The 123,530-nt window shown below is 49.2% G+C and overlaps 13 protein-coding genes across 22 annotated transcripts; 6 read left to right on the top strand and 7 right to left on the bottom strand.

The window, feature by feature from the left end:
• Positions 1-2,297: 2,297 nt before the first annotated feature.
• LOC101783036 (uncharacterized protein At1g65710-like) lies at positions 2,298-5,342 on the bottom strand. The gene is made up of 2 exons (XM_004976253.3): positions 3,476-5,342; positions 2,298-3,383 (listed from the first exon to the last, which is right to left on the bottom strand). Exons 1-2 carry the CDS (start codon positions 4,532-4,534, stop codon positions 2,487-2,489), a joined length of 1,956 nt encoding a protein of 651 aa, XP_004976310.1. The 5' UTR covers positions 4,535-5,342; the 3' UTR covers positions 2,298-2,486.
• A 10,834-nt stretch (positions 5,343-16,176) lies between these two features.
• On the bottom strand, positions 16,177-17,068 carry LOC101783436 (ferredoxin-thioredoxin reductase, variable chain). The gene has a single exon (XM_004976254.4). The coding sequence runs from the start codon at positions 16,962-16,964 to the stop codon at positions 16,440-16,442; it is 525 nt and encodes a 174-aa protein (XP_004976311.1). The 5' UTR covers positions 16,965-17,068; the 3' UTR covers positions 16,177-16,439.
• Positions 17,069-19,671: 2,603 nt separating this feature from the next.
• LOC101783842 (ethylene-responsive transcription factor ERF054) lies at positions 19,672-21,716 on the bottom strand. Its single transcript, XM_012847625.2, has one exon. It carries the CDS (start codon positions 21,647-21,649, stop codon positions 20,288-20,290), a length of 1,362 nt encoding a protein of 453 aa, XP_012703079.1. The 5' UTR covers positions 21,650-21,716; the 3' UTR covers positions 19,672-20,287.
• A 31,778-nt stretch (positions 21,717-53,494) lies between these two features.
• Positions 53,495-58,915, top strand: LOC101784254 (WD repeat-containing protein 44). Of its 2 annotated transcripts, XM_004976257.3 has the most exons (7): positions 53,498-55,240; positions 56,313-56,403; positions 56,499-56,656; positions 56,735-56,786; positions 56,876-56,958; positions 57,054-57,147; positions 57,766-58,915. In XM_004976257.3, the coding sequence occupies exons 1-7, from the start codon at positions 53,921-53,923 to the stop codon at positions 58,317-58,319; spliced, it is 2,352 nt and encodes a 783-aa protein (XP_004976314.1). In that variant the 5' UTR covers positions 53,498-53,920; the 3' UTR covers positions 58,320-58,915. The 2 variants fall into 2 exon arrangements, with proteins under 2 accessions (XP_004976313.1, XP_004976314.1); XM_004976256.3 differs by having other exon boundaries at positions 53,495-55,240; positions 56,499-56,786.
• Positions 58,916-61,178: 2,263 nt separating this feature from the next.
• On the top strand, positions 61,179-70,412 carry LOC101785183 (RNA polymerase II C-terminal domain phosphatase-like 1). Of its 3 annotated transcripts, XM_022828380.1 has the most exons (18): positions 61,796-61,925; positions 62,300-62,549; positions 62,985-63,464; positions 64,139-64,349; positions 64,477-64,634; positions 64,719-64,789; positions 64,963-65,068; positions 65,152-65,238; positions 65,876-66,448; positions 66,544-66,610; positions 67,102-67,232; positions 67,314-67,367; positions 67,770-67,866; positions 68,344-68,549; positions 68,627-68,707; positions 68,947-69,012; positions 69,412-69,485; positions 69,664-70,412. In XM_022828380.1, the coding sequence occupies exons 2-18, from the start codon at positions 62,532-62,534 to the stop codon at positions 69,767-69,769; spliced, it is 2,586 nt and encodes an 861-aa protein (XP_022684115.1). In that variant the 5' UTR covers positions 61,796-61,925; positions 62,300-62,531; the 3' UTR covers positions 69,770-70,412. The 3 variants fall into 3 exon arrangements, 2 of the variants coding, with proteins under 2 accessions (XP_004976316.1, XP_022684115.1); XR_002678588.1 differs by lacking the exon at positions 62,300-62,549 and having other exon boundaries at positions 61,179-61,925; positions 68,627-68,687; positions 69,664-69,732; XM_004976259.3 differs by lacking the exon at positions 62,300-62,549 and having other exon boundaries at positions 61,181-61,925.
• Positions 70,413-74,295: 3,883 nt separating this feature from the next.
• LOC101786409 (uncharacterized protein At4g19900) lies at positions 74,296-75,940 on the top strand. The gene has a single exon (XM_012847472.3). It carries the CDS (start codon positions 74,297-74,299, stop codon positions 75,752-75,754), a length of 1,458 nt encoding a protein of 485 aa, XP_012702926.2. The 5' UTR covers position 74,296; the 3' UTR covers positions 75,755-75,940.
• A 105-nt stretch (positions 75,941-76,045) lies between these two features.
• LOC101785590 (probable polyol transporter 4) lies at positions 76,046-80,792 on the bottom strand. Of its 2 annotated transcripts, none has more exons than XM_004976262.4 (3): positions 78,867-79,002; positions 78,431-78,796; positions 76,046-77,987 (listed from the first exon to the last, which is right to left on the bottom strand). In XM_004976262.4, exons 2-3 carry the CDS (start codon positions 78,621-78,623, stop codon positions 76,585-76,587), a joined length of 1,596 nt encoding a protein of 531 aa, XP_004976319.1. In that variant the 5' UTR covers positions 78,624-78,796; positions 78,867-79,002; the 3' UTR covers positions 76,046-76,584. The 2 variants fall into 2 exon arrangements, with proteins under 2 accessions (XP_004976319.1, XP_022684336.1); XM_022828601.1 differs by lacking the exons at positions 78,431-78,796; positions 78,867-79,002 and adding exons at positions 80,127-80,344; positions 80,457-80,792 and having other exon boundaries at positions 76,060-77,987.
• A 136-nt stretch (positions 80,793-80,928) lies between these two features.
• Positions 80,929-86,777, bottom strand: LOC101786523 (general transcription factor 3C polypeptide 6). Of its 6 annotated transcripts, none has more exons than XM_012847697.3 (6): positions 86,436-86,776; positions 82,978-83,129; positions 82,464-82,634; positions 82,255-82,305; positions 81,635-81,686; positions 80,929-81,286 (listed from the first exon to the last, which is right to left on the bottom strand). In XM_012847697.3, exons 3-6 carry the CDS (start codon positions 82,593-82,595, stop codon positions 81,114-81,116), a joined length of 408 nt encoding a protein of 135 aa, XP_012703151.1. In that variant the 5' UTR covers positions 82,596-82,634; positions 82,978-83,129; positions 86,436-86,776; the 3' UTR covers positions 80,929-81,113. The 6 variants fall into 6 exon arrangements, with proteins under 6 accessions (XP_012703151.1, XP_012703150.1, XP_012703153.1 ...); XM_012847696.2 differs by lacking the exon at positions 86,436-86,776 and adding an exon at positions 84,758-85,685; XM_012847699.2 differs by lacking the exon at positions 82,978-83,129 and having other exon boundaries at positions 86,436-86,777.
• A 4,959-nt stretch (positions 86,778-91,736) lies between these two features.
• LOC101786915 (expansin-B17) lies at positions 91,737-96,917 on the top strand. Its single transcript, XM_004976263.3, has 4 exons — positions 91,737-92,304; positions 93,569-93,875; positions 94,581-94,710; positions 96,179-96,917. Exons 1-4 carry the CDS (start codon positions 92,115-92,117, stop codon positions 96,380-96,382), a joined length of 831 nt encoding a protein of 276 aa, XP_004976320.1. The 5' UTR covers positions 91,737-92,114; the 3' UTR covers positions 96,383-96,917.
• Positions 96,918-103,573: 6,656 nt separating this feature from the next.
• LOC101752771 (sphingolipid delta(4)-desaturase DES1-like) lies at positions 103,574-106,637 on the top strand. The gene is made up of 2 exons (XM_004976264.2): positions 103,574-103,981; positions 105,642-106,637. Exons 1-2 carry the CDS (start codon positions 103,826-103,828, stop codon positions 106,461-106,463), a joined length of 978 nt encoding a protein of 325 aa, XP_004976321.1. The 5' UTR covers positions 103,574-103,825; the 3' UTR covers positions 106,464-106,637.
• Positions 106,638-108,913: 2,276 nt separating this feature from the next.
• LOC101754009 (vicilin-like seed storage protein At2g18540) lies at positions 108,914-112,283 on the bottom strand. Its single transcript, XM_022828801.1, is given in 9 exon segments — positions 108,914-109,181; positions 109,268-109,339; positions 110,077-110,155; positions 110,378-110,488; positions 110,580-110,621; positions 110,741-110,790; positions 110,917-110,962; positions 111,552-111,982; positions 111,984-112,283. Coding segments are annotated over 9 exon segments (1,044 nt in total). The 5' UTR covers positions 112,146-112,283; the 3' UTR covers positions 108,914-109,130.
• A 124-nt stretch (positions 112,284-112,407) lies between these two features.
• LOC101753588 (syntaxin-81) lies at positions 112,408-115,610 on the top strand. The gene is made up of 7 exons (XM_004976266.4): positions 112,408-112,704; positions 112,803-112,886; positions 112,976-113,080; positions 113,611-113,760; positions 114,391-114,648; positions 114,738-114,869; positions 115,295-115,610. Exons 1-7 carry the CDS (start codon positions 112,627-112,629, stop codon positions 115,439-115,441), a joined length of 954 nt encoding a protein of 317 aa, XP_004976323.1. The 5' UTR covers positions 112,408-112,626; the 3' UTR covers positions 115,442-115,610.
• Positions 115,611-116,067: 457 nt separating this feature from the next.
• On the bottom strand, positions 116,068-119,728 carry LOC101754403 (E3 ubiquitin-protein ligase RMA1H1). The gene is made up of 2 exons (XM_004976267.4): positions 119,324-119,728; positions 116,068-117,258 (listed from the first exon to the last, which is right to left on the bottom strand). Exons 1-2 carry the CDS (start codon positions 119,706-119,708, stop codon positions 116,426-116,428), a joined length of 1,218 nt encoding a protein of 405 aa, XP_004976324.1. The 5' UTR covers positions 119,709-119,728; the 3' UTR covers positions 116,068-116,425.
• Positions 119,729-123,530: the final 3,802 nt, after the last annotated feature.

Here is a 123,530-nt window from a genome sequence, read left to right on the forward strand (position 1 = left end):
GGCAGGACCTTTTAAAATCTTTTTTATTCTTTCGAATGTTTTTCTTTCATTTAAAGTGTAGTTGTATTGTCCGCATAAAGACCTGGCCACAGAATTCGTGCAATTGGTCGGGAAACAATTAGATAGAGTGCCCCCACAGAACCAAATTCATTTGACGAGATGGGAACTTTTTTATTTTTAAATTTTTTAAAGTTCTTAATTTTATTTGTAGGCCAAGATCCTTTTGCCGGGCCCGGGCCCCAGGGCGCGGTAGTCAATTTTTCCCGCCCCAGCCCGGCGCTGATGGGGGGGGGTTGTCGCCCCAAACCATGGGGGCGCGCAACCCCCCGGGCCGGCAGGGGGTTTAATTTCTTGGGGGGGTGGGTTTTTCTTTTTCCCCCCAAAAACCCCCTCCCCCCTTCCCCCCCCCCCCCCCCCCGGGAAAGTGGGGGGCATCGACCCCGCGTTGTTTGGAAGGTATCCCTACTTTTTTCCGTCTTTTACCGTTCCATTTAGTAGATCGGAGGGTGTTTAGGTGAAATAGGTTTAGGATTTCATTTTAAAATTTTCATGATTTGCAAGTTTGTTATGTAGTAATGAATGCTTAGTTTATACGCAGTCGACTCTCTGCCCACGAGTTTAACATGTAGAAGTAGTTGCATGCATCGATTTATATAGTTGTTGATGTATTTGCGTAGTGTGCACGGTATGTGTAGGTTTATTTGTCTAATATGTTGAAAATTAATGTAGTTTATTATTGTTGTTTGTAGTAAATGAGCTATATTTGGTATGTTAGAGTCTTTGTATTTTTAGATGGATCGTTTAGTTCGTATGTTTCATGGTGGGATTGTAAAAGAAAATAGGGAGTTTGAGAATACGATTGAGGTGGTAGAATTGTTCGATGCTCGTCCAAGTTTTAAAGATTTAGTTGACCGTGCAATGACAAAATATGGATGTGGAGTGGATGAGATGACATTAAGATGCCATTTTGATTGTGGGAAAGCTAGACTTTATTATATTCTCATGAATTTGGCATCCGAGTCTAATTGGAAGCGGAGGTAGTTGAGCATGCAACTGTTGTATATTTGGAGGTGCTAGTTGATATTTGTCGTAGGCCTAGCGCAAAAGTTGCAAGTCCGGTTAGTGGTTGAGAATGGTACCCAAGAGTCAACAATCTTACAGCATGGTTCAGGTGAAACCCAATCTGATTTTGGTTTGGCCATTGCAAATGATGGTTTTCCTAATGATACTTTTGAGCGGGAAGAAGCAAACATAGATGATGTTGACATATATCTCTAGGTTCGGAACTTTGAGGAGGAGCATGGGGTAGAAGATGTTCAGGCCAACGCACATGAAGATGTACTAGTCGGAGATGGACCCGAATGTGAGGAGGAGTCACAATCTGAGAAGGAAGGGCCTGAATCTGAGGAGGATGGGCCGCAGGTCAACTCTACAAATGTACATGATGTAGAGGACATTGATCTTGTGAACGAATGTTATTTTTACACTCCTAATGAGTTGCAGTTGTTGAAGGAATGTCACGTTGAACTCCCAACCGTTTCCAATACTAAGGACATAAGCATGGTGTTGCCAATGAATAGATCTAACCACAATAACAACAACTCTTTGATTCATCTATATTATTTATCTACATTGCATGCCTCCAACTAAATCATTATCAAGATCTCAAATCAAGCATATGTTACATTTTTTAAACGTCAAATCCAGAGGCAGAACGATACCTACAAGTGTACCGCGAGTCTGATCTATCAACACGAACTTGCATTAATTCAACATCTTACCCTAACCCTAGCCTAACCTAGTTGTTCAAATATCTACTAAATGCAATGGTAAAATAAGGAAAAAAGTGGGCAAGAACGCGGGATCGATTCCCCACTTTTCCCACCCCAAAACGTAGGATTCGGGGGGAATCAGGGGGTGTGGCGGTCGGCGGTGAGGAGAAGGAGCGGCTCGGGCAGGGACAGCAGCCGAAAGAAAGGAGGGAGAGGAAAGGAGAAGGGCACGTGCTGGCCTGGATGTAGGCGCTGTCGTGCCAATTCATGTGACGCGGTAACGCCTCACCCCGTCAGCGCCGCGCTGTCCCACCACTGCATGTGGCACGGCAGCGGCTAACTACTGCGCCATGGAGCAGGCGCAACCAAAAGGATCAAGCGTGCAAATAAAGTTGGGGAGGAGTTATTTTTAAAAATATCTTTAAAAAGAGTTAAAAAAAATATTCAAGAAATTGACGCCCCACAATAATGCGGCCAAATACTGGAGCGGCTTGCTTCCAATCAATAGTCGAACAATAAGCAACGAGTGAAAGAAAGAGATATACATTGCCAATGTCACCGCCTGATTACATCTGAACAATGTATCACCAAACTAGCAAAGAATCCAAAACGCTGGAAGACTACTCTGAAACAGCAACCTATCTTGCCAGAACTTCAAACCAGAAACTACCATTAACACCTAGAGCATTACTCCTAAACTGCCCAGTAGCATCGTTAAACAACCGAAGAGCTCGCCGAAACACCGCGACCATCGGACCGGCCACTGACGGCACTGCCACGCACGCGTTGAACGTGAACATTGCTAGTTGAACCACGGCGGCTGGGCTCCTGCGACGCCGCCGCCTTCTGCTTGCTCTGCCATGACTGCTCCGTGACCTGCTCCACCTCGTCACCATTGTACTGCCATGACTGCGAGGCCGTCCTGGTCCGGTCCGTGGAGTCGACGGAATTGGGCTCCCAGGAGCACGTCCAGGCGTTGCCGGCGAAGCTGTTGCTCCCCGCGGACTCCTGCGGCTCGGTCTCCCCGACCCCGCGGATGTCACGCACCGAGACGTATTTGTGCATGCTCGGCTCCATGAGGTCGTCCTTCACGCCGACCTCCGACTCGACCACGAGGCTGGGGCCTGGACCCTTGCCACCGTACCTCCCGTTGACCGACTCCTTGTCGTTGACCGACCTCTCCAGCTCGAAGCTCTTGTTCTCGGACGAAGAGGAGTTGAGGTCAGCGACGGCTTCAAGGATCGAGCAGGCCTTCGACACGCACGCCGGGAGAGCGAAGGTCGGCGCGGCAGTGGCAGTGGCGGCGCTGGTGCTCTGCTGGTGGTAGTTTTGGATGTCCTCGAGGAGCAGGGACGCGTACGAGTTGCCATTGTGGTCGAAGTCGCGCGAGGACCGCCTCGACGACCGGCTCCCCGGCTTCAGATTGGTGACGTTCTCGGCCACGATGCTCACCGAGTGGGTCGCGTTCATCCTTGCAGACGAAGCCTTTGTGTCCGACGCCACGGCCTCGTCCACAATCTCCTTCTCCTTCACAGCTCGGCTGCTGGGGATCTGATCCTTTGCCCGCTCCACTGTCTTCTGCGGCAATGCGACGGCAGCATCGGCGGATTTCTGCAAATCATATCGAGAATTTAGCCATTTATTAGGTGGGGAACACTGACGGCTAAAATGAAGAAAAGTTTGAAGCATTCGTTCATCCGTACCTTTTGGAGCTTGCCGTTGTTGCCATTGTTGTGGTGGTGGTTGTTGTCGAGAGCGTTCTCGTCGAGCTCCGCCATGGGGTTGCGCCGGAAGGGCGACTGCTCGGCCTTCCTCGAGGAGCTCCGGCTCAGGGACGGCCCGTGCGTCGGCTGCACCAGGGCGTTCTCATTCCCTGCGGCGGCCGCCCTCGCAGGCGAGTTCGACCTCAGCGTCGGCGATGGGTACCTCTTCCCAGACGACGCAGCCTTCACCGGCGACGGCGCGCGCCCCTTGTCCCTAGCCGGGACCGACACCATCTTCCCCGGCTGCTGCCGCGCGCCCCGCTCGCCGGTCCCCGAGCTCCCCGCGGCGGGGGCGACGTCCGCGCGCCGCCCCGGCGACCGGCTCACCCTCCCGCTCCGGCTCCCGCTCCCGCCGCCAGTGCGGCCGTCGTGGCTCGCGGACCGCTTCCGGTCCGGCGTCCGGCGGCGCGGGGAGGGCCTGGACACCGCGGCCCCCTCCCTGCCCCAATCGCACTCGTCGGCGCCGCCCCCGCCCCTCCTCTCGTGGTCGAAGTCGTAGCTCCGCTTGGATCCGGCGTACCTCCGGTGCCCGCCGCCGTGCTCCCCCGACGGCGCCTTCCCGGACGCCGACGAGCTCCGGCTGAGGCGGCCGCACTGGATCAGGATCGCGTCCACCTCCTCCTTGGTGCAGCTCGACGTGCGCACCGGCGCCCGCACCACCGCGACGGGCCTCGGCTCCTCCTCCTCCGGCGCCGCCCGCTTCACCTCCGCCGCCTCCCCGGACCCGGCCTTCGCGGCTGCAGCGACCTCCGCGGCCGCCGCCGCCGCGGCTGCCTTGACGACGAACACCGTCCTCTTGTCGGCTGCCGGCTCCTCCGGCCTTGCTACGGCCTTCTTGGCCGTCGCCGAAGCCGGCGCCTTTGACTGGGGCGCTTTCTTGGCACCGACGACCGGTGCGGCGTCCCTGCCGGATTTCCGGCTGCCGCTCTTCTTGGCGTCGTTGCACGGCTGCCCGTCTCGCCGCTTCGCGTGCTGCTTCTTGCTGAAACAGAGCCCCATGGGATTCAGACGGGGGGGAATGGACGGAGTCGGGAGCTAGGTAGGGAGGGAGGTGGGTGAGGACTGACGGTGAGCCGATGCGGTGGTGGTGTTTGGGAGGGGCAGACGGCAGAGCCTTGGGAGGCGTGGATTGGAGTCTTGCGTTTTTGTGGTGTGCGCGGAGCAGTGGAGAACAGTTTCAACAGAGACAGGAGAGGGGCGGCGGCGAGGGGGAGCGAGAGGGATTTCAAATTTCCTGCTGTTTCATCGGGGTCTGCGCCCACAGCGGCCGCCGCACGACGCGCACACAGGATAAAGCCGTTGAGCTCTGCGCACGGGAGAGTGAGCACTGAGCACAGTGAAGACGTGTGCCGTACCACACTTGCCACGCTTCTCAGCTTCTGCCTGATGTAAAATCTCAACTCTTTTTTGTAAGAAAAAAAGGTAAAATATCTGTTATTGCGTTGTTAATCAGAAATGTACACATTCAAAATCCTTTTTAGAAGGTTTCACTACTTTCCTGTCACCACTGTCTAGTGTCTACTATCACTTGTAGATTCAGCTCGACATCCGCTGCAATCACTGGCTGACATGACCCCAGGCACGTGTTCGCGTAACGCACTCTGGGTTGGGAGAGACGGTAGACGGAGACGGAGACGGACGGACTAATAGCTAGATTCAAATTGGAGGAGCAGTGCAGGTGCAGGAGAGCTGGAGAGGGACTGTTGAGCTTTTCGCATTGTTTATATTTTTTTAACCCAAAAGAACCGACCGTTGCAGGGGTCAGCAGAGCTGAGCGTAGGATTGGCATCTGTCTACACCTCGCATCACATCATCCTATTGCATTGGCTCGAGGCCGGATCATGTTTTGAGGTTAATTAGAAAGATTAAATAATAAAAATAATTACATAAATGAGGGTTAATTCGTGAGATGAATTTATTAAGCCTAATTAGGGTCTGTTTGGATACACTGCGTTAAAATTTAACAAGTGTTAAAGTTTTAACACTCTCAAATAGAGTGCTAAAGTTTAACACATTGGGGTGTTTGGATGATATGTTAAACTTTAACATCTTTGGTGGAAAATGACTCCATTGCCCCCTCATTTATGGCCGGCGGAGAGAGAGGGAGGAGAGAGAAGGGGTAATCTGGGAAAAAGTGGAGAGGGGACCACTTTTAACACCTTTAGCAAGTTTTAACACCTCCTTGATGTGTTTATGAAAAATGGGGTGTTAAACTTTAACACCCCACTTTTAACACAAATGTTTGGATAGGAAAGTGTTAAAAAGTGTTAAAAGTAGGGTGTTAAACTTTAACACCTCCTTCCCAAATAGGGCCTTAATTCATGATTAGCACATATTTATTGTAGCATCACATGTTTACTCCGCATGAAGAGCATCCAGTATCCAATTTCTTTTTTGACGAATTCACGTGATAGCAGATAAGATTTGTTCAAGCCTTGCAGAGGTGACACCCTTGATTCTTTGACGCAACACTTTCTTTGTCAACGTAGGAGGGAAGGGAAGCTTGGACCACATCCAATGATGATGGTATTGATGTCATGGTGATCCTATCTTGGACCTTGCATAGTACAGATGAGAGTCACTCTTTGCGTATTGAGATTGTGGAGTAGTATTTCATTAGTCATTAGAGATTTTAAGGGCCAGTTTGGTAGGGCTCACTCCGGCTCCAGCCGTGACTTCTGCTAGAGCCCTCCCAAAGGGCAGCGCACGAAATGGCTCCACGAGCGAAGCACCCAGAGTCGGGGCCCTTTTTGTACCGGCGGGGAGGAGCCAAAAATAGTGGCTCCTCCTGTCTCCCAAGTACTAAAGGCCGATGGTACCCTCGGCGTGGAGTGGCGGGGAGCAAGGTAGAGGGCAGGTTGGCACGAACAACTAATGAGATGCGGTGGTGCAAAAGAGAAGGGGAACGACGAAGCTAATGGCGAAGAAAGGGTGATATGGGGCCTACCAGTAGGGAACACCTGTGGCGGGGTGGAGAAATAGTGACATGGAGCCGCTGCAGCCATGGAACTGTCGTCTCCCACCAATTTGCCGTCCATAAGGTCGCCTGCCATGCCACCAATGCCATGGGGCCACGAGCCTACGGAGGAGAGGAGGATGGGCGGGAGGAAGAGGAAGGAGAGGTGGAGGACTAGCAATTGCATCTTTGGCATGCCGTGGCTGCATCCATGATGCAGGAAGAAGGGAATCTGTGAGGACGGAATTGAGCGACGTGGCGGCATGCGGAGAAGGCAGCGTTGCGACCTCACTCATGGAGAAGATAAGGAAGTAGGAACAGATAAGGTGGAGAAAAGAAAGGAGAGAAAAAAGAGAGAGAAAAGGAGAGAAAAAAGAAGGGTCACCCGTGTGTCTTTTGGGCCTAAAGCTCATAATTACCGTGTAAAGCCTGTTAAACAATTATTTGTTAATCTAGAATTTATATTCAATGCTTTTTTAATTTATATGAAATTGCATTATAAAATGAGGGCTACTATTTGTACAACCAAGTCAAGTATGCAAGGTACATTCGACATTTCATCTCTTCATCTACTCATGAAAACATAGGTCAAATGTTTTTCAAAATGACTTCAGCTCCACTAGAGAAGTCGCTCCACCAAAGAAGCCAGAACCGGAGCTGTTTTTGGAAAAGCCGAAGCCTTGCCAAACAGGCTCTAATAGTTGAAATCACCTAGATCTTTTCAAAAAAAAAATCACCTACATCTAAAGCTCATAAGACCCTGTTTGGATAGGGGTGTTAAAATTGAACACCCTACTTTTAACACATTTTTATCATATTATCTCCCAAACACATGTGTTAAAAGGGATGTGTTAAAGTTTAACACCCCCAATTTCATAAACACCTCAAGGGGGTGTTAAAAGTTGTTAAACTTGTTAAAAGTGGTCCCCGTCTCCACTTTTCCCATTGCCCCCTTCTCTATCCTCCCTCTCTCTTCGTCGGCCATAAATGAGGGAGCAATGGAGTCATTTCTCACTGAAGGTGTTAAAGTTTAACACACCATCCAAACACCCCAATATGTTAAACTTTAGCACTCCATTTGAGCATGGGGTATCCAAACAAGCCCTAAATACGCCATATGGCTTAAGAAAGAGCAGATGCTCATAAATACAAAACGGTTGTATGTGAATCATTTCTCATTTCTTAAGGCGGAAGAGGTATTTCCACGCTCAAACTTCCCCAAGGCTCAATTTCAATCATTAACTATCACATTTTTTTAAAGATGTGCATAGCATGTTTTTCATTAAGAAAGAGAGAAGTACAACGACGCAACTTCAGGAGAAACCCCAAATGCAGAGTTACAAGAGACACCACCGGCGACAAACAATACAAACACGACAACAGAAAAGAAAAAACACCTCACCACCACGACACTGAACACGACCAAGACGACTGAAGCCAACAGGAGAGATGGACACGCACATCACCGATTACCTAACAACTCGGAGCTAGCGGAGGTCGAGTGAGGAGGTCATGGAAGATGATGCCTCCAAGAAGGGAGCGACGCCAACGCCGCCATCGTCCGTCTGTCCACAGAGGAGTAGACCAAGTTTTCACCTGACAATTCCACACAGCATACAGCCAAGGTCTGGATGAGAGCCAATGCGATGGTATGGCAGCGAGTAATCCATGGCGACGACGATGAGGATCATCCGCAGGCACAGCCAAAGATGACCAAGGAGCGACCATGCGGCGACCCAAAGACGACCAGTAGGCGATGGGCGGCGCTAGCAAGAAAAGGCGACCTAGATTCGTGGCAGACGACCACAAGCAGAAGAACAGAGAACCCCACTCACCCCACAACAACATCCCTAACTAATGGGGCGGCCAAAACAACTGAAAATTACGACCCAAACAACTGACAACCTGTAAGATTACAAAGAAACATTGCCTACAGAACTGCCAAACCAAGGTCACCCGAAGTAGTTTAGAGGAGGGATATGCAAGACCACGCCTCCAGGGAGGGAACGGTGTCAAAGATGTAACCATCGTCCGTCCATTCAAGAAAAAATGGACCAAGCTTTCACTTGGTGTAACCAAAGTGTTGTGGATGACCTCGACAGTGCCCCCAACAGAGTGAGCTACACCCACGGATGTAGCCACTGCCGGCACCGGATAACACCGAGCAGAGCTTTCGCTCGCGACATCCACAGCCAAGCACCGAAAACACATCTTCGGAGACCTAAGGTTCGGGAAGAGGGCAGCCTGACAAAGGTGGCAGACCAACGCGAAGCCGTTAATAGAAGAGCACATGCAGGCGTAGATGAAGCCCTCCCCCACCCAGCAACACTCGATGACAACGATCGGGGATGACCCGTAGCGGGACGGCCGCCATGGGAGGCGGCGGCACCCTGAAGGAACATGGGGAGGACAAAGATGCATTCTCCCAACCCTACCAACGAAGAAGACGGCTAGCAGAGGCATGGCCCCACGAGCGACCACCATCGGCAACTAAGAGTGGGCGACGGATTCGGACGGCGACCTTGGGGATTGGGTACGGTGGGGTGAGGGAGGAGGAGGGAAGGGAAGGGAAGAAGAGAGAGGAGCGCGTGCGGCCTGCTGGCCAGAGGCAGGTGGCAGTGGCAACAACAGGAGGCAACGAAGGTGAGGGTAAGGCCACCCGAAGTGGACACTGCCGCCACCATAGGCCGCCTTGCTCGGGAAGTAGCAATGCGGAGGTGACATCGTTGACAAGGAGCGACCATCGGAGAAAGGAGCGACCTTTGCGACCTGGGCCAACCTTTGCGACCTGGGCCGACTGGGGGCAGTAGACTGGCGTCAGCTTGGCGTAGTCATTCCCGGCTGCGGCGTCTTCGGCGTGTCGTCATTGTAGCTACGCCGGCACGGTGTCCTCGTCCTCACGGCCGTTGTTGTCGTTGGCAGCGCCCCGGCGTGCGGCCGCCGCAGACCACGTTGCCGCCGCCACAGACCACGCTGCCGCCGCTGTATGCCGCTGCCCACTGCGGACGCTGACGGCCGTGTGATTACACCACCGCAATCGCCCAGGCCCGGTACCCCGCCGCCGAGGCCCCAAGACCCCGTACCCGCAGGGGCGCCGCAGCTGGGCGCGCGGGCCGTCGGACACCGCCCAACGCTGCCGCCCGTCGCGCTCGCCACCGACGACGCCGGTGCCGGCAACCTCCAAACACGGCACCGGGAGACCGCGCCACCGGGCAGGAGCCAGTAGATGCTCAGCACAGCGAGCCTGTCGGTGAGGGTGGCGGCCAGCGCCAGCGGCCGCCGCAGCCGCTGCTCCATGCGCCAGATCCAGAAATTTGGGGCTTGATTTCGTTCCTCATAGTCATACCCAGTGTCACATTGTCGCGCGCTGTGTGTGGGAACTGGGAACCCTGCTCGAGATACATAGCTGCAAATAGTATTTCCTGAGGATTGAAAAGACTGAGAAAGGAATCATAGGTATCTTTCAATCTTTGCGTTCTAATGGAATCCCTGGTTCTCAAAAGCATCAGCAGAATGCTGCTGAGTAAAACTGAGGAAAACGAAGGAGGGGTTACACAAAAAAATGGACTGCTTTTTCTCATCAAAGAAACAAAGCAAAAGCTGATTGCATAACTCCTCACGGTTCTGCTGGGGTGGCCTCGCCGTGGCTAGTTCTTTTTCGAGAGTGAATTCCCTCGGTGCCATAAAAATTAACATCAATCCCTTCAGTGTCATAGATTTTTACGAATTTTCTTCGGTGCCATCGAAATTTTGATTTATGCACTCAGTATCATTCCGTCTATCTTCCCATCCATATGCTGCTAAGTGTGATTGGAAAAGATGATCTTACCCCTCCTAAGTGAGGCCCCACCTGTCGGTGCTCCTCTCAATATCCTGTCTTTCTTCTCTTTCTCTTCTGCCCGGTGCTCCTCCACGCCGCTCCATCCTCCGGCCTGCCATGGAGCTCCTCACCACCGGCACCTCCGTCCCGCCCCTGAGGTCGCGCCACCTCGAAGCTACTCCGCCCGGCCCGCAGCCGCCTCCCCGCTACGCCGGCCGCTGCATCCACACCGCTCCTGCACGGGCATATTCGCTCGCGCCACGCCAGCCAGCCGCCCCCATGCCGCGCACTGCAAGCCGCCATCGTCCGCCCCTGGCTCGGCTCGGCTTGGCTGGCGGGAAGGCGGGGCGCAATACGGCGCTCAGGCCGGGATGGCTCGGGCGGCCGGGGACAGGTCGGCGCCATGGGCGCCATGGCCGGCACTCGGGCAGGTGGAGGGCGGGGCTGTGGCGTGGGGAAAGGGCGCAGGTGGTGGGGGAGAGCTGCTGCGCGCGTTCGGAGTGCGGCTCAGGGGAGGGGCCGGGGAGAGGATGGGGGGCGGCCGCAGGTCGAGCAGCTCCAGGGGCCGGTTGCCATGGCCAGAATGGCCGGGATTCGATGTGGGGCGCGTGGGTGCTGGCCGGCGGCCAAGGTAGGCGGCTGGGGGAGGAAGGCAGGGGCTCGCACAGCTGCGGGAAAGGGGGAAAGGGTGGTCGCCGGGGTTGGGCTGGGCAGATAGGCGGCGGTAGCGTTTAGGCCGATCGGCCATGGCCGCGAGGAGGAGGCCGGGCGGCGCGTCGCTGCAGCGCGCGAGGCGCACGAGGCAGGGCCGGGGACGGGCAGGGGCGCACGGGGAGCCGAGAGTGGGGTGCGCTCAAACGCGAGGAAGGGGGAGGGGATGGCGCAGATGGCTCACCATGGCTGGATGGGGAAGAAAGATGGGGGATACATCAAAATTTCAATGGCGCTGAGGGAAGTTCGCAGAAATCTGTGGCACTGAGAGGATTGACGTTAATTTTTTAACACGGAGGGAATTCACTCTTCTTTTTCTCATCAAAGAAACGCAAAGTTGATATGAGACCCTCACCATGTCACTAATATGGAAGGATGGCAATGGGGTAGGTTCGGATTGGGTGGAGTGTCTGGGCACCCAAAACCGAAACCTGAATCCGCCCCAAACACCGATTCGGGTGAAAATCCATCCCGAAACCGAAACCCGCGGATCCCCGAAACCTGCGAACTGGAGGCGCCGGGTGAAGTGGCGGAGGAGCCGGCGGGCAGCGGGTGGCGGAGGAGCGGGTGGTGGGGCGGAGCGAGCGGCGGAGGAGCGGGCGGTGGGGCGGAGCGAGCGGCGGAGGAGTGGGCTACGGGGCGGAGGAGCAGGAGGCGGGCGCGGCTGGTCGCGGGAGGGCGGGGTGCCTAGGTGCGGGACGACACGACGGAGTGAAGGATTTCAGGCTTATATACCTAGGATAACCCTAGGTGGACTTCTAGTGGGCTGAATGTTTCGGGGTCCGATGGAGCTTCACGGGAGAGTTTAAGAATCACCCCAAACCCATAGTATTTGTATCCGAATCCGCAAATCCGTGGACGAAAACTAGAAACAAAAACCGAACCCGCGGACCTGAAACCCGCATCCTTACTAATCTGTTCGCACTCCCACCACTGGATGGTTCATGACTCCACCATGTCAACAACATTAAATGGTATTGTACAGACACTTGCAGTAAGCTGAGTATAGTAAAAAACCCATGTTTGGATCAGATTCTTTGGAAGGTCTTGACACAATTCCATGATTTAGACAAATGAGCAGGTTCCATGCCAAGTAATGGACAAGTTGGACTGGTTAACTAAATTCATCCGAGAAGAAGAATGTGGTAATTCTCACAGGAACCAAATAGAATTTTAGAAAGAAATAATTCCCTAGTCCTCCATTTGTCGCATTGTCTGTCACAATCAGTCATTCATGTGAAGTTGCCTATACAGAATAGCAGAAAAGCACCCAAAATAAAAAAAAAATATCGATGGCACAAACACAACCTTACAACTATAGGAGTATTCACCAGTCTATATAAGCGAACATTCCAAAGGGAATCCAGTATACGATACAGAATGAATCTGATAGTTATGCTAAGGTTCAAAAATCAAAATCACATGGTAACAAGAAGTTCCTAAATATTTTGAAATGACTGAAACATGTGAATTTCAACATTTTCAACACACGCAGAAATTTCCTTTACCAAAGCTGAAGGGTTCTGAAAAGAATTCATTTCCATGATCTATCAACCAAAGCATATATGGATTCTGGACAAGCAGAATTGTTTACTGAAATTTCCTTTACCAAAGCTGAAGGGTTCTGAAAAGAATTCATTTCCATGATCTATCAACCAAAGCATATATGGATTCTGGACAAGCAGAATTGTTTACTGGCAGTTTTCCGGAGCAATATAAGGCCTTGTTTAGTTGGGGAATTTGGGAGGTGCCAAATTACTGTTACAGCACTGTAGCACACTGTAGCGTTTCGTTTGTATTTGTGAATTATTGTCCAAATATTGACTAATTAGGCTCAAAAGATTCGTCTCGCAAAATACAACAAAACTGTGCAATTAGTTTTTAATTTCATCTACATTTAGTACTCCATGCATGTACCGCAAGTTTGATGTGATGGGGAATCTTCTTTTTGCATAGTGTCAAAGTTGGGAGTTGGGAGTAACTAAACATGGCCTAAACCTAAATTTATAAATCAGGGATCCTCTGACCAATAAAACAGATAGAAAATACTAAAGGAATTCAATGGTAATTATCAAGTACATAGGAATTTATAGATAATTCCAAAAAAAATAACCTACATGAGCAGATTTTAGTATTCAGATTGAAACATACTCGAATAAGACTTATAGACACTATGTAATGTAATATTCATTAGTGATTGGATCCTAAATCTAGAAAAATTCTTGCCTCGCATGACAATGGCGCAATATCTACAAGAAGAAATTGTTATAGCTCTTAAACATGTAATATCAAGCATAGCAACTGTGCCAACTGGAACACCCTCTCCATCAAGCTAATGTGCCTAGCACACTCATGCTCAGTATAGCATGAGCAAGGATCAAGAAGCAAAAGCAAATCCAAGAGGAACTACCAACATCTATAGAAAAAAGAGTTGATCGATTCGTCAGTTCATTAGGAGTTCCAGAGCACTAAACTAAAATCAGTTTGATATACAGCAAAGACAAAGGTAAAATCATAAAAGCATTATATGCCACTTACCACAGTATAGCACCCTCCTGCTAGTATTAACATTTTCTCTTAACAATCAATATAACAAAAATGCTGAACACAGTCAGTAATAGATTTGTCAGTTCAATTACTTTGGATCATAGAGTACCAACATTCAATTAATTCGTCACATCTAAAAAAGGACTGCTTTTCTCATCAAAGAAACAAAGCAAAAGCTGGCCGCATGACTCATACTTCATGGTTCTGCCACAGCAGAGCCTCACCGTGGCTTGGTACTTCTCCCATCAAAGAAACAAAGCAAAGCTGATTTGAGACCCTCATCACCATGTCACCAATCTGTTCTCACTCCCAGCACTGGATGGTTCATGACTCCACCACCATGTCAATGACATTAAGAATTTACCCCCAGAAATATCTGTGGCAAATGATTGAAAGCTTTCAGGTTTTTTCTAAAACCTGTGTAAGTTTGTCTTGGGTTCTATACCTTTTTCCTTCTTAATATATTGATACGCAGCTCTCCTGCATGTTAGAATTTTTTTTTTTTTACCTTGCCCCCCAGCCCACACCCACCCACCCACAAAAAGCAAAAGCGTGACATATTATATGAATGGTTCTTATAAAGTAGAATGGGCAAAACAAATGTTGCCATATAGATGCTTGCAGCACGCTGTAAAATTAGAGTAGAAAACTAGGTTTGGGTCAGATATTCTGAAATGAATTTGACAAATGACCAGGCTCCATGTCAATAGGCTAGTAATGTGCAAGTTGGACTGATTAACTTAACTCATCCGAAAATAAATATGGTAATCATGTCAGCATGCACTTCGAATAGAGTGAAACACCATGTTAAGTTCACATATCCATGGACAAGTCTTAAGCTGCTGACAGACACAGTTGAAGGACTGAAAACGATTAGACACCTGAGTTAGTTCTCATAGGAACCAAATAGAATTTTTAGAAAGAGATAATTCCTTGTTCTCTATTTGTCTCATTGTCTGTCATACTCACAATCATCCATGTTAAGTTGCCTATACAGAATAACAGAAGAGCACCCGAAATTAAAAGTATAGATGGCACCAACACAGCCTTACAACTAGAGTGTTAAGCAGTTACATAAGCAGAGACCGATAAACCTATGAAATTGATATGGAATCCATCATACAATACAGAACAAATCTGATCGCCATGCTAAGGTTCAAAAACCACAACCACATGGTACCAAAAAGTTCCTAAATATATTTTAGAATAATTGAAACAAGTGAATTTTGTCATTTTTACACAAGCAGGAATTCCCTTTTGCAAAGCCAAAGGGTTCAGAAATGAATTCATTTCCGACCTATCAACCAAAGCATATCTGGGCAAGTACTATGCATCACAGAATTGATTGCTGGCAGCTTCCAGTGCAATATAAACCTAAATAAATAGATACCAGATAAAAAAAAACTCGACCTGCGGGGGGTAAGATAGCCCCCGGGTTTTTTGCTAAGAAGGCCTTCTCAGGCAGGCCGAGAAAACCCCCGAACCTCTGCCCCACCCTTACACAAGGGCCCGTAACCCTTGTGAGACTACCACTGGGCTGGCGATTACTGCAACTACCCCAGGTAGGAGGGCCCAAACCAACCACAGCTACGACCTGGGCCGGGCCTTAATTCAGCTAGAGACCCTTTCACATAGATACCAGATATTCAATGACCAATAGAACACAACATCATAGAAGAGAGCAATAAGCTAACTCAGAGCTAGAAAATGATAAGGGAATTAGCTGGTAATTATCAAGTACATAGGAACTTTCAGATGATTCCAAGAATGGCCTACAGGAGCAGATTTTGAGACACGACATAATGTAATATTCATTTGCGTCAGATAAGAAATCAAGAAAAACCTTGCCTTCCATGATAAAGTTGCAATCTAGAACAGAATATTGTTATAGGTCCAAGATATTTAATATCAAAAATAGTAACTGTGCCAACTTCACCAATCTAATGTGCCTAGTACACCCATGCTCGTATAGGCTGACCAAGGATCAAGAAGCACATGCAAATAAATCCAAGAGGAATTGCCAACGTCTATAATAAGTGTTGATGTATCCACCAGTTCATTAGAAGCTCCATAGCACAGAACTATAATCAGTTTGGCATATAGCAAACACAGAGGTAAAATCATAAAGACATGATATGTCAACTTTGCTCTGCGCTGAGTAAATGATTTTAGAAGACAATTACATAAATGGCCCCTATCCAATTAACAGAAACCAGCATGCCAATAACAGTTACATAAAAAATATGCAGAGTTTTCTTATTTACTGACTTGCCTTCTGTTGTTGTATATCTTGAAAGAATACCCACCACCAATGTCGTAGCAGCAATGAAGGAAATCAAGAAACACCTGAAGAGTAGACTTACAAGTAGATGCAGCTAAATTTCAGAACAGAGCTGTTATGCTGATAACTTTCGACCATCCTTATTCAATTTGCATAACTATCAGCAGACATGTTGGCTTCTTACTTTACTTTGAAAAAGTAGGCCCCTCTGAGCCATGATCAAGCTTATTCGATCATCAAACAGATTTAACTACTTTCCATCATATACCACAGTACCACACTCCTAGCAGTAACATTTTGTCTTAAAAGTCATCAATAGAACAAAATTCTGAACACAATCAGTAACAGATATGTCATTTTAATCACTTTGGATCACAAAGTACAACATTCAAACAATTCGTCACATCTGAAAAAAAAATCGATGCTGTAGAGGAGAGGGGAGAAGCACACCGCATACAAGTAAACAAAGAGCAACTTACTTGTAAAGTTGCAATCTCTTACACCCTCGACGGCCTCCTCTCTCAAAGACTAGATAGTATACAGATGCCTCAGTCGCCGCTGGGAGCGCGTTATTCTGTAACCAAGAGCTCTACTCGTCTCCGACGATCTCGAACTCTCGCTCGCGGAGGTGGGCGATGAACCGTACGGGCTTGTCCTGGCCGTCCAGATTGAGCTCGAACTCCACCTTGAAGGGGAGATTAGCCGTGACCCGCTTGCCCTTCCACACGCCGACGTACTGCTTGACTACGCCCTCCATGCCGCGCAGGTCCAGTCCCGGCGCCTTGGCAACGTGGTGGACGCGGACAGGCGCCGTGACGCGCACGCGCTTCCCGACCTTGGGCGCGGCCGCGGCCTGCTCGGCGGCCACGTCAGGCGACGAGAACACGTCGCTGCCGACGGCCACCCGGGGCGCGATGTGGAGGCGCGCGCGCCACCGCGGCGGCGTGGGGACGAGGCGGCAGCGGGCGGGCGTGGAGGCCGGAGGGAGGAAGCGGCGGCGGGGGAGGAGGGTAGCTGACGATGTGGAGGTGGAGGGGGATGCCACGGCGCTGGCGGTGGCCGCCGTGGTTGGCATCGGGGACGGGGAGGTTGGTAGGCGAGTGGGGAATTTCATCGATCAGGCGGTGTGCACGTGATGGAAGCAGAGATGCGGGGGAGGAAAGCGAATGGCGTGAAATCCCAGCGAAATGGCTTTTGTTTCCTCCCGGAAAGAAGGGCTGCCGACCCACGGGCATCCCAAGGGCCGAGACCAGCCAACTTTGGCACTTGGGATCTGTCTGCGTATATTTTCCCTTCAATGCACAATCACGTACTTCCTCTTTCTTAAAATACATGACATGTTGACTTTTTCTTTTGAAATTTTGATTAATAATATTTATTTAATTAATTAGTTAAATAACTTAAAATGAGTACCATCTATATCATCAAAAGTGCTTTAATTTTAATTTGTAGATCCATTTATTTGCATAATCATCTGTAAAAAAAGATGAAAATCCAAATGAACTAAAAAAAGCCAATAGTATCATATATTTAAAAGCGGAGATAGTACATTGAAAACTGAAACACATGTTTTGTGGCAACAACTTTTAATAGCTAAATTTAACTTGATGGACCATAAAATTTTCTTCGAGCATTTCAGCTTCTTTGTTGTTTCAGTAAACAAAATGACTGAATGAGAATTTTAGTAGAACACAAGTACCTGATTTTTTTCATTGTTTTATTATCATTTCTTGAAGTAAGAGCAATTTCATTCTTCTCTTTGACCGGCTGTTCTATCTCCAAATGGGTGCCATATAAATCTGAGAAACGTTTAGTTCGAATATAGTTGGCTTAAGGCTATTAGGGATAGACTAAACCCCCAAGACAAACCATCACAGTCTTTCTCTTAAACTTGGTTGGATCTACCGTTTTATCACTACCAGGATTCGCTAAACACGTTTTAGACCCTAACAACTAAATCCTTGTTTGTCTACGACAGGATAAAGCCAGCATAACAAGAAAATAGTTTTGCTAATAGCAACATTCACCTAAACACTAAACGGTAATCATTCGGTCACCCTTTGAGTAGGGCGTTGTGTACACAGGCTACACGTCTTCTAAGATTGCAATAAAATTCATACTTATCCAAATAAAAATTAGAAATTTTGATATTTCATCATCCAAATATAAAAAATTACTAAGCTTAAAAGTCAAATTGACTAAAGATCTAATCATATGTTGGTGTTACTAATTGACAGTTCTAAAATCAAACAACAAATGCCATATTGATATACAATTAGTTGTAGTTCATACTTTTCTATTGCCTAGACGTTGTTTAAAATGGTCTACTCGCCGTGTAAAATTGTGTAATCACCGTTTCGTGTACGTGTATGACATTTTTTTACCATGTAAACGGTTGAACTGTGTAATCACCGATTAAGTCCTAAACTGCACTGTTGGCTATCGAGTAACGTTTACACGGCGTGCAAACAGCACCACGATCGTGTAGGCGAACACCGGCTAATAGTCAAAATACGAGTATTATGAAAAACTGCTCCTACTCGACTTTTGACAAAATCAGTTTTCCGTGGGGCTTCTTCTTAGCAAACTATACAAGCCGGATGCCAACGTTACAACGTTGTATGTTGGCTCAACCAAACATTGGATAAGCTGAATGTTGTTTTTGCTTAGCGCAAGCCAAACATGATGGACTACTAAAAAAACCTACTTTTTGAAAATGAATTCCTAATCCAAACAAGGCCTGTGGAGCAGATATTTGTTTGGGCCTGAATCTATTGACAGCCCAGTCCTTCCCATCTTAAACTTGTTTGGGTACAGCCCATGATTCACTCGGCAAACTCGCCAGCGGCCACACACAGCCGGGCGGGCAGGGAGATGCAAGAACTCCAGTCTCCAGTCAAGCCTACACCCAGTTTAAATTCGTAATGGGCCGCCTAGCCTACAAACAACATCGACTGAGGTCTCTCTCTCTCTCTCTCTCTCTCTCTCTCTCTCTCTCTCTCTCTCTCTCTCTCTCTCTCTCCCTCCCTCCCTCCCTCCCTCTCTCCCTCTCCCTCTCTCTCTCTCTCACAAAATCTGAGATTCTGATGTCCCTTTTTGACTCTCCAGAATATGCAGGAGGTTTGCTGATGCTGAGCACTGAGCTTAAATTCGTTTCCACTATTAGATCTTGTAATACGGTTGCACATGTTTGTTCGAAGCCAAAATATGTGGTAGATTGAAAAGGGCCAAGTGGATGCCTTTTGGCCTAGATATCCATTGTTTGAAGATGCTTGATCTAAAGAAAAGCTTCTTTTGGATGTTAAAACGGCAAGGGCTGCCAAATGCCTTGCCTTGTATGTTATGCATGCGCTAAAATTATATTCATGCTCGTCTAGCTTATCAAGAGTTATCATCAAACCACACCTCACCACCGAAAGTCGATCCAGTGCCACGAGCTTCAGTATTTATCTGTTACACAATGGTGAACCCTAAACCAAAATCTTGCGCACATCGGACCTTCCGCCAAGGATTTCGTCAGGGTTGGAGAAGAAGAGCCAAGCATGAATCAACAAAGAATGAGTGTGGTAAAATATTCTGACACTGAAGGGGAGATAAAAATGCCGGTCAAGACTTAGCTTTTCCCCTAGTTTTTGCTTCGCGGCTATGATGTCTCATGGAGTTCTGTGGAGGCCGAAGAAAGGTCAAACAGGCGTCCATGCTCATGCTGGAACGAACTGCTCGATCATATAAAAGGGTAATTTGACGTTTACATTGCCTTAATAAAAATTTTACAATCATAATTCGCGTCTTTATGGGACAAGAGCATTGAGATAATTAAGTTCAAGAAGGCCGGAATATCCCCTCTACATGTAAGAAGGTTAAGAACTATGAACATCGTTACAGCAATCACAAAACGTGCATGCACGCACACACTTGATGCCTGACATTTCCAAAGCAATGCATGGTCAAGGTACATGAAAATAAATCAGAGCACAACATACACACACATATTAAGCTGCTAAACCCATTTTTACTAACACTAAGAATCCGCAGCTGATGAATCAGTGACCGAACCCATCTCGCATGAAACAGTAACATAATGTTGCAAACAAACTGAAGAACACTTCCAAGAGTCTAAGAAATATCTAAAACACATGAGTCATCTGTAGAGGATGCATGCTGTTGCACATCATGGGAGAGAGAAATTGACAGGTAGCCCTAGCAGCTGACCTAAAAATTGCAGCCTAGAGCAGGGTTTCCTGGTGGGTTTCAGAAGAAGTGTTTGAGGAAGAAAAGGCATGGGTGAATGGTTCATGAATGCTGCTGTGAAATGAATCTGTGTGATGCCGCAAGTTGTCTTTAAAACCTGAACCTGCGTGCATCTCTATCCTAGCTAGTGTTATTACTGCCGTGCAGATGAAACAATGGGATCAGCAAGATATCAGGGTGTGCTGTTTAGTCCATGAAGGAAGGAGAATGGGGAGACTGCGAGTGAAGTGGGGAAGAAGAAGAAGCAGGTGTTACCGGGACGTGATCGCATGACATGTCCGTCCCGGCTGCCGCTGCCGCTGTGGTTTCTTGTGCGGTGGAGTGCTCCATGGTGGCCTCATCGCCGGCGAAGCGACCATGGAGAAAGAGGCCTGGGTTGCTGTCCATGTCGTAGTCCCAGAAGGAACTTCCTGGCCCCCACGCGTTGAACCAAGCCTCGTCGGCCGGACCCCACTCGCTGCCATGAGCCACCGGCGCGTGAATCATTTCACCCGAGACTGGCATGGTTTTAGAGCTGACATCTTGCTGCCACGATGTCGCCACCGGAGGCTGTGGCTGCTTGTCCAACGATCCTTCTGCGTGCGGCGGTGGCGTTTGTTGTGTGCTTGCCTCGTCCGGAGTCTGTGGAGGCGACGAGGAGGAGGAGGAGCCAGACCCCGCGGCAGTGGTCGGGGCGGCTGCGGAGGTGGCGCTGGTGCGGCCGCTGCCCCCGGCGTGGCCCTTGCCGAAGAACCGGTCCGGGAAGTTGAGCCGCGCGTTCTCGCCGCGGAGCTTGAAGGCCTCGCGGTCGTACGCCATGGCGGCGTCCTCGGCGGAGTCGAACGTGCCGAGCCAGAGCCGCGTGCGGTTCCGCGGCAGCCGGATCTCGGCCACCCACTTCCCCCAGTGCCGCTGCCGCACGCCGCGGTACAGCTTCTGCGGCGGCGGCGGGGCCCGCACCAGGTGCTGGTACAGCGACGGCAGCACGGCCGCGGCCTGGCCGCCGCGCGGGCTCAGGTTCAGCGCCTCGCTCCAGTACCGCAGCAGATGCTGCTGCTGGTGCTGCGGCGAGCCATCCGGCAAAAAGAACTGCGCCTGGAACTGCGGCGGCGCGCCGAACGATATCATCTGCTGACGCTGCAACGGCGCCTGCTGCGGCGACGCCGGTTGCGACGCGCTGGAGTGCTGCCACGGCGGGAGCTGCAGCCGCGGGGCCCCGCCCACCGGCGGCGCCGAGGGCTCGTACGCGAACGGGAAGATGCGCCGTGCGGAGGGCGGCGACGACTCCGCCGGCGTCGGCGAGGCGGCGCTGGCGCGAGGGGAAGGCGGGGCCGACGACGAAGCCGTCGTCGAGAGCGACGACGCGGACCGCTGGAAGCGGTCCGGCGCCCGCCCGATCTTCTTGTGCGGGCGCAGCGACGCCGCCGACGCGTCCTCCATGACCGGCGCCAGCTGCCGCCGCGGCTGTATGGGCGTGACGCCGCCTTTGCCCTTCCACCTCCTGCCCCCACGACCGCCCCCCGCGCCACCGCCGCCGCCGCTCTCGCCGCTAGCGCTCGACGCATCCATGCCGAGGGACCTCGATGAAGCAGGTAGCTAGCGCGCCGATGCGAAGACGTGCGCGCGCGACCGAACGAAAGCCCCAGCAAGTGCAGCGCGCCCCGGCGGCGCTACAGCGATATATAGACGACAAGAACCTCGTAAACAAACTGATCCTGAGACCAACTTGCGGCCCAGACGGACCAACGAACTCCCGGTGAAATGATCACTTCGCGGGGTGGCGCGACCGACCGGTGCGGGCTGGCGAGCTGGCGTGCGCGGTGGCGTTTGGTTCCGGAGGTTCCAGACGAGTGGTGACCAACCGGAAAAGTGAGCATTAGTCCCAGTTGGAGAGACACATATGTCTTGAAAATTCAACCGGAACTGATCTTTCAAGACTAAAGACCCTCCTCTTTAGTCCGGGTATTTTACCCAGACTAAAGACCTACTTTACCGGGACTAAAAAGGTTCCAAAAAATAATTAAAAAAATAGGCCACCCATGCCGTCTTGCCTACTCCCGCCGCTACCCCTTGCAGCTCCATCTCGACCACCGTCTCCTCGTGCCGGCTCGCCCGCCGGAGGCCGGCCCGCGCCGCTCGTGCCCCCCGCCGCTCCGCCTGGAAGAAAGGGAGAGGAGGAGAAGAGAAGATAAGAAAGAAGAGAAAGAGCGCTACCTGCACGAGACAAGGGAAAAAGGGAGAGGAAAGAAAATAAGGTGGAGAGAGAGGGAGGGCCATGTGAAAAAAGAGTGGATATAGTACCGATTGTTGGTTTCAACCAGGACTAAATCTTTAGTCCCGGTTGGAAACACCAATTGAGACTAAATGAATGGTTTGTTACTAACCGGGACTAAATGCCCCACCAAATTTCCTTGTTGTTCCCAACCATTACAATCGGGATTAAAGGGAGCTCTTTAGTCTTTAGTCTCGTTAGTCTTCAGTCCCGGTTGATATTACCGACCGAAATTAGAAGTCCCAGCCGTCAGAGCTGGTTTTTAAACTTAGGACTAAAGCTTCTTTAATCTTGGGTTAAAAATATCCAGAGTAAAAACACGGTGCGAGACGTTTGGCTTAGTCGAGGGGATTCATCCCTCACCTCGGCCAGAACCGACTTTGCCGCGAGCCAGGAAGGAAAATGATCTCAAGGTCGGTGGTCGGGCTCCACCTCGCATTGACTTGTCGCGGACCCTCCGATGCCGACACGTCACGGCCGCACGGATCTTGACGCGACGGTCGGGATCGCGACATGGTGTTTTCTGTTGCTGTCACCGCGGCGTGGACGGCACTGATCGTGTGCTAGATTGACCCCCCTCGGTTGCTTTCCTTGTACTCAAATCTTCCCCAGCCACTTTGGTGCTTATATTCCCCGGAAAGGTAGTAGCGTGACTCGATTATAAATTTGAGTTTCGGCAGTTTCAAACCAATCCCATCACGCCCGCAATAATTGCCATGATGCTTCCAAGTTCCAGTAGACCGTTTGGCAAAGTTGTTAGGGCCAGTTTGGTAGGGCTCCGGCTCCTCTGAAAGTGGCTCCGGCTCTGACGCCTCTAGTGGAGTGGCTTCTCCGGCTCTGGCTCCTCCTTTTGAAAAAACGTTTAGCAAAACGGCTCTTCCTGTGGGCCCTCCACAAGGAAGAGAAGGAGGAGCCGGAGGAGCCACTATTTTTAGTTCCTCCTCGGCAGTACAAAAAGGGCTCCGGCTCCGTGGGTGCTCCACTCGCGGAGCCGTTTGTGATGCTGCCCTTTGGTAGGGCTCCAGCAGAAGCCGCGATTGGAGCCGGAGCTGGAGCCCCACCAAACGAGCCCTCAGTATTACCATTCAGAGTAGGTACGATGGCATACTGAAATACTCCTAACAATAAGATGTAATGATGTATGATTAGGTGCCTCTAACGATATACAATCACTCCATCAATTCAAGGTGTCAGTGCATTGGAGGTGTCAGTGCATTGGCTGAAACTTATAACTTCTTCATCGAAAGATCAATCCAAGGAGTGTTTTATTAGAGAAAGTATTCAAAAGTACTCCCTCCATTTCAAATTATAAGTCATTCCAACTTTTTTGGAAAGTCAAAGCATCTCAAGTTTCACCAAATTTATACAATAAAGTGCTAACATTCATGATATCAAATAGGTACCATTAATTTCTTCGTTAAATATATTTTCATAGTATATCTATTCGGTGCCATAAACTTTTGTGATTTTCTCTATAATTTTGGTCAAACATAAAATAATTATTTGACTCTCCAAGAAAGTTGGAATGACTTATAATTTGAAACGGAGGGAGTTGATTTTAGCCTTAATTTATTTTGCAGTATATGTTGTCAGTTGCTATCAATTAATATCATCCTAAAATTTCTTTAGATAGTGTAATTAAAATCAGCGTGATTATGAAATTTCGCAAAACTTGTAATGTTTTTCAGCATTTCTTAAATCAAAATGCACGTCAGTAGTGAACTGTCCACTGAAAATATTGTCCGTTATCTATAGGTACAACAATAGATAACAACTAAAAAAATTTTAAGGACTAGCTATAGCACACTCCAATTTAATATATCCGCGTTAATAGGGTATTAAATCTACATAAACCTTGAAGTATGTTATTGACTACTTAGTTAGCGGCTAGCAATCTTCTCTTTTTTTTAACAGAAAAAAAAGGCTAACTAGTAGTCAATCAATAATGTAGGTATATGCAGTCTTCTATTTGCTAGTTTTTTCTCATCAGTGGGACAAATTAATGCTGACATGGATCATCATATATAGCTAGCCGATCGTACCTTACTAACGTCCGCCCTAATGCATTAGGTAAGAGAGCCTACAGAAGCAATTAGTTTTCTTAATTGCTATAGAGAAAAGATTAGTTTTCTTAATCGCACGCCAGACGGCTCCAATCGGATTTCGTCCCTGCGTGCTTCCCCCCTTGGCAAGTTCGTACGAACTGCCAGAAGGAGAATGAATTAACTAGATCATCTTCCTTGTTAAAAACTGTATTATAGCTTATCCCCCCGAATTGGTTAGGCTAGTGGTAGGCTTTGCCGAATAAACTAGCGTGCTAACCTAAAGCCCTGCTTTGCTGTTAGGGCAGTTTAGGGCCCCCTCCCCACGTGATTTGTCCTGGGGATCGCCACGAATTGCTCGAGGTGGCATGCCGCACGCTGCTCGGTTTTGCCGTTTCCTTTTCGGAACTAACCGTGAGGTGTGAGCATGCCCGTTGCCTTGTCGTGATCATCCCCTTGTTATTTACATGTGCTTCGGTTGGTCACACAGGCTGCTGGTTCAGTTGTTATACATGTGGATGTAAGCATATTAGAGCAACTTCAAGAGTACCTCTATCTCACCCCTAATACCTTCTTTAGGGGAAAATTGAAAAAAAAAGTACTCCAACAGTCCTCCCAAACCTTCCCTAATTTTTTAGCGACGCGAAAAAATACCCCGTCATCCCGCAAATATTCGCGACGCATAGCCTCCCCAATCCGCCCGCCCGACCTCATCCCGTGGCTGCTCGTTATTTTTTCCCGTCGGGCCACCTCCGTTCGCCGCCGGCGCGTCCCCAGCCCGGCTGCTCCTCCACGTCAGGCGCGCACAGGGTTGTTTGCTCCGGCGCCAAGGTGTAGCGGCCCAACCGCGAAGCCCGGGAGTGAGAGCTCGCACCGGATCTTGATGAGCTCCGGCGCTCGATCCCCTTGAACATGTTGACGACAACGCCGGACGTCAAGGAACGGATGGCGCCAGCGACGCAGGCAATGAAGCCGCATAGCGCATCGGCGTTGCTGCCATCGACGCGGATCAGGTCCCGCATGCGGAGCGGCTCAAGATCCAGCACCAGCTCATCGAGCATCTCCTCTGCAGGATCATTAGCTACGAGCTAATCAGCGACATGTGCATTCCAAGAGCAAGATCTAGAGCGAGCTCAATGGCCTTGGCTATGATGGGAACGTAGCCGGCGTCGCGCAGCCGCGGGAACGCGAGCATGGTGCGGAACGTGGCGGCACTGTCGGTCCGGAGCACGAGGTGGGATAGGGACTTGTGCTCTCCAAGTAACCAATCCATCCATCCAGCGCATCTGCCCGTTCGGAAATCGATCCCAACTCGCCGCCGGCTTGATCCCTGCTCCCACGTCGCCTTTCGCCTGGTGGGCGCTGCCGTGCCCAGCGACCTGGGCGGCCGGCCGGTCCTGGCGAAGCCGCCGTGCCCCGTGGCCTACGCGCGCGGCCTGTGCTGAGGCGGGCGCTACCAAGCCCCGCGACCGCGGGAGGGAGGGGGGCTGTGGCCCCACTAAAGGCCATCGGCTGCAGGATGGGTTGCGGCGTGGGAGCTGTGGGCGAGCGGCAGGCCGGTTGGTCGAAGAGATGCGGTGGTGAGCTGTGTCTCTGGGAAGAAGATAAGGTCGAAAAGAGAAGGAATGTATATTGGATGACACGTGAGCCCAATTATGATGACGTGGCTTATTTTGAATTATTGGGGTAGTTTTTAGCGTCCTGCTGTGGGTTGATATATTTTTGGAGGAAATTTTTTTAGCATAGCCCCCAATACATTATTTTAGGGGAGAATTTTTTAGGAGTTGCTCTTAACGATGGCTAACATTAATTCTGCACATTTCGGTGAGGATGCACGTCGCCAGAGGCAGGCATCCTATCTCTTCTCTGAGGAAGCGAGTTGTAGGTTAGTGGCAGAACACGAATATGCTCAGTCTGATTGCATGCTTGATCATGTCCTAGTCAGGGCAACAACTCAGCCGTACTGTACCACACCACACTACCACCAGCATCGATCGGTGGACACCGATGGATCTGCAGGAGCCTTGGACCTTGGCAGTTGGCAGTGATGGCCCGTGGCCAATAATCGTGCTTCTCGGCACCAGATTCTTCCGGAAAATATGACAAAAAGGAAGAGATGGATCGAAGCGGCGGAGGCAGCCATTGGACCTCTCTTTTTGGGCGCATTAGGCTCCGGGGGCACGCGTGCTCGAGGACGTACCTCCCGGCTCCCCCGGCCGCGCGCGTACCTAACTCGCGTGGCATCGCTTTCGGCACCAACGGGCACAGGCGACCCAACAAAAAGAACCCTCACTTCTCTCCTCGCTTCCCGCGGGGAAAAGCCCACGGCTCCACTCCACCAAGTCACGAACGCGTCCTCCTGCAAAAATCCGGCCGCTGCTGGGCGGGGGCCCCGCCATCGAGCGCCGGCCGGCGGCTCGCGGCCACCACGGTCGTACGTGACGGTGGCTCGCCGCCGCCCACCCACTCCGGGTTTGCATGCATATGCGCCCGTGTTTGTGTGGTCGAAGCCGCCGCGACGGCAGCCTTCCAGCGGCCGGGGCCGTTGCGTGTCGCGAGGAAGTGGGGCCCCGGCCGTCAGCGGCGGCCCGGTGGCTTTGGAGCCTTTGACCCGAGCGAGACACGGTTTCGTTCGTGCGTGCCGCGGCGGCACCCAGTTGGCTGGCGGCGGCCGGCCCTGGCCAGGGCGCTGACCTTTGTTGCTACCGGCCTGTGTGCGAGCAAATCGGGCGAGGAGACTTTTGCTTTGGCCGACGCACCGCACGTACGTCAAGCAAGCTGCACGACGCTGCCGCAAAGGCGGTGTCGATCGGGTGGCGGCAGCCCGAGTGCGCATCGAAACGTGGCGCCACTTGCGCCGGAGGATCTATCTATAGCCACTGTCCTACCCGGCGTGTGTTAGCATAAGTTGATGATTACCCAGCCCGGCCGACAAAGAGGTCGTCTTTGACTTAGCTTCTGTTTTGATTTAGCTGATGGACGGCTGGCTGCTGACTATTACTCCCTTCGCCTCAAATTGTATATCGTTTTCTTCTACTGTGTATCTAGATATAATGTATATCTAGATGTATGGTAAAAACTATAAATATAAAAATATCAAAACGACCTACAATTTGGGACGGGGAATATTAGCACTGAGGTTGGATAATTATTTGTTTAAATTCACCTACTATTTTTTACATGAATCCACCAATTATTATCATCTATTAGCAGTCCCCAATCAAGTAATAGACTGCCCTGTTTGGATACCCATGAATTAGCCCGATGTTATATAACTAATTTTTAGTCCGGGGATCGTCAGACTAATTGATAGTAGGGTAGAGAAGTAATAGTTAGTGGATTTATTTGGATCCATTATGCTAATTTTAGTTGCTAACTAGACTATTAGCACTAATGTATCAAACATGATCTTTCTAGTGCTTAGAACCAGATATTAGTTTAAGGAGTAGCAGGTCTGTTTACAGTTTAGTACAGCCACTTACAAAACCGTGGATCAGATCGCACTGTCGTGCGGAATATTTTCACTTACAATACAAGGTACGAAAGCATGAGCAGTGGCTTGTGGTTATTATACAAGATACGGAAGCATGAGCAGTAGCTTGTGGTTATTGTGTTGTATCTGTCGAAATCTAGCTGCGTATGATGACAAAAGAACTGTCCAGATAGACATGCATGCATATATGGCTCTCGTAAGATTTGTGAGGAGGTACGGCACGTCACCAACCGCAGGTTACAATCTACGAATAGTCGAATATCTGTATTTCTTCAGTTTTGCACTTGTCGTACACAGTTGACGCATTCAAAAGTTTTTTTTTCATGAATACGGATTAAGAAGATCATCGAAATCGAGAAAATTTGTTATATCGCGGCGCATGGAGTTTATGCCAAGGCATTAGGCACAATTGTGCACTAAGATTACAACCGACTACTACTAGTACCTACTACTCTCCTCTCAGTTCTTCCAACCTTTTAGCCCCCGCCGCAATCCATTGTGATGCTTCCTGGCGAATGCTCACCAAGAGCTCATGCACCGTTGCGGATCGGCCGTCGAATAAACGCGCATTGCGTTCCTTCCAAAATGCTCCATAAGATGAGCATGATAGCGTGTTGATGCCCCGTCTCTTGGGCTGCGGCTGCAGTCGCCTGACGTGCGTCCACCATTCTTGGATGGACCGGCCATTTCGGAAGGTGCAGCACATCCCAGCCAAGTCAGAGCGCCCCACCAGATTTGCTTCGTGTAAGAACAGCTCACGACGACATGGTCTCCAGTTTCAGGCTCTTGATCACAGAGGAAGCAGGTGTCATGGGCGTCCATGTTATGACGACACCGTCTGTCCGCTGTCCACAACCTACCTTTGCTTGCCAGTCATGTGAAGAACTTCACCTTCGGCGGAGCCCAGCTCTTCCAAATGCGTCCGGCGCCTTGCAGTTTGGTGCCTCCTTCGTGCATTATCCGGTATGCTGCGCCGCCGTGTACTTGCCGTCGGCAGTCCATCTCCACCAGAAAATGTCCTCCTGGTCATCCAGCAAGTGTACGTCTGAGAGCCGGTGCCAAAATTCGATGTATTCAACGATGGCCTGCACTGACAACCCGCCGCGAATGTCCTGTATCCATCGTCGGTCGATTATCCCTTGCTGCATTATTCTAGTTTTCCTTGTCCTCTTTGATATAGCTTGGAACAGGTTTGGTGCAAGTCTGTCCACAGAGGTGCCGTCAATCCAACAGTCAAGCCAGAACAGGGCCTTGCATCCATTGCCAAGTCGAACAATTACCGACGCATTGAAGAGGGCTTGCACCTCAGGCTCAATGTTGATATGCAGTGCTGACCAGGCTCGCTCGCTGTCTGTCCTCTGCAACCACAGCCACCGCATACGCAGAGCATAGCCGGACAGTTTCAAATCAATGACACCGAGGCCTCCCCAATTTGTCGGACGGCAAATAGTAGGCCAGGCAACAGCGCTTTTTCCATATGTGGTAGTGTCCTTGCCGGTCCAAAGGAAGTTCCACCTGATGCTGTCCAGTTCTTTGATCACTCATGGCGGTAGTTTGTCAGACATCATTATGTATATCGGCATAGCAGAGAGAGCTGATTTAACCTGTGTCAACCTTCCGCTCTTCTTCAATAGCGCACCTTGCCAAGTAGGCAACTTTGCCGCTGTCTTCTCAATCAGAGGTCTGAACTGCGACTTTGGCAATGCTTTGGTGGATAGCGGTGCGCCCAAGTACTAGATTTGAAACTGATGAACTGGGCATGCCAGTACAGACAGGAATTCCTGCAAGACCTCATCCTCGCCGAAGATGGGTGCCACCGAGCAATTATCCAGATTGATAGGTAGGCCTGAAGAATCTCCGAAGAGCTGCAAAATTCCTTGGATTGTCCGATGTTGTGGATAGATCCCCAATACCCGCATGGAAGGAAGAATGCGGACTCCTACTAGAATTCTCCTATAATCTTACTAGTACTCATACCATGTAATCCTACTGGTACTCATACCTTGTAACCGACTAGTAATCCCGCCCCCTGAAGTATATAAAGGAGCGCAGGGGTACCTAGATCGGCAGACCAATAGAGGCGAAGACCTCATAGAACCACAACAGAGGATCAAATCCTCAACACCAAACAACATCCAAGCGCGGTGTGCAATATACAACACCCCAAATAGGACGTAGGGTATTACGCTACTCTGACGGCCCGAACCTATATAAATCCGTATCCTGTATCCTCGCTTTTACCTTCAAGTTCCACGTCCGGCGATCCCCGACCAACTAATCTACTACCTCAGGATACCCCTCGGTAGGTTGCCGGCTATAAAACACCGACATCTGGCACGCAGTAATGCTTCACTGCCAGTAGGCCCATAAGCTGCAGCACTGCATCCTCACTTGCTTTACGGAACAACCGATTCATAATTCATAACGTCCATGACGATGATGAACAACATTGGCGAGAGCAGATCTCCCTGTCGTAGGCCTTGATGGTGCTCAATTGGTTCTCCATGTTGGCCGTTGATGAGGACCCTTGTTGTTGCCGTGGATAGCAAGAGGGAAATCCAGTCGTGCCATCTATCCCCAAATCCCCAGGCTTGCAGTACTTCAAGGAGGAATTGCCAGGAAACAGTGTCAAAGACCTTTGAGGTATAAGGGTATCGACGGATCCCCACCGATCAGGATACTGGTCGTCCCTGACAGGTGGGCTCGCCCGACCACACCATACGGACCAAGGCATGAAGATACGTGGAGCACAAGTCCGAAGACCAGGCGAATGGATTCTGCCTGGATATCACGGGATACTTGTTGTAGACCGACTCAGATTGCTTTCCATGTAACAACCGACTAGGATTAGATCCTATCTGATTGTAACCCTAGGTCGTCAACCTATATAGGGCGGTTAGGGGCGCCCCTCGAGGGCGACAAAACTCATCCCACCTCACGTTAACTCTTCGCACCTACAATCAGCAATAAAATCCACTAGAATACAGGACATAGGGTATTACTCTCCGGAGACCCGAACCTGTCTAAACCTTGCGTCCCTATGTTATCATTTAAGTTCTTGGTCTTGCGATCTCCCCCGCCTACAAACCTACCACCTGGGCAACCCCCTAGTAGACTGTCGGTCACTAAATCCAAGAGCCTTGGATATGTCGAGCTTGAGCAGTAGCTTAGGCACCTTGCATTTCTGAAGTAGCACTGCGGATCGCTGCACATTTTTGAAGTTGTCGAGGATAGATCTACCCTTGATGAATGCACTCTGATTGCATAGCTCAAGATCACTGATGGACTTGCTCAACCGGTTGGCAAGTAGCTTGGACAGTAGCTTAGGAAAGCTATGTATTAGGCTGATGGACCTGTAATCTTTCGGTTGGTGTGCATCCATTTTCTTAGGAATGAGGGTGAGGAGGGCTCCATTAACACAAGAAAACCTCGCCTGTCAATTGCGGAGAAGGTGTTGATCGCCCGGATCACATCTTGCTTGATCACCGACCAAGCAGCTTGGTAGAACGCCGCAGTCATGTTGTCGGGCCTCAGAGACTTATCAGGCAACAGGTCCTTGATCACCATCCAGATCTCTTCCTGAGAGAATGGCGTCTCTAGAGCCAAGAAATCTTGAGGCCTGATTCCCAGGCACTCTAGATCCAGTGCACAGTGTCTGGTCCATTCAGTTCCAAGCACCTCATCGAAGTAGTCAAAGAACACCTGCGCCATCTCATCTGCCGTATAGACCATCCCATCCCCAGCGTTGATGCTTGTTATGTGATTTTTTCATCGGCGCTCATTAGCATGTAGGTGGAAGAAGCGCGTGTTCACATCGCCATCACTAAGATATAGTATTCTTGAATGTTGCCTCGTGATGGTGCGTTCCAATGATGCAAGGCCAAGTGAGAGACGCTTGAGTTGCTTTCGTAGGTCACTCTCTCTGGTCGATAGAGTTCTTGTCTCCTAGGCACGATCCAACTTTAGCACCACCTCCTTGGCCACCAATAGCTAGAGTTTTACAGAGCCAATCTTCTTAGTAGCCCAGCTCTATAACTCTCTGGACACCTTACGGATGAGACAGTCAAGATGACTATATGCGTTAGTTACCTCATCCGGGCAATGCCATCCCCTTGTTACTGCCTCAAGGAAGTCGTCAAACTTTGGCCAATAAATTTCAAAGTGTTTCGGTTTGGTTCTGATCGACGCATTAGTTTGGAGCATCAAGGGGCAATGATCAGAATCCTTTGAAGACAGCGCTCGGAGAAAGAAGCGGGGGTAAATCTCCTCCTAATCTACCAATGCAAGCACACGATCGAGCTTGACTAAGGTAGGGTTTAGCCTTTCATTGCTCCACGTGTAGGTGCACCCGTGTAAGTGTATGTCCCGCAGCTGTAACGACCGACCCCTAAACCTTCCCAGTTAGTCTTGATCAGAGCCCTTGATCCTAGTCTTCTACCTTGCTTTTTCCCGCACCGTGTGCTCAGCTATCCGCCCGGTCCCGACCCCTGAGATCCGACCCCTCCCCGATTCGTTTCTCTCCCGACCCCGGCAAGCTCAGCCCACCGTCGGATCCTGATAATCTTCCTCAACCACCGTTCTCTCCACCAGTGGACCCGCAAGATCTTTTTCCCAGATCCTCCGCGACAGCCGCACTCGAGTTGCATGGCCGCCTCAGAGCCTTCCTGCCGCGTGGCTCGTCTTCTCCGACGCCCGCCGCTCAGTTTTGTCTCTGGCAAGCGACCGAGTGGGTTCTCGCGCCCCCTTCCCCAATGGCAGCGGAAGCCCTCTGCGCCCCTTTCTGCAGAGCCTCGCCTCCCACGCCCATCATCACGCCGCCAGATCCCGGCCCCAGAGCCCGATGTCGCCCGTCTTTTCCGTCCCTTCAGCCACAGTCGCGCCGCCCGGTCGTCGCTACACGACGATTCCTCCACCGCCAACCCCGACCGCGGCCGCGACAGCTCCTTCCCCCCCCCCCCCGCTCTGTCAGAAACCGCCCGACAATCTGTTGTTCCGCGCTCTCGCCCGCGCCCGCGTCCGCCTGTCTTCTCACCTGTGCGCCCTCGATTCTAGCGCCGTTAAACCGGTCGCTTCTATCAAATCTCCCGCACGGCGACGCACGCTTTCCGCCAAATCTCAACCACCAGTCTACCCGCTCCTACGCCGCCCTGACGGCAGAACGCAATGATCGCTGGCGTCACCCCCGGAGTTCTGCACCACCGCCCTCTTCGCTCAATCGCCGCCACGGCAGAGCACTCCATTGCCTCTCCCCGGCCTTCGCGCCGCTCCCCTTCTCTCTCTCCCGCGCCGCTTCCTTTCCTCTGCTCCAGCAGCTATAAAAGGAATGCCCCCGTCGCCGGAGTTCCTTCCGCCATTGTTGCCTTCAGCCTTCTCTCGCTCTCTGCTCAAGCTCATAGCGCCACCCACCAAGTTTTTGAGGAGGTCTCCTCTCAGCTTTCTCCCTTAGTTTTCCCCAAAGCTTGCTCCTCCGTGCTGCGTAAAACCTCTCTTGTGATCCGCAAGAAGCAGCGCCGCCGCCGGAGCATCGCCGGTCTTAGCTTCTGTTCAAACCTTAGTCCCTCCGCCCAAGTCTGTCTCTTCCCGACCCCAAGCTTTCCTTTCAGGAAGGAGGTGAGTTGCCGACCCTAGTCCGCCTCGCCCGACCCCTCCTATCCGCCCGACCCCGGTTCCATCTCACCCGACCCTATCTGTTCCGCCGACCCTTATCCGCCTCGCCCGAGGGTTCGGCTGTGGTCTTTTTCTTCAACTCGAGGGTGTATGTGTAAAACTTGGGAACCCTTCAGCGCTTGCGTCTAAGGACCCCCAGTTTATCACATCCTCTAGTTCAAGAATCAGATCATAAGTTCCTTTCCTACCCTTACCTCTTGATCATCATCAGCTCTCTTGAACCACCGTAACCTCCTGCTCTCTGTCGAAAGTTTCTGGGCTCAGGCGAGCCAGTGTTGCTGTTGATTAGCTACCTATGCTAACCCTTGCATTGCATTCGTGTAGAGCTGCACCTCGCCGACGGCTTCTACGAGCTTCACCCGGCGCCAGAAGAAGAAGCTGTAGCCGAGCTCCTGTTCTCCGAAGCCGAAGTCGCCCCCGAAGTCGAGCAGTTCTCGTCCTCCTTGCTTGAAGGCAAGCCCCGGTTGCATGAACATCCTACGTGTTTTGCCAGACTTGCGCATGCCTTCTGTAACATGCTTGTGCATTTACGTATAGGAGTTGTGTGAAACCCTAGATGCATGACTTAGTTGTCCCAATGATCTGAGCACTAGCTGTTGGACCGAGTAGCTGCATTGCTTAACTAGGAGACGGTAAAAGTCGAGTGATTTCCTGTCACTCGCGAGTTGTAAGAGTTGCATGTTTACTCTCCTGTTATAACTATAAGGACGATGGACGGGGCAGGGTTTTGGTAACTCTTTGGTGGTTGGATGGTCGCCCCGTCTGTCTATGAAAACTTGCTAAGGCCCGACATAGGTGGTGTTCGTGATCAAATGTTTGAAAGTACTAGCCTCATACTTAGTATGGGATGAGGAAGCCTAGTACCGGATTGAACCTAGACGTGAGCGGTCGCCCCATTGTTCTTGGAACGGAGTTTCCTCTGCTGGTTGTCGCACGTGGTGGCAAGCGTGGTCACAGAACGGCAGAGGCCGGGTTTGTGGAACCTTGCACCAAAGGAAATGGGCCCGACACGGGTTAGGAGATTGATGGGGAAGGCCGACACAGGAAGCGACCTCCGGGTGCGCGGATGTCGTGAGGCTAGGTTCACCATGCATGGTTAAAGAACTCGAATCGGTTCGTCTGCCTCTCACAGTTTGAGATTGCTTGATCGCTATGTCACCCTGAGTAAATGAGGAATCTGATGATGGCAATGTTTGGTTGACATATCTACACATCTTGTTTGGCTCTATGATTGCTTAGATTAGGTTGCAAAACCTAGACCGGCTAACGAACTTAGAACCGGAGCTAAAACTTGGAAAATAGGGTTGTCACTTAGTGCTTTTGGCAAATAAAACCCCCCAGCCATAAAGCTTTGCATGTCTAGAGGTGTGGAGTAGTTTTACTCCGATCGGTTAAGTCTTGTTGAGCTTAGTAGCTCAGCCTTGTTGTGGCTCCTGTTTTTCAGGTGAAGTTGCTGCTCCCGACCCCTCTCTGGTTGGTGCTTGGCCGCCCCAGCTCCCGCCAGGCTGGACGGTCGAGTGGGATCCTTCCTCGGACGGCGAGGAGAGGAACCAGTGATATCCCGGTTGGCCTCACCAGGGATGTCCGACCCCGACGAAGTCTTCCGCTAGTGTTTTCTCTGTTGTTCTTTTGAATCTTGTAAAACTCTGATGTTGAATTTTACGATCGAACTAAATGGGTAAATTTGTCTAACTCAGTGGACTCATTGTATTCTCTGGAACCACTCACCTTCGCGTGAGTTGCTAAACTCGATCCTGTTCAAAGTGGTTAAATCGGATGAAATCCGACGGCACTTCGTGTTAACTTGGTTTAGGCATGGGTGTCGTATGTTAGGCGACTTGACCCGGTCTAATCAAGCTAATCCGAGGTGGATCCACCACAGCAGCTCCACGGAGTCAACAACATGAGGGAACCGAGTCATGTTCCTACAGTTGATCTAGGTGTTGTTCTTGTCAGTAGGGTCAAGGATCAGGTTAAAATCACCTGCAATCACCGATGGTCCTGCACAGATGTCCCTAATCGCCTCTAGTTCCTCCAGAAAGTGGAGCTCATCACCCTGTGGCCCATACACCGTTGTGAGCCACCATGGTGGCTCACCGGAATTGGTTGTCACACGTACAGTGACAGAGAAGACGCTGACATGAGGATCCGAGAGGGCGGCTACGTCACGGCGGCAAGCAATTAAAGCGCCTCCACAAGTGTTCACCGCCAATAAGTACTCAAAGTCACTAAATTGCTAGCCAAACATAGAGAGGATCACAAACCAGCTAACCAAATTCAGCTTTGTCTCCTGCAGACAAACGATAGAGGCTCTAGTGTCATCAACTAATACTCTAACAACATCACGCCGCGCTCCTGTATTAAGCACACGGACATTCCATGAGATCAATGTGATCTGATCCATTTGTTGGTACAACCAGTTAAACGGATAGTTCGCTTAAGCCTGCATCCCTAGGATAGGGGAGGCATTCTGCAGTGCAGTAGATCCCTCACTGCTTCAAAATGCTTGTTGCCCATTCCAGCTGAGTAGAGCTTGTCATAAGCCCTCTGACCCTCGGACGTGATGGTAACTGTCTCGGGAACAACTGCAAAATGGCGCATGAGAACCACCTCCGCCCGCTTGGATGATGCAATGTTTTCCATGGGGTGATTCCCCAGGCGCTCGCGTCGCTTTGGTAGCTCCCGCTTCTCGCCAGCTGACGCGGGTTGGGCCACCTGCTTGGTCTTTGCTCGCCGCGGCACCAATGGTGATTTGATTTTGCGCTAGAGCTCCTTGGTGAAATGCTTTAGCCTTTTAGCTTCCTCGGATGCCACAGTTTGTGAGAAGCCTGGTGGGGAGTCAAGCTCGAGAGGCCCATCGTCTTAATGGTTTGTGTCCATCGAATTAGTTGGCCGCTGGTCATGTTCTTCTTGCGTCCCATCAGGTTGCAACCCCGTACCGAGGGCCCATGCAACCGGGTCAATTGGCGAGGCAGAGCGGTCAATCGTTGCAGAGACCGCTAGGACCGCATGCACCGTCTGTGTCACCACATCAGCAGTGGCGTCCACTAGCGCCTTCGTGGGGGCAGCCGGCAAGCTGGCGCGTAGCCGCATCAGATCCGGCTCCATGCTGGTCCCCCCAGGCCAGCGTTGATCTGCACGACAAGCCTTCCACAACAATGTTGGCCTCGGCATCCCCCCAAGCTGAGAAGACTCAATCAGCACCAGTCAGACACTGGTGTTGTCCAGATCAGCATGTAGTCAGGCACTGGTGTTGTCTAGCTATCCCTGTGCAGCAACAGCTCGAAAGCAACTACCTACTACAGAGCCAAGGTTGCCCGCACTGGCAACTCGACTGCTATCTCAGCTTGGTCAAATGAGCCGGGGACCTCCACTAGGCTTCTTGTGAGCTTTGCCTGGGCCAACACATCACAGGCCGTTGTCGTGGCCTTCCTATTTGAATCCGCTTTTCGAAAGTGCTTTTGCAGCACCTCCCCAATAGGCTTCTTTTGCAAAGCTTCTTTTGTCATTGTCAGGGCCGCAGCATTGCTGGTTCCCACACTCATCGGTGTTGCGCACGTGACTCCACTGCCACCACCACTGCCACTGCTGCCGCTATTTCAATCCCTCCTGCCACCACGCTTGCGGTGGGGGAAGCAGAGAGACGCGACCCTGTTCCTTGCCGGAACCCGTAGGAGTGATCCGGGTTGCCGTCCAGGCCACTATCACCATCGTCGGAAGGGGAGGAGGCGGAGGTTGAAGGCGTTCTTGGCCGGAAGTCTGCAATGCTGCAGAGGTGAATGTCGATGGGGTACTCCAACATGCGCTTCTCACTGAGGTAGGGCTCCAAGCTACCAAAGATCATCTGCATCTCATCATCGGAGTAGATGACTAGCATAAGCGGCTTCGTGATGAGTTTCTCGGATGTAGGGATGGAGTGGGGGTCCTTGGTCCAGGCCGTGAGCTTGAATGTGGACATGTCCACCTTGCTCGCCGTCGCCTGATCCAGGTGCTCAACCCAGGCATGCTTGGCAAGCAACTTGCTCGCCGTGTCAAGGTCCCAGGCGTGCTCCAGTATGCCGTCGAGCTCGATTGTGACCTTCTGGAGGAGCACCACCGAGCTTGCTCGGGCTAGCAGCGTCCACGGATGAAGGGAGAGGCTTTTGGCTGCCACAAGGATCGGGCTGACTACCAGTACATGGTCCCGCACCTCCTGGGAGTAGCAGATCACTAGGAAGCTCTCCAAGAAGGATAGCATGATGGAGAATGAGGCTGCTTCTAGCCCAGTGGCTCCCGCAATTCCCTATAGCACGTCGTCGGTGTTGAGGTTTCTGGAGGCGTTGCCCACCTGGGCGATCAACGCCCAGTTGAGCCTATCCTCCTCCTCAGCCATGGCGTCACTACGCTCCACATAACAGCACTTCGACTTCGGCACCACAGGGTGGGTTGGATCCGTTGAGGCATCCGTGGAGCAATCCATCAGTGAAGGTGGCGGGGATGGGGTGCGGCTAGGTGCTTGGGAGGCCGTGGGCGTCGGAGGGCTATCCGTCGTGGTGCGGATGAAGCGTTGCGGCACCACCTGTCGTCGGAAACCACGCTCCTCAGCACCCCGCGAATCGCACTCCTGTCCTCCATGTGCCGCCACCTAACTGGAGCGGGGGAAGCGCAGCTGCCAGCAGACACGAGCGGTGGCTAGCTCCTCACGTCGAAGACAACGCCGCATGGTGCACGACATGGCCTCCTGGAAACCCTCCACATCCACCCGGGGTCGGTGGCGTGAAGGGTCGCCTCCCACGTCGAGGTGGTCTGGCGGCTGTCCTGTCGGGGATCTCCGAGCGTGCGGCGTAGGCTGTCGCGGTGAAGGAGGATGACGCTTCTGAGCATGCCGGGATGGACGACGTCGTGGTCGCCGCCCGGCCTGGGGAACCTCCTCCACCACAGCCACCGGTGTCGCAACGGCATTCATGCCAGGCGACCCCATCGCAGCCGTGGTGGCGATGGGGGTTGGGGGTGGTGGGCCGCCTTCGAGTAGGTGGACGGCCGTGGAGACGATGAAAGCAAGGGTGAGAAGCCGTAGTTCACGCACTCGAGCTCGTCGTCGCTTCTGTCCAACCACCGCATCTCCTTGGGCCGACCAGTAGACACCTAGGTAGAAAGGGCCGCGCTGTCGGGGAGAACGGCAGGGTGTGGCGAGACGTTGCATAAGGGAGCGGTGAGGTGGTGGTTGTCTAGGGAGGAGTGCCCATCAGCACGGCCTGGATCTTTGGTGAGGTGGGCACAGGGGCAGAGTGCCCGACGGCGCATCTGAGGGCTTGGAGGAGATGGGCGCCGGAGATGGAGCGTCACCCCATGAGGAGGTGGAAGCCGCCAGTGTCTGGGTGAGCGCCGGCGGCGGGAGGGCAGGCTCCCCGGCCGCAAAGGCGGTGGCAGCGGGGGAGGAAGAGGGGGCGGGGGAACTCATCCCGGACCGACCCCGAACAATTCTGATGTCCGGTACCACAAGTAGTTCACTGGAAGTACCACGGAGGAACAATGCATTCAAGAGTCTAGTAGCTTACTGGTTTTCCCCATCCTTTGAAACACAGTGATTCTCACATTCACTTCCTAATTTCCTATACATACAAGTACCTATCATATTCGAATAAAGACTTTTGAGAAACTAGGTTAAGAGATCTTGAGATCGATTAAAATCACCATGAATATCTCTCTCTCTCTCTCGACGGACATATCACCTACTGGTGAAAGCTAATAAGACCTTCAAGTAAAATCTTTCACTAAAACTAAAGCAACATAGAGCATCATGCACGGTACTTGGGTAGGTCTTCCTGATGATTACTTCATAATAACTGCATCGTATGTGTACGTACCAGCTAACCAAAGCATATAACTAAGTTATCAGAACAAATGGTCCATGGTCTAGGCATCGTATATATATGCACACAACTGACAAGATCAGCTGGAGCTGGTAGAATCTAGCTAGGGTTCTAGACCTCTATATACTATTTGTATTTGGAATTGAATCATCAAGAAACCATATATATACACTCACAATTTGAATAGTCGCACTCAATGGATTAGCATGGTAAATTTGAAATTCTACGTCTTTGTCAAAGTAAGCTTTCATTAGCCTCATTGCGCGTCTTCTTATCCGAGTCGTCATCGCTAATGCTTGCCATGGGGTGGCGAGATGATGTAACGCAGCAAAGCTTCAAGTAGAACTAGTCCCAGCAGACAGTAAAGCGACAATCTCGATAAAAACAAGATTTTTAATCGAAGGTCGACTGGTTGCGTAACGAATTGGTCCTTGTTGCATGTCTTTTGTGTTGGTTTTTTTTATACGTAGCTATCAACATTTATTTCATATCATATTGTTGACGTCAGATTTCGTCATCAGTAGAATCGGCGTCAAAGAGGGAAGAAATCGAAAGAATACAGTTGGGAATCGGTCAAAAGGTGCTACAGTGTGGAATCGGTCAAGTGGCTTTTGCTTCGCTTCAGGTTCCCAATCGGCAGCCCTTTGCTGATAAGAAATCGCCCGACCAGGAAGGAGGACTAAAGTAGGCCTGTATGGGCCTGGTTAGGTGGAAAGATAAGGTGGAGTTCAGCCCACGAAGCGTGGGGTAGTTAGTTTAACACGGATTGTGCTTGTAGATATTTGTTTTCTGTTTGAATTAGAGATAGAGTCCTACTCGGTTAAGAAAGATTATTTGTACGGGGCTATAAATAGCTACCTTTGTAAATCTGTAAGACATCAATCAATCAATACAACAAGTTACTTTATTCTTCATACTACTTTCAAGCAGGCGACTTCGCCATCGTTTTTTCTTCTCACGAGTTCGTGCGGGTTGGCAGGGCTGCATCATCTTGATCTCCGGCCGATTCTGTAAGTTCCGCTTATCGAGTAACGTCTAGGCTTTAACTTCCGGCGTATCGCTGTCGTTTCGTTTAGATTTATTCACCAGTTATCGATATCAACTAGATTCATAGGTTTTTTACCTGTTTTTCTAGCTTTTATCACCAGTTATCCCGCTAGGAATCGGTAGTATCGGCTTTTATTACCTTCTGTTGTTAGATCCGTTCGTTGCCGATTAGATCTTTTCCTAGTGTTATTTTCATAAGCTTTGTACCGATTGTTTTAGTAGTTTTCTGTCTACAAGGCTATAAGGATCGCGCTCTCTCGTAGCCGGTTACTTTACTACAGTAAATCGGCCGATCTGCCGATTTGTCCTCTCGATCGGAAACTTAGCCGATCGCAGTTACCGAATTTGACACGTGTTCTTCCTTGCCAATCAACAGGTCAGATTGGCTGGCACGCCGCGCGAACCGCACCAGGGCATTCACCCGAACAGGAGCTAAGCAGATTCTCCCGGGTCGTGTGTCGGCCGCTGGACCGATTTCTAGCGCCAACACATATATTATAGTCATTATATATATTCACCTGTGGAATTATTTATTGATGCGAGTGAACAGGAAATTATTGTTGCGGAATCTAACTCGAGAAATTTGTACTCGAAGTGTCGAGGACGTTTGTGCTGGAATACAATAGAGGAACAAGTTGAGATCGACTCTACTGAAATGTTTATTATGTACGTACATGTTTGACCCGGGTATAGCATGACGAAAGAGCTGTGTTTGTTTTGCAGGATCGGCTCTGCAAGCTGTTAACCCACATGATCAAATTGGAATTGATCTCATATATATAGAACTGATCATGGCACATGACTCACACATATGTGCTAGGGACTAATATATTTTAGACTCATTAAATTGACATGTATGATCGTGGTTGGTGACATGGTTCAGGAGTCACACGGATTTCTCCGGAACACAGATGGAATACTTATTACATCTGAAAGTGGAGTCTATTGTCCCTACCCTCTAACCTCATGATGCATTGTGAGCGGCAACACAAATAAGGCAAAGGAATAGAAGGTAGACCGCATAGCCCACAATTTCCTACATTTTGTTGTTCTTCATTGACAACGACTTTGACGTATATATAGTTATTGAAGGATCGAGGGCTGCTTATTCGAATGGAGCTCTTTTAAAGTACACAATATTAGACTATACTACTATTCGAAAAGGATTAGTATAAAAACATCCGACAGTTAAGATTAATTGTATACTACTGAAATCTTTACATGTGATATGGGTAGTATACACGAGTAGTATAGGTAGTATAAGGATATCATGGTAAAAGAACACAAATGACATCACTATAATTTTATTTTTGATACTAACATAAAGTTTAAAAGACTATTTCATTCGAAATATCACCTTTTACAATGTAATAATTACTAAATTATTCATAATAATAACTAGTTAGATTTTACATAAATAATGTACCACTAGGTATTATTGTGTACTGTAAAAGAGCTCTTTGAATGATAGACCTGTTGAAGGCTCTACCAAATCGCTGAGCAATTTTTGGTGCATAAAAGAAGCATAGAGTAGAGAATTCAGTGAAGTGAGGAAAAGCACAGACACATGCCGTTGTGGTTTCTCTGAATCTGTCCTCTCTGTCCTTCGAATTTTGCTGCAAAATGGTTCGTTCGTTCACCACCTGAACTTGCACAGGCGATGCGTTCAGGTTCAGGAGGCAGAGCTCCCGGGTTACCGCTTACAAAGCCGATTCATTTTCTTCGCCAATCGATGTTCAAGAATCAAGACCAATCCGAGAGGGCATAGAAAACTAACATCATATCATCGGATAAACGGAGGTGAAGTGATTAGAATTGGCGTCACCTGTGTGACTTTGGTTGTACGCCAAGCAAGCAAAGTGCGCCATATATATACTTGATTGAAGACACTGGTCACTGAGGATAATTACTCGCCACGGAGAAATGGAGGCGTCTCTGCAGGTCCGAATTGGCTCTAGCTAGCAGAAAATATCTCATGCAGCACTGTCCAAAACAGCCGTCACGCGCTACAAATTTCTAAGACTCGAGGTCTCGAACGCGCCGTCATACCTAACCACACGCACTAGCAAAACGGAGGCAGGAAGAGACTGATTAGCCACTTGATAGCTAGTAGAGTGATATTTTAAAGTTTTTTAGAGTAAAAGTGATACTTTAATTTGCAAGCAAACCTTTTGGTTCTCATCTCTTACAGAACACTAGGGAAATATCTTCTGCTAGCTAGCTCCAGGTCAAAGAAATGGAAACATGCTGCGAGGTCCGGCCGCCGCTGGTCGTCGTCACTACCTGCAGAAAACTCGGCAGCTAATCAGCAGATCCGATGAAAGTTCAGGCAGATGAAACAAGAACCGGTGGGTCTTATATATTTGTCTTGGGCTTTCCCGCTGATGATTGAGAGTAGATGATCTATGCTAGATATGTACCAGCTCGATCGATCCTTCCGTCCTCCGGAAGCAGAAGATATGATCGGCATCATCATATCGCATGGACCGTAAACAATGACTTGGCTTGAACGGCACACGTACGATTGCTGAATACTAATTGCGCAATCACGCAAAATGATAAGGAAATGCGACATCTCATCATGATTTCCCTTTACCTGCAGGGATATCCGCTGAGAGAAGGATCCTGATACCCTCAGTCCCTCAGTTCTCGGAGGCTCGGCTGAAATTCTGTCTGACAAATATGCTTGAACGCATGTTCAAGTACTCTAATTTTTTGTAGACATACAGGTAAATAAATCACCAAAATAAAAGAATGTTTCCTTCATCCCGGCAGCTTGCGGGCCTTGAGATCCGTTGGCTCTAAACAAAAATATGGGCCAGGTTGTGGCGTTTCTCATGGAGCGGGCCTATATATCAAGTCCGTCGAATTGAGCCCGCTACACGAAAGCCACGTCTCCTCCATTACACAGGGTCCAGGAAAGGGCCCGTGTTCCTTATTACTAAAGGCCCATGGAGAAGTATTTCGGGGAAACGGTTTGTCTAGTCTTCTTCTTCCTCCAGGATGTACTAATATGCACATAAAAGGACTTCTTTTGAGCAAGCAACCCACATAAAATACTCCTTCCGGTCATGTAAACTGTAAAGCTAGTAGGAATCCTAAATTATGTTAAAATTTATTTCACGAGAACATATTTCTAGACAAATATAATTCGCGTTTATGAGTTGGAGTATTTTGACATGTGCAAGCAACAGCCCGTCTGCAGAGTGAGTACCCGCAATTTTCTTGTCTACCTAGTATATCTTCTGTTAAATGCACGTGAAGCTTGAGTGTCGAGGAGTCGATAGGTTGCGGCCTTCACGACCATGCAAATCTCCCAAACAAACCGACAGGAAGTATGCCAAACAACGGGCGCCACAGTAGCATGCCATTCATTCCAGTTCCGGTTGTAAATGAACCATACTCCTTGTGTTTCAAATTATAAATCATTCCAACTTTCTTAAAAAGTCAAAACATATCAAGTTTAATCAAATCTATATAAAATACTACTATTTATGATATCATTAGTTTGTTCATTAAATATATTTTCATAGTATATCTATTCGGTGTCATGAATTTTTATAATATTTCATATAATTTTAATTAAATATAAAATAGTTTAATTTTAGAAAATAGAATGAGCTGTAGTTTGGAACGGCTCTGCTCCTCCGCGTCCGCGCGGTGGTGTCACCTCACTCTGGCGGCTGGGGTCGGGTCCAAGTCCAAGCACCACGCGCCGAGCGGCGCTGCCCCTCACCAACCTGCCAATACCCGCGAATCACGACCGGAACCTGTGAACTTTGGACGACATCCCTCCCTGATCTCGCTGCGTCGACGACCTCTGTGGCTCTGCGACCTGAGCCACCCAACCTTAAAAAGGCTAAGCCTACAGCTAACCGACGAACGCGCCTATAGGCTAGCCTAGGATCCTGCCGCTGGGCGCCCTATGAGATCACTGTCCCCTCCCGCAGTTATCTTCGTTTGTCGCCGCCCGTCTGCGAGGAGGAGCAGTCAAGAACAAAGCACGCACAATCATTGAGCTAGCAAACGCAACTGCTCAATCATCTCAACTATGGAGTCACATCCGAGTAACACGGTCCGCACTGCACGATTGACGATTCAATGCACGCATGCGTGGTAGATACGGCTCACTCGGCATGTTTCGCGTCGCCGAAACGCCCGAGGCTCCAGTGCCTACAGTACTCCGTGGTGATCAGAGATGAGCAGGGATACTCTCTGCTTCAATTCCCCTGGCGCAGATGTATCTACACGGCAAGAAATTGCCTGGAACTGATACAAGGGCTCCACGCACGCCTCCACCCTCTTTAGAAATCGACAAACTAGTACTAGTCCAGTAATGATAAATCAAGTCGTATTCCCGGGGCATGCTACTCGGCATGTTTTCACAGTGGCAACCACCATCGGCGCAGCCGGCAAGCCCCGCTCTCTGATTGGGATCAGAACCCTCGCCGGAGCTAGGAGCCTAAGCCTACCCACGTCACGCATCACAAGTCTTGTCTCGCAGCCAGAACAGCCTCGGGCAAACCGAAAAACAGGGTTTTCCAACATACGAGACGCCGTGCATCCGGTGAATAGGGGGGTCGAGTCCCTAGCGAGCACAGCACGGCGCACCAGAAACCTGATTGTCGTTGCGTCCCTACGGACCATCCTAACAAACAGTTAGCAGCGTAGTACTACTCTCAAACAGTTTGGTTTGCAAGCGCGCAATAGTACGACGCAATTGATGCCAGGACAATCTTTCACTTTCAGACTGGCACGGTAGTAGTGTTCCGGAGTCCGTCCGATTTGGTGCGCGTCACTTTCAGGTATCTTTTCTTCATACGCACCTAAAGCTGCACCATCAAAGTATCTGCTTTGTAAGAACCTCGTATACTATACGAGAAGGTTCCTTAAAAAAGCATGCACAGAAAAGAACCGGCCGCGACAGGCAACAGGAGGAGGCCAAATCTGAGTGTACCTAGGATTGCCAACAGTAACATCATGAATTCATGATGCTCGAAACGCTAACACAAGTGGCCGCCAGCCCGCCACAGCGCGCGACGTCGGCAACCGCCAACCGGACATGGGCAACCTGCCCGCCCGCCCGCGGGCGACGCCCACGCCGCCACTGTCGATTCCCCCCATCCGGGTTTGTGCCCATCTCCGCCCCACGCGCCGCTATCACTCGCGATAGTGCAGGAGCGTAGCGGCCGGCAGCGGCGGTTGTGGAGTGGCTTTCGGGGCCCTAAACGCACTGACATGGACGGGCACAGGACAGAACGGTTGGGGATGGGGGAAGATCCCCGGCACGATGCCTCGGCGTCTCTCGAGCGCGCATCGGTCGACACATGATGCCCGAGCGTCGAGCTCGATCGAGGAGTGGGAATGGCGGTGCTCCGTGCTCGTGAGCTCGCTGAACATTATTGCGTGCTTCTCTGTGTTGTTTCTGCTCCACTGTTTGCCCTTTCTGAATTTATGGACGTATTAAGGAGCTGTTGGTCCATGTCCATACATGCCACATGCGCGCCATCATGCGTGTGCGCTTTCGGAACAGGTTGCCTGTTCTAGAATGGACGCAGATGGCCGGACCCCGCGAGTAGTAGCTGGTTGGTTCCGTGGCACGAACAGGTCGAAGAACGCATGCATGAGGCATCCGTCGCTGATCCCAATTATTCGCACGCCGCTTATCAACAGAGGCCTATCGAATGTGGCAAAGCCCTTTTTAAAAGGAGTTTGTTTACGAAACCTTTGTTTCTTTAAAAAAAGGGCTAATCAAACGAGGAAAACATGCACCAATTCGTTTAGTCGCGTAGTAGTAGTTGGCACCAACCATCCAAAACTTGTTCACCAAGTGCCTGTTTGGTTGGACTAAAGTTTAGATCCTATCTTGAATCTAGAGACTAAAGGCTAATAAAGCAAATAAACAAAGATCAAAATATCCCTAATGAATGCATAAAATTCAAGGAATAAGGCAATAATGAAGGGGTGGGGGTGTCCTCCTATATCTTTAACTTTTAGTCATTCCCAAGGAAGTAGTTCTTCATTTAGTCCTTCATTTTGGGAGGTTAGGGATTAAAAGAGATCAGGAATAAACTTTAGTTGCTCGATTTTTCTCGAAGACCATCCATGCAGTGGACCGTACACATATGCGCTACTGTGCTCATGCACCGTTCCTTTTTTTTTTCCTGACACAAATAGGTGGGCTAAAGGCTAAAGCTGGTACATACTAGTACCACGTAGCCCATGGACCGGAACCTACATAAGCTTAAAGACCTGCCAAAAAAATTGGGGTCCGATCTCGTGTATAGAGTCTACTACGTCTAGCGGTCTAGGACCCCAGTTAAAGGCCCTGTTGAGTGCCGCCGCTGGACTCCATCAACCGGACCGGTCCTTGGCGCTAGCTGCTAGGAGTAGTACTGGTCGGATCGGTAGCTGCTCGTGGCTAGCTGATCGACCACTTCTGACCGAGCGCGCGCGTTAATGCGATCGATGCGCACAGCTGCCCGCCGGCGTCGTGGGCGCACCACCTACGCCTATGCCCGGTCCACCGGGAACGGACGGCCTCGCTACAGCAGCGCTCCCATTATTCTCCTCGATGGCTTTTACTCGCGCGCACGCGTGCTCTGGATCGATCCACGGATCTGGCTGGCCTCCCTGCCGTGCCACGCCGCAGAGCCGCAGAGGCCCCATCGCCGCGCGCGGCAGGCAGGGGCCGTGCACGCCCTTGATCGATGCCGTGCGAGTGCGGGCTGAGGAGCCCGCGCCATGCCGCGGAGGCGCGGGCGCGCGACTGTTGGGGGCGCGGCAGTGCCGACTCCGTACCGCTGCTGGGGCGGGCGCTGGCCGATCGATGGGGGCGCGTACGGCGCCCCCGCCCATGCCGTGCCGGATGATCTGATCGCGCAGCGGCGTGGGAGGGGTTTTCGGGATCGGGCGCATGCATGCGCGTGGATCAGGCGAATTATTGGCAGAGTGGTGGCCGGCGGCCGGCCGATGGATGCGTCGTCCGTCCGTCCGTTGTTTCCTGGCCACCCTTTATGAGCGCGGTACGTGATCCTTCGACCGTACAATAATGCGGAGGCGCTCCGTCCGGCCGGCCGGCCCCGGCCCGGGCTAGCCTCTGCGTCCCATGAATCCATGATGTGCCGTGGCGTTGCTCCTTCCTCGAGGATGTACCCGGTTCTGCTCTGACACCGATGTGTAATAGGGCGGCATCACGGAGGAGCGGAGTACCAGTGCTAGTCACCGGTCAGAGGGGATCGATCGACCAGATAGCCGCGGAAAGGTCAGACCCGGCGGTCGTTATGGCCAGAACGAGCATCGGCTGCAAAGAGACAGATCTTCGGTGCGGAAGTCAGAGCCTTTTGAGTTTTGAGCTCCACTGTGGTAAGCACAGTACCGCCGGCCGGCGCGGCAGCGCCTAGCTAGCTGCCGGAGTAAAGTTTCGACGTCCTCCGATCCCACTGCACGTAATGGTGATTCTCACAAAAGCTTGCTTTTAGTGTATGCCAATAGCGAGCCAACTACTCCGACCCTGAGACCCTGAGTACGTAAACACCTGATTGCAAAAAAGCCACCTGTGGCACCTGCCAAGTTTCTGGCAGCTAGCTACAATCGCCCCAACGTGACCAGTTTCTGAAACCACCGCAAACCAGAGTCCAACCACGCCAGGAGAAGTATACGGCGTGCGCGAGCGACGGTCATGTACCTAGTGCCGTGCGTGTCATGCCATGATTCGCGACCCATGATAATGACGTATATCCTCTCCGGCGATTTCGTGTGGTAGCTAGTCGGTCAGCTAACCGCCCGGCAGCAGGTAATAATAATCTACGAAGGATATAAGCGCGCGGTTCAATTTCATCGAGCTGTAAGCGGTCGCTGCCCATAAATATTCCGTTCGTACGCACGCACGGCATCCATCAATAATAGAAGAGCACAATTAAGCCAAGGATCGAGCGAGGCATCGATCGAGCTAGCTCCATCACGCCACCAACCGAGCGCGTCATGCTCTTCCCAGATCCCTTTCGTACGTGCCGTCCTTCCTGCCTCACGGTCCAGCTAATCCCTAGCACACACAAACGCGTGTCCTAGTGTCCCTGTCTCATATCTAAACCCTTCTAGCTCTAGACCTTTTGGCTTTGCACGCCCTCTATAGCTAAAACCCGGACCGCTGATCTTTCCTTTTTGTTTACACACACATGCACGGTTGGTGAAACCGGCAGGCAGGCAGGCAGCTGGCGCGCCGGTGGCCTAGCTAGCAACCGAGCGGCAGGACGTACGGCTGGTGATTGGTAAAGCGCGGTGGTACGAGCGCGTTCATGGCCCGCGACGTCGCCCTCCCGGGGGCTCCCTCCGCGCGCGTCTCCGATCCCTGGCGTGGGCGCGCGCGTGGCCCGGCCGGCTCGAGAGGGCGCGACGAGATCGACCGACGGCGGCCTGTTCCCAGCCGGCCGCGCATGCACACCAGCACATGAGCTAGCACCCTGTCGATCGAGCGACCGCGCCGCCCGCGCGCAAGCGCACGGACCGGCATGCGGCAAGCGGGATGTCCATGGTTCCTGTCGACAAGCCAACACGTCGCGGGGGCGGCTAACCAACGTTCTGCTGGGGGCGGAGGCGAGGCCCATGATTCGGTCGGGCAAACGACGACGAGGGCATCGATTACCAAAGTGACCGGCCGCTTTATCCCTACAGTGATGGAGGCAGGGTGCCTGTTCCGCATGGTGCAATATGCTCGCCCACAGTGGAGCATGGTGTGCATGGTCCCGAGATTCATATCGTTCTTACGTACTCTTGTCTCGCGTAAAATATTGGCGATGCATTGTCCATGCGTAGGTCATCACACGAGATTTTGCTGTGGCGACTGGCGATAGCTCATATAGCTGTTGCCTAAGATGGAGGCTTCACGCTCTACCGCTAGGATACCTCTGCGTCTTAAAGCTTAGGATACCTCTGTTTCTTTTGGTTTTTTCTGTTCTTGTTTACTTATAAACTAATTATTCGCTCGCTTTCTTTCCACACAAAGTGCTGGTAAGCGCACAGCAGAAGGATTACGCGCAGACTGACACTTACAGGCCACGCCAGAAGGATCGCCATCGACAGCAGCGAGCCGGAGCGCCGCCAGCAAGCTTTTCTGTATCCATTGCACCTGGTGATCGAGCGAACGCGCCACGAGCTGGTACAGCGCGCGCACTGACTTGCAATAGCAGGATCGATGCCCCTGCCCGCTCGCGACCGGAGCGTTGGCGGCGACGATGCCTCCCAGCCCCGGGACAATCGAATCGCCGCGGTTCTTCGGCAGGCAGGCACGCCCTGTGCCCGGATCGCCACGTACCCACGTTTCTCTCTGACACTAATGCCTGCTTAGCTCGAAAAATGATTGTCGGACGAATAGCCTTTTCAGACAATGCACTCTCGAAGAGCGCCACTCTGTGGGCGTGCATCGTCGCTGGACACAGTGCTGCCCGCGCACTGTGGCCGTTCTGTTTAGGCTTTGCACTTTCGGAGTTTCTGTCGTCCGCGTTCGGCCGTCGGTGCGCCAGAGGCATTGCTGAGGGATCTGTCGGCTAACCGGATCGGCCCGGTGAACAGCGCCGTACCCTGTGAAAAACGCAGCTTGGACTTTTTTGGCGTTAAAGCACGGGGCGGGCCGCGGGCGGCCCGGTACGGGCGGCTCGCCCAGCAGTCTCAGGAGGGTTTCTCTCTCTCTCACTCACTCACTGAGGTTCATGTGGCGTCTGGGCCAGAAGACTTTTAAACCGCAACCGCCGGGCAGCGGCGCTCGGAGTCCGCAGGGACGACGACGACGGCGACGCGGGGCCACTGTTTGGGGATGGCAACAGGTCACGCGGCAGCCACCTTGGCATGACATGCTTTGCGCGGGTGCGTGCTTCTGTTCCATATGCGCGCGCGTGGCGTGGCGCGGCGCGGCCGGGCCGTGGACCGCGGTAAATCCAGCCATCGGCAGCGTCTGCAGTGATGGGGACACATGTTTTCAGTGGGGCTTTTTTCAGGCTTTTCCAGCCGGTACCACCCTCCGCCTACGCGGGGCTACGGCACTAGGCTTTCCCCAGCCTGCCCCCCTAGCAGGGCTACTACTCCAGTACAAGCCTCTATCTACTTTTGTCAACACGCAAAAGCTGTTAGCAGGAGCAGCAACAGAGTTAGCTGTAAGCTTGTTTCAGTTAAGCACGGCCCTAGCGTTAATGCTGCTTGGACGTAAGCACCCATCTTATCCACTAGCGGCCTTCCCTTGCAATCCTGGGCAAAACTCTTGTTCACGGGTCACCGGGCCAGTGGGATTGGACTGGATTAGATTAATTAGATCTAGTGCGCGCTAAGAATTACGGTCATGTCATCGTCCACCACCTTTAGTTAGTCAAAACCCCCGTGCTCTTAATTTATAGTACGAGATCCCAGGCTAAGAGCTAAAGAGGACTATATTTGTATAGCTAGCACGTTGGAGGGTTGCTTTGCGAGTAATGTATTCTCCAGCATCGTCTTTGTCATCGTCTTTGGCTTTGCTAGTGCTGACTTTGTCGATGAGCACAACTCAGCAAGTATTTTCGTCTGGATGTTGGGAGATCATCAACTTCAGGGATTTGCTTTTTTAAAAAAACATTCAAAAAAAAATTCAGGGATTTGCTTAGAGCAGCAGATTCTGGAGAGAATGCATAATTCAAGGAAAGGAATATAGGGGACAAGGGGTTTTCAATATTCTGGAATGTAGGGGACAAGGGGTTTTCAATATTCTCAGCAGTCTTAACTTGCAGGGAGCTAGCTGTTTATTTGCTAACACGATCTTTGACGTTGAATTCTGTATACAACTACATTTCCCTAATTCGCTAAAATCCTCATGCTCGTTTTTTTTTAACAAGAAAAAAAAAACACACTCGCATTGCAATACTCTGTACCCTGTTTGCTGCTCGGTCCTTTTCTGGACCTGTACAGAAAGGGAGCCGTATCGAGGAAGAGAACATACGAGACAGTATGGGCTGGCTTTGTTGCGCCGCAATAATTCAGCTTTCTACATCTATCGTGCTCGCACCAAACCCATGGACGGTGGATGTGGATTCACCGGAAGGAGACCGCCCCGGTCGGCCATTCCGTGAACAGGAGGCCATACATAGGTGGGCAAAACCGCCACGAACACCGCCATTTGCGTTCACTAACCCTGTTTTCACTTTCACCACGTCGTTTTCCGCCGAGCTGGCTGGACAGACGCTGCGCGCCACGAGTCCACGAGAAGCTAGCTGCTTAATTAGCTCGGGGGCCCTTAACCTGTCAACCAAATCATGTTGGCCATGCTGCCCATGCACGATGAGCAGTAACCAGCGCGTTGGAGACATGGACACGCGCTGTTGTTTTTTCTTTGGCTGGGCGCCGGGGCGTTCCGGGGATCGCCTGTAGAAGAGAGAGGCGTGTCGACCAGACGGCCTCTCTGTACGTACGCCAGTAGTACGGTGCATGTGTATGCATATGGTCCGGAACAGTAATCCTGGGGGATAAACGAGCATCTTTAGCTAGAGCTAGACGGGCTGCAGCAGCTAGAAGCATGGACATCCAGCTGCCCCTAGCTGCTCCGACAGCGCGGGTAATTGCCGCGGGGACCCGGCGCGCGGGGGCGGTGGTCCGCTCGCCTGGCCGCCCGCTGCGGTTCGTCGCCATCTTTTGGGCGCGCAGGCAGGCAGCCGGGCGGTGGTCTTGCGCTTGCGCCCTCGCCCTGCTCTGCTCAATTTGTCGCGCGCGCGCGGCTTGCGCAGTGTGCACCCCCGGCGGCCTGCTGCGCCCGCGCGCCGATCCACCACCCGTCGATCGCGACCCGCGATCGGGAGCGCCAGGGACCGAAGGGACACCAGATGCGTGCGTGCCGCCGCGACCCTGCTGCCCCCGGGACCGCGCGGCGGCAGCTGTACGCTTGCGGGTGCGCGGCACGCGCTTGGGGGTTGGATTGGGGGTGTTCGCTGTTCGGGGTTCGGAGTCAATCGTCGCGTCGTGCCGCGCGGAGCGGGACGGGGACGGGGACGGGGAGGGAGCTGCGGAGCTGGGCGTGTCGCCGCCTGGCGACTTTGGGGTTTTCGCTGGCGAGGGGCTTGAGAGGGACGGGAGGGTAGAGCGGAGGCGCGCGGCGTGCTGGTGCTGCTAGCATCGGATGCCTGCCGGCAGCCCGGCCGCCGCGGGGAGACTTTGGTGGATCTCTTGATGAACTGTTTTGCGCGATGGTCCTGACTCCTGACACGCACACGCCGCATGTGGTGCCAATCTGCTAGCCGTGGCACATGGTGCGGTGCCTGTACATGTGTGTTCTTTAATCTTTACGTGCTTGGGCTCACCGTCTTCTTCTTCTTCTTTTTGGAAAGATTTGGGCTCACCATCTTCATTTTTACGAGTGCGATTGTGCGAACAACCCTTGCACAGAAGAGGCTTCGTTGAAAATCTTCACTCGGATGCTGTCTGACTACGCGGTGTCGCTGTCGTTGTTTCAACTCGCGAAAAATAAAAGAGAAGTCTTTTCCACCTTGCGGAAAATAACAAAGACGACAAATCAAAGCCCGTGGGTGGACAAAAGTACCCGGGTACGAATGACGTCGCCAAACGTCCGATGGCACGAGACCTTCACCAGAGAAGCAGAGACCAGAGAGATGCGATGCGATAGGCATCTTTTTATTCCTTGCAACCGAAAAGTAAAAAGAACCAGGCGCACGGCAGCCAGACGCCTCCTCATCGCCCTCCTTTCGCCTCCCGTACTCACCCCGCTGCGCCGACGCCTGGTGTACACGCCACCTCACCTTAAAAATCCCAAAACACGCCCCCAAATTGATGGCCTTTCCTTTTCTCCCTCCCTCCCTCTCTCTCTAAGAAAAAAAGAAGAAGAAAAAATCGATGGCCTTCCCGGCATGCCCCTGGCACTAATCCACTTCCCCGAAACGGCAGGAGCGGTTACACTTTCCCACTTGTCGCGTCCGAGCACTCCGGCTGATGGCTGGGCCCCGCGGCCGCCGGGATTTTAACTTCCCTTCCCTCCCCTCCCCCACCCCCTTCCCGGCCGAGGACGATTTGTACCGCCTGCCTACCCGACAGTAAACAGTAGCCGCTGGTAAACACCGCCACCACCAACGACGCACGCAGAGGGGGGCAAGGCGCAGCGGGGAGGGGGATGGCATCACCACCGCAATAACAACGACGACGGCACCAGCGCCAACCACCACTTTACGAGGGCAGGCACAGCACAGGCGGGGAGAGGCAGGCGCGCGGCACGGGGCAGGAACCCGTCGCGATTGGCCCGTCCGACGACGAACCGGTCGCGGGCCTCGTGCTCCTGGTGGATCTGACGCCACCCGCCCGCGGGCGCGGTCGCTTTGCTTCCCCCTCAGTCCTCGTCGTCGACGCGTCGTCGACGCGTGCCGCCGGCCGGGCAATTCCCCGCGAGGGGGCGCCGTGCCCATTCGATCTGCTGCCCCGGGCTCGGCTGTCAATGCGGGCGCGGAGATGAGCGCCGGCGGCGGGGAGGAGGAAGAGGAGGAGGAGGAGGTGTTCTACGAGTCGCGGGAACGCGTGCTCTCCTCCTCCGGCTCCTCCACCTCCGCCTCGGACGACGACGACCACGGCCTCCCGCGACGGCGCCGGGACGGGACCGCCTCCGCTGCCGCGGCGGCCGCAGCCGCTCTCGACGTGTGGATGTCCGAACCGGCGCCCGTGCAGGAGCGCCGCCGGAGGCTGCTCCAGATGATGGGGCTCGCCGGGGACCCCGCCCTCGCGCGCCTGGAGATGGGCCGATCGGCCTCCTACGACGGGCCCGTACGACCGGCGGCGGTCTCGCCCATCTCCCGATCCAGATCAGACGGCGCCGCGCCGGTCAAGCCCCCGCTGGGGGGGCGGTCGCGGCAGGCGTCGTCGGGCTCCTCCGAGGCCACGCCCGAGGGGGAGGAGGCCGACCCGAGGTGCCTAATCCGGAACCTCGACGACGGCAGTGAGTTCGTGGTCAAGGAGGAGTTCGAGCTCCGCGAGGTCGGCACGGGCCGGCAGCTCACCATGGAGGAGTTTGTTGACCTCTGCGTCGGCCGCTCGCCCATCGTCCAGGAGCTCATGCGACGCGAGAATGTTGCCAACGCTGGCTCGAACAACGACTCGTCCACCCCCATCCAGAGGTCCAACTCCGACTCCAGCAACGGAGCAACGCGACACCGGCGGCGTAGCAGCTGGCTTCGGAGCATCCGGAACATCGCTGGCTCCATGGTGGTCACCTCCCGCGACCGCCGCAGCAGCGACGAGAAGGACACGTGCTCGGAGAAAGGCGGGCGCCGGTCCAGCTCAGCCACAGATGACAGCCAGGACAGTGCCAGAGCCGTGCACCATGGCCCGGTGCGCGTTAAGGTGCGGCAGTATGGAAAGTCGTACAAGGAGCTCAGTGGTCTGTTCATGAACCAGGAGATACAGGCTCACAATGGGTCCATCTGGAGCATCAGGTTTAGTCCAGATGGCCGGTACCTCGCGAGTGCTGGGGAGGACTGCGTGATCCATGTCTGGGAAGTGTCTGAGTTTGAGAGGAAACGCGAGGAAAATGGGGTGTGCAATCCTTTTGTTGCAATGGTGTGCAACGGTTCGCCAGAGCCAACATTAGCGCTGGCCAGTCTGGATGGGAGCAATTCTGAGAAGAAGCGTCGGGCAAGGTTCTTGGAGAGTCGGAGGTCAGTGAGTTCAGACCAGCTCATGGTGCCAGAACATGTGTTTGCATTGTCAGAAAAGCCGATCCGAACCTTCGTGGGGCATTCAGAAGATGTGCTTGATCTCTGTTGGTCCAAATCTCAGGTAATTCTAGCGTACCCATTTGCTCTGAAGTTGTGTTGGTACTTGATGAGTAACGATGAATGCTGAAATTTAGAAGCATGCCACAAATAGTATAAAGATTATAGACAGTGGTTGCTGAGTCCTTATTGTTTACTCTGGAAGTGTTAATGAAAAAATTGTATGAAGCTTATTATTTCAGCAATCCATCCTTGTGGTAATTGACACCAACCATGTTAGGGCAGAATTATACCTTTGCTCCAAGAACTAACATAGTTTAATGCATTTCCGGTGTAGTGAGCTGCAAAGGCTGAATTAATAACTTGTAATGCATAAATGCAAGTGTGTCTGCTACCTAACTTTAGAGTTCTTCCTCCAAAGTTAATTCTTCCTTGTGTTATGACAGTAATATAGTTTAGGCATTAATGTATGTATTATGTGTTTCACAATACATTATGGACTAGGTTTGTGAACTTCTAGAAATTAGAGATACCTTGCCTCATCATGTGATTTCATCTATCATCTTTGTTCAGTGCTCACAACTTTAGTAACAACATGAAACAGCCAAACAGGCCATATAAACAAGGCACTAATCAGGTTGCATCAAGTGGAGTCTCAATTTATGGTCTCTTAGGGCACACGTTTATCCTTCTTAGTCAGAGTTCAAACAGCTTGTCACTAAGTCACATTGCATCAAGCCATAAGTAGAATACTACTATTTATCAGGTTTTGCAAAATGCAGTTACCCCTCACTGGTCACACTTATTTATGAAGGGGATTACAATTACCGACCGACCAACCAGTTGCCTACAAGAGCACAAATGCATGATTGGGCTTAAGTTAGCAGTTCGAGACATCTATTCCTAGATTTACATTGGCACTCTATGGGCTATACTCCATACCTCTCTACACTGGCTACATATCAGAACTTGTGCTCACCAATAGTGCGTTCATAAATTCATTGCGAACTATGGTTGCTAAAGTTCTGTCAGCTCCTTACAAAACAAATTTGATTGCTATGCTTATCCAGTAGTCCTATGATTCTGCTGTCATTACAAAAATTTCCCAAGTAACACCTTTTTCAAATGCTTTGCAGTACTTACTTTCATCTTCAATGGATAAAACAGTGAAGTTGTGGCATATCTCAAGCACTTCATGTCTGAAAACATTCTCACATAGTGACTACGGTAAGAGTTACCCACCCCTTGCACTATGTAATGTTTCTCAGTTCTCACTCAGCCATCAATATCCTAAATTTTCCTTTGTTGAACTTGTATCCCAGTGACGTGCATCCAGTTCAACCCTGTTGATGATAGATACTTCATTAGTGGTTCACTGGATGAAAAAGTCCGCATATGGAGCACTCAAAACCGTGAGATTGTTGATTGGCGTGATTTGCATGAAATGGTCACTGCTGCTTGCTATACCCCAGATGGGCAGGTTTTAATCATCTATACTTCATTCCTTGATCTAAATATCTTCGTGTTAAGGTCTAACATGTTTCCTTCTTACCTGAAGAGTGCATTAATTGGTTCCCATAAAGGCAGTTGCCATATTTATGATACATCTGGTACCTCTCTCCACCTGTCTCATGATCATCATGTGTCCATGTTTTTTCTTTGGCTTTGATCTTACCTTTTCATTTACTTTTCTGACCAGATAATAGGCTTCTTCAGAAGAAACAAATTGATCTGCAGAATAAGAAAAAGAAGTCCAGTCAGAAGAAAATCACTGGGTTTCAGGTGCTTAGTAGAAACAAATTTGTGTATGCTTTACTAGCACACTAAATTTTTTGTCGTTAGCTCCCTGTCTTACTGAGTAATAGTTTCTTGAATAGTTTCTCCCAGGAAATACTTCAAGGGTCCTTATTACATCTGCAGATTCAAGAATCAGGGTTGCTGATGGCCTAAATCTAGTTCACAAGTACAAAGGTATCAAAATTGAGTCTCGGAACTTTTCTAAGATTAGTAAGCTTATCATATTATAGACCTTTTTTTAAGTCATAGTTTTGTACTGCTACAGTGTTTTCTCTGCTTCTAAGTAGTGATTTATGAGATGAAATTCAAGTTGTACTAATAAGTACCCAGTTATCTGGTTCTTTGCATGTCAACAACCTAATTTCTGGTTGCTCCTCTTAACCTTTTTCTCGAATAGTGCAGGGGAGCTATGTGTCATTTTATTAAGAAGATTTTTGAGCTTTATTAGAATCCCGGTGTCTGTAGTTTGATATGCTTCCTATAGATCCACAGCAATCAAATCATGTAGCGGTCATCTGTTTATCAATAACATATTTCCCTGTTCCGTTGATTGAATCATGTAGCGTTTTCGCATTTCTCCTGTCATCTGCTCGCAACAAAGTGACAAAACTTGTCAGTCTCCACTTTGTTGAGGTGATAGGTCCTCGTGTTCACTTAACATGATAACACAGTTGTATCTGCTCATTGATGGGGGTCCAATATGCATATATTTTTTCCCTGAAGCAATGATGCTTAATTTTCTAGTAGTTTCCAGTACAATGTCTCTTGACTCTTTGTTCTGTTCTCTTTCAGGTTTTCGAAATACTAGCAGCCAAATCGCAGCCTGTTTAGCTGCTAATGGGAGGTATGTGATCTCTGCAAGTGAGGATTCCCATGTGTACATATGGAGAAATGACGATAACCTTGAACAAGGCAGAAGTAAGGGGAATGTTACTGTCACCAATTCCTACGAATATTTCCACTGCCAGGATGTGACAGCCGCTGTTGCTTTGCCATCTGCTGGCTCGGCAATGGTATCCAGAACAAACTCCAGGAAACATGATGAACAGGACTGTGTATCTGAGCATCCTCTGTTGCATGCTGTCCCTGAATTGCAAGATTCCTGTGATTTCCAAGGCCAAAGTGGCAATATCCTAAGCACCAGTTCAAACCACAGTGGTGATAGAGCAACTTGGCCTGAAGAGCTCATGACGGCAACAAAGCAGAGCCCTCGGTCCAGTGCCAGTCTTCCCAGTGGTGCTGGTCAAGCTCCGAGTCGGTCTGCCTGGGGAATGGTAATTGTCACAGCAGGCCGTGGAGGTCAGATCAGAACATTTCAGAATTTTGGGTTTCCTGCTCGAGTATAGTAGCTATGAGGCTGCTGCCTGGACTTGACATCTGCTCTGCAGCAAGCCGGGTGATTTTTGTGTATAGATAGGTGAAAAATTGGGTGATTTGCACAGCAGTCTGGGATTGTATTTTGTTGCTCCTAGGTGCAGCTGCTTGTGGACTTCGACTAACATACGACCTGGCACTCGAGGCACGGCGAATTCGTTTGCCCGGAATTGTACATGAGAATGGGCCCGGGAAGGACGACGGGCGTCAGCCAGTTGGAGCGAGATCTTTGGGATCTTTTGCCACCATCTTTTCATCTGTTTTCTCCATTGAGTCCAGTTTAGCTTTTCTCTTGATGTTTACCCCTTTATTATATATTCTTGTAAGAAGAAATCTCAGTTCTACAGAAATAGAAAAGCAAAAAAGAGTTGCATAGAGTGATGAAATTCGTTGTACTGGTATAGCAGGCTATGTTAATGGTACATGAATATAGGAGTAATAGAGGTTCTAGGAAGAGATGCAAAATTTTTGAGTTCTGAAGCTTTTGGACCTTGCTTCTGGACATGGTTGGCCCGGTGCATTTCTGGTGGGAGTATATCTGGTGTCCAACTGTCGGTTATCCAACAAATTTGTTATCCCCTTTCTGCTTTCGATCATTGCTACATGCTCTTCTCCCGTTGTATCGTGTGGTGTCTGTGCGTTGTATGGAGTCCATTCTTCTTGTGGTTGCTGGGGAAAACTACCCCATTTCTTTGGACTCGAGCTGTTCAAATGTTTCGGCGGCGAGCTCCGATCTTTCTCGCGGTGGAGGCGCGGCCACAGCGGCAAAAGCAATCTCCAGATGAGTTGAAATCCGGCCTCCCACGACTCCGGTCTGCCAGATATTTGGGGATCTGATCGAGATGCCTATCGAAGCTGACGCGAAGACTCATGGTCGTCTCGTAGCAGCATCAGGAACAGCGTTTCGGTGATTCGCTAGATCGTTTGATGTGATGTCAAACAAACAGGCAAAATCAACTGGAATTGGCTAGACGAAGGTAATCAGTGTGATTTCGTTCATGCTTTGCTTTTAGTTGGAAGGTTGCGCGAGGCATATGTATCGTGCAACTTCTTTAAAGAAAAGATAGAAAAAAGGAGGACCGTGCCATTCAGTGCCGATGCTGACGCCTCTGAACTGTATCTTTAGGACCACACAAATAAATTTGTCGGCCTCATCACCGATCCAACCATCCAAGGGTCCACGAGTGCGAACATTTGGTGAGGTGGGCTCTTCTCTTTCGGTAAGGTCAGACGGTTTGGTCAAACACCTTATAAGAAAAAAGAATATATGAAGGGGGAAAAGAGAGAAAGAGTACATCAAAAGAAATCACCATTAGAAGTATAACTAGACATTGAAAGGGTTCTAGTGTGCAAGTACAGCCACTATTTTTGTATAATATCAATAAATCTATAATATCGCTAATTATGAAAAATGTTTTCATGACATATAAGATAATATGTTTTAAAAGAAATGATCAAAACTAGAAATTTTAACTCATATTTTTTAGGACGTCATAAATTTGGGAACAAACTAAAGAATTGCTCCCCGGAAGGCACTTCATAAAATGAAAGGTATGCTAAGTCCGCTTCAATCACCAAAGAATCTAATTTAGCATAGAAAATCACGCATAAAACTTTTTGAGCAACACTAAACATCACTGAATTGGAGCATAATTGGCAAAAGGAGTGTATGATCCTCTTGAGAAACATAAATGCCAATTACATAAGCTTGAGTATACGGTTTTGCAACTTTACCTTGCCTTTTTCCCCATGCATCAATCCTACCGCGACCTTTGGCTTCATCCTACACCGCGTAGGCACGTGCACTATAGTTAAGGTTGCCCCTTTTTTTATTCTACCACCATTCCGCCTCATAGTTACAAGAATATGACACTTCATTCATAATTTTGACTATTATCGTTTTGTCCATTACAGGCAACACTGTCTTAGGGGTTTTCAAAGGAAAACAAGAGAGACCCATGTTGTGCCAACTGCATCTTATTCATTGGGTTATACCATTATTTATACTTAGCTTGATGAAGAACGTTTGCTACCAAAGCTTAATACTCTTTCCGTCCCAAATTACTATTTGTTTTATTTTTTCTAGATACATAGTTTTTCCATGCACATAGATATATGCTATGTCTATGTACCAATGAAACCAAAACGAATATTAATTTAGGATGGCTGGAATACTTATTTTTATTCTCATATAACTAATCACCCTTCTAGAAACAAAAAAACTATTGATGGTAGCAATGATCTTGCTCGTCACCAATGGGCTATCTTACGAGTTGAGTCGTTTCACGAGTTTTCTTAGCCAAAAGTTCGAGCTAGGTGACAATAGTAGTCCTTTTTTTTTTGAGACCCAGGTGACAATAATAGTTGGTATACTGATAATGGAGTTGGGCCTAAACTCAAGCAATGGTTGAAAAGGCCTTTGCCACTCGTTAGCACAGTATGAGTTTTACCATCACTTGACTTTGCTAATATGAATTAAATGGCATTTTATGATTGGAAACATGATTATTAATGGTTAATTGGAGACAACAATTCTTCTGTTAAATGCACAAATAGTGTTTAAGTTGTGAATGCCAATTTTTTTTTTTATCAACAGCTCCATCTACAAAATCGATTTGTAGTAGCTGGAGGCGGCGCCTAATTGCCTACTGGAGTATAAACCAAGTTTCCTCAAGAGCTAGAAAGAAGGGTGTATCGGTAAGCAACGTTCCAATTTGGAAACGTACTGGGCCTACTGGCGTCGGTTATCCAAAAATAACGGGCAAAAGGAGTCCACGAATTATACTCGTCATCGCCTCCTCCCCACCTCCCTGTAAATAAAGCGTCAGGTCTCCCTCCTAACCTCGCACCAGGCCACCACCAGTGAATCAGTGGTGCTCTGATCAGACGCCGCCTAGGGTTTCTCCGAGCCGCCACCCCGTGCCCCCGCCCCCTTCCCTTCTCCTCCCCGAGCGTGCCCGCCGTCGCCATTGCCGCGGCTTCGCACGAGCTGCGCGAAACCCATCCTCAACCCACCCCGTGGCACCAAATCCGTCCGTAATCTGCGAAGAACTCGAATGCGATCCGAGGAAGCGCCATAAACGCAGCACCACGCACGCATCTATCCATCGCTGAATTCCTCCTGCTGGTTCTGGAGACTTGATAAGAACAGATCCGCCGGCGCGCGGATCCGTCAACCTGTTCGCGGCTGCGGACAGTGCGCGTGCGGTGCGTGGACGTGCGCAACAGACTCTGTTGAACCGAGGATTTGGATCTCTGGAACCACTCCGATTTGGTTTTGGCCAGTGCGATCTGATTCCGGTGCGTTGAACATGATCAAGTCCGTGGTTTATTACGGGAACATCCCCGTTGGGGAGGCGGAGCTGTGGCCCAAGGGCGAGACGGACCTGGCGTGGGCGCGGGAGATCCGGGTGGACCGCCTGTCGCCGCCCAGCGAGCGGTGCCCGCCGCTCGCCGTGCTGCACGCCGTCGCGGCCGGCGCCCGTTGCCTCGTGATGGAGTCCAGGCCCACATCCACGGCTGACGAGCCCCCACCGCCGCTCGTCGCCATGCACACCGCTTGCCTCAGCGGCAACAAGGTATACATGTGAATCATTCTGACACCGAAACAAGGAAACAGCAAAGAGAAATGAACAAATTGTACCTTTACGTGGACAACCTTAGCCACACAATAAGTCTTAAATAGCGGTAGAGAAACTAGTGAATACAGTATTCCTGGAATATTTACTGCATTAATGATTATTGTAATTTAGCATGAACAATGTACTGTGGACTGGTATTTTTTGACAAAGACGTGAATTAATTAACAATACTAACGGTATCTTATATGAGAATTCACTTTCTTATATAATGTTTTGTGGACCATGGCCTTGGTTTTTAACTTGACCTCAAGTAATAGAACCAATGCAAGTATAGAACCTGGCCTGACTTTGCTCAATGAATGAGGTTTCAGGAACAGAGTTCCATATTCAGAAATGGAGCAAATATCAAAGTATATCTTGAGATCTTGAATGCGACATATTGGTCATTTGGTTGCTGAGACATGCTGGAGGTTATGAAGAATTTGCTGTTATTCAGCAATTCTCGGCTTTGTAAACATTACTCGCTATCAGAAGTTCACTGAAGCAGTTGGCTGTTGGTTCTGATATCTGAAGTCCACGTATGCTCACAGAGCTATTTGAGGAATGAGCGATTATCTGCTGGCAAGTTTGTTGCTGGATTTCACCGGACCCAAATTCATTAAAGAGGACATGCGTATTAAGAAATATTATTTTGGTCCCTGTGATTCCTCTAAATAGTCAAATTTATTAGTATTGACACCATTGTGAAATTTCTGTTCTTTTTTAACATTTTTAATGTAGATGGTGTTCCGCTAATCCAAACTACAAAAAATTAGGACAAAATATACTCTTTGCATTTTCTTTCTACCTATTGTTTTTTCTGTACTAGGTTTACTATGCACATGTTACTTTGATATGCATTGCTCCTTTATGGAAACTTTATATATGCTATAAGTGCGTTGTGAATTTCCATGCTTTCGCTGTGTGCATAGTATTCTGTTTGCTTACATTATTCCCTAAGCGGAAAATATTTATTCTGTGTCTGATCTTGTTCCTTTTAATGCATATTGTTTGCAGACAGCGGTTTTTCCACTTGGAGCGGAAGAGATACACTTAGTGGCGATGACTTCTAAGAGAAACTTGCCAAATCACGCGTGTTTTTGGGGCTATAAAGTACCATTGGGCTTATACAATTCTTGCTTGACCATGTTGAATCTTCGATGCCTTGGCATTGTGTTTGACCTTGATGAAACATTAGTTGTTGCCAATACCTCTCGGTCTTTTGAAGACAAGATAGATGCAGTTCAGAGAAAATTGAGTAATGAGACTGATCCTCAGCGCATTAGCGGTATGTTGGCAGAGATCAAGAGGTACCAAGATGACAAGTCTATACTAAAACAGTATATAGAAAGTGATCAGGTTATTGATGGTGGCGAAGTGTATAAAGCACAATCTGAGGTCATCCCACCCTTAGCTGACAATCATCAACAACCTATGACACGCCCGATTATAAGGTTACAAGAGAAACACATTATCTTGACACGTATAAATCCATCGGTACGTGACTCACATCAACTTTCTTCTAAAACTGATAAAAAAACTTCGTTCTAAACGTGATGTTCAGATGCTTCCACTTTTTTGTTATTATTAATCACCATTCTTTTGGTAAGCGTGGAAATGTACTGCTTTATTGACTTTATTTTGCACAATTTTCTAAACTGAATTGTACCATGATATTTTAATTTACTATATTTTAAGACATCTCATCACCTGATTTTACTTGGCATAATTCTTTTCACGGAGAAAAAAAATACAGACCTACTCCCTCCGTTCCAAAATGTAGGTCATTTTGGCTTTTCCACATACATAGATTTTGCTATGCACCTACATATAGGGTTATGTCTAGATACATAGTAAAATCTATGTATCTAGAAAAACCAAAACAACCTACATTTTGAAACGGAGGGAGTATTTACTTGTCCATTAGACAGTTGCTTTATGTTCTTGAATGCTTTATCAGCATAATATGAGGCTTTACCATACTGTTAGGGCCAAGTTACATGGGCTAGGGGTTGCAGCCAACCAAAAAGTTCAACCTTTCTTTCTTTTTTCTTGCTGAGCTGAGCTTTATTTTGATAGTAGGAACACCTGTGCCTATCAGGCTTTGATTCAATCACATTTGCATGCCAGTAGGCTGCCTGGTTTATTTTTCCTTCCCTTCTGTTTTCTAGATAAGAGATACTAGTGTTCTGGTACGGTTAAGACCAGCATGGGACGATCTTCGGAACTACTTAATTGCAAGAGGTCGCAAACGTTTTGAGGTGTATGTGTGCACAATGGCTGAGAGGGACTATGCTTTGGAAATGTGGAGGTTGCTTGATCCAGATTCAAAATTGATAAACTCTGTTCAACTTCTTGACAGACTTGTCTGTGTGAAATCTGGTATGTTTAATTTCTTCTGAAAACACAAGTATCAGGAGCATAATGTCACTGCTAAAATCTAAGTTAGTCGATAGTATCTCTTGTGATCTTTCCAGCCTTTTGATGTATGCTACATTTACTCATCTAGGATCAAGAAAATCATTGTTAAATGTATTCCATGATGGATCTTGTCACCCTCGAATGGCCCTTGTTATTGATGACCGTTTAAAAGTTTGGAATGAGAAGGATCAGCATAGAGTTCATGTTGTTCCTGCATTTGCTCCATATTACGCTCCCCAGGCAGAGGTAATGGTCAATTCTTAGCAACCGACATAAGACTATCTTATTTTATGGTTACTGATGGTTCCTTGTCACCTCTTCAATTTTCAGGCAAACTTCCCTATTCCAGTTCTTTGCGTTGCCCGAAATGTTGCTTGCAATGTTAGGGGTGGTTTCTTCAAGTAAGGACATCTTTGTCTATATGATATTCTTTGTAATTAGTTGTCATGACATTGTCCTAGCTAAATTGAATACACTCTGCGGCCATTCATACTTGTTTTCCTGTTACTTGCACCAATTAACAAGCTTGAATCACTTGCCGAAGCATAAGTTTTGTGATTTATTGTATTGACAGAGAGTTTGACGAGGGCATCCTACCCCAGATTAGTGAGGTTCGTTATGAGGATGAAATGGATGGCATTCCCTCTGCTCCCGATGTTAGCAATTACTTAATTTCAGAGGTAAACTTCATAAAGGAAAATGCTTCAGATTGACTACCTAGTACCTATTTTCTACCAAAAAACATTAATTTTCTCTTTGCTAGGACGAGAATTCTGCAATTATAAATATAAACAAAGATCCACATGCCATTGATGGTATGGCAGATGCAGAGGTTGAGAAAAGGATGAAGGTTTGCACTTTTACTGCCTTGTTCTGGATGCTTGGCTATAATGCATAAATTTTGAAGTTAATGGAGATGCAGGAAGTATGGTGCTATTATGTGAAATTAAATTGAATACAGTACGAGATGAAGTATGGTGCAGAATATGTTGTGGAGTATGCTTAGTGTTCATTTTAGACATTTGTTCATAGAGTTGAATCATCCATTTTCAAATATCAAAGATGTAACTGTTTAATACTTATGTGCATTTTCTTCTTCATTTATATTATGTGGTGCCTGAAAAGTGGATTGCAAATACAAACTTCTAATCCATTCAAAGACACAGTTTTTACGAGGGTAAAATGCATTATTTGAAACTCAACAGTGGTACATTTCTTTAGCAAGATACATTGAAAAGTCTACTATAAAATTTTGAGAGATGCAATTGCAGCAGATTTTTTTTGGGAAGTTTAATCTATAGTATCCAACCAATTTCTCAAAAATAAAAACCCATTCTGTATGGTATTATTCTATTTGTATCAGCTTAATCCACCTAACAATCAACTGGTAATGCTAAATAACTTCATACAGTATTTCTTAGCAACTGCTACTGGTTTTAGCATTTTTAGATCACATCTCACCTTGTTTGTATCTAAAAATTTTTCAGGAAGCCTCTTCCTGCTTTCAAGCTACGAATCCAATAACAACTGACATCGATGTGATGTCAGTAGCTGCTAAACAGCACTTTGTTACACCTACATCCTCATCTACCCCAATAGCAGCACCACCGGGCATTATTATGCCTTTGAATAATGAACACCTTCCTCAGCCTCCTTCATTCAGCTGGCCAGTTACTCTATCTGGTCTTGTGGATCCTTCGCAAGGTTCTCCAGCTAGAGAAGAGGGTGAGGTTCCTGAGTCTGAGTTGGATCCTGACACTCGGAGAAGGCTTCTCATATTACAACATGGTCAAGACACAAGAGAAGCTGCACAGCCGTTTCCTGACAGACCTCCTGCACAAGTCTCAGTTCCGCCAGTGCAATCTCATGGAAATTGGCTTTCCTTAGAGGATGAGATGAACCCAAGGAACCTGAACAAGGCTTCAACAGAATTTCATTTAGAATCTGACTCTGTAAATTATGATAATAAGCAACCACAGCATCCATCATACTTCCCTGACGGGGACAATCCTATATCTGCAGATAGACATAGCTATAAGAACCAGAGATATCCTCCTCGGGTTAGTGAACATTTGTTTTTTATCAGAATTTTTAAATGATCTTTGTTAATGAGGTGTCTGCGGGTGATATGGTGACGCGTGCTTTATTTACGCAGCCACTTCACAATGAAGATCATCGAATGCTTCATAACCATGCACCTGCAACCTATAGATCCTTTTCTGGTATGTTTTTCTCTACCCTTGATGGTTCTGATGTGTTGAGCATATTGTACTGTGCATGACCTCCTTTTGTGCTTGCTTATCATATCTTAAGATCTATAGGGTATGCTAACCGACTCGGCTCTCATCTCATACTGTCACTTTAGAGTTATCTATGTTTCCACTTTTCTCAATGTAAGCTTTGTACTTGTATTTTCTATTCACCGTTATGTAAGCAGCATGCAATTTGTTAGTTCGCTCACATTTTTTGTTTTATTTTCTAAACAAGATGAAAAGAGATTATGTCTTTTTACTGGAACTTTAAGGTTGACCTCTTTTGAATTAGTTTAGCTGCTGCTTATATTTGCTTATCCTATTGTGAGCGTGGTCTACTTATCAATCATGGTTTCACTGGAATCCCTATTGTAGCTAGCTAAGTTATGTAACTCCTTTCTTGGAATGTTGTGGGTGCGTGCTTAGTTTAGAGTATTCTGAACTTGATTTGCAATGTGAAGGGGAGGACATAGCGACTCGGCATGCTCCTTCAAGACAAAGAAGTAGACAAATGGAATCAGGAAGATACTTCATACAACATGGAGGAATATTGGGTGTGTTAGAGGAGATCGCAGTGAAATGTGGATTTAAGGTATTGTTAATGATGAAAATCATATAGCTATTTTGTTCTTAATCTGATAGCTTAACATGCCTTGTATATTTATTCACCTAGGTGGAGTACCGATCAACTTTATGTGATACAACAGATTTGCAATTCTCCATTGAGGTATACAAGTTATGCTAATTTTACTTTAGATCCCAATATTACTTATAATTTATGGAATCATATGTACTGGGGATGTTAAAATATTGGGAGTTATGAAACTTGATATGGGCTTCAGGAAGTAATCTTGGAAGCGGACGGTGCCTTGTGCATGATCCTTGCTGATCTATAGCTCAAAGCATGCATCACTTTTTCTTTATCAATTATTTATTGAGGCTGATTGGAACAGTGTTTCAAAGGTGTGGCCTAGGCATCCGGGCGGATCCAGCTCGCCTTGCCGCCTAGGCTATAAGGCGTACACAGCTTGCCTTAGGTTGCCTTGTCAACTTTAAAACACTGGATTGGAAATCACTCTATTATGCTTGTCTCGTATTTTCTATTCTTACCTTCGATTATACCTTTCAGGTTTGGATTTTTGGAGAAAAAATAGGTGAAGGATTTGGAAAAACAAGGAAGGAAGCACAGTGTCAAGCTGCTGATACCTCCTTAAGAAATCTGGCAGGTGAGTAGACAGACTACCTATTTTGTTTATTCCCATTTGAAGTTGCTAGTGTGCAACAAAACTATAGGGGTTTGATTATGGATAGTAACATTTAATTTGGGGTATATTTGATTTGTTGTGGGCAGTTATATTTTCGGTGGTTGACTTCTGAGGTCTGATCAAAGTGTCAAAATTGTGGAATAGTTTATTATTCTGGTTTTTGAATCATGTTTAACTAAATGTTGCTGAAATATTTATCTTTGGATTTTTCTGTCGACAATTTTCCTATTTGCAATATTTTTGATGGCATGATCTTAGTATGCGGAAATCCTTCTTTTTTTCTTCTTAAATTATGTACGGAATGCCTCCAAGAAAGGGTGGAAAACACAGAATCCAACAATCTTCTCATAAAGCATTACATAAGAATCCAACAATCTTCTCATTATCTCTTCCTTTTGTGTAAAACATGCATATATTTGACCTCAACTTCATTTGCAGACAAATTTTTATCATGGGACCCAGATAAGATGACTGTTGCGAAGGAGAATGGTTTTAATAGCAATCCAAACTCACACAGATATCCAGGAAGTAATAGAGACGATATGTTACCAGCTGCAAGCACTTCAGACGAGTCTAGATATACGAATGACAGAATCGATAACTTAAGAAAACCTGGTGGTTCTGTTGCTGCTCTCAAGGAGCTTGTAAGTTGCTTCCTTAATTACCAGCTTTTGGACAATTATTATGCTCTTTTGACTAAAGTATGTTTTGGTACATTCAGTGTAAGGTTGAAGGGTATAATTTAGCATTCCAAGATCAGCCATCTATAGATGGTTCAGCAGGTAAAGAAGTTTGTGCTCAGGTCAGTACTTCATCTGGATGAATGTTCATGTAACATGCCTGGTACACCGTATGATCTTGATACTGTAAGATCAGTTAAAGCAAGTAAACTTGCTTCTGTTACCCTTGTATACAGTACATGATTTGTTGTATGTTGTCATTGGTCAAGAGTTTTTCTTCCTTTAGATTCAATTTGCTCCGATGGCTTTCGTGCTCGTAGCTCATTCTTCTTATATTCTGAAATAATGCTTGGCTTTTCAGGTAGAAATAGGTGGGCAAATCCTAGGGAAAGGAGTTGGAGTAACATGGGAGGAAGCTAAGCTGCAGGTTGTAAGCAGATGGATGAACAGTTCAATCTTTTCCTTCTTTCTTCTTGGGATATTGAAATGAAAAAATAAGCCCGAGTCTTACACTTGTATTCAACGAAGGAGGGTTTTTCTGTCTATTAGGCAACTAATTTTCTTGTTTCAGCCAAAAGTTTATTTGCACACTAAACAACCTTTGCTACTAGTCTGTTTGGAATCAAAGAAACCACTGAAATATTGCTTTCTACTAGACATTAAAGGAGAAACTAAAAGTACTGTCCTATATTTTGTAATGTGATAAACGACAGAAATTGCATAAGCATTTTTTCTTGTACAAAAGGAAGCCTTTTAGAAAAAAAAAATTGTGCAGTTCATTTACACCCTTCATTGCCGAACTGTTCATTGACATCTCTTTTTATAGGCTGCTGATGAGGCTTACGGAACATTGAAATCCATGCTCGGTCAACTTGCTCAACGACAGTCTGCATCTCCAAGGTAATGGTTTGGTTTCTGTATGAATATTTTCCATGTTTTTCGTGGTTGTTGAAGTCCGCGGACGTTTAGCTTTCTAGCAAAGACCAATTTCTTGGCAGTCATTAGGGTGGAAATTGGTTCTCGTACAAATGTCCCAAGTCTTAGAAAGCTTGCTCTATAATATTCTCTCTTTGGACAGGTCATTGGTGCCCAATTTTAATAAGCGCTTCAAGCCAGATTTCTCGCAGAGGATACAAAGGATTCCTTCAGGCAGATATTCTAGAGACGACAGTCGCTTTCCTTGACAGTAGTCTGAAGTATGCACTTAATCTCCTGGGAAGAATCAGGAAATCATGCCAGCACGTTTCCCCTCAAGCATTCCGTAATTGCAAGTGCAAGCTAGATGGTTACGAGGGCAAGAGTTTATTGTACGCGATGACGCCTAGGCATCGCATTTTCAGTTTCGTGTACAGGTTTCTTCTCACCATCATCTTCAAGCTGCCATTATCCGCGATTGCAACTGTTGTTGTAACCTGATCTGAAGTGAGCTCTTGGAGATGTGTTCTGACCTGTATCAAATTCCCATTTCCTTATGCCGGAACTGAGAGTGGATCTCAGAGTGTACATTCCTGATGCTGTAGCCGTAGATTATCATTTGTGCACACCTAGATCAGATTAGGCTCCAGTGGTTATTGATGCTCGCTGCTCGGTAGTTGAGCTCATCCGAGTTGGCTGCCAATTTTCTTCTGGCGGCGGCAGCTTTTGTGTTCATAAGTCTTGCGCCATGTATTTTTAGAATCATGGCGCGAGATTTATGAACACAGAATTCGTGGCACCATGTTAACCTCATTCTTTTATTTTTGTAAAAAACATTTCAGAATTCGTGATGTAATCTGATTTAACAATTTTGAAGTGTGTTTGATCGAGTTTTGTACAACTCGTTTCCCAGTCTGCCTCTCGACAGTTACTTGCAAATTGCAATTGAGATGCCTTTTCTTCTAATTCTTCTGCATTTACACAGTTGTAGTACTCCACATGCTAATAATACGGTTCGTTTCTGGATGTGCCTGACGGTAGTATTTGTATACATGCTAAAGGCTAAAGCGAGGCCTCTTGCCATCTAATAAAATTGCCCCTACGCGAAATTTCAAATTTCAGAACCCACGGATATTCTGGGCCCACGTAGCAGTGTCGAATTTCAGGACCCACAGATATTCTGGGGCCACGTGGCAGTGAGGGGTCGGCTGCCCACGTGGCTCCAGGGAGCGAGATTGTAGACGAGCGCCGCCAGCTCAGACGATATCAGATGATCTGCAGAGCTTGGGCTCTGCTCTGCTTCGGTGTTTCATGGTGGTGGCCGTCGCGGAGGACATCGGTGGAGTGGGAGGCGAGCAACCCCAGGACGCGGCCGTGCTCCGGCGAGCCAAGAAGCAAGCGCCGGGGAGCACGCCAGCCAGGCGGTGCGTGCAGCGCGTCGACGCCCGACGGCGGGTGCGAAACAGCCGCATGGGCTCTGTGGCTTGCGGCGGCAAGGAGTTCGCGCCGCGCAGGCGCGTCGTCGAAGCTGGCGACCGCGTCCTGGCGGGCCCGGAGGCTCTCGTCGCCGTGCCCACCTGTCGCGGCGGAGCGGGACAGCAAGTCGCCCATCGATGCACGCCAGCCCGCGGGCGCGTCTCTCCCTGCGCTCGAAGACAACTTCGCCGCCGCGGCCGTGCTTGGTGCTCGATCGGCGTGGCGACTCAGCGCCGCTGCTGAACGCCGGCCTTGCAGGCAAAGCGGCGAACACCTAGCGCGCGGCCTCCGGCGAGACGCCTGACGAGGCAGCAAACGAGCGGAGCGGAGACGATGGTGGCGTTGTAGGTGAGACGTGCGTACTTCGCAAGAACGATGAGCGGCGCGGGGTTGCGAGCGGCGGAGCCGGCCGTGCGCCGTGCGGTGGTCCAAACGCGGCGGGCGGTCGCTGTGGAAAACGAGAACAGAGAACGGCCCGCCGCGGGAGCATCTCCAGATGAACGAACTAGTGCCCAGGGCCGCGAGCGTGATCCTGACGGAGGCAACCGCCGAGCGCCGGAGGAGCGGAGGCCGGTGGGCGCGCGTGACATCGCTGCCGGCCGGCCGGGAATATTTGCAGAACGCCCCCGGTTCGGATCGATCGCGATCAATAATCGCATCCCAAATACCCCTAATTTGGATTGCGATGAATAGTTGCGATCCGAATATTTACATATTACCCCCTAAATTTACAAATAACCCCCTAAATTGGATTGCGATCAATAGTCGCGATCCAATCATTTTCATTTAGACCCCTAAGTATTTTCAGATAACCCCCTGGTCGTGCTCCGCCCGTCCGCCGCCGCCCTCGACGCCGTAATCGCGAACCCCCAGCTCGGCCACTAGTCCCCGGCTCAAGCCCTAGCACCATCCCCCACCAATCTCTCCACCTGAAGAAAGAATGGAGGGCGGCGCGCGGCCCGACGCCGCACCCGGGCCGCGCGTTGCGAGCCGCCGGGCGGGCATCGGGGCATGGCGGCAACACCGGAGCGGCGGGGGACCCGGTCTTCACGCTCTACACCGGGGCGCTCGGCACCGCGCTCCTGCTCTTCAGGGCCTACTTGATTGGTCACCGGAGACCGCGCCGACCTCGCCACCTCGCCGAGATCGTGGCCGCTTGCGACGCGGCGTCTGCACCTGCGGGCGAGGAGAGTGAGTCAGTGGCCGTGTGCTCGGTTGTTCACCGCCGCTTCATCTGGTTGATTTGATTGGAGTTGATTAGGGTCTCCTGCAGGTTCGTGACGTTCATATGCGGGCGGCGGGCTGGGGTCTGCGCGCTCGGTGCGGCGGTGGCGAAGCACGCCGGAGACGAGGTCATCGTCGCGCGCTACCTGAGCTCGTTTAAGAAGGTAACTGGATGACGTTGCCTGTCAGGCAGCTGCTGTGAGTTGCGATAATGGATTTTCTAGATCAATTGCCGTTAGCTAGCTGTTCCTCTTGTTCGATCTTAGCGAACTTGCTCGTTTTGACTCTGAGGAAGCTACAGTTGTAGGTTAACCTCTGATGAAAATTGGTACGGCATAATGAACGTTAGTGATTTATTGTGTAGTTAAACCGTGTTGAACTGTAGATTGTGATCTCATTTGATGTGCCAGATTTTCCTTGCTATCCTTTGCCCTTCGAAACTGTGACTTATTCATATAGAACAATGACCCACCTTCAATTTTCTAGTTTTTATGTATGAGATCATAATTGTCCTTCACTCACTTGAAATACCTATAGAAACACTGCTACAGTGCTTCTTAGTTTTGGCCCTGTGTATATGCTGAAAGTGTCAAAGATTTACTGTAGGACAGGTATTTTATTGCCACAAAAAGGCAGCATTTCCTACTTCTGTACGTTTTCTCTAAACCCATGGTCTCATCATGCCAATTCTTTGTTCTAATTTCTAACTACTTCACTGCACCCCAGTTTGGTCCACTTGACCGCTGACATATTATGTTGCCAATTTATCCAATTTTCTTCCATGGTTGCTACTCTGAAGAAAAAGCAGAGATCTGGTATTATGAAAGAGATATCAATGATAACATCTAGTCCCTCCGTTCCAAATTGTAGGTCGTTTTGATGTTTCTAAATTTATAGATATTATTATACAGCTAGAGTCGTCATTTTGACTTTTCTAGATTCACAGATATTATTAATTATACACAGCTAGACATATCTAGATTCGTAGATATTATTATAAAAACCTATAATTTGGAACGGAGGGACTAGCTAAAATACAATTCTATACAATTCGATGCGCTGTTTTCCGAAAGTATTTGAGATGGAGCCATCCCGGCCAATTGCCGCATTTTCTTTCCCCGTCTTTACACTGTCGGACCACTGCCTTGTTTGCTGTGTATTTAACATTTTATCTGTGACGTGTTTTACACTTTTTACTGCACGGAAAATATCATCCATTTATAACATATCCCCGGACCACATGGAACTCGAGCATACCGGAATCGAGGCACAGGAGACATCTCTTCGTGCACCCTGGGATGCCATGGCTACCACCTGCATATGGCGTAGGTGTCGCTCAAATCGATCAGCTATGCTGTTCTCGTCCTGCTGCGTAACAGCGTAAGCTGACCGTAATACCGGATGCCAAGGATCATGAATCGCGCGCCATCGCCCATTGCTGCCCATTGCTCTCGTCTCCTAATTGTTTATTACTACGCCAAGAAATGGTCGCGGTTCACGAGATCCAAATCCAAGTTGTGGTCTTGAACATGTGCACACGTTAGCGGACGTAGCCTTACGCTTTGAACGTGCATGGTACTCAAAAATAAGCTTTTAAGGTCCATTAAACTATACTAACGAGGTAACTGATATTCCCACCGTTTTAAATTATAAGTTATTTTGGTAAAGTAGACATGATGCATAACCTAGAAAAATTAAAATGATTTACAATTTGGAACGGAGGAAGTATATTATACGATCTTCGCCTTCCATCCTCATTAATGGAGGATTTAATGATAATGTATGATATATTTCGAAGTGATGCACAGCTGGAGCAATCCTTTCTTTTACATGGAAAGGAAGGATATAGGCACACTGCACATATATACTAACATATTGATAAGTAAACGCTCTATCCTAATGCCATCAGTGGCTCTAAACAAACTCTAAGACTAGCAAGTTGCGAGTCTGCAAGGTGCACTTAATTTTAACCTGCCAGCAGGAGCAGGAGTTCATGCGAATGGCGCCGCTTGCCTTCCCCTGCTACAATGCGGAGACCAGATCGAGATAGCTCCTCACGTAGACAAAGCCAAGGTCACGTACGTGCTAACGTGCACATGGCTGTAGCGGCGCAGGTGCAGCAAGCCAAGAGCTCCATGGCCACTCCTCCCGCGTCTCCGACGACGACGATGCCGGCGGCGCGGAAGCCGCTGCACCTGCTCCTCCTCTCCCTCTCGCTCCCCGTCCTCCTCCTCCTGCTCTCCCTCGTCTTCCTCCTCTCGCACACCACCTTTAGCCTCCTCATCTGCCCTCTCCTGCCGCAGCCGCCTTCACGGCGCAATGCGACGAGCACCAGTAGTAGTAGTAGTGGTGACAGCCTCGGTGTCTCCATGTACAAGACCTTGCAAGCGTTCCATGACTCGACGCCCCCGTCAAGGAGCAATGTGACGACCACCAGTAGTAGTAGCGCCAGCCTTGGTCTCTCCATGGACAAGACCGTGCAAGCCTTCCACCATGACTTGGGGGCGGCGCCACCGCCACCGCCGCCGTTGCCGGCTGCTCCTGCTTCTGCTGTTAAGACCACCAGCAGCAGCAAGAAGGCGTCCGCGAAGAGGAACAAGAGCCTCCTCAAACTCCTGCTCAGGAGCACGCCGCAGACGCGGCGGTTCGCGGCGCGCGCGGGCGAGCTCTTCGCGTCCCCTTGCACGGACCGCTTCTTCATGACGTGGCTCTCCCCGCTGGTGCAGTTCGGCCGCCGCGAGCTCCTCGTCCTCGAGAGCCTCTTCCGCTGGCACCGCGGCGCCTGCCTCCTGGTCGCCTCCGACACCATGGACTCCGCGGGCGGCAGGGACAGGCTGAGGCCGTTCCTCGAGCGCGGCCTCCGCGTCGCCGCCGCCTCGCCGGACTTCGCCTACCTCCTGCGCGGCACCCCCGCCGAGGCGTGGCTCGCCGCGGTGCAGCGCGGCGGCGTCAGCCCCGGGAGCGTCCCGCTCGGGCAGAACCTCTCCAACCTCCTCCGCCTCGCGCTGCTCTACCGGTACGGCGGCACCTACCTCGACGCCGACGTCGTCGTCCTCAGGCACTTCTCCGGCCTCCGCAACGCCATCGGAGCGCAGGCCGTCGACGAGGCCACGGGCGGCTGGAGGCGACTGAACAACGCCGTGATGGTGTTCGACAGGGCGCACCCACTGCTGCACGAGTTCATCGCCGAGTTCGCCGCCGCGTTCGACGGGAGCAAGTGGGGGCACAACGGGCCATACCTGGTGTCCCGGGTGGCGGCGAGGCTGCGCCACCGGAGCCCCGGGCTCAACCTGACGGTGCTGCCGCCGCGGGCATTCTACCCCGTGCACTGGAGCAAGATCGGCGGTCTGTTCGTTGCGCCCAAGGATAGGAGAGGCGAGAGGTGGGTGAAGGCCAAGGTGGAGAACATCAAAGGCGAGAGCTTCGGCATCCACCTATGGAACAGGGAGAGCAGGGGGCTCGAAGTGGAAGAGGGGAGTGTCATTGGCAGGTTGATTTCAGACAGCTGCCTGTTCTGCAATTCTTCCATGCTTGTAAAGCAAGAATGGCAATAGCTGCGGGAGATCCTGCACATTTTCAGCTGCATGCAGATAGATGAGTTGAGAGGTTGGTATTTTGTGAGATGATGTACATCTTACTTGCAGACAGTGAATACTATATAGTACAGAGGTTTTGAACTTGTAAGTATGAGGAAACTATCCTAATTGACAAGAAGTTTCAGAGAAATGCCGTCTAGTTTAATTGTAGGTGTTCTGATTGAACTATCCCAAGGGGGACAGTGGAAATTTTGGATCATCAAGTAGCTACTTTGACAGGGAAAGCAGAATTGTCAGGAAATGGTACGGTAAACCTGAAGATCTGACAAGAGTACAAGTACATTTATCCAATATTGATGTTTTTTTTCAAAAAATAAAATAAAACCCCGGAACCACACCGATGTTTACTCGTACACTCACTCTGAAGATGTATAGTACATGTCATGGTTTTGAATGGGTTGGAGTATCGAATACAACGCATACACTTCTGACTTCTGCAAATATCAACTCACACTCTATTGTAGTGTTAAAAGAATGGGATCTGTAGAAAGATTTTTTAGCAAGTATATTTTTTTGTTGAAGATACACCAGTTGTAACTTATAAACATCATACATGTCGATCATCTCCCATTTAGGACATAAAAATATGATGGAACTTTCAGACTAACAGCATAATCAATCTACTGCCACCTTTGCCTATTAAAGTACCAATGCCCTTCTGTATCCTCAAAATCGGTTGTAGTCCACTGCAGCCTGATCATTTTTTAAACTGATAGTCGAATCCAGCAGAGCCGGATCAGGTTGGCTTGTCATTGAGACATGAAGCTTCAGACTTGCTAATAAGGATATCAACCAAGAGGTACAGACTTCTTATCACTCGGTATTAAATGCTGTGTATCCTCAAGCTCAATTTCACCTCCTCTCCATTCGTCCCCACTTTCAAACATCATTTCAATCTGCTCCAGTGTTTTCCCTTTTGTCTCTGGCACACAAAAGTACACAAACAGTACAGAGATACTTGATATTGCAGCGAAGACGAAGAACATTCCTGCCACAGATATAGCACGGGCCATAGAAAGGAATGACATGGAAACCAAACCACTGCTCACTCTACCGCCTACTTGACCAAGTGCTGATCCTTGAGCTCGTAATCTTAAAGGAAATACCTCTGATGACAAGACCCAACATATTGGTCCCATGCCAATTGAAAAGAATGCAACATTCCCACAAACTGCAAAAATTGCTAGATCGATCCCAACACGTGGAGACATAAGCCCCATGGCATGCTTTTGCAATGTAAGTGCCACCCCCAAGAGAAACAAGCATGCAGTCATGCCAATGGTGCTGACATAAAGAAGTGGCTTCCTTCCAACTTTATCAATGAGGAAAATTGCAACCAAGATGAACACTGTCTTGGTGAAACCCACAGCAACAGTCGCAGCAAGAAGCTCCTGATCAGACTTGATCCCAGCATCCTTGAAAATTGTTGGGCTGTAATAGACAGTAGCATCAATCCCAGTAATTTGTTGGAACAATTGAATACCACAGCCAGCATACAGCATCCGACGAACGGCGGGAGAAGGGTTCAGAAGCTCTCTCCACACTTCCTTCTCCTCAGATTTCATCGATTTCATAAGACCTGCAGCTTCCTCGATCTCAGACAGCCGTTCTTCAACTTCAGCTTCAGACTCACTTATCTGTAGCAGCACTGCTCTTGCTTCTGAAACTCTCTTCTCCATCATCAACCACCTAGGGGACTCTGGGATCACGAAAAGTGCAAAACCAATGAAGACAGATGGAAGGATACCGACGCCGAGCATAACCCTCCAATTGATGTGCTCAGAAAGGCCTGAAAAGGCATAATTGGAAACATAGCCTAGGAGGATCCCAAAGTTGATGCATATCTCAGGAAGGGATGTGAGAGTCCCACGGGCACCAGCTGGGGAGATTTCGGCAATGTACACTCCAGATACCATGGCACCAAAGCCAATGCCCACTCCAGCTAGTAGCCTCCCAATCATAAGCACAGTGAATGATGGAGCAAATGTCATGATGACTGCGCCTATCTGGAACACAATTGCACCAAGGCCCATTGTCCATTTCCTGCCAATTGCATCAGATGTTCGTCCACCTGATAGGCTTCCCAAGAGTGAGACCACGCTCAGACAGCCTACTAGGATTTCTTGCTGAAACTCGGTTATGTGGAGATCTTTCTGTATGTAGATGATGCAGCCACTCATGACACCAACATCTGCAGATAAAACAGGAAACTTGGATTACAAAAATGTTACTTGTTCCTGCGGCCAATTTTACAGGAAGAAGAATACATTTCTGAATTCTGAGAAGGCCAGTAGCCATGATAGGCCTCTGTTCCAACCGCTGATTTGCATAATCAGCACAGGGAGGCACCAAAATCCTACTTGTAGAACATAGAGGAAAAGATAAACTGAAGGACCTCAACTCAGGTCATGTGAAAGTTGCCAAAAATCTCCAAAAGTTAGCTTACACGAATGTAATCAGGATATTCTCGTGGAAGGCATGAAAAGCGTTTCCATTAGGACAAATAACCAACTGCTATCCCTGTCGGAATCATGCTACCTTTCTATTAACGGGAGGCGGGATTTTGTTTGCAAATGGAAAAAGTGCAACATTTTTGTCCCTAAGATCAGATCCCTAGAGCACGGCGTCACTCACCGTAGCCGAGGAGGATGGCGTTGAGCGAGGCGAAGACCGCGCAGGTGTACACGAACCGCTCCCTTCTCCTCCTCTCGCTCTCGGGCACCGGCGGCCTCCTCCGGACGTCCAGCTCCCGCTCCTGCTCCTCGCTCCGATCAAGAACCGCGTACTTGTTCCTGCCGCCATTCGCCGCCGCGCTGGCATCCGCCATCGCCTCCCTCCGTGGCCACGGTTACCCGGTGGAGGGTCCTCGCCGCGGATTGGTGCTCGATTCGGAGATCATCAGCAGCCGGCGCCCCGAGCCCCCAAATCCAATGGAGCCCGAGGAAGGTGGGAGATGTCGATGCGGTGGTGTTCTTGCTCCGTTTCTCTACCCCGTTTTACCTGTTTGTTTAGTAGGTGACGATGGTTTCCATTTCTTATCGAAGAAATCCTCAAGACTACAAATACTTACCCAAAAATCCTTTCCTGTAAAATGTCCAACACTAGCAGGGCTCAAACTACAATTTCGAGGTGTTCTGAGGTTATCCTTGGCATTTCGGTGATTTTGTGCGGGTCAAGTACTCGTTTTTTACATGGAAAAATGTCGGAAGCAGGACTTGGACGAGACGCCGTGTTCTGAATTCTGACTTTCTCCCTCCTTTCCCGGCAGGGGTGAGACTATTCCATTACGACTAGGTTACAAGTCAGGTTAGCTTCATGGTGGTGGAAAATGAGATGGTTTAACGGCCTAAAATCTGCCGGGTATGGCATGGCAAGAATGCAAGATTGCCAGGTGAAAAGCTGGTGTGACACACCGAATAAAGATTGTATAGTGCTAGCTTAGTGTTTGTGTATTTTGTCCTCGATAGAAGTTGCAGAACGTAATCACTTTGGCTGGCTTGTTCTGAGGGTGTCGCTTTCATGCGAGTTTAAGCAAAGCCATGGTGGTTTGGATTAATCAATCCTCGAGTGCGACCGGAAAATATCAGAAAGTTCCCCGGTCCACATCATGATGGTAGATGTCCCCATTCCATTGCCTTCAGAATTCTCGTCAGAAACTTCGCCTCGCCTGAATTTGCCTAACACTGACGGCACCACAGTTTGTTGACGAATAGTTGTTGTTAGCATAGCAAAAGGTTAGCAGCTGGAGGTTAAGACAGGAGAGTAGTGGCAAACTAGCGACGCTCTTGGCGTGGAACAAGTCAAACAACCAGCCATCTGTCCGGAGTTTATCGTTAATGCGCGCCTAGTATGCTTGAACTCCTGCGACCAGACGGCAGGATGCCAAAGTTGTCATCTGTCAGTTGTCACCAAGTCACCAAATTGGACCCTCATTTTGGCCAACTTTAGGTATCAAAATAAACTAAGGCCAAATTTTGTCAACAAACTAAAATGGTGGCAAAAATGTTCTAACGTGCCAAATTTTAGTTTGGCTACTACCTTGGGCACATTTAGGCACAAATCAAACAGTACTTACAGGCTTGATGAATTCACGGATTACCGCTACAGACTAACAGACCACACCAACCGGACGGCATCTTCTCAACGGATGATTTGCAGGTTGCAGCAAGTGTGCTATGCACATAAGGATCCACAAAAAACTACATGCCGTCCCTCCCATTAGTCCCAGAAGAGGGAAAAGGAAACAAACGCTTGCTACTCGTAGCCCATGCAAACTGCAAAGAGGAGGGAAAGCACGAAGAGGAAGTTGGACGACGAGGCATGGACTGACCGTAGCCGAGGAGGATGCCGTTGAGCGACGCGAAGAGCGCGCAGCTGAAGGCGTACCGCTGGCCCCGGCGGCGGCGCTGGCTCTGCGCCTCGGCACGGTGCAGCCACTCCGCCTCGTCCAGTTCCTCCCCCTCTTCCCCGCCGACGAGCTCCATCCTCCGGTACTCCTGCTTCGTCGCCGCCGTCGCCGGCCTCATCTTCACTGACTCCATTCGCCGGCTGCGTGCGAGAGACACACAGAGAGGCAGAGGAGTCAAGAAGCTGCCGCCTGCAACTACTGTGTTCGTGAGACCTGCATGTGTGTGATCTCCCTCTTCCTCAGATCTGATACCAGGGCTCCAAATGCACGCCTGGCTCTAGCGTTTGCTTGCCCCGCTTCATCGCGAAAAAAGAATGGTTACTCAAGGACCTCTTGAGCTTATTTTAGAGTCGCCTCCACGTTCATGGCAGGCCTTCGTCTTTTCCTTATTCTATGCTGCAAGTGGCACGGGTACAGCTTAGACTTTGCCAACAGATGTGCCGGTCTCAAGGTTGTTTTGGACTAGAGAAATTCAGCCTGTTTCATTCAGCTTGTCTAGGACAGTTTAGATTAATTGCTAGTGGCACAAAAGTATCGGAGACGGCCATGACCTTCAACAAAAGTACAGGATGGCATTCTAGAGTTTACAAGCTCCGAGAGACCCAGTGCCTTAAACCTCAATTGTTTCAGCAGCCTTGGATGAATCTCGAGACCTAGAGATTTGTTTGCCATAATGCATGTATGATATGATATGATATGGGAGTGCTTAGAGAGAAACAATAGGGACCAACAAACCGATATGACAGCGCAAATATATTGATCAAGTGGTTGCTATCCACTAGATGAATTCAGCAAGTGTACAATCCAGTTCGGGGGGTCAATGATCACCTTACTGTACACTGAAGGCATTGAAGAAGAAAATGGCAGCTACAAGTTTTTTTGGTTTCAGATTTCCTTGTCCTTGTGCTGCTATGCTCTGTGCTGAGGATGCTCTGCATTGATTGGCCGAAATTTGAGGATCTTTTGAGTGCTGGCAAGATGATTTACTTCCTTCAACGAACCTTCCTTGCTGCTGCTAGCTGGTTTGTCCATGTTTTCTTCGGAAGGTGTGGTCTCATCACTCGGAGGTTTTGGTTCAGCTTCTGACAATAGAAGAGGAAAAACAGTGAATGGATCTACTGAAGAACTGCATTAGGTCAAACAGTGGAGTTTCTCAGACTCTGTGGAAATGAGGTTCCCAAAGAACTGCATGAGTTGACATTATTTACTGCATGACCGACAAAGTCAGTACATACACGTGAAAAGTATATTCACTTGTTTGATGATACCCACACGAGGGGGTGTATTAAGTGCAAACCATGACATAAAATATCTGAAATCTTCATGAAACAACAGCAGCCTACCCACATGGTATCAGATTCTTTCTGCAAAATTTAACAACCCGCGACGAAATATTTGCCAAACACTAGAGGAGTTTCAATGTAACTTACCACTTTCAGAGAATAGATAACATGTGCCAACAGTTTCTTCATATTCTCCAATCTGTAAAACAATGCATTGGCATTAGCACTAGAACACGCAATAGGCAGATTAGACATTGAAAGTCAATGGTACAAGTTGGGGATTTTCAAGTTTTTTTTTTGTAAAGAAGAAAACCATTAGCACACAGAAAGGGACACCAATGCAGCCTAACGAAGTAAGTTGCCATCACCAGCGACAAAATCAGCTAATCAGTACAAGATGCATTTGGTACTAAAGGAACTATAACTAAATTATGGGTGTCAAATACATTTTGCTTCCATCTTGTCCTGCTAAAGCTTTCAATGGCATAAGGTACAGCTACGAGATTATTCTTGACAACAATTGAACAAGTAATTGATTTTGATCTGTAAGAGTGGCAAAGAAAAAACAAACAAACTGGAGGTATGCAACGACTTGATCTAAAGTTCAAAACTTAATAAATTAGATTTTATGTTTATGAACATGCAAAAATACTGACAATCACCCTATGCAGCTAGTGCACAATGGATCTACAGCACCTGCTACGTCCACAACCCAAAGGCGTGATACGGGCTACATAGTACAGAAAACAAAATCAGAACAGACTTACCATCTTCAGATCATCACCTACTACTAAGGTAGGCGTCATCGTATCCAAACCCTGAAAATCATGATTCCCACAACTTAGTAATCTAACGTAAAGGAAACAACTAGAAACTCAAGAGGTAGTTATGAGCCAAGATATCGAAAAAGTGGAAGAACATGGTACAGAACAAGTTAATTGGGCAGAGTTGTAGATCCAGAGAAGGAGCAACTTACAGAGAGTACAAATGGAGCATCTGGTGATATGTCTGAATAAAGACAATCGCCCAACTCTAGCAATACATACTCCACTTCCTCCTCCTCCTCCTCTTCCCCAATTTTCTTATCTTTGTCAAGTTCTTCTGACATCTCCAAGTGGACTTGGACGACCAATAAGACTCTTCAGTCCTATTCAGAATGCAGGACTAATATCAGTACCAGCAAGCATTGTAGCCAGTCTATCGTTCTAATATCAGTATCAGCAGCCCAGTATTAATCTTCAATATTCTCATATCATATGCAATTTTCCGAAATATCATTTGTGTTCCAATGCCAGTTCCTGAAATAGAGCGTACTTATGTCCTAATTTATGACAAATCAAAACTATGGCTAATTTGCAATGAAACAATTCCTAGACTGCAATCAAGCAATGAACTCGGCAGACAGCAGCGCACCAGATCATAGAAGCTTCACAATCTTGAGCATCACATAATTTTGAATTTAAGAAAAAACCGAAGCAAATCAAATATACCTAGCAAGGGCCTCAGAAGATGGCAGCACACTGGTGTCACGATTGGCGTATGGCGAGCAGCAGCACAACAAGGTGAAGACCTGCTGTAGACCGACAGGAAGGATGATGATCGTCCGTGGCCGGTGGGCCTTCCTCGTAGCGCCGGAGGCGACCTGCGGGAGGGAGCAGCCGACAGTGGACTGTGATCGGCGGTCGGCAGCGGGGAGCAGGGATCGAGGATGCCTCTAGCTTTCAGAAATAGAGGAGAGAACTGCCGTTGGCCCGTTGCAGCTGTGCTTGTGTGGGCTTCGGCCGGCAGCCGCTATGCGCGCGTGCACCAGCGAAGGCGGTGTAGCTAGGGGCCCGAGGCCGCGTGCGGCCACCAGGAGGTTGCGACTAGCGAGGGCGGCGCAGCGGCTGCTGCCTGCTGGCTTGTCGAGCGCCGCCGCACACTGGGACTGCTGGCCTGTGGGGACCGCGGCTTGGGAAGGTGGGCTGCGGGTTGGGCCGTTTCTTTGACTAGGCCGCTGAGCTACCTGGGTGGGCTGCGAGATGGACCTGTATGCATGCTCCACAATACTCATCATATAGCCCTGCTAACTGGGCTGGCATCCAAACCAAAACCACACCTATCTATTCTAGCATGCAAAGAAAATGCAACCCACCCCACTCCAGTCTTCCACCCGCAGAAATCAAACCCCACCAATCCAATCATCCTCCCACAGCAAATAATATAACAAACCACTGTCCAAACTGCAGCTACAACCCATTAAGAACCCATTAAGAAATCGTTTCCACCACAGCTTCATCCAAGATTGCACAGGCAGCCAGGCGAACAGGAGCACACAACTGCCACAAAATATGATGTTCTGGCCAAGGAACTGAAACAATGCTAGAATTAGAAGTACAGAATTGTTTCAGACTCCTGTTTCAGACAGAGATTCCTCTAAGAAGATTAAAATCCAACAATGCTAGAATTAGAAGTACAGAACTGTCACAAAATATGATGTTCTGGCCAAGGAACTGAAACGATGAAATATAGATGGCTCCTGTCAAAATTTATCAACAACGACTCCTGTTTCAGACCAAATCAAAGACAGAGGAGACCAAATCCGTCAGGCAGAAGGAACTCTGCTCACAATAATTGGTCCATCAAGATTCCTCTAAGAAGATTAAAATCTATGCAGCACGGATACGGATACGCGTATCGGTATCGGAAGGATACGGATACGCGGATACGGCAATTTCTTAAACAACCTGATACGCGGATACATTTTAACTATTTTTTTAATAAATAAATAACAATGCATATTAAATTGCAAAATAGATGTTCAAATTCAACATAGAGACATTTAAGGTCTATTGCACTGAGAATAACATGATAGCAGGTTCTAATTTAGGAGAGGATGGGAGCCTGGGACTGCAATCAATCAATATAAACTCATATCCAGATTCTGGAGATTGGCCAATTATCATCACGTTACCTCCTACTTGCAATCTATATGCTACTATTCTCCAAGCAATTGTATTTGAACCAGTTAAGTATTGAAAAGAAAGGATAATCAACAACTGTGCAATAGCCAACATTATAAAGATCACACTGCCCCTGAACTTAATCCACCATCCATGCTTGCATGGGCCCTTATTCTGTAGACTATGGATTATACTTCCAAATTGCCTGGATACACTACACAGAAAATGTAAATCTCTATGCACTTTACGGATGCTATGCTACCATTACTGGGAGGAACTCACGGTTCACGGGAGGCCTGCACTACCACTATCAGAGGAAGTCACGCACCTGAACAGGGGCTGGGGCTCCTTACGCCGGAGGCCGACGGGAGTAATCACGGGCGGACGGAGGCCGACGGGAGGCAGCCTGCGGCCGGCGGGAGGCGGACGGAGGCTGGCAGGAGGCGGCCTCACGGACGGCGGCCAGCGGACGGCGGCCGACGAGAGGCGGAGGCGCTGCGTCAGCCGTCAGGTCGAGCGGGAGGATGCGGCGATGCGCTGCGTGGGGCGGCTGCGCGTGGGAGAGCCGACGCCCGACGGGTCACGGGAGTAGGGCAGGAGGTGGGATGTGCTGTGATGTTGGGCCGGCTGGGCCGAATCCAGGCGCGGAAACGTTTCCGATCCGAAGTTTTCGGCCCATTTAATCGGGGATACGTGGATACGCCACGTCCGGGTGGAGTATCCGTGTTTCGTAGATTAAAATCCTCTAAGACTGCTGTTTCAGACAGAGATTCCTCTAAAAAGATTAAAATCCAACAATGCTAGAAAACTGTCCATATTCTACGAGGATCCTATGGAAAGAAATAAGGAAACAAGATATTCAGTTATAACAATGCATACTAGGATGAGATACTCTAGCAAACCACAATAGAATAAATTCTGCAGCTATTTCCAGGTAGTTGGGTTAGTTCTGACTACACTGATTAAAGAAAGTTCAAGGAAAACATACAGTAAGATCTTCTGCTTAATACCAATTAGTAGGAAATATGGCAATAAAGCATATCCCTGGAGAAGTTTTGGCATTCATCAAACCTAAGTCCCAGATAGCAGTCAGTAGCTGTTCTTTTAAGGTTCCAGGGTAGAAGGATGTTCACAATGACACTCAAACGTTTGGTTCCAATGGCTAAACTTTAGCCCCGTCACATCGAATGTTTAAATACTAATTAGGAGTATTAAACATAGACTATTTACAAAACCCATTGCACGGATGGAGGCTAAACGGCGAGACGAATCTATTAAGCCTAATTAATCCATCAGGCTTAATAGATTTAGCCTCCACATGTGCAATTAGTTTTATAATTAACTCATATTTAGTCCTCCTAATTAGTCTCCGAATATTGGATGTGACACAGCCTAAACTTTAGCTCGAGGAACCAAACGCCCCCGTAGTTCACTCAGACTGAAAATAAACCAGTAGCATTGTACGGTATATCAAGCTTCCCACCAACTTTTCAAGCATGTGTTTTCATCAAAGTAGTTCACAATCAACCATGATCTAGGACAAAAATATTGTCATAAGCTGATCAATTAACCTAAAATCAGCAATAGTTTGCTTGTGGAGAGGCATGTTATGAATCTCACCCTAAAGTCAAGAAACCTGCAATTTTAATCCAATCACATTACAAGAAATAAGCAGGTTATTGACGGCTTGAAAGTACAGATAGAGAAGGAAACCACTGAGAGCACGAATTCTGCAAAAGGTTATACTGATATGGGGAAGGTACATCCACTTCCTGCTATCGAACAAAAATCCATGAGACATACTGAGCCACCAATCCAGAGCACAAAATAAGCAAGTTATCCAGCAAGCTTAATAAAATAAACAGTGAACCGATTTGCAAAAAATCGAACCATTAATGCCACAAGAAATTGAGCAAGCAGGATATAACCAAGAAACACTTTTCATGATCTCTTGTCAACCACGAAACCATTGCCACAAGAAATAGGGAAGCGGGTGGGGGATTTACCTTGGAGCCACGGATCCCGACCGGCCGTCTAGTGGTGGTGGTCGCTGGAGGAACGATGGACGCGGTTGTAGGCGGCCTCGCCTATGAGGTAGATCCCGAAGGCCGGATTCTTGAACATCTCGGCCGCCGCTTCATGGAGAGCTCGTCCCTCCGCCGGCCATGGAGGAGTCTGGATCGGGAGGGAGGCCAGGTGTGGTGGCGTTGGCTGCAGCCTGCGGGTGAGATGGTGGTGTTGCGGCGGTGCAGGCGAGGCGGAGGTGGGTCGGGCGCGTGGCGGTGGGGGCAGGGAAAGGGAGGCGAGGTGAGAGGATGCGATGGGAGGTGGGTCGGGCGCGTGGTGACTCAGGTGACTGCTCGGTGCTCGCTAGCTACTCGCAGACTCGCTACCGGCCTGTGTGACGACCACGACGCACGGTCCATCCATGGGTACAACCCATTAAAACTCTAAGGGGTGTTTGGATACGAGGTGTTAAACTTTAACAGTGTTACATCGGATGCTCGGTGCTAATTAGGAGAACTAAACATGAGCTAATTATAAAACTAATTGCAGAACCATGTGCTAATTCGCGAGATGAATCTATTAAACCTAATTAATCCATCATAGCAAATGGTTACTGTAGCACCACATTGTCAAATCATGGACTAATTAGGCTTAATAGATTCATCTCGCGAATTAGACTCCATCTGTGCAATTAGTTTTATAATTAGTCTATGTTTAATACTCCTAATTAGCATCCAAACATTCGATGTGACGGGTGTTAAACTTTAACACCTTGTTGCCAAACAAACTCTAACTATCCCTCACCACACCACATCAAACTGCCAGGGAGGTGAAGTCCAAACTTAGTGAATTTGTTAGTAGCGTTAGCCCATTAGCACCTAGGCTAAGTAAGCCCAAAGTAAAATCCAAACTGTTAAAGTTATTTTAGGCTAAGTAAGTCCAAAGTAAAATCCAAACTGTTAAAGTTATTTTAGCCCAAACTAGTTATTTCAGCCCAAACTATTTGCAGGGCTATCATCGTACCGATACTCAATACATGCGTGTATAGAATTAAGATTCTAGTGGGGAAAAAGGAGCAGGGTACTGGCCTACTGGGTGCGCCTTGAATTCTGTGTGAACCTTAGGTAAACTGTCCTGTAAAAGAAATTCGTGACGAGTCAAAACGCCCTGAGTCCTCACTTTTCTGTCTCCGGATAGAAATGCTGAGGCTTTTGAGTGTTCCTAAATAAGAGTTAGGGCTCGTTCGGTTACTCTGGAATGAGTTCCCGAAACGATTCCTGATTGAAATGATTTACTAATTTGTATAATCTTTATAGATATTTCTAAGTCCAATCCTAACTGACCGAACGAACCCTTAGGGGTAGAAAAAACAAGAGCAGTGGCCTTGCAGTTTTCACCATATATATGCACGAAAACCTAATTTACCTTGGTCCTTGCTATTGACCACCAAGAAACAGCTCGATTGCCGGATATCGTTGCTAGGGGGATGTGGAGCCAGCTCGGCTCGCTAAATTAATGAGCTGGCTCGGCTCGTTAGCAAAACGAGCAGAAATACCAGCTCGGCTCGGCTCGCTATGTGCTCGAGCCAGCTCGTTTGAGCTCGCGAGATGACAGTCAAATTCAGGAAACAAATAACTCCGTTCACACAAGTTCGGACTTCAAGTATGTGGGTGTAACTCAGGCAACCGAAGTTCGAGAATTTAAGGATTATGTAGAATAAATAGGAAGAAATTATATTTCCACAAGTTAAGACCTCGCAACCAAATTTGAGGTAGATGGAGGATTGAAGCAAACTAGCAATGACCCGTCAAATTCACAGAGATGTTAAGAACTCACAAAACACAACCACACAACTGAACGAACCGAGCAAGCAATTGGGAAGAAATATATAAAAAAACAAAGCATACATATGGGATTCATATCCAAAATCCAGCGCCTAGCAATTTCTTACACAAATATGACAGCGATGGCCTCTTTGCCTCGCGAATCCACCGAAGGAGAGGCCCCTGGAGAAGCCGTAGCCGTGGAGGGCGGAAGTGGCCAGGTGGAGCCGCCGACGAACGGAGGGAGTGGAGCGGCGCGGGTGTGGCGGCGGTGCGGAGAGACCGAGACGGCGAGACAGGGGAGGGGAGTCAAGTGAACTGGCGATGGGGATGGAGACGGCAGCCTTACGGTTGGTTTATTGGGCCATTGGGCTGCCGTGCGTAGCTTACTCCGCGCTGATAATTTTTTGGCTCGTTTAGCTCGTGAGCGGCTCATGAGTCAGCTGGAACTCACTCGTTATACTAATAACGAGCTAAATTGTCAGCTCAGCTTGGTAGGAAAATATAGAGCCAATTTGCCCAGCCAAGTAGGGTAAGCCCATTAATTTTGGCACTTATTTGGTTGGCACGCAATGAAGTGATATCCTAAAGATTCTGCTCAGGTTTTGGCAAAAAAAGAATTTTATCGTACTCACGTTTTGGCGTGCCCTAGATTTGGCATGGCAAATTTTCAAACTAGACCAATCAAGCTCATAATGAGCTGAGCTGGTGCCGAGCCGAGCGAGCTAACGAGTCGCGAGGTTTTTGTCTAGCCCTAATCGTTGCTGTCTCTCGAGGCAAGAGGAAAAAACGAACGCCCATATGTCCCCGAGAGAAGTCAAGGTGCTCCGGTGCTCCCACAAAAAAAAAATACCAAAATAGTACGTAAAAAAATAACAAAAAAAATATGTATGCATAGATGATGCAAGGATCCATGTGCATGTAATTTGTTGTTGAACAAATTTTTGTGCAATTAGAAAAAAAAAAAGAGAGAGACAGCCTATGAATAGTGCGGGTTGTACTGTTTCTTTGTTACCCGCAACCCGTTATTGTTTCGAAGCTGATTTCATTTTTGTTCTCCTCGCACAAGCATCATTGTAACTTAATTTCTGTATGATGATAGATGCGTGCTTGTTCCTTCCATTCATATTTAGTACGTGAATTCGTGGGAGTATAGGAAGTGTTCTCGTATGTCCCAAGCATCACCGGAAAGCGCATGAAGAAGCTCCTCCACTCCCGTCTATTTGTCCCGGCCGCGCTGTGCTTTTTCTTTGGTACGGTCTCCAACTACGCTTTGACCATCGACCGCCGTGCGGCCATGATCGCCGCTGGCATGCCGCTTGCCGCCGCGCCCCCGGCACTCCGGCGTCCGGCCATTTCTCGAGATGCGCCAGATCCTTATGTTTTGTTTACGCGATGCCCGAGATGAAACGAGGAAACGCTGCAACAGCAACAGGGGGCACAGGATCAGAGTTCAGGTCTCTCTAGGATCGCAGCCTCGCCCCTGTAGCTGTAGCTGGAACCCGGAAGGCGGAAGCCTAGAAAAAGCACTCATGACTCATCGTTTACTGCCACTTTCCACAATCCAGGGTCAGAAACTCAGAACACACGGTGCGCACAGGTACCACGGACGACGGGTGGTACACCGTATAGACGTAGACGTGCCTGTGACAGGCCGCCGCGATGCAGGAAGGCTTTCCACGTGGAGGTTCATCTTGAGCTGGACGAGGAAAACACAGAATCTGTTGGGGGGCATGCCTGTACCCTTTGGCTCCGCAAAGTCGCTTCGATCCTAAGGGCAGTCCCAATGGAAGAAATCAACCTAGTTTTCATAATCTAGGATATTGTATCAAGAAATCATCCTTCACAATGCAACTTTTTATCTAGAGTCTAAATAAAAATCCAACCAATCATTCTCCCTTCTAGTACCAGATCCTCTGTGCATCATATAAAGGAGCTCGAGTGATGGGTAGCAGCGGTGCAAGCGCAAAGGATCCTGCAGTAATTAAGAAGAAACTACTTGGGTCTCCCCAATGCAGAATCGCTGGTTTCTTGGCTCATTGGTGCGCGTGAGGACTTGGTTTCCTCTCTAAGAAATGGTTTCTCTCTCTCCATAATAAATCTACTGCCACATCAGCAAATTGCTTAGTTGGCATGACAATTAAGAGGGATAGAAACTATCATCAATGTTCCATTGGGACTGCCCTAAGGGCCCGTTTGTAGCGTGGCAGATTGTCTGAATGTAGAATTTGGAGTGGCTGATTCTATGAAGTCCAGAATCTGCTAAAGGTTTGATTCCACCAACTTCTACACATGGAAATTACTATTTCACCGCTCGTCTGATATTGAGCAACATGTTAGCTATGAAATGGTGGCAAGACCAAAAAAGTCATGTATGCAAGAAAAGTCATAAAATCAAATTCTGGAATCTACGGATCCAAACAACTCCATCCAGATTTTGAAAATCCATCCAAAATTCAGATGTTTAGAATTCATAATCGGATCCAAACGGTGCTTAACAAAGCTACAGCTCGTATATTGACAGCACAAGATTACTCTAAAAAAATTGTTGGCAGCACCAGTGATTGAGTGCTCTGCTGCTATAACAACAGGCGAGCGAGTGTGCAATCGAACGATACTACTGCCTTGTGCCTTGTGAGAACACGCAATAATGATGCATTGCACTTGCGCCCACGGCGTGGTTAACACCGACGAGTGATTTCTTCGCCGGCGTTGGCGTTCAGAATTCAGATTCCAGACAGATGGCTCGGGAGTTCCATCGAGTTCATGACTCGATCCCCTCGCTCCAGGCTCTCCGGAACAGTGGGACTCGAAACAACAGCAAAGGCTGCCAAACCTAACGACCAGCCCACACCGAGCCACCGGGATCCCACTCCCGGGTCGCCACTCGCCAGTCGCCACCACGTGACCGGGCATCTGGGACTGGGCGCAGTCTTTCCGTTGGAGCTGGTAGGTGCGCATTGCCTCCGGTGCCCGTGGGCTTCCTAGAGCTTTTGTCCCTGTGCAACGGCAACGGTCAAGCGAGCCGGGGCGGGGGGTGGGCGCAAACGTCAACGGTCTTCCCAGGCCCGAGGCCCGCCCCGCCGCGGCCGCACATGGGGGATGGGGCGAGAGGGCCAGGCGCGCGGCAGAAGTGGGAGAGAGGAGGAACGCCATTTGGCCATGCTTGCAAATTGCAGCTTAGTTTAACTGCTTTACCATGCACAAAAAGAAAACTAAACCAACATCCTCCTACCTGCACAATCTAGTCGCGGTCCTAAATCGTCCTGCTGCGATAACACAAGTGTTCGTTCCCTTTTGCTTCAACAGTTAACCACCTCGCTGTTACGGCCAACAGTCAGGGACTGAGGGACAGAGCAGCAAGAAGGGCTCCACTTCCACTACCCAGCAACATTCAACACACTGCACAATGCTTGTTACTGATTTCTTTCACCTACGTGCTACAGCTTCTCCCTTATAAATCAGACACCATTCACCATTCCGGTCTTGCTGTCCGGTACACTACACCACTCCTGCACTCCTCAATCCTCAATTCCTCATTGCCCTGCCGCCCATGCCCGTGTTGCCATTTGTACAGACTACAGAGCAGATAGCTTATCTCTAGCGAGGCCAGCCCTGCCCAGCCAGCCGAGCACCTCTGGGGTCTGAGCTCTGACTGAGCATTGGGGCTGGGGATTTCTCGAAGCCATAAAAGAGCGAGCCCCCAGAAAAGAAGCCTACCAAGTACCTCCAGCCCTCCGAGGCTCCGAGCAGCCGCAGTACCACTACCACTACTCCACCAGTCCAGCAAGCAAGGGAAGGGCGCAGCCGCGCAGGTGGGAAGAAGGGGGGCGAGGAACCAATCCGACCCCCTCCATGGCTCCCTCGCGCTCCCTCGCCCTCTTCCTGCTCTGCATTCTGGCGCCGGCGCCTCCCGTCTCCGCCGCATTGCTGTTCGGCGGCGGGAAGTCGTCGGCCGCGGCGGGGAAGGCGGCGGACCTGGACATGGAGTGGCGGCCGGCCACCGCGACGTGGTACGGCGACGCCGAGGGCGACGGCAGCGACGGTAAGCGCTCTCTTCTCGGCTCCACACCAGCACATTGCACCGGTCTTCCCTAGCCATTTATTACTGGGAGCACACAGACACACAGTGGTAGCATACCATTACCAATTTACCATACGAGCAAAATACTCAGAACCTGTGCTTCGGAGAGTGCTACCAGTATACAGCAACACCGCTTGTCTTTCTTACTGCCCCGTTTGGATACCCGGCTAAAGTTCAGCACCTGTCACGTCGGATGTTTGATGCTAATTAGAAGTATTAAACATAAGTTAATTATAAAACTAATTGCACAGATGGAGTCTAATTTGCGAGACGATTCTATTAAACCTAATTAGTCCATGATTTGATAATGCGGTGCTACAGTAACCATTTGCTAATGATGAATTAATTAGGTTTAATAGATTCATCTTGCGAATTAGTATAGGGATTTGCAATTAATTTTATAATTTGCTTATATTTAGTCCTCCTAATTATCATCCGATGTGGCACTGCTAAAGTTTAGCACATGGTATCCAAACATTCGTTCGCCGAGTAGATTGTTCAGCACTGGCCGTCAGGTTAGCATCAGCCGGCAGAATTTTCTTTACCGCAGGTAGAAGAAAAATGTTTTCCTTTGGGGTAGTAAAAGAAGACGAACAATTCCTCCTGTTGCCACTTTTTTTTTTGGCGGGGGACCTCTGCGGATCCCATGAATCCCGGAGCGAAATTCGGTGGGCCCCGTCCGGGTCCCGGCACACTTGTCAAGCGGCCAGGCGCTCCGTCGCTTTACGATTCGCGCCAGCATCCGGCGACCTTGCAGCAGGTCCATTCCATGCCGTTACCGGTGCCGTTGCTGAAATCCTTGCGACATGAACACTCCCTGCCACGGTCAGTCTCCACCGACACTGCTGGTAACCTTTGATTCTACCATAAGTAGAAGTTAATCCGGCAACAGTTAATACCCTGAGCTCGCTGTTACTGCTAGCATTTACACCGTCCTGGGCAGTGGGCACTGTACTGGCGGTACGTGGTTCACGGTAGATGACCTTCAGTTTTGTCGTCCTGTATGTTGACCCGTCTCGCAACGGAACAGTTGGCACACCCGTGAGCCGCGACTTGTCCATCACAGGGCTCTGTTCACGGGAACTTGCAGTCTTACACCCCGATGCTCTGCCCCCCGGCTGTTCCCTCCGTAACACGGAGTATTTTTCTGCCACTGACATCGTGATTAGCTTAACAAACAATTGCCAGTAGTGGCTTTAACGGCATCCGTTTGGTTTCCTTCCAGGCGGCGCGTGCGGGTACGGGACGCTGGTGGACGTGGTGCCGATGAAGGCGCGGGTGGGGTCGGTGAGCCCCGTGCTGTTCAAGGACGGCGAGGGCTGCGGCGCCTGCTACAAGGTCAAGTGCCTGGACCGGGGCATCTGCTCGCGCCGGGCGGTGACGGTGATCGTCACCGACGAGTGCCCCGGCGGGCTCTGCGCCTTCGGCCACACGCACTTCGACCTCAGCGGCGCCGCCTTCAGCAGGATGGCCGTCGCCGGCGCCGGCGGCCGCCTTCGCGACCGGGGCCAGCTGAACGTCGTCTACAGGAGGTGAGCAATCCGTCCCCGGCCCTGTTGTTACAGCAGTCTGCTCCCTGAATACTGGTGTCAGTTCAGAATCAACTGCTCTGCATTGCATAGCACTGATAGCAGCGGACAGGTAGAAACACAACTTGTCTCGTAAACCGTGATGCCATCCTGAAAAATGGTTGCTTGGCGTCTGAAAGCATCGCTGGACTGGACGCTGGCGCTGTGAATTTCCTCTGTAGGAGTAGTACCATGAGCCCGATGAGGCGCAGTGAGTTTAATTGTCCAGGGTTAAAATGGGAGGGAATGCAGCCCAGCTGTCTGTCAGTCTCCGCTCTGCGGCTGAGTAGTTAAACATGCCTGAGCCTGACGTAACTCAGTCAGTGTGTCATTAGTCTCACGAATTAGTCTCCTAATTAGTTTTATAATTAGACTATATTTAATACTCCTAATTAGTGTCTAAACATCCAATTTTGTAATTAGATTATGTTTAATACTCCTAATTAGTATCTAAACATCCGATGATGTGACAGGACTAAAGTTTAGCCTCCGTGAGCCAAACACCCCCTTAATCGCTTTGAACATCTCCTGATCACTCTCTTCGGAGAGAGAAAAGGACAAGTGATCAATCCAGTTACGAGATTCCCTGTTTCGTTTTTCTGTCACAAACTGACCGGTGCAGCGTCGTTTGTTTGTCCGTGCATATACTGATAATCTGATACACACCAGGACGGCCTGCAAGTACGGCGGGAAGAACATAGCATTCCGTGTGAACGAGGGCTCGACCAACTTCTGGCTCTCGCTGCTCGTCGAGTTCGAGGACGGCGAAGGCGACATTGGATCCATGCAGATAAAGCAGGTATATAACCCAGCAGAATTCCTTCCATTGCATTTGCCTCCTACAGATTCAGAGTTTCAGAGTTCTTCAGACCTCACCCTAGCACTAGCACGCTTCTTGGCCTCTTCTCTTTCTTGCACGGCCCTATTTCCCTTACCTAGCGACTGCACGCAAACAAAGCGATTGGGAAAGGAGGGGCTATCTCTTTGTCCTTAACAACCTTTCGTGTTAGGTCCATGCCTCAAGATGCACCGGACCAAGACAGGGCCCCCACAGCCGCATTGCCATACCGAGCATGTTGGAGACACGCGTGGTGTAGCGTTGCTTTGCTTTTAGTACTCTAGCTAGCATTGCCACTGTTGTTTGGGTTCTTTCTACCCTGTCCATGTAGATCAACCTGAAGAAGTGAGGCCAAAAGTCCTGGCAGTTAAAATCTCCACCCATTGTTTACCCAATCTAAGGTTACATTTACACACCAAAAAGGCAGCTCCTTATCTCGAACAGGGAAAACCACAGGCAAGAAGGCGTGCTAGTGCTTCTACTTTCTCGCGCTGTCTACCACACAAACCCTAGTCAAAGCTTTGCATAAAGACACACACATCTACACGATCTTCTTTGCCGAATGATTCCCGTTCTGAATGTGTTGGAAAAGCGGCACGTGAGCCCTGGCCGATGTTGTTGCTGCATCGACGACGAATCACTCGCCTTTCCTCCTGTAAGTTGTAACCCACTGGTGTGCTTGGCCCCATGATGCTGTTTCTTCACCCCTGTCCCTCCTAAGTAAGACGGCCACGAAGACTAAGGGGGTGTTTGGATACACCCCACCAAAACTTAGCACCTGTTACATCGGATGTTTGGATGCTAATTAGGAATATTAAACATAGGCTAATTACGAAACTAATTGCACAGATGGAGTCTAATTCGCGAGACAAATCTATTAAGCCTAATTAGTCCATGATTTGATAATATAGTGCTACAGTAACCATTTGCTAATGATGGATTAATTAGACTTAATAGATTTGTCTCGCGAATTAGCACAAGGTTCTGCAATTAGTTTTATAATTAGCTTATATTTAGTCCTCTAATTAGCATCAAACATCCGATATGACACTGCTAAAGTTTAGACCATCCAAACACCCCATAAAGAACCCATGGCACTTGCACTGATTGGTCTCTTTCACGCTTGCCGTCCTTTTGTGTTGCGCTAGTGAGTGCTTTCACAGTGGTCGTTAAGTGAAGCCTGACAGCCATCCTGCGCACGCTCGTGGCCTTGTGGGCTGGGGAATCCAAAGATGCCAAGGGATCCCATGCCAACCATGCTGTTGCTTTTTTGTTGCCTTGTAAAGCTTAGATGCTGCCTGCTTTGCCTAGTGGGTTTACATTTACAGTAACAACTCGAGCTGAACAATGCAGAGATACTATCATACCTACTACAGCTGCTGACTGCTCTCTTACATTCACCCTGCCAATTTGCCATGGTTTCTTGCAGGCCAACTCGGTGGAGTGGCTGGACATGAAGCACGTGTGGGGGGCCACGTGGTGCCTGGTGCGGGGCCCGCTCGTGGGGCCCTTCTCCGTGAGGCTGGCCACGCTGTCCGCCAAGAAGACGCTCACGGCCCGGGACGTCATCCCCAGGAACTGGACGCCCAAGGCCACCTACACCTCGCGCCTCAACTTCGAGCCGTCCCTCTAGAAGAAAGGGGAGGAGGCCGCCGCCGGAGTGGGCGCGGCGCCCGTGGGCCCACGTTTTATCGGCCCCGGACGGACACTGCCATGTGGGCCCGCAAAGGCATGTGGCCCACTTGGCAGGCAGCCAGGCAGGAATCCTGTCCTATTGGATGGATCGCAGCTGTTTTTCTGTATGCAGGCAGCTTAGCCTGATCGTAGTATAGCTAGTGTATGCTGATGCATATGCATCGGAAGTGTGTGATGCTAGTAGTTTTTTGTTGTGATTTGTGAGCAGAGTTCAGGAGCTTGCCCAGGTACCAAGCAGCCGCCGTCTCCAAAGGAGAGAGAGCGTTCGCTGCTTGCCCTGCTTGCTCGGGTCCTGGAAGGCCAGGAATCGGATGTGGAAGCTGGCCGGACCGTGGATCACTCGTGGTCATAGTGGGTCGTGGCGTCTTGTTCGCTCGTGTGTGCTTGTTCCGGCGTCGATGTGCTTCTGTTTTGTGTTCGCCCTGATTGAAATGCAGAGTTCGTGACAATGTCAGAATCTTATCTGTCCGCTATGAGGAATTTTGTGTGGCGCTTCAGAATGACCCTGCGCTTTCCATGTGGATGTCAGAATGTATGCGTGTCCTCTTGCTACCATGTCAGTCAAAGACAGTTAATAGCGGATGTGATTGTTCGTTCAGGGTTGTACATACTTTTCAGGGAGAGAATGCGTGAAAACTCCAAAGGGACGTGCACGCGGAATGTTGGTTGTCACACGGTATGCCTAGATCAATTACACATGCGACGAATTCAGTAATATCAAAGATAGTGCCATAATCGTAAGGGAGAGTATGTAAATTATTACATGACCCCGATAGTCTTTTTAAACCGAATAGAAAAAGAGTATTTATTGTTGCAACGGATCTTCAACGAAAACAGCGACTCCACGGGCAGCTGACTGGGAAACACGTAAGCTTAGAACTCAAGAACCTCTTTAAAGTTGACCGGTTCTGAGCAGCGGTTTTAGGAAGGGTGAGTACACTTATGGTTGGTACTCAATAAGCGTGAGGAATGTCTAGTGTAAGGTCATTTAAGGATAGGCTATAGTTTAATAGCAACTCAGCATTTTAATTGGTTGGTCAAGTTTTATTAGCATTTACTAAGTATAAGCGTTAAACATGAACATAAATAAAGATAACTGAAATAAATAACAACAATTTAACTTGACTTCCGATAATTTAATGATGTGAGGGTCCAAACCGCTCTTACCGTGAGTACAGCTGATCGATCAATTTTACACTCTGCAGAGGTTGCACATCTTTATCCACAAATCGTGTAAAAGTTCAAAAGAATTTTAGATCCAACCATGCTGTGTGGGCCAGGCACAATACCACACTTCCGAGGTGTGATTGCATAGGGACACTACGAGGCTTTTACAAAGATTCCCTAGTAAGGATAGCTTGCTAAGGTTTCATCATCAGCGCAATGCATAAACCTCTCTCCAACTGCGAAGCTACGATAGAGCAGATCAATTAGAGGGCTGGGTTATACACCAACTGTTGTCTCCTACTCTTCCCCCTTTCAGGTAAAGCTACCACGAACTAGAGTTTCTATTTAATTAGTTAAAACCAGAGCCATATAGTTCTTGTGGTTCTACTGTTTTCCTGGGTGGTCGCTCCATGTTCCAATTAAGCATGGTGATCCTGTATTAATGAAAGGTATAGCATAAATAAAATAAGTTTAATCATTGAGTTCATTAATACCACCATAACCAAGTTGAGCAACTAAGTAAGAACTACCCAACATTAAAATAACCTAGGTTGATCAAGGTACAGGGAATAAAACTAGGCACACCTTAGATAGGACTCATCATGTTTAGGAACTTGACGTGCACAACATATGTGTATTGAACATGAAAGTAAAAGTTTCATAGGATCAAGTTGTGATCAAGGGCACGACTTGCCTTCTTGGACTTGCTCCGATTGCTCGTAGTCTTCAAAGTCTTGACCTTTGAATCTCTTGAACCACGGTCCTTCTATACGCATCACACGAGCACATACAAGCAAATAATAGAATAAAATAAGAAAACAGTAACCAAACAGTAGCAACAGAGAAAAACAAGATCATAAAATTAATCTATGCATTAAGAAGAACTCGTAGACGCAAGAAATGCTAAAAATGGATCTAAAACGTTAAAGATATGAACTAAACAAGGTGTAAGGGTGTATCTGCAAGAAAACTAGACATCCAGAGGCTAAACTTGAAGAAATCGAGGACTAAAACATAAATACGCATATAAACCGAAGGTTTAACATGCAAAAGAGCAAGGCTAGGATGGCGAGCACTATTTTGCAAAAACTTAGGGGTTAAAATAGAAGAAAAGGGATCTAAATCTAATTACTTTTGAACTGCGCTGAGCCGCGGGTGCAAAAACCATGAAAGTCAGGGACTCTTTAGCAAAACACACGGCGCGATGTGGGGGTTGACTGGTATGGATTGGGTCAGATCTGATCCGGTCCGTCAGATCTAGATCTAGTAGCTGCAGTCGTCAGGACTAAACCCGGTGGCTCGCTGTAATGACCGACCCCTAATCTTTCCCAGTTAAGTTGATCTCAGCCCTTAACCTCAGTCAGTTGCTCTGTTGACCGCACCTAAGTGCTCAGTCTTCCGCCAGTTCCGACCCCTGAGATCCGACCCCTACCGTTCGTTCCTTTTTCCCGACCCTGGCGAGTTCAGCCCTCCGTCGGATCCTGCTGATCCTCCTCACCCGTCCGATCTTTTTCCCCGGTGGACCCGTGAGATCTTTTCCAGATCCCCCGCACCAGCCGCACTCGAGTTGCATGGCCGCCTCAGAGTTTTCCTGCCGCGTGGCTCGTCTTCTCCGACGCCATCGCCCGGTTTTGTCTCTGGCGAGGAACAGAGTTGGGTCCCGCGCCCTTTTCCCCAATGGCAGCGGAAGCCCTCTGCAGACCCTCGTCTCCCGCGCCCATCATCGCGATACTGGATCCCGGCCCCGGAGACCGATGTCGCCCGTCTTTTCCGTCCTTTCCAGCAACAGTTGCGCCGCCCGGTCGTCGCTACACGACGATTCCCCAACCGCCAACCCCGACCGCGGCCGCGACAGTCCCTTTCCCCGCTTGGTCAGAAGCCGCCCGACAATCTGTTGTTCCGCGCTCTCCCCCGCACCGCGTCCGCTTGTTCTCCCACCTGTGCGCCCTTGATTCTAGCGCCGTTTAACCGGTCGCTTCTGTCACTTCTTCCGCACGGCGACACCCGCTCTCCGCCAAATCCCAACCACCGGTCTACCCGCGCCTACGCCGCCCTGACGAAGTAGCGCAATGATCGCTGGCGTCACCCCCGGAGTTCTGCAGCACCGCCGGGTTTGCTCAATCGCCGCCACGGCAGAGCACTCCATTGCTTTTCCCCGGCCTTCGCGCCGCTCCCCTTCTCTCTCTCCGCGACGTTCCCGTTCCTCTGCTCCAGCAGCTATAAAAGGAATGCCCCCATCCCCGGAGTTCCCTCCGCCTTTGTTGCCCTTAGTTTCCTCTAGCTCCCTGCTCAAGCTTCTCGTGCCACCCACCCAGTTCTTGAGAAGTTCTTCTCCCAGTTCCTTCTCAGTTCAACCAAGTCACCAGCAGCGTGCTCCTTGTGCTGCGTAGAGCTCTCTTGTGATCCGCAAGAAGCAGCGCCGCCGCCGGAGTATCGCCAATCTTAGTCCCTGATCGAAGCTTTAGTTCCGCGCCCAAGTCTGCCTCTTCCCGACCCCAAGCTTTCCTTTCAGGAAGAAGGTGAGTGCCGACCCTAAGTCCGCCTCGACCGACCCCTCCTATCCGCCCGACCCCAGTTCCGTCTCGTCCGACCCTGCCTGTTCGCCGACCCTTGTCCGCCTCACCCGAGGGTCTGGCTGTGATCTTTTCTTCAACTTGAGGGTGTAAGTGTAAAACGTGGGAACCCTTCAGCGCCTTCGTCTGAGGATCCCAGTTATCACATCCTCTAGTTCAAGGATCAGACCACTAGCTTCCTTCCTGCCCTTACATCATGATCACCATCAGCTCTCTCAAACAGCCTTAACCTCCTGCTCCTTGTCGCGAGTTTCTGAGCTCAGGAGAGCCAGTGTTGCCGTCGACTTAAACGTTTAAGCTAACCCCTGCATTGCATTCGTGTAGAGTTGCATCTCGCTGACGGCTTCTACGAGCTGCACCCGGTGCCCGAAGAAGAAGCTGTAGCCGAGTTCCTGCCCGCTGAAGTCGAAGCCGCCCCCGAAGTCGAGCAGTTTCCGCCCTCTTTGTTTGCAGGCAAGCCCCGGATGCATGAAAATCCTACGTGTTTTTGCCAAACTTGCACATGCCTTCCGAATAGCATGTTTGTGCATTTACGTTAGGAGTTGTGTGAAACCCTAGATACATGACTGAGTAACCCTTGATATGAGCACTAGCTGTTGGACCGAGTAGCTGCATTGCTTAAATAGGAAACGGTAAAAGCCGAGTGATCTCCTGTCACTCGCGAGTTGTAGAAGTTGCATGTTTACTCTCCTGTTACAACTATAAGGACGATGGACGGGGCAGGGTTGGTAACACTTTGGTGGTCGGATGGACGCCCCGTCTGTCTATGAAAACTTGCTAAGGCCCGACAGTGGTGGTGTTCGTGATCAAGTGTTTGAAAGTACTAGCCTCATACTTAGTATGGGATGAGGAAGCCTAGTACCTGATTGAACCTAGACGTGAGCGGTCGCCCCATTGTTCTTGGAACGGAGTTTCCCCTGCTGGTTGTCGCACGTGGTGGCAAAGCGTGATCACAGAACAACAGAGACCGGGTCTGTGGAACCTTGCACCAAAGGAAATGGGCCCGACACGGGTTAGGGGATCGATGGGGAAGGCCGACACAGGAAGCGACCTCCGGGTGCGCGGATGTCGTGGGGCTAGGTTCACCATGCATGGTTAAAGAACTCGAATCGATTCGTCTGCCTCTCACAGTTTGAGATTACTTGATCGCTATGTCACCTTGAGTAAATAAGGAATCTGATGATGGCAATGTTGTTGTTTTTATCTACACACTTGTTTGGCTCGATGTTTGGTTAGAATAGGTTGCACAACCTAGACTGGTAAGTAAATCTAGAACCGGAGCTAAAACTTGAAAATAGGTTACTTAGTGCTTTTGGCAAAACAAACCCCTCAGCCAAGAAGCCTTGCATGTCTAGTTGGAAGAGTAGTTGACTCCTCCCCGGTTAAGTCTTGTTGAGCTTAGTAGCTCAGCCTTGTTGTGGCTCCTGTTTTTCAGGTGAAGTTGCAGCTCCCGACCCCTCCCTTGTTGGCGCTTGGCGCCCCAGCTTCCGCCAGGCTGGACAGTTGAGTGGGACCTCTCCTCGGACGGCGAGGAGAGGACTCAGTGATGTTCAGGCTGGCCTCGCCCGGACGTCCGACCCCGACGAAGTCTTCCGCTAGCTTTCTCTGTTGATCTTTGTTTGTAAACCCTAATGTTGGATTTTGTAGTGAAACCAAAATGAGTAAAACTTGTCTAAAATCCGTGGACTCGTTGTATTCTCTGTAACCGCTCACCTTCGTGTGGGTTTGCTGAACTCGATCCTGTTTAAGTGGTTAAATCGGATGAAGTCCGACGGCGCTTCGTGTTAGCTCAAGTTAATCAGGAGTGTCGCATGTTAGGCGGCTAAACTCTGATTAATCAAGCTAATCCGAGGTGGTTCCGCCACACTCGCAGGCGGCGGAGCGGCGGTGCGCGATGGCGGTAAACCTCATTGGAACTTGCTCGAAATCGAGCGTCCAGCCTCGGTTTGCAATGGGAACTGGTCTAGGAGGAAGCGGAGCGCACGTCGAACCGATCTACAGTGTTGTCGTGGTGGATTGTGCGGCAGCAGCGACGTGCGGTGCGGCAGTGAGGATGGGGACTCCGGCGAGCTCGTTTGCACGAAGGGAGATACGGGGAGGCACGAGGACTTCATGGCAGCCTCCTCACCTCCTTGCGGTTCTTCGGGTGAAGACCATGGCGATGGAAGAGCGACGGCGGCGGCAAGCGTGTGCGGTGCTCGGGCTCGGGTAGAGGCGGCGCTGGAGAGCTCGAGGGCGCGGCTTAGGGTTTGGTGAGGCCAAAGGGTGACAGCGGCTACTTATATAGCCCGGGGAGGTGGACCTAGGCGTGCGGGCCCAAGGTGCGGGGCGGCTCGAACTCGGGTCGGAGTCCGGCATGGAGACGGCGGGAGATAGGGGATCATGAGCGGGCCCCGGGTGTCAGCGGTGGAAGCGGAGGAGCGCGGGCGCAGTGCGGGAGCGGGCCGACACGAGAGCTAGGTTGAGGCGCTGGGCTGCTGCGCTGCTGGGCCGAAAGAGAAAGAAGCGGGCTGAAAGAAAGAAACAGGGTGAAAGGAAGAGAAGGGAGGGAAGGAAAAGAAAGAGCTTTCCTATTGTTTGAAAAGATTCAATCAAATGAATTCAAACACAAATTTAATTTCAAGCAACCAAAAATAATGTACTAGCATGAATGAACTCCTATAATTTATTAATTTATTTTGAAAAAAATTAAATGTCTAAGAAAATTTAAATGCAAGACATATGCAACTAAATTCTAACAAATTTTATTAAATTGCAAAAGTTGAAAATTAGGGTGTTACATTGGTAGGGCTCCTTTGGCAGGCGAGCTGCTGAGCGAGCAACCGGTAAGGTCAGGAACTCAGGGCTTCTTTGGCAGGGCTCCTCGCGAGGGGCTCCTCGTGCGGAGTCGGAGCCGGAGCCGCGGAGCCACTTTTTTGGGCTCCTCCATGCAGGCCTAAAACGGCTCCGGCTCCTCCCAAATGTGCCAAAAAATGACTCCGCGGTCAATGCCGTTTGGTGCGGCTCCGGCTCCTCCGTACTTCGGTAAGCGCACGGAGTCGGAGCCGGAGCTCTGCCAAACTGTCCCTCAGTACGGCTGTATACCGGTGCATCTCTGCTTTCCAAGGGCGATTCTCTGCTCAATCTCATCATTTTGTTTAAACGTTGCTGCTGCTTCGGAGATGCTTATCAATTCGGCCCACAAGGCCCATAGATGGTACGATTTTGTTTTGTTCCTGGGCCTCAGATAACCCAATTGTTACCACCTCTGTTTTCAGGCCCAAACCACCACCCATGACATGTTATTGCTTCAATGACATGTTGACCCCACCATAATGCCAGCTCAACATCAACCGCGACCCGCGTCACGTTCTCTTGCAGCCAGGGGCACGTTCATGCTCGTCGTCACCCCCGGGATTCCCTGAAATAGACAAATCTCTCCCACCCCCTCCGCCGCTGCACGCCTCCCACCCATAGACGGGACGGGAGATACTTCCATCAGCAAAGATAGCACACAGGATTCGCGCCGCCCGTGGGAAAAGGAGGCGACGAATCCAATCCACCCACCCGCATTCGGCCGCCACCCCGTGCCATTGCCGCTGCTGCGCCCGCGAACCGCCGCCATTCGCGGGGCCAGAGGGAGAGAGGGAGGGGAGGGAGCAATGGGCGCGGGGATGGAGGCGGACGAAGGGGTGATGGCAACGGACTTCTTCTGGTCGTACACGGACGAGCCGCACGCGTCGCGCCGCCGGGAGATCCTGGCCAAGTACCCGCAGATCAAGGAGCTCTTCGGCCCGGATCCGTGGGCCTTCCTCAAGGTGCCGTGATCTGCCTCTTTTCTTCGCTCTGCTCTACGCGTCTGCTCTCTCTTTCCTGTGTGCTTTTGTGCTTGCAATGGGGAATTGGGGATTGAGCTTGCCGGAAAGTACAATTCATGCTGTTTTCTCTTCCTACGATGCTGGGCGTTTGCGATGATGTGCAAGTTGGGTAGCTTTAAAGCCGAGATCTCTAATTGCCGTACCCGAATTCCGGATCAGTATACGGTTTTATACTGTTTTTGGTGGATTACTTTGGCATTGTTTAGCTTCTAGTGCTTACGTTGCTGGAGTTATTCTCAGGAATCTCCGCATGACAAAGCGACTGCAGTTATACTTGTTTGGAGTTTCCCATTTTCTTTTATTAATTGCTTGTTTCGGAACAGTTAACTACTTAGCTTGTTGCCCTTGTCTTCAACCTGCAAATGTGATGCGCTTGGAAACTGTTAAGCTTGGGATTTATGGTGCAAAACGGATAAACTAGTAATTAAGCAATACATTTAAAGCAGAAGCTTCTTCCATTGAGTTGTCTTATACAGCCATAACGAGCCTAATAGAATTTATTTAGGCGCCAACCTTTCTTGTTGGCCCTGGATCAGTTCCACACTTCGAACAGTAACTTTCATGCCTGAAATGGTAGTTGCTTCTTCCGATTGGCTACCGGGCCCTTCCTTTCAAGTTTCAAGGCATGGAATAAACCTATGCTGTTATTTCAAGATTATGATATTAGAGAACCGACTAACAAATGATAAAGATCCATTCTGTCAAACTCCTCCTTTTTACTCTAACCTCTGATTATCTATAGTTCTACACTTTCACTCCAATTGCCTCTTCCTTTTTACTTATTTGAATGTGGGCGCTGAAAGGAAATTGAGTAAGTATCATATTTTTGGAAAGCCCTAACTACTTTTTCCTTGAGGGATAAGCCCCCAACTACTTTGCCCATCGATATATCTAGCTGCTAAGCCTGCTTCACCTTCTGTTTTGCATGACCAATTTGGGATGTTACTTCTAGTAAATCAACCCTAAGATGCAAACATATCTTTGGTGCTGTCTCATGGTGACACTTTGGCAACAACCATAGGAAACATTTGAGAAAAGTAGAATTCTTTTCTTTTTTCTGTACATACGGTCATTTGCAAGAAATACAAATCCACTCACACACATCTTTGCTAATACTTGAACATGAGAAAATTCTCAGATGATCTATATCTATAGATTTCAGTAAAATCTGAATTTGTAACCACACAGACACAAACTCACTAAGTTACTATATCCTTCACTGTTGCTCTGCAGCTGTTTGGTTTTCCACGTTCTGTCTCCTTGCTAGTAAGAAATTTCGGATTCACATGCAAAAGTAGTGTCCATATATCCCTTTCACCAACAGCTGTTGCGCTGGCCATTGAACTTTGGCGAGGGCAGCTAGCAACTTCAAACAGCCACAATCTCATGACCCTTGTTTTGAAAAATCAGGGGACTTGCCATCCTGTCCATAAGCTGTATTTTGTTGTGCCGGAAGTTCGTGTGTACCTGTATGACACAGTATGGTCCTAACTGTCAATGGCATTCGATTTACTATAAGATATTACTGCAACAAGTAGCCCTTTTTTCATTGAGTTTTACATGTAATGTTTTCTGATGGCAATATCAACTTTATCTGCAGATTGCTGTGGTCGTTTCACTTCAGCTGTGGACTGCCACATTCCTCCGAGATGCCAGCTGGTTGAAGCTTCTGACAGTCGCCTACTTCTTCGGCTCCTTTCTAAACCACAACCTGTTCCTTGCAATCCATGAACTGAGCCACAACCTCGCCTTCACAACCCCATCCCTGAATCGCTGGCTAGGCATCTTTGCAAACCTCCCCATCGGAGTCCCCATGTCCATAACATTCCAAAAGTACCACCTGGAGCACCACCGGTTCCAAGGCGTGGATGGCATCGACATGGACGTCCCCAGCCAAGCCGAGGCGCACGCTGTGAGGAACGCCGTCAGCAAATCCGTTTGGGTGGTGCTCCAGCTCTTCTTCTACGCGCTGAGGCCGCTCTTCCTGAAGCCGAAGCCCCCAGGGCTGTGGGAGTTCACCAACCTCGCCATCCAGGTCGCGCTCGACGCCGGCCTGGTCTACCTCTACGGCTGGAAGTCGCTGGCGTACCTGATCCTCTCGACGTTCGTCGGCGGCGGCATGCACCCCATGGCGGGCCACTTCATCTCGGAGCACTACGTCTTCAGCCCCGACCAGGAGACCTACTCGTACTACGGGCCCCTGAACCTGATGACATGGCACGTGGGGTACCACAACGAGCACCACGACTTCCCGAGGATCCCCGGCACCAGGCTGCACAAGGTGAAGGAGATCGCGCCCGAGTACTACGACAGCCTCAGGTCGTACAGGTCGTGGAGCCAGGTGATCTACATGTACATCATGGACCAGACGGTGGGGCCGTTCAGCCGGATGAAGAGGAAGGCGCCCAAGAAAGACTCGTAGTTGTTTGGCCTCCTGCACCCTGTGGGTGGAGTTTTTGCCATGTATGAACTCTAGCAGAGATGTGTTTCTGTTTGTGTAAAACCTGTCGATTCGTTGGAACTGTGCTACGACAAGTTTTGCAACTAATTTTCACGCTCCCCACGTAGTATCAAACAAATCTCAAATCTGATTGCTTTTCGATTGTGTGTCACTTGATGCATGTTGAAATTAGATGATCCGTCGCGTGTTCCTTTCCCTCTCGCCCTCCCAATGATCGTGGCCGCTCTGGGAGGCTTCGGAGCGCGAGACGCCGAAGCCTGCCCGTGGCGTACAACGGCGGCGTCGCCTCGTGACCACGCCCGATCCATCAGCGAGGGATCTCCGGGCGCCGAGCGCAGAAACCGGTCGAGCCACGAGGGCGACGACGAATCAATCAAGTCGTTGCGCCGGCCAACGAGGCCACGACGCCGAGCGCCCCCTGGCACAGAACAATTGCCAGCGGAGTAGCGGACGACACGCGAGCGAACAAACCAACCCTCTCCGGGCGCGCTCGGTGATCTGCTCCCCGCCACCTTCTTCTGGTGGTGGCGGCGGCTGCGGGCCGTGACCGGCGGCGCGGTTTCGTGCGGAACCAGCAAGCCCAGAAGCACGCAGTAACGACACACGAGTCCACCCCAGCGACAAGGAAACTCGATGGTTCTCGATAGCTCCCTCCTTTTGCCAGTGTGTTCTTTGCAGAATGGATTCGTTACCAAGACTGGAACCTAACCGCACGGACCACCAGATCCGCCGAAAGTCTCACAGAACCGGCCGGTGTACGCGCTTCCTTCAGTCTCACCAAAAGAAGCATCGGCAGCGAACGTCTGGCTTTTTCGTCGCACAACAAGAACCTTTTCTATCTCCTACTACTAACAGAACATGGAAACGACACAATCGGCACAGATTGACAAATGGGCCCATAAACTCCCTGCATGAATCGGACCCACATGTCAGTCGGGTTCAGTTTAGCACCTCATCAGAAGCGATTGACGAGGAGATACTTTGGTTCAAAACTTCAACCGCCGCTCACGACCGTCCCTTGAACGCCGACGCGGCGGAACAACTCATTTTCAAAGCTTTACAGATCAGCTCCGAGGTCGCGTCCACACCACACCACACCGCGCCGCGGCTACTTTTTTTTTTATATATATCCCTCCTCCCCTCCAGACGCACGACAAAGTCGGCAACCGCCGCCGCCTCACATTTTTTCTTCCTTCCTCCAACCACGAGAGCACCGGCGGCAGCGGATTCCTCCCGACCGAGAAGAGGAAGAAGAAGATGGGCGGGTTCGATCTGCAGGTGAAGGAGCGGACCAAGGAGCTGAAGCACCTCAAGGCCGCGGCGATGAGGGGCATCAAGGCGGCCGGCGAGTCGTGCAAGAAGGCGTGGAGCAAAGTCAGGAGCAGCATCAGGCGCTAGGGCGTCGAGTTCGCGAGGCCATCCCCATGGATGAACTCTAGTGTGGTTTTTCTGAGTTTTGAATGTGGTTTTGGTCTTGTTGGATCTATTTATTTGAGCGACTTGATGTGAAAATAGTCTGTGGCTCTGTGCGTAACTGCGTATGGCTCGTATTTATCTTTTGTTCGCCCCTTGTGTGTGATTTTCTTCATGCTCTTCTTGCGGTGGCGAACTTTGCAGATAGCGATAGATCTATTGCCGCCGATGGATTCTCTGTTCATCTCGCACTGAGAAGTATGCGTATGCGGAGAATTTCAACGTCTTCAAACAAGCCATAGCCACCGTAGGTGTCGATGATCCGCAACACCTGATCATCATGGAACCTTCCTTCTCCCACCACCACTATCGAGGCTCCGAAATCACGATGTGCATCTATCTCAGAGAAATCAAAGCAGTTAGCACCAGTTATTAGTCGTTAGCCTGCTTTTGACTGGCAGCGCTGAAACAAACCGGAAGATCTGCCACGAATGATCGCATACAAACTTAGGGAGAGCTGAGAGCAGGAAGGACTATAAATAATGCTTCGAACCCAGGTTTCAAGCTGCAAAGGGCTTAAGCCTGCTGTATCACCGCGAGAACTCGTGGACTGTTAGACGTAAAGGTATTTCTCCCACTTTTACAGAGCCCGTTGGTGAAAAATACTCCTCCAACACAAAGCCTCTCCAGCCGCAACAAGGGACAATCAATCGAGTTAGCTTATTTTAGAAAGCTTTTCAAGGTGCTACGGGAAAGCTCTCTTTTGGCCACTGAGTAGGAGCAGGTATTCAAACAACTTTACAGAAAACGAATCGTTTGCCTGACGATTCAAAGAAAGAAATTGGCAGTCCGGACGGATCCTAATTCATGCTGACATCTGGTGCCGTTTACGCAGGCTGCTCGTGCTGAACGACAAGGCTCAAGCGTACCGGATACCCAGGTCCAAGAATAACGCAAAAGAAGAGAGCACACAGCATGTGAAGAACGACGAGGGTAGCTTGCAAGAGCATGTGAGACAACCTATAACAAACATTTAAAATCCAGCACGCAGGGTAGAGCATGTGAAAACTGAGAGTAGCTGGAATTCAAAATTCTGCTGATACAATTAGCTACATAAAAAACTTGGTAACAAACAGCAGTTCAATATGCTAGGCATGCTCTTCCTACAGGTCCATGAGGAATAACTGCAGGGAATTAGGCTCTGCACAGGGCCGACTACTGCAAAGGAGCATCAGGATCCAATCTTTTTTGGATTGCAGCTGCAGCCTGATAACGAAAAAGATTTGCTAAGCTATAGGAGTATCTGTTAACCCATTAGATCAGGCTTGCAAGTTGAGAAAGAAAGAACATACCTGAAAATTGCCCAGCCTGTACTGATAGTTCATTTCCTCGCGTAGACGGGCCTGCTCCTTCATGTCTTGAGCCTAAGAGCGAGTAAAACACAAGATAAACACAGGCTAATTCGCTTTCAGTTACTATGTCCTAGTACTACTGTAATGTTTCCACATCAATATCCTTATCAGAAAAATAATCTAGAGATAGATAAATACATTATTTACTAGAACATGTATTAGTATTATAACACATGGATTGAATAAGAAGAGAAAAATAAACTCATGCCACCTTGGAATCAAGTATTAAACAATAAGGTCCAAAACAGTACTTGACGCTAAATTCATTTCAGGTAAGGAATGGACATAACTAGGTGACTAGGATACAATGAAAGATCTTAAAAGGTAGTACATTTGTACACAATGGACAGGGATGCCTGTGCAATCAAACTTGGTGGTTGGACACAAGTATAGATGTCAACTACAAAGTCTTCGTATACTAATTCAGAGAAAGCGCTGTTATGTGCTGACATTTTATTTGATCTAATTCAGAGAAAGCGCTGTTATGTGCTGACATTTTATTTGATCGCTTCGGTCACATAGTGCATTCTCAGTCCATTGCACATTACTTATAAATAACTATTCTCTTTGGGGGGCTTGGGCATTACACATGACACTACAGTAACTGTTTGTAGACCGTATCGACTTAATGCTGGATCATGGTTTTAAACTAATAGCAAAACCTTCATGAGCATTGTAGTATTTAATTGATGTTTCAAGGATAAATTCATAAATCGAGACAGACAAAAGAAACGCAAAATTAATCTAACCAGTCCAGCTTGCATAGAGCGTTTTAAAGCTTCCACTTCTTCCTCCTTTCGTCGTTCACGTTCCTTCAACAATTCTAATCTGCATGATTAAAAAAAGTTAAAAAAAGGAACTGCTCAACGCATAATAGACTCCAAATCGAATTAAATACAAGTGTTTTTAAATATTCCCATCATAGAACATGCAAAAATGTTTGTGTAAAGATAACAGCAAACAGAATGATAATTGTTGCACCATGTTTTTTTAAAAATTACATGGATAATATTGTAGAAAAAACAACAAAACAAATTCACGTTTGCACACCTTCGCTGTTCCTCATCATTAAATATTGTACGTTCTGTCACTGAGGTCTTTAAACCCTTCTTTGTCTCTTTCTCCATTGCTTTGCGATGATAAGCATCTAAATTATAATATCTGAAAGATAACAGAAATAGATAAATGTTAGATCCCTATTCTGAACTCGCCATCTAATTCAAAGTTATACATAGAAGACAAAATCCATTACTTTTTCGATGGGAAAGTGGCTGTGTTGTGATCCTCCATGAACCTGAGATGCAGACACCATATGTTAAACACCCTTGGAAAATCAAGGATACAGTAGGAAATATAGTACATCAGAGGGTCATGTAATTATTCAAGTGACTTCAAAACAGTAGAGTAACTTACGCCTTGAACATTTGCTTCTCTTCCCAGTTTGACAATGCTTCCAAATTAACCTGTGGCCACATTAAAAAGAAAACTAAATTGAACAACTGGATTACTTTGGTTTTAGATTTTAACATAGACCTCCATCCATGCCTCACTGTGTGTATTAACATGTACAAAACGAAAAAGAAATATACCTGCTTGACTTCTGATAACCATGCAGTGAACTCTGGTCGCTTGCTCCTACAAAACACGTTGCACAATTAATTTATAGAAATGTGGTAGAAATAATTTGGTATTTCATATGTAATTATTTACAGCCTGCTCGGTACAGAGGCTACGGCTGCGCTGCAGCTGCAACAGCTGATACAGCAACTGACTGCTGCTATTTGAGCCTGCAGCCGCTCAATAAGCTGCAGCGAGCATAGATACAACATGGTGTTGAAATGTTGGATTAAGCAAGCAAAGTCCCATATAACATATAGCACTGAATAGTAGTATAGAACTGTTTATAAGTAAATTGGATATGTGGATGTAGAAACATTTCTAAAAATTTTCTACGCTTAGTGTCCCTATGAACTTTGAAAGGTGAACTCGCAAAATCTGCATGAAATCTAAGTAGAATAGGAGCTTCATAAACTCTAAAGATACTAACGAGCATTCCAGTAATGTTGAATTATATCTCATCTTCACTTTTAGTAAAGGGAGACAACATTTGTATATTTCACATTGAATTATACAGTGCCACACGAACAACAAAGTACAACTGAAAATTTTGATGCAAATTCATAGCTTAATATGCCAAACCCTGAGTTTCAAATGAAGCACTCACCACATGTCGACCTCACGGATGATACCATACTTCCCCCACGAGTTGGTCACGGCGCCCTTCTTCCCCAAATCCTTCTTCTCCTCCTTCCTCCTCTTCTTCTTCTCCTTCCTCCTCCTCTCCCTCTCCTTTTCCTTCTCCTTCCTCTTCCGCCTCTCCTTCTCCTTCCTCCTCCGCCTCCTCTCCTCCTCCTCCCTCTCCTTCCTCCTCTTCCGCCGCTGCCTCCGCCTCTCCTCCTCCGAATCCAAGTCCGACTCGCTCTCTGACTCCGCGCTGGACCTCGAGTACGATGACTCGGACTCCGACTCCGAAGACGAGCCGGAGCTCTCGCTGCGGCTCCGGCTCCGACGCCGGCGCCGCCTCTCCTTCTCCTTCCTTCGCCGCTTCCGCCGCTCGCCTGAGTCCTCACCGGAGCTCTCACTCCCCTCCTCCTCCATCCTCCTCCCGACGCTTCGACTTGCCGCGGTGGCCCCGGTCCCGACTCCCCTTCGAGCGCTCGTCCCTGTCGGCTTCTACCGACTTGCTGCCGCTGCGGGCCTCCTCCTCCTCCTCCTCGCCTCGACCATCACGGGGCGAGCCGTTCTGGTCCTTCGCCATGGCGTCGCGTGACTAGGGTTTCGCGCCTCGCGGATGCGAGAAGGGAGGTGGCGAGGGCGAGACAGATCGGCTCGCGAGAGAACCGCGAGCGGTGGCGGCCGGGGACTGGGCGGGCGGGGAGAGAGAGGACGAAGTGGCTTGGTGCCTTGGCCCTTGGTGGCGTACGCCTATTTTCCCCGTGTTCACTGACAGGTAGGTCCGTCTTTATCAAACAGTTTTGTGGCCCCACAATTCGGTCTCTGATACCTCTGACTTCTGTACACGCCTCCAACTTCGCGACCCGTCTCCCTCTCGCGCTCGCGCCCACCTCGCCGCCCGATCCGACGCGCCGACGCCGCCCGCCGCCGATCCAGTGCGACGCAGTCGGCGCTTCCTGCCGCCCGCTGCGCTTGCATCGTGCGAGCGGCGCATCTCGCAGGCTCACAAGCACCCGTGGATCTGACCGGAGGAGGCCGCGGCTGCTGCTGCTGCTGCCTCGGCGATGTCGAGGGTTCGGGACAGAACGGAGGATTTCAAAGAGGCCGTCCGCGTCGCCGCGCTCTCCCATGGCTACACGGAGGTAAGCTCCAGCCCAGCCTCACCAGCCCCTTCCCCTCAGCGTACGGACGAAAGCCGAATGATCCCCAATTCGTCTCGCTCCGTTGTGTTGCTGTGCAGGCCCAGCTGGCCGCGCTCACGTCGTCTTTCATCATCCGGAAGCCGTCCCCCAAGTCGCCATTCACTAATGCCGCGATCAAGACGGTAGGAGTCTGTGGTGAATGTGTTCATGTGTTGTGGTGTGGTGAGGCAGGTTTCGTCAGTGATTGATGATGGGTTGTGTCGAATTGCAGCTTGAGAGTATCAGGGAACTGGAGAGGTTCATAGTGAAGCACAGAAGAGACTATGTGGACCTGCATCGCACCACGGAGCAAGAGAGGGACAACATCGAACATGAAGTAAGTTTCACGCTGTCTGCGGTTGTTTGTTTTGATTTGCCATTGCTTCTCATATGATGATGCAGGTAAGAAACCTAAAATGTCTCTGTTACTCGGCAACCTGTATGCTTAATGACCGCAAGTCATTTCTTGTGTTCATAAAAAACTTCAGCTAGTGGGTTGTTTGACATTATTACAAAAGATACATGTTGCTGTACGGTACAATAGTTTGCCAAATATTATTTTCATAATTGTGCAAATCCAGTCTCGGACTAAGTTTATTGAAGACCATGGCCGTAAAAATTGTTGAACAGCATACATAGATATGGCAGTGATTCATCCTCTTTGATGCTCGCACATTCAGGTTAGGTAGATTGTTCAGCTTTCTCTTCATTCTATTAAACTATGTTTGGACATAGTGATGGGCATTCCTCGTATATGCACCATCCTATATTCCTTTTGGTCCACAATGTATTGATTCATGTAATATTAGGCTGTTGCTTTCTGTTTTTCAATTTAGTACCTATGTTTAATTACTAAATGTACATTAGGTTGGTGTTTTTGTAAAAGCATGCAAGGAACAGATTGATATCCTAAAGAACAGGATCCATGAAGAAGAGAAAAATGGAGGTGCAAAGACATGGCTTGGCACTAGGGATGAGAGTTCCCGTTTGGACTTGATAGCTCATCAGCATGGTGTGGTATGGTTGTTTTCATCACCATTGGTGTTATATAAGCTTTGGATGTTCTGCTGCATTAATTTGTTTTTTGAGGGTATGATAAAGAAATAGGTAGCAGAAGAATATGTTTTTGGGCAGCATTTGTGATCTGAATGTGTTCAGGAGAATTAGACCAAGTAATTCCTTAGGGATTACTTGTGACGCTTTTGATGAGCAAAGATGTTCTTTCATTAGAACCAGCTTGCTTAATAGATTAAATCATCCTGTTGAGGATTGATTGTTTCCACATTTCCTTTCCAAATATTTAAGTTGGTTGTATATTCTATGAGTTGGTGGCAGGATATCAAACCTCCATCATTAGATATCATTTGGTAGAACAAAAAAGATTATGCTGCTTGATTTGTAGAGGACAGCCAGTTGAAACAAGTGAATTTGAATAATATCTAGTTCAAGTTTCTTGTTCAGAGCTGCATAAGTGCATCATTCAGGCAAACACATTGGTGTGTTTTTCTTTATTATTTTTTCTATATCCAAATTGTAAGTAGCAGTCAAGCATCAGTTTCTGAACTACCCTGTTTGGCAGTAGTTTAGGGATTTTATGTCCATCTACACTCTACAGCAAACTGATCGTGTTGTCTACAATTTTACCAGGTTCTAATTTTGAGTGAGCGTCTCCACTCGGTAACTGCACAGTTTGATCGTCTTCGGTCCATGCGTTTTCAAGACGCTATTAATAGAGCAATGCCTAGGAAGAAAATTCAGAAGAAACCAGAAATCAAACCTGCTGAACCATCCAAGTCTAATCTTGTTCTAAAATCTGATGTATCAAAGATTGGGGATCAGGAAGTATCTACTGCACCCATGAGGGTTCAAGAACAACTATTGGATGATGAAACAAGAGCTCTCCAGGTAATATGGTATACAAATTATGTACAAGTGAAAAACTTGTCTATTTTACTTAAAACTACCATGCATTTACATCCTAAAACTCTTCTCAGGTGGAGTTGACAAGCCTTCTTGATGCTGTCCAAGAAACTGAGACAAAGATGATGGAAATGTCAGCACTTAATCATCTTATGTCAACGCATGTTCTACAACAAGCTCAACAAATTCAGTATTTATATGACCAGGTAGAAGATTTTAATAAGCTTGTTCTACCAGTTTATATGCAGTACATGCTGAACTTGTGCTTTCATATTTGTACATATAGAATGTCAGAATCTACCCAAAAAATGGATAATTCACACATGAAGCGAGTCCACGAAAGAGCTTCTTAACAGTGTCTAGAATTAAATCATTTGTCTCCATCCACTGGACTATTAAGGATCTGTGAAGTTTGTGCTCCCGTGTTTAGAGTACCATCCCTAGGTACGTTGCTGTAAGACATATACTTGATGACCGATCAACTGTTAAGTGTGATTTAGTGGACTAGTTTGTGTGTGTCCACAGGTTCCGATTTTTCCTTTAACTGGAAGAACCCATAACTCAGATAAGCACTATATGAAACCTGATTGTTATCTGTATACCATCATAGAACATCTTTGCATTATTTCAGGCTGTTGAAGCTACGAATAATGTGGAGCGCGGGAACAAGGAGCTATCCCAGGCAATCCAGCGCAACAGCAGCAGTAGAACCTTTCTCCTCCTCTTCTTCTTTGTTCTCACTTTCTCTGTTCTTTTTCTTGACTGGTACAACAACTGAATTAGCACATGAAGACATTGTAATTGTTTTGTTCATGCGAAATGATCACATTACCAAAAACCATCTGCCTCTCTAAAGTCTAAACTGACCTTTTAGCCACTCTGTATTACTTCCCAACCGTATTGTTCACTGTGCTCTCTATCTGAATTTGCTGGGATTTTTAGTTTCATTTTAAGTGTGCAAATGTACTAAAGATGTGGGCACTGTACTGGGTCTGTGTAAATTTGGTCGGGTACATGAACGAGACGTAAAGATGCCGTTTGGAGCTTTCAATCACTTGTAGATAGGCAAGTTCCGACGTCTGTCTGCAGAATGTATTAGCATAACTTGGCCATCCATTTCTTACTAATCAGACCATTACCGGAATCTCAACAGCGTGGGCGTGCAGCGTACCTTAAAAGTAATCAAGCACTGTCTCCATGGCTCTTCCTGTTAGCTTTGAAGCAAACTATAATTGCTTCGATCACAGCCTCACACAGAACAAAGGTGCATCTGATTGTGAAATTGCAATGTCCTCAGATGCATGATGCATCACACACAACAAAAAATGCATCTGATTGTGAAATTGAAATGTGCATTTTAATATGTATTTTAGAATGGGGAGTAAAGTGGACACAGGACAGACATTGGTAGCCAAACATCATTTTCGATTTATATACAAAATACAAAATCAAAGAGCCCTTTGCAGTGACACCGACCAGTGAACAGCATGATGCTAACTAATCATGCCGATAGGTAAGGTACGGAACTTAACAAGCCGATGGTGACAGGCCGGCCAGGGAAGCAAGAAAAAGGCAACAGCTCCTGACATCAAGAAGTATGCATTCCACCTCCATGTCTGTCATATTACAACTCTATACCAGCATGCTTACGCACATGCTTATCGACACAGACCATTACCCTCTTCACTATACGCATCATCCATTAGTATCCCCCCTCCCACTTTCGATATCTACAGATAGGTGCACAGAACACAGTTTTGTCTCAGAACAAGAGCAAGCACAGCACCACGAACACGAAGAGGAAGAACCAGATCTGGTGCAGGGACCTCTCGATCTCCAGGTGCCGCCTCTGCCTGGGGTTCACGTTCTGTGCAGCGACATGGTAAGGGCTCGTGTAGTACAAGCTTGCAGGCAGCTGGCCACGGAGCACTAACGGGAGCACGGCCTCCGCCATCCCTCCAAGCACCCCTCCAGCAGTTGAGTGGATCAAGCCACGTCCTAGTGGTGCAGGAGGGTAGATGAAGTCGAACCCAGCGGGATTGGGGCGGTAGTGTGCGTGCTGCAATGGCTGATGCAGAGGGTTGGCTTCCATGCTCTGGTGGTGTTGCTGGTCATCGACATTGCTCTGTGCGTTCTGATGCTCAACTGTCTCCCGGTGCACCATGGGACGGCGCGGGATGGCCACACCATTCAGCGATTTCTTCGAGCTCCCTCCACGGCCATATAGTGGCACTAGCGTGTCTGGGGAGAGTGTTGCCTTACATACGGGACACTGCCGCCTTGCTGAACTGCTGTTGTCGCTGGCAGTCGACTCCACCCCTGGGCGCAGCCATTCATAGATACAAGGCCAGCAGTAGAGGTGACCGCAGAGGGTAACCACAGGTTCTGCTGCAAAATCAAGGCAAATGTTGCAGTCAAAGCATCCGCTTCCCATTGTCGTAGGCATGTCCCCGCTGGATTTCTTCACTGCTTCAACATCAGCCACCAAAGGCTGGCTATTGATAGCAGCCATGCAAGGCTGATCCATTCTCCCAGCTTCCATGACAATCAAGATACTTGCTCTTGAAAACTGATTTGGTTCAGTTACTGACACTACTGCAGTAGACAAAAGAAATCAACGGAGGTCAGTAAGAATAAATACGATTGATAAAGCAACACATAAAATGGGCCATAGCTTTGCACAAAATGATGAGGGGTGTTAAAGCATTGGAAACGTTCATAATGTGCAGATACCAACCTAACCATGCGGGAGGACTATAAAAATACAAGCCATAAGATTGGAAGCAACAAAGCAAACCACATGTCAATCTCTAGCTTTTAAGATATGTGCAATTCTGCAGCAGACGCGGAACTAGGTGTACAGACAACAGACATAACAGAGTGTTGCATGTGACAACTGAAGCAAACAATGTAAATCTCCAAAACATGTTAAGAAGCCAGAAACTTTGCCACTTAAGCTAGTTATGCTTGCACTAAAGAATCTATCATCTTTCCTTGCAGCATGAGTCAGTAGTCATGGATTCTCCAATATGTAAGTACCGGGGACTACATCTGCCGCGTTTTGTTTTTGTCCCCTTTGTTATGGTTATCCCTGTGCTACTTTTCTATTCCATTGACATGTTATCCATGAAGATATCTATCAGAAATTAGGAAAGTTATGTCAGCAAGGGAACGAAACTGCTTGCTTTATCTCCAAGGTGTGCAACGGCAAAATATTGACTCCAGGTCTTGGCCCCATGTTCAATGCAAGGGCCATCACTGCCAGCTCAAAATTGCCTTGGGAAGAAAATAGAAAACAATTTTTGTTTTAAAAAGGCACGCCCTGCAGCTTGCAAACGTAGACTTGACAGGGCTGGGGTACTGAGCAGATTGACGCTGATCCTAACAAATTATATATTCAGATAAGGGATGGGGAAGACCAAAAGGGCAGAGTTGAATAAACAAAGGAATGTATGAGATAGGCTAAAGGCATCCGTCCTAATCTCCGATATATGCTTGCGGTGACAAATTGATTTTTTTTTTTGGTGGTTGTGGAGCTTCTTTGAAAGGCTATGTTGTTGTGGAGCTTCTTCCAAAGGAGAATCATTGAAAAACAACAATATGTGGGGGTATTGATGTGGACTGCAACAATGATGGAGTAGCTACAACACTTGGCATATTCTATGGAACCAAACACACTGAAAAGATGATCGCTTAACATATCTAGTTATCAACAAAAATAAGAATAACCCAGTGATAATTGCACCCACTGCATCAGGATCAGGAAACAAAGAATGGCATTCCCAACAGCTTCGTGGAAATTTCTTAATCACTCTGGCCCCATATGTACCACGAATATTATTTTTGTACTAGTAAAGCTTCTGCAAGTCTTTTCTAAGTTAAAACACGCCTTAATTACATTAAGTACCTACAGATGAGGCTCAAAGACATCATCTCCCTACAGTTTTAGTTTGGTTTCGTGGCTCATGACTAGCCTAATAGATACACGCAGTAAGAATCGATATTGAAGATGAAGGGTGTGCCTGACCAGGACAAGCTGTGAAACTCCAGAAATAAACAAGCTTCTAAGTTTGACCGGTATGAGATACCATACTATGGATTTTAAGCGCATTTCCGCGGTAGTTGATCTAATTTAGGCGTCCCAGCAAATCAGGTGCTGTACACACTAAAGCTACAACAGAACCAAGAACAAAGAACCATATTGTTCCCCCTCTCCAATCTATCTATAACACAGAACGATCAACTCATAATGGATACTAGGTCTCAAAAAACAATTACATGGGTACTGAACATACGCACCTTCAAGAGCAATTTCTCCAGGCTCAGGTATCAAACACTATCACCAAGCAAAGTCCCAAATTGACGCTACTTTCCAACCCCAGGAACAAGGGGCGGACCAAACATTTTAGGATAGGCGGCACTCCACCAGCAGCAAACCAATCCCTCCCCAACCACGAATGCCTCTCTCACTTGTCGGAGGAGGGTGGACGGATTGGAGAATCCGTCCTAGAAAGGAAGGTTGGGATTTGATTTCTTGAAATACAAGAAAGGGCGAGACCAGAACAAAACAACTAACTCTCGGAGCAATCCAACAAATCATTATACCAGACAAAACAAAGAGCAATCCGTGCAAGCAAGACAGACAGACAGGATTACTTACCAGCAGAGGAAGAAACCAACCCGAGCTCGGGTGGATCTGCTCTCCACGGGAGTCCAGCACCACCAGCGAGGATAATGATGTTGACGACGAGGACGACGGTGACGCAGGAATTTGACGCGACGCGCCTCGGTGGAAGAGAGGCCTGGGGAGATGGGTTCGGCGGCGCGAGGTCAGGCGAGGACGGGGTTGGTGCGGCGGTGGCGTGAGCCGTGAGCCCGCGGCAGCGCCTCGCGCGACGAACGCGGGAGCGGGGAGGAGGATGCGGCGGCGGCCCGGCGGGCGGCGAGGTCAATTTGGTTGTAATAAGGAGGAGGAGGGAAGGTAGGAGGAGGAGCAGGCAGGGACGATGATGAGAGGAGAAGACCACCAGGTTCAGGAGGAGCATTTCGGGGGAGGTTGCTCCCGTCGGGAGATATATAACGACGAGTGGGGGAATTCGGTGGGGAATAGACGGTGAGGATGGGCTTTTAAAACTGATCGGTCGCCTCCGGGTGATCCGTGCTCCGGAAAGCTAATTAAGCACCCCGTGCGTTGTTGAAAGCATGCCTTATTTTGAGACCATCATAAAGCACGCTGCCCACCTCGCTCGAACACGTCAAGGTATGTTGCGCGAGCTTCGTGGCATCTGGTCACAATTTGGCTACGATGGCATATGAAAGTATCGAAATACCCCTAGCACTAGCAGGCTTATAGCCGTGTGCAGTGTGCTACCGTGTGCTGCTTACATCTCACACCGTCGACGTCACGACATTTTTTTTTTGGCTCCAGTGCACAAAATTGCTCTAGCCATTATGCTATTATTGCGTGCAGCATTCATCTCGCTTTTTTGTTGAGCTTGATCCGTAGGATTAGTTCATGATCCCTTGTGTGCTAATGCCATATCTTACAGAGCCAAACCCTGCGCAGGTCCTGAAATTCGTGGCACACCAGCTTCATCCGAATCCGCCGTGGTAACAGACCCTGCCAAGCCATCGTCCATGGTCCACGTCCACAGAGGAAGCAGCACTGTACTAGATTTCCTGAGGGATCGGATATAGCCGCTCCGTCCGTACTCTTCGGATGGAGATAAGGCCTATCCGTTCCCTTCCCCCACTTTGGCTATAATGTCTTCTCGGGTCGAGTCACCACCATTGCCGCTTTTCGAGCGCTGGGCGACACGAAAGTTTAAAAGATGCCCCAGCCCTCCCGGGAGCTAGTGTGCCCTTGTGCTAGAAGCGGGCCCCCCACCGCCTGACCTTCTGCAATCACTGCCTGACGCCCGTCCATTATCCTGCGTCGAGATCGTGTGTGTGAAAGAAATATTTATACTTGTAGATTTTGTTTGCCATTATCGGTACCATATAATCATGCACCGGTACATGCAATCATCACACCACTTGCTGCGAACTTCTCGATTAGTATTTCTGCAGCGCCTTATCGTTTTCAGCGAGAGTGCCAATTGCCAATTGCCACTCGAGTGCAAGCGGACAAGCAATGTCGTCAGCACACAAAGCAAACAAGCCAACTCGCAGGGTAACACACAGACGCCCGCAAGATTTGACACTGGCAAATGTCAGGGGAAGCAAAAGTCGCAAGTGAGCTGTCACGGTCACTGGCGCGGAGCCTCCAGTCCTCACCAACCAACCTCCGGCTTCCAGCCTTCCACAAACCAATGTGCCACACGGACTCGAGCCGCCAAGTGAAAACTAAGAAAGTATGAACCGTGTCCAGTCCAGCCATGTGGATGGGCAGGATGTCAGCTTCCGTGCTGGACCCGGGGTTCCTGCTTGGATCATTGGATGCGCGGAGGCGGCATTTCCTGCCCCAATGGTCAAACGAGTCGCCTGGGCCGCAGATTCGCGCGGCCTTCAGTTTAATCTCCTGCTCCGCGGCTTCGCTTGTCTTTGATTAATCTCCTGTGCTCTCCACGTTTATGGTCAGTTTGGTCAGGTTCACGGGGCTCCGGCTCTGTGAGAGGTAAGGAGAGGAAAGAGATAAAACGGTTCGGCTGGACAATTGCGCTACAGCACGACGGCTGCAAGAGGGAGGGAGAAAAAATTGCTCGGGTGAATAGCTACAGTACGACGGCTGCGAGAGGGAGGAAGAAAAAATGGGAGTGACTAGTAATACTACAGTACATGAACATGGATCCGTCAGAATGAGCGGGAGCCAGGCTCTTAGGTCCCATTTGGCACGGCTCTCCTACCGGCTCTGGTAGCAGCTTTTGCACAAGCTGTACCAAACGTCTCAAATGAAAACGGATTCAACCCATGAGCCGCTGGCCAAAATAACTGGACGGGATGAGCCGCAAAAAATAGCTTCCCCGGCTTCTCCCCATCCACGTACGTGATTTTTCGTCCTTCTCCGCGACTGTTCTCCTCCCCGGCGCACGCGCGCCGCCGGCTGCCTCCTCCGCCGCGCCCCGGCGGCGGCCTCCTGCGCCGCGCTCGCCAGGTGCACGCGCTCGTGCGGGGCCACGGCGTGGGGGCATGACCGCCGGGAGGGAGAGTCTGGGAGAGAGGAGAGAGGAGGGGTCGGTTGGGATCGGATAAGGAGAGAGGAGGGGCGGTCGGGATAGGATGAGGAGAGAGGAGGGGAAAAGAAAAGAGAGGGGAGGAAAGAGAAATAAAAAGGGAAAGGAAAAGAAAAGGAAAATGAAGAGGAAAAAGAAAAAGAAAAGAGAGAGAAAAAATATAAGAGTATTTTGATATCTTCTTTCCATTCTGAGAAGTTGTTTTGCTAAACATTTTCATACAAAATAAGTCAGAGCTAAAAAAGCTGGGAGCCAGAGTTAGAGCTGTTTTTTCCAAACCAAAGCCGTGCCACAAACGGGGCCTTAGTTTAAGCGCCGTACTATGCCGTGTGCGTGGTCGACTCGTCGTCGTCCGTCGCGGGAGGATAAGATCCCGGCACCGAACGAAACAGTGCCCACGACCGGTTGGTGCGGCGGGTCTGATCCGGTCGGGTGTCGTGGCGCGATAAGATATGGGCGGGCGCTGCGCCCGCGCGCGCACGAGCAATCAATCATTTGGGGTCTCGGGTTGGGTCCGGTAGTTGCGTAATTGCGGGGCGCGCGCGTCACGCCCTGCCCTGCCCGGCTGCTGCCGCGTTCCGCCAGGCGGAGGCCACCTGCCAGGCGCCGGTGGCGGAGACCGGAGCCGAGTCATCAACTCATCTCATCATGTGGCCGAAATCCCATCCCCCTGATCCTGGCGCCGACGCACGTTTAGCAGCAGCGGCGCGCGGGGCGTTCTTGTTTTTTAATCACAACAAGTGACAGCTCCGTGCCTTCATTCGAGGACTGTAGCAGGTCGGGTGGCGCTACCGTCCGGTGGGCACAGCGAGGACGATGGGGCCGATGATAAGGTCTGCATTGATGAATCTAGGGGACTACAATTCTATACACTGCACACGCATCGTTCAGGATCGCCGGATCCAAGCGCACAAAAGACGAAACCGCCCACTGTTTGCAGCATCTGCCCGTGGATTACAACGTTCGTGCAGCAGTTCACTCCGGCGCCGGAGTGCCGGACCACGTAATGGATCCACCCCGGCCGATGGTTCGTTGGTTCTTCCCTGTGGTCCTTTTAGCTAGGATCTCAGGACTTGACATGCTCCCAAGAGATTTAGCAGGATTTATAAAAGTTTGTCCGTAACTAACGAAGAAATTCTGCTGTAAACTTTTGGAGGTGCAGCCGTGGACGGCATCATCCTGTCCCAGTCTGAGATCTGAGTGCGACGCAATTCAGGGTGCGTTTGGTTTGGAGACAAGATGGGATGGGACGGTGCCGTCTCTATTTTTTGGGATGGGATCATCCCGTCTGCTGTTTGGTTGAGAGGGATGAATTCATCCCAGTTTTTTGTTTGGTACGATGGATTGAAAACGAGGGACGGATGGCTCGGGTAACACCGTTAGCTGCATGTGTTTAGTGGGACCCACATGTCATATATGGGCCCACATGTCATCGTCTTTTCTTTTTTTTTTCTCCTAACCCGTATCTTCTCCAACGCTCCCTGCCGCCCCAAGCCGTGCCGCCCCCGCTGGAGCTCCCTACCGCCCCCGCCGGAGCTCCCTGCCGCCCAGGCCGTGGGCACCGGCCGCGGCACCGGGGGCGCTCGTCCCGTTGGCAGCTCGCCCCGCTCGCCCCAGGGGCAGCGGCGGAGCTCGCCCGTGCCGGACGTGGCGGATCTCATGCCCGCCGGCCGGGGCGGAGCTAGCCCGCGCCGG

The sequence above is a fragment of the Setaria italica genome, chromosome VII, assembly GCF_000263155.2.
Source record: "Setaria italica strain Yugu1 chromosome VII, Setaria_italica_v2.0, whole genome shotgun sequence".
NCBI lineage: Eukaryota > Viridiplantae > Streptophyta > Magnoliopsida > Poales > Poaceae > Setaria > Setaria italica.

Excerpts from the sequence above, each read along its gene's own strand:
- LOC101786915 (XM_004976263.3), top strand. The coding sequence starts at position 92,115 with ATGGCTCCCTCGCGCTCCCTCGCCCTCTTCCTGCTCTGCATTCTGGCG. Across the intron at positions 93,876-94,580 it reads CTGAACGTCGTCTACAGGAG|GACGGCCTGCAAGTACGGCG; the intron begins GTGAGCAATCCG and ends GATACACACCAG. Across the intron at positions 94,711-96,178 it reads GATCCATGCAGATAAAGCAG|GCCAACTCGGTGGAGTGGCT; the intron begins GTATATAACCCA and ends GGTTTCTTGCAG.
- LOC101754403 (XM_004976267.4), bottom strand. The coding sequence starts at position 119,708 with ATGCTCCTCCTGAACCTGGTGGTCTTCTCCTCTCATCATCGTCCCTGC. Across the intron at positions 117,259-119,323 it reads GTTGGTTTCTTCCTCTGCTG|TAGTGTCAGTAACTGAACCA; the intron begins GTAAGTAATCCT and ends TGTCTACTGCAG.
- LOC101783436 (XM_004976254.4), bottom strand. The coding sequence starts at position 16,964 with ATGAAATTCCCCACTCGCCTACCAACCTCCCCGTCCCCGATGCCAACC.
- LOC101785590 (XM_022828601.1), bottom strand. The coding sequence starts at position 80,506 with ATGAAGCGGGGCAAGCAAACGCTAGAGCCAGGCGTGCATTTGGAGCCC. Across the intron at positions 80,345-80,456 it reads GGCGTGCATTTGGAGCCCTG|CCGGCGAATGGAGTCAGTGA; the intron begins GTATCAGATCTG and ends TCTCGCACGCAG. Across the intron at positions 77,988-80,126 it reads CGGCATCCTCCTCGGCTACG|ATGTTGGTGTCATGAGTGGC; the intron begins GTCAGTCCATGC and ends TTTTATCTGCAG.
- LOC101784254 (XM_004976256.3), top strand. The coding sequence starts at position 53,921 with ATGAGCGCCGGCGGCGGGGAGGAGGAAGAGGAGGAGGAGGAGGTGTTC. Across the intron at positions 56,404-56,498 it reads ATTCTCACATAGTGACTACG|TGACGTGCATCCAGTTCAAC; the intron begins GTAAGAGTTACC and ends CTTGTATCCCAG. Across the intron at positions 56,959-57,053 it reads AGAAAATCACTGGGTTTCAG|TTTCTCCCAGGAAATACTTC; the intron begins GTGCTTAGTAGA and ends TTTCTTGAATAG.
- LOC101785183 (XM_004976259.3), top strand. The coding sequence starts at position 61,659 with ATGATCAAGTCCGTGGTTTATTACGGGAACATCCCCGTTGGGGAGGCG. Across the intron at positions 64,350-64,476 it reads ACTTGTCTGTGTGAAATCTG|GATCAAGAAAATCATTGTTA; the intron begins GTATGTTTAATT and ends TTACTCATCTAG. Across the intron at positions 65,069-65,151 it reads GCAATTACTTAATTTCAGAG|GACGAGAATTCTGCAATTAT; the intron begins GTAAACTTCATA and ends TCTCTTTGCTAG.
- LOC101783036 (XM_004976253.3), bottom strand. The coding sequence starts at position 4,534 with ATGGGGCTCTGTTTCAGCAAGAAGCAGCACGCGAAGCGGCGAGACGGG. Across the intron at positions 3,384-3,475 it reads ACAACGGCAAGCTCCAAAAG|AAATCCGCCGATGCTGCCGT; the intron begins GTACGGATGAAC and ends TATGATTTGCAG.
- LOC101786523 (XM_012847699.2), bottom strand. The coding sequence starts at position 82,595 with ATGTCAGAAGAACTTGACAAAGATAAGAAAATTGGGGAAGAGGAGGAG. Across the intron at positions 82,306-82,463 it reads ATGCTCCATTTGTACTCTCT|GGTTTGGATACGATGACGCC; the intron begins GTAAGTTGCTCC and ends CATGATTTTCAG. Across the intron at positions 81,687-82,254 it reads TAGGTGATGATCTGAAGATG|ATTGGAGAATATGAAGAAAC; the intron begins GTAAGTCTGTTC and ends ATTGTTTTACAG.
- LOC101752771 (XM_004976264.2), top strand. The coding sequence starts at position 103,826 with ATGGGCGCGGGGATGGAGGCGGACGAAGGGGTGATGGCAACGGACTTC. Across the intron at positions 103,982-105,641 it reads ATCCGTGGGCCTTCCTCAAG|ATTGCTGTGGTCGTTTCACT; the intron begins GTGCCGTGATCT and ends CTTTATCTGCAG.
- LOC101786409 (XM_012847472.3), top strand. The coding sequence starts at position 74,297 with ATGGCTGTAGCGGCGCAGGTGCAGCAAGCCAAGAGCTCCATGGCCACT.
- LOC101783842 (XM_012847625.2), bottom strand. The coding sequence starts at position 21,649 with ATGGATGCGTCGAGCGCTAGCGGCGAGAGCGGCGGCGGCGGTGGCGCG.
- LOC101753588 (XM_004976266.4), top strand. The coding sequence starts at position 112,627 with ATGTCGAGGGTTCGGGACAGAACGGAGGATTTCAAAGAGGCCGTCCGC. Across the intron at positions 112,887-112,975 it reads CTAATGCCGCGATCAAGACG|CTTGAGAGTATCAGGGAACT; the intron begins GTAGGAGTCTGT and ends GTCGAATTGCAG. Across the intron at positions 114,649-114,737 it reads ATGAAACAAGAGCTCTCCAG|GTGGAGTTGACAAGCCTTCT; the intron begins GTAATATGGTAT and ends AACTCTTCTCAG.